Raw genomic sequence first — 144,179 nt, forward strand, 5'->3', positions numbered from 1 at the left:
CACAATGGATCCTGCTGTGATAAATGATCATCAGCACATTGGCTGGATAACAGCTGCGTGGCGTGTTTGATTGGATGCTGCATACCATCTGTGTCATCTTGAAACACACACTGAGACTCAAGTCTTACTGGTTTCAAGACGAGTACAGTCCTGACTGAAGGTCAGTCCCATGAGCTTTGGAGGGGAGAGTCCCAAACTGTCCGCACAAAGACTTTATTGTCGGCAGTATAAAACCAGCGTTTTTTAAGATGATCTCGTCGTTTATCAGGGTGACAACAGATTAAAATCATGCCTGCATTGACAGAAACATCGAAAGACATGAATTCATCTGTTGTTTACTTGTTGTGTTGAAAGTCTTTAAAAAAAATCACCTCCTGGGTCGAGTTATTACCGTTATTAAAATCTTTATTAACTGTACAGGCAACGTTATTTTAAGTAACATTTGAACAGTCTTAGTGGTCACACAAATGCAAAAGTACAATTAATGTGGTAAAACAGTGGATCAAAGATAGTATTTGCAATAAATTTCACTTCTTTTTTACACTTGTAAAACAATTGAAGTAGGGTTTTAAAAAACTGCAAAATTAGTGGTTAGCATATTTTTTACACTCGTAAGACAGTTAAAACAGTGTTTAACAACACCTTTGAATTAGTTGTAACTTGTTTTTACATTTGTAGGACAGTTTAAAACAGGGTTTTTAGAAAGTTTAAAATTAGTGGTTCTGTCACGACTTGGTCCTTGGCGTGGATTGTTTTTCCGAGGTGCAAAGCAACTTGACTGGACACGGCTTGGAGGTGAGTACATAATTTAATATAAGGACAATAAAAAGGAATAAACAAAAGGCGCTCACAGAGGAGGTAACAAACTTGGCTATGAAACAAAAGACATGCACTTGGGCATAAAAACTATAAACATTAAATCAAAACTTACTTGGCATGAGATGAAACAAGAACTATGGTAAACAGGTGCAGAGCATAAATTTGTGTGGAGAAGGTGATGTCGCCAGGAAGACCAACAGAAAAAGACAGATTTAAATAGTGACATGATCAGTGAAAACAGGTGTGACTCAAAACGTGAAACAGGTGCGTGACAGGACAGGTGAAAACTAATGAGTTGCTATGGAAACAAACAAACCAGGAAGTGCAACCAGGAACCAAAAAGAGTCCAAAAAACAAACACATGGCCAAAACAAAACATGATAAACAGACATGACAGAACCCCCCCCCTTACGGACAGATTCCAGATGTCCAAAAACAAAAAACAGGATCAAGAGTCATGGGAGTGCAGGAGGGGGACATGGCGGTGGGTCGCCACGCCAAGTGGCCCCGAATCCACCGAGGCATAGTCATGTGGCGGCGGCGAGTGGAACGCCGCCGCCACAGGCGAGGTGGGCGACCCGGGAAGGGCCACATGCGTGGTCGACGATCAGGTGGGCGCACTTGGCGTGGCGGACGACCAGGTAGTGGCCACAACCATGGCAGACGAGGAGGCAGGCGCGTCGTCATTGAAGGAGTGGAAGCCGCAGATGACGCAGGTGCGGGTGCAGCAGATGAAGCTTGGCGTGTCGAGCGGCGAAGCTTGGCGTGGCGCTTCGGGAGGCGAAGCTTGGCGTTTCGGCCGGCGAAGCTTGGTCTTGGCTGCTTGGAGGGTCTTGGCGTGGCGGTGCCTTGTCTTGGGGTGGGGAGTCTTGGTCTTGGTCTGAGCTTGAGGTGTCTTGGTCTGGGTCTGGGCTTGGAGGGTCTTGGTCTGGGCTTGGAGGGTCTTGGTCTTGGTCACTTGGCGGTTCTTGGTCTTGGTCACTTGGCGGTTCTTGGTCTTGGTCACCTGGCGGGTCTTGGTCACCTGGCGGGTCTTGGTCACTTGGCGGGTCTTGGCGTGGGGCAGCCACGGGCGGCACTTGGCGGCGTGGGGCAGCCACGGGCGGCACTTGGCGGCGTGGGGCAGCCACGGGCGGCACTTGGCGGCGTGGGGCAGCCACGGGCGGCACTTGGCGGCGTGGGGCAGCCACGGGCGGCACTTGGCGGCGTGGGGCAGCCACGGGCGGCACTTGGCGGCGTGGGGAAGCCACGGGCGGCACTGGCGTGGAGCTGCGACTGGTGGTGCTTGGCGTGGAGCTGCGACCGGTGGCGCCTGGCGTGGAGCTGGGCGTGGTGGAACTTGACGTGGTGCAGGTGGAGGTGGCCTAGCTGGAGGCTGTGGCTTGGCAGGTCGAAAGACTGGTGGTGGCGGCCGTGCTGGTGGCTGTGGCTTGGCGTGACGAAAGACTGGTGGTGGCGGCCGTGCTGGTGGCTGTGGTTTGGCGTGACGAAGCTGACCCACCCCACCTGAACAATTCCCAGCCCTAGCCCCCCCCTCAAGGAGCGGATCCCAGACGCGCTCCCCGCGGTCTGGAACCGTCTTTTGGGGTGGGTGGAGGGAGGTCGGTAGGGGGGCAGAATCCTCCCCTCCAAACTGTCCAAAAAGTCTCTCTTTTTCTACCTGGGACTTTGTGAGTGAGAAAATTTTTTTTGTGACATGGGCGTGACTTGAGTCCTGGGGGGCGGGGCATGAAAACTGGGTGACTGTGATTGACATGCTCTTATTTCTAAAAACATGTTTTGATAGTGCTCTATCTTGGACTTAGAGTCTTTTGCTGGGGGCGGGTGACCAAAAGAAAAAGAGTTCAGAAAAAAAAAATCCTGGTCAGTGATGTCATCCTGGGGAAGCCGGGCAGGCTGCGGCCCATTTCCGCCCGGAGGGGGAGGAGCTTGCAGGAGCGCTGCGTTCTGTCCGCTCACCTTCCCTGACGTCCTCTGTCTGGAGCGGCGCTTCCGGGACTGCGGTGACGCAGCGCCATCCTCGGACCAAATGGAGCTAATCGGAATTAGCTTGCCATTTGGCCCCCACATCAAATCTCGGTCCCCCATGGCACCTAGCGCTTCCCACCTTCCTTCCTCCATCCGCCAAGTTGCTTGCGGAAAAACGGATTGCTGGCGACATCTGTCACGACTTGGTCCTTGGCGTGGATTGTTTTTCCGAGGTGCAAAGCAACTTGACTGGACACGGCTTGGAGGTGAGTACATAATTTAATATAAGGACAATAAAAAGGAATAAACAAAAGGCGCTCACAGAGGAGGTAACAAACTTGGCTATGAAACAAAAGACATGCACTTGGGCATAAAAACTATAAACATTAAATCAAAACTTACTTGGCATGAGATGAAACAAGAACTATGGTAAACAGGTGCAGAGCATAAATTTGTGTGGAGAAGGTGATGTCGCCAGGAAGACCAACAGAAAAAGACAGATTTAAATAGTGACATGATCAGTGAAAACAGGTGTGACTCAAAACGTGAAACAGGTGCGTGACAGGACAGGTGAAAACTAATGAGTTGCTATGGAAACAAACAAACCAGGAAGTGCAACCAGGAACCAAAAAGAGTCCAAAAAACAAACACATGGCCAAAACAAAACATGATAAACAGACATGACAGAACCCCCCCCCTTACGGACAGATTCCAGATGTCCAAAAACAAAAAACAGGATCAAGAGTCATGGGAGTGCAGGAGGGGGACATGGCGGTGGGTCGCCACGCCAAGTGGCCCCGAATCCACCGAGGCATAGTCATGTGGCGGCGGCGAGTGGAACGCCGCCGCCACAGGCGAGGTGGGCGACCCGGGAAGGGCCACATGCGTGGTCGACGATCAGGTGGGCGCACTTGGCGTGGCGGACGACCAGGTAGTGGCCACAACCATGGCAGACGAGGAGGCAGGCGCGTCGTCATTGAAGGAGTGGAAGCCGCAGATGACGCAGGTGCGGGTGCAGCAGATGAAGCTTGGCGTGTCGAGCGGCGAAGCTTGGCGTGGCGCTTCGGGAGGCGAAGCTTGGCGTTTCGGCCGGCGAAGCTTGGTCTTGGCTGCTTGGAGGGTCTTGGCGTGGCGGTGCCTTGTCTTGGGGTGGGGAGTCTTGGTCTTGGTCTGAGCTTGAGGTGTCTTGGTCTGGGTCTGGGCTTGGAGGGTCTTGGTCTGGGCTTGGAGGGTCTTGGTCTTGGTCACTTGGCGGTTCTTGGTCTTGGTCACTTGGCGGTTCTTGGTCTTGGTCACCTGGCGGGTCTTGGTCACCTGGCGGGTCTTGGTCACTTGGCGGGTCTTGGTCACTTGGCGGGTCTTGGCGTGGGGCAGCCACGGGCGGCACTTGGCGGCGTGGGGCAGCCACGGGCGGCACTTGGCGGCGTGGGGCAGCCACGGGCGGCACTTGGCGGCGTGGGGCAGCCACGGGCGGCACTTGGCGGCGTGGGGCAGCCACGGGCGGCACTTGGCGGCGTGGGGAAGCCACGGGCGGCACTGGCGTGGAGCTGCGACTGGTGGTGCTTGGCGTGGAGCTGCGACCGGTGGCGCCTGGCGTGGAGCTGGGCGTGGTGGAACTTGACGTGGTGCAGGTGGAGGTGGCCTAGCTGGAGGCTGTGGCTTGGCAGGTCGAAAGACTGGTGGTGGCGGCCGTGCTGGTGGCTGTGGCTTGGCGTGACGAAAGACTGGTGGTGGCGGCCGTGCTGGTGGCTGTGGTTTGGCGTGACGAAGCTGACCCACCCCACCTGAACAATTCCCAGCCCTAGCCCCCCCCTCAAGGAGCGGATCCCAGACGCGCTCCCCGCGGTCTGGAACCGTCTTTTGGGGTGGGTGGAGGGAGGTCGGTAGGGGGGCAGAATCCTCCCCTCCAAACTGTCCAAAAAGTCTCTCTTTTTCTACCTGGGACTTTGTGAGTGAGAAAATTTTTTTTGTGACATGGGCGTGACTTGAGTCCTGGGGGGCGGGGCATGAAAACTGGGTGACTGTGATTGACATGCTCTTATTTCTAAAAACATGTTTTGATAGTGCTCTATCTTGGACTTAGAGTCTTTTGCTGGGGGCGGGTGACCAAAAGAAAAAGAGTTCAGAAAAAAAAAATCCTGGTCAGTGATGTCATCCTGGGGAAGCCGGGCAGGCTGCGGCCCATTTCCGCCCGGAGGGGGAGGAGCTTGCAGGAGCGCTGCGTTCTGTCCGCTCACCTTCCCTGACGTCCTCTGTCTGGAGCGGCGCTTCCGGGACTGCGGTGACGCAGCGCCATCCTCGGACCAAATGGAGCTAATCGGAATTAGCTTGCCATTTGGCCCCCACATCAAATCTCGGTCCCCCATGGCACCTAGCGCTTCCAACCTTCCTTCCTCCATCCGCCAAGTTGCTTGCGGAAAAACGGATTGCTGGCGACATCTGTCACGACTTGGTCCTTGGCGTGGATTGTTTTTCCGAGGTGCAAAGCAACTTGACTGGACACGGCTTGGAGGTGAGTACATAATTTAATATAAGGACAATAAAAAGGAATAAACAAAAGGCGCTCACAGAGGAGGTAACAAACTTGGCTATGAAACAAAAGACATGCACTTGGGCATAAAAACTATAAACATTAAATCAAAACTTACTTGGCATGAGATGAAACAAGAACTATGGTAAACAGGTGCAGAGCATAAATTTGTGTGGAGAAGGTGATGTCGCCAGGAAGACCAACAGAAAAAGACAGATTTAAATAGTGACATGATCAGTGAAAACAGGTGTGTGACTCAAAACGTGAAACAGGTGCGTGACAGGACAGGTGAAAACTAATGAGTTGCTATGGAAACAAACAAACCAGGAAGTGCAACCAGGAACCAAAAAGAGTCCAAAAAACAAACACATGGCCAAAACAAAACATGATAAACAGACATGACAGGTTCACATATTTTTAAACTAGTCAGACAGTTAAAAGAGTGTTTAAAAACACATTTAAATGAGTGGTTTATTGTAACACTTGTGAGACATTTAAAACAGGATTTCAAAACACTTTTAAATTTGTAGTCAACTTTTTTTTATACTAATGGAACAGTTAAAACATTAGTGTTTAAAACACTTTTAAATGAGTTGTAACTTGTTTTTACACTTATGAGAGGTTTTAAAAAACTTTTTAATTAGGGGTTAACTTCTTTTTACACTGGTGAGACAAGACAGTGTTTAAAAACACATTTAAATTAGTGGTTTATTGTAACACTTGTGAGACATTTAAAACAGGATTTCAAAACACTTTTAAATTTGTAGTCAACTTTTTTTTACACTAATGGAACAGTTAAAACATTAGTGTTTAAAACACTTTTAAATGAGTTGTAACTTGTTTTTACACTTATGAGAGGTTTTAAAAAACTTTTTAATTAGGGGTTAACTTCTTTTTACACTGGTGAGACAAGACAGTGTTTAAAAACACATTTAAATTAGTGGTTAGCTTATTCTAACACTTGTGAGAACAGGAATTTAAAACACTTTAATTTTATGGTTTCCTTATTTTTATACTAAAGGAACAGTTAAAACATTAGTGTTTAAAACCCGTTTAAATGAGTGGTAACTTATTTTTACACGTGTGAGACTGTTAAACAAGGTTTTTTTTTTTAAAACTTAAAAAATATTAGTCAACCCATTTTTACCCCTGTGAGAAAGTGACACATTTTAAGTTAGGTAAAGTATTAAGTTACAAAAGGGTTTTAAAAACTTTAAATTAGTCGTTAAAAGCACTTTTAAATTTGTGGTTAACTTGTTTTTACATTACTGAGACAGTTAACATATTAGTGTTTAATAAACACTTTTAAATTAGTGGTTAGCTTGTTTTTACACTGTGAGACTGTTAAACCATTTGTGTTTAAAACACTTTTAAATTAGGGGTTAACTTGTTTTTACATTTGTGAGAGTGTTAAAAAAGAATTTTAAAAAAACTTTAAAATTAGTAGTTAACTTCTTTTTACACTGGTGAGACAAAACAGTGTTTAAAACACATTTAAATTAGCGGTTAACTTTTTTTTTAACACTTGTGTTAAAATAAGGTTGAAAAAAAACTGTAAAATTAGTCCATCCATCCATTTTCTACCACTTGTCTCTTTCGGGGTTGCAGGGGGTGCTGGAGCCTATCCCAGCTGCACATGGGCGGAACATATTAACAACACTTTTCAATTAGTTGTAACTTGTTTTTACACTTGTAAGACAGTTAAAACAGGATTTTAAAAAAAATAGTGGTTAACATATTTTTTATACTAGTCAGACAGTTAAAACAGTGTTTAAAACAAATTTTAATTAGTGGTTTATTGTAACACTTTAAGAACACATTTAAATGTATGGTTAACTTGTTTTAACACTTGTGAGACAGTTAAAACATTAGTGATTAATGGCCTACTGAAACCCACTACTACCGACCACGCAGTCTGATAGTTTATATATCAATGATGAAATCTTAACATTGCAACACATGCCAATACGGCCGAGTTAACTTATAAAGTGCAATTTTAAATTTCCTGCGAAACTTCCGGTTGAAAACGTCTATGTATGATGACGTATGCGCGTGACGTCAATGGTTGAAACGGAAGTATTCGGACCCCATTGGATCCAATACAAAAAGCTCTGTTTTGATCGCAAAATTCCACAGTATTCTGGACATCTGTGTTGGTGAATCATTTGCAATTTGTTTAATGAACAATGAAGACTGCAAAGAAGAAAGCTGTAGGTGGGATCGGTGTATTAGCGGCGGACTACAGCAACACAACCAGGAGGACTTTGAGATGGATAGCAGACGCGCTATCCGATGCTAGCCGCCGACCGCATCTATGATCGGGTGAAGTCCTTCGTCGCTCCGTCGATTGCTGGAACGCAGGTGAGCACAGGTGTTGATGAGCAGATGAGGGCTGGCGTAGGTGGAGCACTAATGTTTTTATCATAGCTTTGACGAGGTCCCGTAGCTAAGTTAGCTTCAATGGCATCGTTAGCAACAGCATTGTTAAGCTTCGCCAGGCTGGAAAGCATTAAACGTGTAGTTACATGTCCATGGTTTAATAGTATTGTTGATTTTCTGTCTATCCTTCCAGTCAGGGGTTTATTTCTTTTGTTTCTATCTGCATTTAAGCCTGATGCTATCATGTTAGCTCTGTGAGGTCCCGTTGCTAAGTTAGCTTCAATGGCGTCGTTAGCAACAGCATTGTTAAGCTTCGCCAAGCTGGAAAGCATTAACCGTGTAGTTACATGTCCATCGTTTAATAGTATTGTTAATTTTCTGTCTATCCTTCCAGTCAGGGGTTTATTTATTCTATCTGCATTTAAGCCTGATGCTATCACGCTAGTTCCGTAGCCAAAGAGCTTCGCCGATATATTATCGTGGAGATAAAAGTCACTGTGACTGTCCATTTCGCGATCTCGACTCTCATTTTCAAGAGGATATAGTATCCGAGGTGGTTTAAAATACAAATCTGTGATCCACAATAGAAAAAGGAGAAAGTGTGGAATCCAATTAGCCCTTGTACCTAAGTTACGGTCAGAGCGAAAAAAGATACGTCCTGCACTGCACTCTAGGCAAGGCAAGGCAAGGCAACTTTATTTGTATAGCGCTTTTCATACACAAGGCAGACTCAAAGTGCTTCACAGACAACAAAGTGAAATGAAAAAAAATAAAAGCAAAATTAAAATGCAGACAATAAAAATAAAAACAGTGCAGACGTTAAAAGTTAAAAGATTAAAAGATTTAGCTGAAAGCTAAGGTGAACATAAAAGTCTGCAGTCTAGTTTTAAAAGTAGTGAGAGTTGGGGAGAGTCTGACATCTTCAGGAAGTTTATTCCAGCTATGTGTTGCATAGTGACTGAATGATGATCTCCCTTGATTTGAGTTTACTCTTGGAACCGCTAACAGATTGGTCTCAGAAGATCTTAGTGATCTAGAGGGCGTATATAGTGGGAGCATATCAGTGATATACTTCGGCCCTAGACCATGTAGTGATTTATATGTGAGCAGGAGGATTTTGAAATCTATTCTCTGATGTACAGGGAGCCAATGTAAGGATTTAAGAATTGGTGTAATGTGCTCACATTTTTTGGTCTTTGTTAGAACTCTAGCAGCAGCGTTCTGAACAAGCTGTAGCTGCCTGACAGTTTTTTTGGGAAGACCTGCAAGAAGACCATTACAATAGTCTAGCCTACTGGTAATAAAGGCATGTACAAGTTTTTCTAAGTCTTGAGCTGACATGAGCCCTCTAAGTCTTTTTACATTTTTGAGGTGATAGTAGGCCGATTTTGTTACTGATTTGATGTGACTGTCGAAATGTAAATCAGAATCTAAAATAACCCCAAGATTTCTGGCTTTATTTGAGGTTTTCAGGGACAGTGATTGAAGGTGTTGGATGACTTTAAACCTTTCTTTTTTAGCACCAAAAACAATTATCTCAGTTTTATCTTCATTTAGTTGTAGGAAATTTTGGCACATCCAGTGTTTGACTTGCTCAATGCACTGGCACAGAAGATCTATGGGGCGATAGTCATTTGGTGATAGCGCTACATAGATTTGGGTGTCATCGGCATAGCAATGATGGTCAATGTTATTATTTTGCATGATTTGTCCTAGTGGGAGCATATAGATGTTAAATAAAGTCGGCCCCAAGATTGAACCTTGGGGGACTCCACACGTTACGTTGGTTGGTTCTGATACAAAGTCACCAATGGAAACAAAATAGTTCCTATCTTGTAGATATGACTTGAACCAGCTTAAAACTGTGCCTGAGATCCCCACCCAGTTTTCCAACCTGTCCAAAAGTATTGAGTGGTCGACAGTGTCAAATGCAGCACTGAGGTCCAAAAGCATTAATACTGAAGTTTTGCCAGAGTCTGTGTTTAGACGGATGTCATTTATAACTTTAAGAAGGGCCGTCTCTGTGCTATGAAGAGGTCGAAATCCTGACTGGAAGTTGTTGTGGCAGCCAGTAGAAGCCAAGAAGTGATTTAGTTGTTGGAGGACAACTTTCTCAATTATTTTACTTATGAATGGTAGATTTGAAATTGGTCTGTAGTTGTTGATAACAGAGGCATCTAGGCTCTGCTTTTTTAGAAGAGGTTTAATGACTGCAGTTTTGAAAGCCTTCGGGAAATTGCCCGATTTAATAGAATTATTAACTATTTGCAAGATGTCTGTTGATAGGCAGTCAAAAACATTCTTAAAGAAGTTGGTAGGTAAAACATCAAGGCAGCAGGTGGATGACTTTAGAGCTGTCACCGTTTCCACTAGAGTTTTAGAGTCTATGGCATTAAAGTTTGCCATCATTGCTAGTCCTTCACTCTCACGTTCCTTATCCACGAATCTTTCATCCTGGCTCAAATTAATGGGGTAATCGTCACTTTCTCGGTCCGCATCGCTCTCGCTGCATTGTAAACAATGGGGAAATGTGAGGAGCCCTTCAACCTGCGACGTCACGCTATTTCCGGTACAGGCAAGGCTTTTTTATCAGCGACCAAAACTTTATCGTCGATGTTCTCTACTAAATCATTTCAGCAAAAATATGGCAATATCGCGAAATTATCAAGTATGACACATAGAATGGATCTGCTATCCCCGTTTGAATAAAAAAATTTCAAGAGTTTAAACATATTTAATAATTAGTGGTTAACTTCGTATTACACTGGTGAGACAAAACAGTTTTAAAAATGTAAATTAGCGGTTAACATATTCTAACACTTGTGACTCAGTTAGGACAGGGTTTAAAATAGTTTTTTGAATGAGAGGTTAACTTGTTTTACATCAGTGAGACTGTTAAAACAGTTTTAACAGTCTCAAAAATAAGTTAACCAGACATTTACATGACTGGTTGACTTATTTTTGAGACCGTTAAAACCAATTTCAAAAAAAAATTAATTACTGGTTAACTTTTTTGTACGAGTGTTTAAAACACCTTTAAATTAGTGGTTAATTTGTTCTTACACTAGTGAGACAGTTAAAACATTAGTATTCATAACACTTTTAAATTATAGGTTAACTTATTTTTACACTAGTGAGAAAGTTAATACATTAGTGTTAAAAACCCTTTTAAGTTAGTGGTTAACTTGTTTTTACACTTGTCAAATGTTAAAACAAGGCTTTAAAAATACATTCAAGCTAGTGGTTAATTTCTTTTTACAATGGTGAGACAAAACAGTGTTTAAAAACATTTTTGAATTAGTGGTTAACTTATTTTAAGACTTGTGAGACTGTTAAAACCAGGTTTTAAAAATATTTAAAATGATTACTTAACCTATTTTTACCCTTGTGAGAAGAAGGTTTTAAAAATCTTTGAAATGAATGATTTACTTATTTTAGCACTAATGGGGATAAAACAGTGTTTAAAATACATTTAAATTAATAGCTTACTTCTTTTTTTCACTTGTGAGAATGTTAAAAGAATGTTTATAAACACACATTTAAATTAGTGGTTAACTTTATCTGTGTTGGCCCTGCGATGAGGTGGCGACTTGTCCAGGGTGTACCCTGCCTTCCGCCCGAATGCAGCTGAGATAGGCTCTGGGACCCCCCCGCAACCCCGAAAGGGACAAGCGGTAGAAAATGGATGTATGGACTTCTTTTTGCACTTTTGAGAATGCTAAAACATAAACTTTTAAAACCCGACATTTAATTTACCTGTGAACTTATTTCTAAATATGTGAGATTGTTAAAACAGGGTTTTAAAAAGCTTGAAAATTAGTGGTTAACTTATGTTTTGTTTTAGATTTTTAAAAAATAATAAAGTACTAATCAAACTTGATTTCAATTTGATGCATGTTTTGTACTAAAAAAAAATTATGATAAATAAATAGTTCAATAACTTTTTTTTGGTGCAAAATAACAAATTGAGCATAATTTAGACATAAAGTTCCTTGTCAATGTCCAGCTGGGATTTGATCCCAGAACATCTATTTAGCAGCAATAAAGGCCAAACATACTCAGGCAGAACATGCGTAGAATGTAATTCACTGAGGTACAGTAGGTAAGGGTGTACTTTTGCCTCATTCCTGTGAGAATCCTGCGCGTGACTGAAGCATTAAGAAGTGGTACTATCCAGGACTAGCTGCAGTGTGCTCAAACAACCACTCTGTAGCATCTATGAGCAGATAATACTGTATCATCTCTTTTGCTTTGGGACTTATCAGGTCGGAAGTGCATTCTTCACACATTCTTCACTCACGCTTAAAGTGAGGAATGAGGCAAAAAGTAACCCAGACCCACTGTATGCGCATATTTAGAGCAAATGTTTTATGGAATCTGCTGCAAAAATGTTATTCTTTTTTAAGTTTTTTGTAACTGAACTTGTGGGTCTTGTGGATTTGGCCCCCGGGCCACCAGTTAAATAGAGTGCAATTTGCCTATAGGGAGGGGGGCTTTGGTAACAAGCTTGCAGGCGGTGTTGTTATTATATTATTTTGGTTTAAAAAAATGTAACTGAGCGAGTTGCAAACACTCCCTTTGTAGCATGATAGCAGTTAAAATGTGCCGCATGACAAGGTATAAAAATGAGGTGTACGGCTGAAAAATTGTCTTAAAAAGTTAACATGTTAATGTTAGCATGTATCATGGAAAGTTTTTTTTTCTTCCATAAAGGACAACGGGTCATGATTTAGTTTCCCATACGCCAAACCTTCTTCTTCTTCTTCTTCTTGCGTATGAGGCAGCTATGCAGTTTGGTACAGGCCTTGCAGCCAGTTCACTGTGTCAGGGTCAAGGAGGGTGTTCTCAGGTGGGCGTCGGGTGTGGCACTCGTGGAGTACGTGGTGTGCAGTATGCTTAGTGTGGCCTTATATGCTGGCTGCTGATTGGCGCAGCCCCCAGTGGTACATGTCGAAGTGGAAATGGCCGACTCATGTTCATAGCCGATTTAGAGTTACCCATTTTCTGCGAGGCAGGTTTGCACGTGGTGGCAATGAAGTGGTACGGCATACTGTAAATTGAGTGGGCCGTGGGGTCTCCCGCCAGCCAGTTCTCCATCTGTCAAAGATGTTGATATTGGAGCCGTGAAGAGTTGCTGGAGAAAGTGCGGCGAGAAGTTGAGAGTTCTGAACAAGGTTGTGTAGGGGATGGTCCACGTGCAGCAAGGCCTTGTTCACCAGTTTCTGTGAGTAGTCCTCTCTGCAAAGACACTGGCAGGAATTTAAATGGGGTGGTTTCGTAGGCAGCCAGTGATCATTCTCAAGGTGTCGTTGAGTGATGTGTCCAGTTTTTTTAGTGTGTACACTTCGGCACCATGCTGGAGCGGCATATTCTGCGGCACTGTAGACTCGGGCCAGTGCGAAGGGTGGACGTATTGGCTCCCCAGGATGAGCCTGCCAGACGACGAAGAAGGTTGTTCCTATATAACACTTTGGCACGAAGAGATTCAAGATGTTGCCTAAAGGTCAGATGCCTATCCAGTTTTACCCCAAGGTATGTTGGATTAGGGTTATAGGGCAGAGGTGTCCTGTTAAGGTTGACTGTAAGCTGGCGCCGAGCTTCCTTGTTGATGAGGTGGAAAACTGTAGTGGTGGTTTTTGCAAATGCTCAGCTTCAGTCTCCTGGTCTTGAGATAGGCTTCTACCAGTGCCATGTCTGCCGAAAGCACGTCTTCTACTTTCGACCAGCATCTGTCAGAGAGAAGAAGAGCGAGGTCGGCGGCATATCTGTACTGCAGAGATGTTGTGCATGGCAGGTCACTAATGTAATTATTAAATAACATAGGGGTCAGTACTGATCCTTGGGGAACTCCATTTCTGAGGCGTCTTGGGCGACTTGACTGTCCATCGCTTGTCTTAAGTATGAAACTGCGATTCGCGAGGAGGTTGGCGATGAATCGCACTAGGTTGCAATTAGGGATGATCCGGAGGAGTTTCAGAATCAGACCCTTGTGCCACACTGTGTCATAGGCTGTGGTAAGGACCACTAAGATGATGCCCGCTTTTCATCCTTTTTCAGAAGTGACTTCAATATCATTTGAAAGCTTCACAATGTGTTGTTCAGTGCTGCGTCCGCGACAGAAGCTTGCTTAATGGGTGTCAGGAAGTTGGAGGTCCACAACTAGTTCCAACCGAGCAAGATGGAGTTTTTCGAGGCGCTTGAAGGGTACACAGAGGAGTGAAAAAGAGCCGTAATTATTTGGGTCGGCTGTGGGTTTGTTTGGTTTTGGCAGAGCAATGACGGTAGCCTTCCGCCAGATCTTGGGTATCGACTGACGAATGAGACAGGAGGAGTAGAACACCTGGAGCCAGTCCAGACATGTCTGGCCGCAGTGTATAAGAAACTCAGGTGGGATGTTGTCAGGGCTTTGGGCCTTTTCCACTCTTTAGTTGGGTGATGAAGTTAGTGAGGTCTTCAGCTGAGAATGGTACTGATATATGGCCATCAACTCCTGGTGTTTGCCATTTCTTGCTTGATGGATCCGGTGTGATCCTTGTTGACATCCTTGAGGCAGCCATTTGTAAGGAGCTGTGCAGCTAGCAAGTTGGCTGTCACCCGGCATTGAGAATGTCTGGAGCTTCTACCTGTAAGACGGGTAAAGGTCTTCCAAGCCTTCCTGCTGGACCGAGTGAAGTCAATTCCTCTCACCATCTCCTCCCATCTTTCTCTACATTTATTGCCTCAGCAGTCCCTCAGTAGTGTTGCTTTCATGGCTGCCTCTTCACCAGGTTCATACGCCCATAGTGATTATGAACAGCATAGGAGATGTACGCGTGCAGAATGTCAAATAATGAATGTCAGGGCGCTTCATATTAAATTTTGCGCATCCTAGCCTCTTCCTGCTTTGTCACTGATAAGAATATAACACCAAAGTTCCTAGATATTTAGAAAGTCCCATTTGGCGTGATAGCCCTATAAACTGGCATCGAGTTCCCGGTGGGACGTATATCAGGAAGATACGCAAGTTTATGTTTTAAATAATTAGGCAATAAGGTGGCTCCGGATCATTTTTGGAGAGGTACCAGTTTGAATGATGTAGCTGACCCAAGTTGTGACCCGGGGTGGAGCACTCTTCCATGCACAGCTGTGGACGCCTCTGTGTAGGTGACCTGACTCAGCCTGGAGAGCAGCCGCAGTAATGGCTGCTCTCCGAGGGCCGCTTGTAACTAAATGTATAATCTCCTCATGATATAATTACACAATTCCCTATGCATTTGATTATTAGTCTTTTTTTTTACAAATTGATGGATACCTTTTAAAATCGTAAGTCAGGGGAACAAGCATTTTATTAGAAAAAGAAAATGTTGGGATTATATGTTAATATAGGGGTGTCCAAACTTTTTCACCAATAGCCGCATGCTAAAAAGTCAAAGTATGCAGGGGCCATTTTGATATAGTTTTATTTTGTAAAAAGCAATGCTAAAAAAGAGACATTACCTATACATTTAAAGAAAAAAACTAAGTGTTAGCTTTGTGTCATAGGTGACAAAGTCCACTATTGTTAATTATTACAGGGGTAAAAGAGCAGAAATGTTGATACTAATAACTAATAATACACTTTGTCATAACACAAAGCTGACCCTAACCTTTGTCTTTCAATATATATTATGTCTGGTTTTTTATCTTTATTTTGTTTATTATTAACAAAATAAAACCATTTCAAAATGGCCCCCACAGACTTACAGTATGCGACCTTTTGGTGGAAAAGGTTTGGAGTTATTAGCATCAAATTGTCAGTTTTTTTCTCATTACATCACACAATTTAGCTTTTTTTAAAAAAACATTCTTCCTGGTTTTTTTGATTCAAAAATATGCTGTGGGCCCACAAAACTTGAGCTGCGGGCCGCACTTTGGACACCCCTGCTTTAAAAATGTTTTTTCGCATGGTCAGATAATTCTCAAGTCATAAGACATGCAATTTTTCTGTCAAAATTGAAAGAACGAACATGTTTGGAAAGAAAGATGAAGTACTTTATTGATGCAGGCCACATATGACGATGTGGAGAGCCAGATCTGGCCCCCGGGCCTTGAGTTTGACACATTATCAGTTGGCTTCCCGATGGACTGTACTGCCACATTGTCTATTAATTTCACAATTCAGTTATTATACCCACTCGGTATCCATTGCAGCTTCTGCATCAGATGAAGGGGGCCCCCTACATCTGGGGCCCCTTCTTGAAAAGTTTCTTCTTTTTCTCCAGCTGGGGTCTTTTGGGTTTAGATCAGGAGCTTTCCTTGTTTGTGCAGCGCTTTTTAGGCACTTGTGATCAAGACCCAAAACCAGTGAAGTTGGCATGTTGTGTAATTCGTAAATAAAAACAGAATACAATGATTTGCAAATCCTTTTCAACTTATATTCAATTGAATAGACTGCAAAGACAAAATATTTATTGTTCGAACTGAGAAACTGCAAATAATCATTAACTTGGAATTTAATGGCAACAACACATTGCAAAAAAGTTGGCACAGGGGCATTTTTACCACTGTGTTACATGGCCTTTCCTTTGTAACAACATTCAGTAAACCTTTGGGAACTGAGGAGACCAATTTTTGAAGCTTTTCAGGCGGAACTATTTCCCATTCCTGCTTGATGTACAGCTTAAGTTGTTTAACATATTATTTTAGGCTTCATAATGCGCCACACATTTTCAATGGGAGACAGGTCTGGACTACAGGCTGGCCAGTGTAGTACCCGCACTCTTTTACTACAAAGCCACGCTGTTGTAACACGTGCAGAATGTGGCATGGCATTGTCTTGCTGAAATAAGCAGGGGCGTCCATGATAACGTTGCTTGGATGGCAACATATGTTGCTCCAAAACCATTCAGCATTAATGGTGCCTTCACAGATGTGTAAGTTAGCCATGCCTTGGGCACTAATACATCCCTATACCATCACAGATGCTGGCTTTTGAACTTTGCGTCTTTAGCAATCCGGATTATTTTTGGGAAGGCCATTCTAAAACCTTAATTGTAGCCTATTTTAGCCATTCCTTTACCACTTTTGACGTGTGTTTGGGGTCATTGTCCTGTTGGAACACCCAACTACGCCCAAGACCTAACCTCCGCGCTGATGATTTTAGGTTGTCCTAAAGAATTTGGAAGTAATCCTCCTTTTTCATTGTGCCATTTAAAGCAACAGTTCCATTGGCAGCAAAAGAGGCCCAGAGCATAATACTACCACCACCATGCTTGACAGTAGGATGGTGTTCCCGGGATCAAAGGCCTCACCTTTTCTCCTCCAAACATATTACTGGGTATTGTGGCCAACCAGCTAAATTTTTGTTTCATCTGACATCACATGGACAAAGATAAGACCTTCTGGAGGAAAGTTCTGTGGTCAGATGAAATTGAGCTGCTTGGCTACAATACCCAGCAATATATTTGGAGGAGAAAAGGTGAGGCCTTTAATCCCAGGAACACCAAGCCTATCGTCAAGCATGGTGGTGGTAGTATTATGCTCTGGGCCCGTTTTGCTGCCAATGGAACTGGTGCTTTAAATGGGACAATGAAAAATGAGGATTACCTCCAAATTCTTCAGGTCAACTTAAAATCATCAGCCCTGAGGTTGGGTCTTGGGCGCAGTTGGGTGTTCCAACAGGACAATGACCCCAAACACACGTCAACAGTGGTAAAAGAATGGCTAAATCAGGCTACAATTAAGGTTTTTAGAATGGCCTTCACAAAGTCCTGATTTAAACGTGTGGACAATGCTGAAGAAACAAGTCCATGCCAGAAAACCAACACATTTAGCTGAACTGCACCAAATTTGTCAAGAGGAGTGGTCAAACATTCAAGCAGAAGCTTGTGGATGGCTACCAAAAGCGCCTTATTGCAGTGAAACTTGCCAAGGGACATGTAACCAAATATTAACATTGCTGTATGTATACTTTTGACCCAGCAGATTTGCTCACATTTTCAATAGACCCTTAATAAATTCATAAAAGAACCAAACTTCATGAATGTTTTTTGTGACCAACAAGTATGTGCTCCAATCACTCTATCACCAAAAACCAAGAGTTGTAGAAATTATTGTAAACTCAAGACAGCCATGACATCATGTTCTTTACAAGTGTATGTCAACTTTTGATCGCGACTGTATATACAGTATTTACATTTTTTGTGGCTCTAGACCGATTACTTTTTTTGTACTTGTGGTTGTGGTCCAATATGGCTCTTTCAACACGTTGGCTTGCCAACTCCTGCTCCACACCGTCACGTTAAGTTCGGCTCGGTGACGATGGGGTTAACTTCTCCTCCTCCTCCTCCTCCTCCTCCTCCTCCTCCTCCTCCTCCTCCTTCTTCCTCCTCCACAGTTGATCCACATAATGGGATGTGCCACCGCGTCGCTCCGCTGCTTTAAGCCGCAGCAGGTCAACATATTGAGCGCAGGAGGCGGCGCGACATGCGCTGAGTCTCTGCGTGGCGTCCTGCGTGGGCTCGGTGCCGCTCAGCGGTCGTGATATTTCGAAGTCCAAAAAGGAGACAACTCGGTTTTTTCTTTTTTTTCCCCTCCCCAAGACGTGGAGGTTTGAGGGCGCCCACTTGGGCTGGATCCGTCGGTTCGGTCGGTCCACTCAGCATCCCGCCATGACCGTGACAGCGGCACGAAGCAGCCCGGCCTGCACTCCCCGCACACCGGCATGGGTGCGTCCCCGGCACGCTCGCTTTTACAGATGAGGATTTGCGGCGCGGTTGCGCAATGAGACAATCCGGAATCGAGTATCGATACATAATTTGACAATATGGCCGATCAGAGCAACATCCAATCCGCCGCCTCCAAGAGCATCCGGCCTTTTAAGTCCAGCGAGGAGTACCTGTACGCCATGAAGGAGGACCTGGCGGAATGGCTCAACACCCTCTACGACCTGGACCTGACCGCGGACACCTTCATGGATGGTCTGGAGACCGGCTGCGGCTTGTGCCGGCACGCCAACAACGTCAACCGGGCCGCCCAGGACTTCCAGCTGGAGTACCCGGAGGCGGCCCAGTCCATGAAGCTGCCCCGCAAAGACGTGGTCTTCCAGTCTCGCAACGTCAGCCCGGGCTCCTTCCTGGCCCGGGACAACGTGTCCAACTTCATCAGCTGGTGCAGGCAGGAGCTGCGGATCAAAGACGTCCTCATGTTCGAGACCAACGACCTGGTGGAGAAATGCAACGAGAAGAACTTCGTCCTCTGCCTGCTGGAGGTGGCCCGGCGGGGGTCCAAGTTCGGCATGCTGGCCCCCATGCTGATCCAACTAGAGGAGGAGATCGAGGAGGAGATCCGAGACCACCAGGGCAGCCTGCAGATGAGCCGGGTGCAGCAGGACCAGGTAGACCAGGATGTGCCGGAGGAGCAGAGCCCGTCCAGCAGGGGTTTCAGCCGCAAGGAGAGCTGCCACAGCGTGGAGGACGAGCCGGAACCAGAACCTTTTGTCTGGCCTCAGAAGAGAGTTTTATGCGACATGAGAAACCTGGACGAGCTGGTAAGTCAGCAGCATTTCATTAATATTTGTGAATTATGCAACCAAATTCTGGGCCCCATACACAATACTCTTAAAGGGCCCCCCATCCCACCCTAAACCCAAAAAATTCAAATTAAAGTGGCCTAAATATCATTTTGATTAATCATATAACCCTCAGGTGTCCAACTCAAAGCTTGGGGGCCAGATCTGGCCCCCAAGCTTTGTTTTAGGTGACCCGCGAACGCTAGGAAATGATAAACAGTAATTAAAGTTAAAGTTAAAGTACCACTGATAGTCACACACACACACCAGGTGTGGTGAAATTACCTTCTGCATTTGACCCATCCCCTGGTTCCAGTCCCTGGGAGGTGAGGGGAGCAGTGAGCAGCAGCAGGGTCCACGCTCGGGAATCATTTGGTGATTTCACCCCCCAATTCCAACGCTTGATGCTGAGTGCCAAGCAGGAAGGCAACGGGTCCCATTTTTTGTAGTCTTCGGTATGACTCGGCCGGGGTTTGAACTCACAACCTCCCAGTCTCAGGGCGGACACTCTAACCAATGCAGCCAGGGGCGCATAGCACCAAATTCTGGGCCCCATACACAAGACTCTTGAAGGGCCCCCCATCCCACCCTAAACCCACCAAATTCTGGGCCCCATACACAAGACTCTTGAAGGGACCCCCATCCCACCCTAAACCCAACACATTCTGGGCCCCATACACAAAACTTTTGAAGGGCCCCCCATCCCACCCTAAACCCACCAAATTCTGGGCCCCATACACAAGACTCTTGAAGGGCCCCCCATCCCACCATAAACCCACCAAATTCGGGGCCCCATTCACAAGACTCTTGAAGGGCCCCCCATCCCACCCTAAACCCACCAAATTCTGGGCCCCATACACAAGACTCTTGAAGGGCCCCCCATCCCACCATAAACCCACCAAATTCGGGGCCCCATTCACAAGACTCTTGAAGGCCCCCCCATCCCACCATAAACCCACCAAATTCTGGGCCCCATACACAAGACTCTTGAAGGCCCCCCCATCCCACCCTAAACCCACCAAATTCTGGGCCCCATACACAAGACTCTTGAAGGGCCCCCCATCCCACCCTAAACCCACCAAATTCTGGGCCCCAAACACAAGACTCTTGAAGGGCCCCCCATCCCACCCTAAACCCACCAAATTCTGGGCCCCATACACAAGACTCTTGAAGGGCCCCACATCCCACCCTAAACCCACCAAATTCTGGGACCCATACACAAGACTCTTGAAGGGCCACCCATCCCACCCTAAACCCACCAAATTCTGGGCCCCATACACAAGACTTTTGAAGGGCCTCCCATCCCACCCTAAACCCACCAAATTCTGGGCCCCATACACAAGACTCTTGAAGGGCCCCACATCCCACCCTAAACCCACAAAATTCTGGGCCCCATACACAAGACTCTTGAAGGGCCACCCATTCCACCCTAAACCCACCAAATTTGGGGCCCCATACACAAGACTTTTGAAGGGCCCCCCATCCCACCCTAAACCCACCAAATTCTGGGCCCCATACACAAGACTCTTAAAGGGCCACCCATCCCACCCTAAACCCAGACACACTTGATTGATTGAAACTTTTATTATTAGATTGCAAAGGAAGAGAATACATGATATGAAACAGTACAGTTTACAAAGTACAGTACATATTCTGTACAATAGACCACTAAATGGTAACACCCTAATAAGTTTTTCAACTTGTTTAAGTCGGGGTCCACGTTATCAATTCATGGTAATTTGATATGTTTGAACTCACTATTGCATGGATTTGGTTGAAACCAGCTTCTTAAAACACATGTAAAAACCTTAATGATAGTGTTTGACTTTTTAAATGTAATTAACATTTCTAGAATTTATTTAGAAAAACGCCATAAATAATTTGGTTTTGTTTAAAACCCGAAATTGTTTTTTTTTCCCCAACAAATTCAAAATAAAGTGGACTGAATATAATTTCGATTAATCACCAGAGGTGTCCAGCTCAAGGCTTGGGGGCCTTTGTTTTAGGTGACCTGCGGACGCTTGGAAATGATAAACAGGAATCAAAGTTAAAGTACCACTGATAGTCACACACACACTAGGTGTGGTGAAATTACCCTCTGCATTTGACCCATCCCCTTGTTCCACCACCTGGGAGGTGAGGGGAGCAGTGAGCAGCAGCGGTGGCTGCGCTCTGGAATCATTTTGGTGATTTAACCCCCAATTCCAACGCTTGATGCTGAGTGAGGGAGGCAATGGGTTCCATTTTTTGTAGTCTTCGGTATGACTCAGCCGGGGTTTGAACTCACAACCTCCCAGTCTCAGGGCGGACACTCTAACCACAAGGCCACTGAGCAGGTTCTGGGCCCCAAACACGAGACTCTTGAAGGGCCCCCCAACCTAAACCCACACACACTTGATATGTTTGAACTCACTATTCCGTGGATTTGGTTGAAGCCAGTTTTTGACTTTTTAGAGATGTGATTAACATATCTAGAATTTATTTCGAAAAACGCCCTAAATAATTCGGTTTGGATTAAAACCATAAAGAGTTTTTTTTGCCCACTAATTCAAATTAAAGTGGCCTGAATATCATTTTGAATAATCATATAACCCACAAGCCTCAAACTCAAGGCTTGGGGGCCAGATCTGGCCCGCCACTTTGTTTTAGGTGACCCGCCAACGCTTGGAAATGATAAACAGTAATTAAAGCGCTTCACCTTTCTTACTAAATATATTCCTTCTTTCAATTTCGATAGAAAAATTACAAGAACTGCATGCAATTGCACGTTTTTTGTTTTTTTTTTAGCTTTTACACATCTGTATTCCAAAAATTGTTTTGCTCAAATACAAATATTACATATGAGCTTGCAACCCTGACTTAAAGTTTCAAAACAATCGATTTTTACGTAAAGAAAATATAATCAAATGCATATTGCCAATTGTGCAATAATATCATGAGCCGATTATACATTATTTACTGTTACAAACCACCCTCTGAGGCAGCCATAACTGAAAACAAACATTGACACCCCTGATATGTATCACGTAGAATTATCATCAATAGATAATATGAATCATAATACTACATCATTATTATTATTATTATTATGGGCCTGCAGCAATGCCAGCACCCAATTTATTATTGCTCATACTTCAAACTTTATTATTATTATTATTATTATTATTCTTTTTATTGTTCTGCACGTTTGTATTACGTCTAATACAAGACGAATCGGCCAACGAACCCACATATGTTTTGTATAGTTACACCTAAAACTGACGGATTCGGACACTCGGCACCATCTTCACAGTACGGCGGCTTCCGGCGACCCCCGGCCAGAGGTCCAGGGCACAGATAGCAGGCCCATCAAATTTTCTAGTTATTATTATTATTATTATTATTATATTAGCAGCCCATCTCCTGGTGGTTATGTACCCCCTGTATTTAAAAACTACTGACACCTCTGTTTCTAACTTTAACCTAGAGTCTTTGAATGCACCACAGTTATGTGCAATGCGATGCAAAAGAGAAATGTGTACATAACTTTCCTCTCTGCTGCCACAGATAGATTTATTATATTTTGACATTTCTTCTGTCACTTCATCCTTGTCCCAAATGTTGGATCTTTGTGTGAATGCTTAAATGTGAGCTTTGATGACTTTGTGACATCTGAGTTGAGTGAAGTGTAAAGTTAGTTTCGTATTCTTGATGGGCGTTGAAGTACTCTTAGACATTCTTAATTCGATTCAAGCGACCTTATTATTGAACTTTCAAGGCTATTTTATTTTAACATTCATGATATTGTTTTTTATCACGTACATATTTTAATTGACAGAAAAAAAAGTCTCCACTTGGGTGCAACCGAATCATCTGATGAGTTCAATCACAAACTTTTTCAAAGATATGCTGAGTTTTGTTTATGCAACAATACGTTCAGATTGCTCCCCAGCAGATTGATGAAAATTCCACCACACGAATCGCGTTCATTTGGCTTTTACACGGAGTAAACACCCGACCGATATGGTTTGTTTTCTGCTAGACACGCCTACCTCTTAATGTTGTCGTTCTCAAATATTTTCTGTCAGAATAGAATTATGCGACCCTTGTAAATTGAACACAACACACCCTCTCACCTTATTATCAAAGTAGATGAATAGAATGAGTTGAGATAACATCTGCAACAGCTTAAACCAATGTCCATGTTAGGTTTATTAAGTCAATGTGTAACGTTTAAACAAGGCTGATCAGTCTGTGTAACTCTCAATGCTCAGAATGTTTGTTGCAAATGATTCACTGGGTTGTGTATTTTTATAAACTTAACACAGTAACATTGAAAATGTTTTAAAACTGCAAACATTGATCACTTGTCAACTTCTTTCACCTTATCCGTTCAAAAAAATTGCAATATTTTTTGTTTTTTTGAGGGAAAAAATGTCACACTATTGCTAACATTGTAGTTTATCAGAAGGGTTGAAAATTGCATATTTATATTTAGTACATGCCCAAACTACAGACTGACAACGGGGGCCATTTTGCTAGTTTTCACCCCCAAAACCAATACACTATATATATATATATCTGTTTCCCAAATAACTAAAGAAATGCAATTTAGGTAGAAATGTTGTTTGAGTTCTGAAGCGCCAAAGCCGAACTGAAATGCTAACAAAAAAAAAGATTAAAATTAGCTAAGAAAAACTAGCATGCTAACAGTATTATGCTAACATGCTAGCAATAGCATGCTTACAAATAGAATTAGTAGTAATATATGACACTGAGGTTTATACCTGCTAAACTAACTAAAAAAGCTAATATGCGCTAAAATGCTAACTGCAACATGAGTAAAATATCAAAATATATTACTCTGAAGTGTGTACCCTAAAAATATTTGTTTAAAATGCTAGCATGGTAACATTAGCATACACCAAGTACCACAATATTACTGAGGTCAATACCTATACAATTTGCTAAAAAAAATGCAATTTAGGTAGAAATGTTGTTTGAGTTTTGAAGAGCCAAAGCCGAACTGAAATGCTAACCAAAAATATGATTAAAATTAGCTAAGAAAAACTAGCAAGCTAACAGTATTATGCTAACATGCTAGCAATAGCATGCTTACAATTAGCATTAGTAGTAATATATGACACTGAGGTTTATACCTGCTAAAAAAGCTAACTGCAACATGAGTCAAATACCAAAATATATTACTCTGAAGTGTGTACCTTAAAAATGTTTTAAAATGCTAACATGGTAACATTAGCATACACCAAGTGCCAAAATATTACTGAAGTCTATACCTATAAAATTAGATTAAAAAAATGTGTATACTAACGTTAGCATGCTAACAAGTACCATTTTTCAAGTAAAAAATAGTAAATTGATGCCTAGGTATATACCTGTAAAACTAGCTAATAAGCTAGCATACCAAATTTTGAATGTTAACAATTGTGCCATGGGCCTTTAAAAAAAATGAGCCAGATGAGGTGGTTCGGGCATCTGGTCAGGATGCCACCCGAACGCCTCCCTAGGGAGGTGTTTAGGGCACGTCCGACCGGTAGGAGGCCACGGGGAAGACTCAGGACACGTTGGGAAGACTATGTCTCCCGGCTGGCCTGGGAACGCCTCGGGATCCCCCGGGAAGAGCTAGACGAAGTGGCTGGGGAGAGGGAAGTCTGGGCTTCCCTGCTTAGGCTGCTGCCCCCGCGACCCGACCTCGGATAAGCGGAAGAAGATGGATGGATGGATGGATGGAGCTACGGGCCGCACTTTGGAGACCCCTGCTATAATCTATTCAGAAGACAATTTAAACAAGCCTTGGACCATGAAACAGTTTAAACTGCTGTATCAGTTTTAGCGTTTTTTTTTTAATGAAACACCATTGATCTTTACTAATTATTTCAAACTTCTTTCACAGTATTTGTCTGTTTTTATGAACACATTCAGTGCAATATGTTTACCAGATGCACATCAAATCTCCTACAACAACAACAGATGATTCTGCTTTTATTTAGTGGCTGCAGCCAGCCTTGTTTGCACTGCACTAGTGTTGTCCCGATACCAATATTTTGGTACCGGTACCAAAATAATTTCGATACTTTTCTAAATAAAGGGTACCACAAAAAATTGCATTATTGGCTTTATTTTAACAAAAAATCTTACGGTACATTAAACATATGATTCTTATTGCAAGTTTGTTCTTAAATAAAATAGTGAACATACAAGACAACTTGTCTTTTAGTAGTAAGTAAGCAAACACAGGCTCCTAATTTAGCTGCTGACGTATGCAGTAACATATTGTCATTTATCATTCTATTATTTTGTCAAAATTATTAGGGACAAGTGGTAGAAAATGAATTATTAATATACCTGTTCATTTAGTGTTAATATCTGCTTACTTTCTCTCTTAACATGTTCTATCTACACTTCTGTTAAAATGTAATAATCACTTATTCTTCTGTTGTTTGATACTTTACATTAGTTCTGGATGATACCACAAATTTGGTATCGATCCGATACCAAGTAGTTACAGGATCATACATCGGTTATATTCAAAGTCCTCATGTGTCCAGGGGCATATTTACTGAGTTTATAAACATAATATAAATTAAAAAAAACCAAAAGAAGACGGACCGGTACTTTTCAGAGGGGGTATAGTACCGAATATGATTCATTATTATCGCGGTACTATACTAATACCGGTATACCGTACAACCCTACACTGCACAACTTGATATTGCTCCTCTAACCCATGTTAAACTAGGATCTGTGCTTTGTTTTAATTGCAACAACAGTAGAAAAACATCTCACAGAGATAGGATGTTGCAAAGTGTAGTAGAATGGCATCAAACACACTTAATGTAAGTCTTTCCTCTTATTCTGCTGGAGTTACGGCAAATCCAAAAGCTATGAATACTTTGTTGTACCTTGGGGTCTTTTTACTCTGCTGATTCTCACTTATTTTCCTTACCGATGACGACTCCCACCTAAACGTATCCATCTCTCAGCCTCCGTTAGCGCTCTACACACGTTCCATCCTTTGTGCTTACTACTCGTGGCAACCTTGTCCACCATTGCACTTTGTATGCAAAGGCAAACGGTCCATCTTTGACAGTTCGCAGATGTTCTCGATGGATGGTTTTTATTTATAAATCACTAATTGGTCTGGTTCCCCCTTATTTATGTTCTTTTATGTGTAGAGACTCCAGTCGCTACAGTTTGCGGTCACAGGACGTCCTTGGTGTGTTGGTTCCTAGAGCCAAAACAAGTCTCGGTAAAAAGCCTTCAGATTCGCTGCTCCATGGTCATGGAATAACTTACAGTGGTAAATGATAAAAAAAAGAAAAGAAAGGCAGCTCAGTTGCCAGAATTTTACTGTAAAATTGACATTTGTTTTTTTGCTGTAAATAAAAAAACTGCAATTTTACAGTAAAATTTTGGCACCTGAGCTGCCCGTCGTTTTTTTTTTTTTTTTAACCCAAATCAACAACTGTATTTTTTGGTGTATTACTGTAAATGCCAAAACGCCACCACAGTTTATTACAGTAAAAAAAAGTACAGTTTTTTTTTTTAATTTAGAGAAAAATGCTGTAAAAACCACAGTACATTTCTCAATTTGACCATGAAATTTATTGCTACTTTTACATTGCACAATTTGATGGATAACTTGCTTTGAAATCATTATTATTAGTATTTATTTATATTAAAAAAATGGTTTGAATGTTTGATAATATATTTTTGCATAATTAGACAATATTTAACCTCTTAAGGCCCAAGCTGTTTGTTTACATGTTTTTATAATTTCTCTTTGCTATTTGGGCTTATTGGACCCTAATTAGAATAAAAACTAAAAATCATCTTTTTATATGATGTACTTAGTCCATAAGTAACCAACGTGTACTTCATGTGTAGTGACATGCTAATTTTTATTTTTACACTTTTTTTCCCCCAAATTCCATTGTATGTTATACTCTTCTGACACCACCAGATAGCAGTATAAGTGTCCATTTGTCGGCGTAAGACCCTAATTCAGTAGTGTACACAATTTTGGAAATAAGAGCTAAAAAGTGCTGTCCACGCATGTGGCCACTAAGGCCTTTAGAAGTTAAGTTAACATAATTTACATGTAGTACATATGTTTTTTTTTCTCCCAAAATAGAAAAAAATAATACATTTAGTAAGAAAAGTTACACTACTTTATTGATACATATTATTTCCAGGCTTTCGGGGGCCAAATAAAATGTCTTCTTATTTCTCTTCTTATATTTATATAGCGCTTTCTCTAGTGACTCAAAGCGCTTTACATAGTGAAACCCAATATCTAAGTTACATTTAAACCAGTGTGGGTGGCACTGGGAGCAGGTGGGTAAAGTGTCCTGCCCAAGGACACAACGGCAGGACAGGATGGCGGAAGCGGGTATCGAACCTGGAACCCTCAAGTTGCTGGCATGGCCGCTTTACCAACCGAGCTATACCGCCCCACCAGTAATAATGAATGAAGTGGCGGGCCACATCTGGCCCCCGGGCATTGAGTTTGACACCTGTGCTACATACAGAGTGAACTTAGAGCTAATAAAACCCCCAAATTTTAGCAAATAAATTACAAAAAAAACTTACTAAGCCTTTTTGATGGCTCTTGAAATCAAATAACTATTGCACCATATTCTTATTCATTCCCTTGCACCTGCAAATGAGTAACACAGTGCAGTCTTACCCCACTGCAAACTCCACAATACTGTATTGTAGGATAGACAAAATCAATACAGCTCTTTATATGGCGCCAGTAAGAAAGTTCAGCCGTTCCCAATGTTGTGACCACAGAGTGCATCTCCGCACATTGACTTTAAGTCGCAAGGCAGTGCATTTTTTTTTTTTTACTGCTTAGCGAGGGCGAGAGGTGTGCTACATTCCTTCTTACCTGACGGGTCAGAGTGGGTTTGACAGCTCAGTTCACACACCAGAGACGTGGAATGTCAACACAATACAATTGATGAAGTCTGTCCACCCACACTACAGTACATTTCCCTTCCTGTCATTGTGGTCAAACCTGCTGACCTCTAAGAGAGAGGCAAAGATCCCGTTAGAGCAGGGATGTCAAACGCGTTTTCATTGAGGGCCACATGGCAGTTATGGCTGCCATCAGAGGGCCGCTTGTAACATCGAATAATGTATGAATTTGCCTCTGGATTTCATTATTAATTATATACAAACGTAAATAGTTTTTAAGTAGACTGTCGATTTTACAGTAAAAACAAGATTTTACTGTAAGATATAATGTTTATTTTAGAGATGTCCGATTTTATCGGCCGATAAATGCTTTAAAATGTAATATCGGAAATTATCGGTATAATTTTTTTTATTATCGGTATCATTTTTTAAATTTTTTTTTTATTAAATCAACATAAAAAACACAAGACACAGTTACAATTAGTACACCAACCCAAAAAACCTCCCTCCCCCATTTACACTCATTCACACTCATTCACACAAAAGGGTTGTTTCTTTCTGTCATTAATATTCTGGTTCCTACATTAAATATCTATATATAACAATACAGTCTGCAAGGGATACAGTCCGTAAGCACACATGATTGTGCGTGCTGCTGGTCCACTAATAGTACTAACCTTTAACAGTTCATTTTACTCATTTTCATTAATTGCTAGTTTCTATGTAACTGTTTTTATATTGTTTTACTTTCTTTTTTATTCAAGAAAATGTTTTGAATTTATTTATCTTATTTTATTTTATAATTTTTTAAAAAAAGGACCTTATCTTCACCATACCTGGTTGTCCAAATTAGGCATAATAATGTGTTCATTCCACGACTGTATATATCGGTATCAGTTGATATCGGTATCGGTAATTAAGAGTTGGACAATATCGGAATATCGGATATCGGCAAAAAGCCATTATCGGACATCCCTAGTTTATTTTTTATTTTTTAAAGTAAATGGAAAAACAGTTCCACAGTATTTTTAGGGGGGCTTTGGGGGTTTACGTAAAAAGCTGGCAGCTTAGTTGCCAGAATGTTTTTTGTTAAATTTACATTGGTTTTTACAACATTATATTGTTAATGGTACAAGTTATTTTTTTTAATTCTGGCAACTCACCTGCCAGTTTTTTTTTACCGTAAAAGCAAATGTACCATCTTTCCATTTACAGTAATACACCGTTAAAAACAACAACCGTAGATTTTACAGTCAAAAACTGGCAGCTCAGTCAACAGAATTTTAACGCAAAGTAGTAGTTTTTTTTTCAATTTACAGTAATATGCTGTAAAGCAGTGTTTTTCAACCTTTTTTGAGCCAAGGCACATTTTTTTCATTGAAAAAATGCGGAGGCACACCACAAGTGTTCTCGCAAGTGCTGGATATGAATTTAAACCATAACCAAGCATGCATCACTATAGTTCTTGTCTCAAAGTAGGTGCACTGTCACGACCTGTCACATCACGCCGTGACTTATTTGGATTTTTTTTGCTGTTTTCCTGTGAGTAGTGTTTTAGTTCTTGTCTTGCACTACTATTTTGGTGACGTTTCCTGTTTTGTTGGTATTTTCCTGTAGCAGTTTCATGTCTTCCTTGAGCGCTATTCCCCGCACCTGCTTTTTTTTTTTTTTTTAGCAATCAGGGCTTTTAAGTTGTCGTTATCCTTCTTTGTGGGGACATTGTTGATTGTCATGTCATGTTCGGATGCACTTTGTGGACGCTTTCTGCTCCACACGCTGTAAGTCTTTGCTGTCGTCCAGCATTCTGTTTTTGTTTACTCTGCAACCAGTTCAGTTTTAGTTTCATTTTGTAAGGCCTTCCGTAAGCTTCAATGCTTTTTCTTAGCGGCACTCGCCATTTGTTTATTTTTGGTTTAAGCATTAGATACCTTTTTACCTGCACACTGTGGTCTGCATATTTTGATCACAACAAACCATGTTCCCGACATCTACAAAGCAATTAGCTACTTGCTGCCACCTACTGATATGGAAGAGTATTACACGGTTACTCTGCCGAGCTCTCGACAGCACCGACACTCAACAACGCCACATTTGCAGATTATAATTACTGGTTTGCAAAATTTTTTTTTAACCCAAATAGGGGAAATTACATAATCTCCCACGGCACACCAGACTGTATCTCACGGCACACTAGTGTGCCGCGGCACAGTGGTTGAAAAACACTGCTGTAAAGAACAATGTAAAATTTATTGTAATTTGTATTCATTTGATGGGTAGTTTGCTATAAAGTTAAGTATTTTTATGGTAACACTTTAGTATGGGGAACATATTCACCATTAATTAGTAGCTTATTAACATGCAAATTAGTAACATATTGGCTCTTAATTAGTCATTATTAAGTACTTATTAATGCCTCATTCTGCATGGCCTTATTATACAACCAGTAAGCCGATAACACTTAAAGGCCTAATGAAATGACATTTTTTTATTTAAACGGGGATAGCAGATCCATTCTATGTGTCATACTTGATCATTTCGCGATATTGCCATATTTTTGCTGAAAGGATTTAGTAGAGAACATCGACGATAAAGTTCGAACTTTTGGTCGCTGGTAAAAAAAGCCTTGCCTGTACCGGAAGTAGCGTGACTTCGCAGGTTGAAGGGCTCCTCACATTTACCCATTGTTTACACCAGCAGCGAGAGCGATTCGGACTGAGAAAGCGACGATTACCCCATTAATTTGAGCCAGGATGAAAGATTCGTGGATGAGGAACGTGAGAGTGAAGGACTAGAGTGCAGTGCAGGACGTATCTTTTTTTGCTCTGACCGTAACTTAGGTAAAAGGGCTCATTGGATTCCACACTTTCTCCTTTTTCTATTGTGGATCACGGATTTGTATTTTAAACCACCTCGGATACTATATTCTCTTGAAAATGAGAGTCGAGAACGCGATATGGACATTCACAGTGACTTTTATTTCCACGACAATACATCGGTGAAGCACTTTAGCTACGGAGCTAACGTGATAGCATCGTGCTTAAATGCAGATAGAAACAAAAGAAATAAGCCCCTGACTGGAAGGATAGACAGAATAACAACAATACTACTATCAGGAGACACCGAACCAAACACTGGACCTGTAACTACACGGTTAATGATGTGCCGCCTGTCGAAGCCTAGCAATGCTGTTGTTAACGACGCCATTGAAGCTAACTTAGCTACGGGACCTCGTCAGAGCTATGATAAAAACATTAGCGCTCCACCTACGCCAGCCCTCATCTGCTCATCAACACCCCTGCTCACCTGCGTTCCAGCGATCGACGGAGCGACGAAGGATTTCACCCGATCATCGATGCGGTCGGCGGCTAGCGTCGGATAGCGCGTCTGCTATCCAACTCAAAGTTCTCCTGGTTGTGTTGCTGCAGCCAGCCGCTAATACACCGATCCCACCTACAGCTTTCTTCTTTGCTGTCTCCATTGTTCATTAAACAAATTGCAAAAGATTCACCAACACAGATGTCCAGAATACTGTGGAATTTTGCGATGAAAACAGAGCTGTTTGTATTGAGATACAATGTGTCCGAATACTTCCGCTTCAACCATTGACGTCACGCGCAAACGTCATCATACATAGACGTTTTCAACCGGAAGTTTCCCGGGAAATTTAAAATTGCACTTTATAAGTTAACCCGGCCGTATTGGCGTGTGTTGCAATGTTAAGATTTCATCATTGATGTATAAACTATCAGACTGCGTGGTCGGTAGTAGTGGGTTTCAGTAGGCCTTTAAGTATGGGAAACATATTCACCATTACTAACCCTAACCCTAACCCTAAACCTCTAATCCTAACCCTAACCCCAACGCTACACGGCCATGTTGATCAGTGCTCCAGTCGTTGTGCGCCTGTTGTTTCTGATCGGGCTACCCCGGGGGCCTTGCGTGCGGCTTGGGCGCCATCCTGGCTTATCATAGATGGACAGTGCAAAAAAACCCCACCCCAACCCCAACCCTAACCCTAACCAAATAACTCTAAATTAAGTCTTAGTTACTTAGAATATGTTCCCCTAGTGTCCAAATAACTCCAAATTAAGTCTTTGTTACTTAGAATATGTTCCCCATACTAAAGTGTTACCATTTTCATTTATTTTTATTTAGGCAAAAACATGTTTGGAAAAGTATGATAATATACTGTAATATTTGTTGCAATATTGGATACTATTAAAGTTTAAAATGTATGCTGTATGTACTGCCTGAATATATGTAGTGCTTGAAAAAGCAGTACATATACTTTTTCTGTCAAAAAGGAAAAAAATTCATTACATTTAGTGAGAAAATATTAAGTACTATTATGAAACATTTCATTTCCAGGTGTTTGAGGGCCAGATAAAATGATGTCGCGGGCCAGGTCTGGCCCCCGGGCCTTGAGTTTGACACCTGTGCGTTCGAGGCACATTTAATGAGCAGGCAGAACACACGCTCGAGGGTGAGGTTAATGTTTGCACGGTGAGAAGAAGAACAAAGTGTCTCTTTGACAGCAAACATGACAGCACGTAGAAGAAGGTTGTGGGATGAGGGGCGACGGCTTGACAGTCATGTTGGTTAGACGGCAGAGGAGAAGAAGACTTCTGACGTGACCTCAGACTGTCAGCCTGTGTGCCGCATGTGTCCAGACTGAGTACACACTCATATGACTGACGATTATACAACCGCACTAAGGAACAAAAAAGTCTTTCTTTCTCTTATTCCTAACCTTTAAACAGAGAATTTTCTAAGTTCTGGACTTGATTTCCCCCAATCATGCATTGCACTCAGTTGTCTGTTTTTAATGAACCTCTACTGCAGGGCTTATCTTAGTTGTAGTATTGGACTTTGGATGTTGGGCGTGGACCAAACCAACAGGTCATAACAAACTTTGCCACGGTTTGTTTGTGCTGAAAAGCATGATCTAGTGCGGGGGTCAGCAACCCGCGGCTCTTTAGTGCCACCCTAGTGGCTCCCTGGGTCATTTTTAAAAGAGGATTAAAAATGGAAAAACATTGGGGGGAGAACTTTTTTTTTTGTTTTAGTATGTTTTTTGTTTGAGGACAAACAAGACACAAACCTTCCCAATTGTTAGAAAGCCCACTGTTTAAAGGCCTACTGAAACCCACTACTACCGACCATGCAGTCTGATAGTTTATACATCAATGATGAAATCTTAACATTGCAACACAAGCCAATACGGCTGGGTTAGATTAGTAAAGTGCAATTTTAAATTTCCCGCGAAATATCCTACTGAAAACGTCTCGGTATGATGACGTTTGCGCGTGACGTCACGGATTGTAGCGGACATTTTGGGACAGCATTGTGGCCAGCTATTAAGTCGTCTGTTTTCATCGCAAAATTCCACAGTATTCTGGAAATCTGTGTTGGGGAATCTTTTGCAATTTGTTTAATGAACAATGGAGATAGCAAAGAAGAAAGCTGTAGGTGGGAAGCGGTATATTAGCGGCCGGCTGCAGCAACACAAACACGTAGCGGCTACGTCCTAGCCGGTGTTTCATTGTTTACATTCCCGAACGATCACAGTCAAGCTTTACCATTGGCCTGTGGAGAACTGGGACAACATAGACTCTTACCAGGAGGACTTTGAGTTGGATACGCATGCTTGTGGATATGGGACAACAGAGACTCTTAACAGGAGGACTTTGAGTTGGATACACGCTACCGTGAGTACGCAGCTGCGGCTTCCAAACATTTGATCGCTTGCCTGTACGTGCGTGCCGCTATGTGCATGTCACATACGTAACTTTGGGGAAATATATGTGCTGTATGAACTTTGCGGAGGTGAACGGTACGTTGGGCTGTGGGATTGAGTGTGTTGTGCGGGTGTTTGATTTGTATTGGTGGGTTATATGGACGGGAGGGGGGAGGTGTTTGTTATGTGGGATTAATTTGTGGCATATTAAATATAAGCCTGGTTGTGTTGTGGCTAATAGAGTATATATATGTCTTGTGTTTATTTACTGTTTTAGTCATTCCCAGCTGAATATCAGGTCCCACCCGCCTCTCACAGCATCTTCCCTATCTGAATCGCTTCCACTGCCCTCTAGTCCTTCACTCTCACTTTCCTCATCCACAAATCTTTCATCCTCGCTCAAATTAATGGGGAAATCGTCGCTTTCTCGGTCCGAATTGCTCTCGCTGCTTGTGGCCATGATTGTAAACAATGTGCAGATGTGAGGAGCTCCACAACCTGCGACGTCACGCTACTTCCGGTACAGGCAAGGCTTTTTTTATCAGCGACCAAAAGTTGCGAACTTTATCGTCGATTTTTTGTACTAAATCCTTTCAGCAAAAATATGGCAATATCGCGAAATGATCAAGTATGACACATAGAATGGATCTGCTATCCCCGTTTAAATAAGAACATCTCATTTCAGTAGGCCTTTAATATGTTTGTGTGTATGTTTCACTGATGACAGTATTTGGTGAACATCGTTTTGTCCAACTAATTTCGGCGGTTCTTGAACCCACCATATTAGATTAGAAAACAGGTTGCTTTGATTAACCGTTTGAGTGTAACTAATACACTATGACCAAATCCGGACTGCATGGAGTGCCCCAAACTTCTATTTTTTATTAATGCACACATATTAAAAGTGCAATTTCAATGCTGATGATGTGCATTTCTTAGAAAAAAAAAATTATTAAAGGTTATGGCAAGCAAAAAAAAAAGTCTATTTCAAAGATTTTCCCTAAAATAGGTATTAAGGTTATAAAGTGTTTTATCTGATTACTTGATTAATCCCAAAAAAATAATCGATAGATTACTCGATACAAAAAAATGGACAGCTTCAGCCCTACCAATAACTAACCCTTTCAAAACCAATAAACTTATTTTTTTACTCTTGTAATTGGAAGGTCAAAAATGTGTAATTATCCTAAATAAGTAAACAACTAAAATACACTTGAGTCTCTCAATCTTTGTTAACAAAAATTGCACTTCTATAAATATTGAACATCTTGAAGTGCAGTTTTTTTCCCAGTTAAAAAAAAACTGGGTTGTTTTTTTTAGTTTTGTTTCTATCACTTTCCAGCAAACTCGATTGTGTTGAGAAGCTCATCTCGCTCATTTGGTTTGCGATGATATTTTTCCCTCCGCATTTTTGTTCCTTCGCGGTGCTTCTCACCTGCCAGTAGCCTGTGCAAGGTAGCGGCCCGCCTCCACCCACAGAGACAACGATCGCGGATGCCTGACAGGATTCGCTGCGTTCATTTAGTTCTGCCGTTGGATAAACACGCTCATGGGCTGAGAGCGACGCACAGAGTGAACCCTCTTGCACCCTGCGTGAAAGCGAGAGATGAAGGAAACAAACGCGCGGACTCGGCAATCCATTAATGACTGCAAAGCTATCCAGTTCATTTTCATTCTTGGTTTGATTAATTGATTTATTGACTTCCGGCCCATGCCTAGTTGTGTGTATATATAAGTGTACGTACAATGAGACAATCCAGAATGTGTCTCATGGGAGGCATTGTGTGTATCAAATGTGATGATGACTACTTTCTAGTCATGTCCGTCTGAGAAGGAGTAGGAGAAGAAAGTGTCAGGGTTTCATTTTATTGGTCCACAGACTATGTGGCTTCTGCTCGCAGTCACACAGCTGTAGTTCCTGCATCATACAGGATGGATTGCATTTCACTCTTTCCTTAATGACTTCCTTTCGTTTCCCTTCACCCATTTATTTCCAATAATACGGCATTGTCCGGCCTATTCACAAGGGACCTCTCTATTAATATCCGAGATTACTGATGATGAAATGTGATCAGTTATCTCCGAATCATTGACTTTCATAGATGCACACAATGTTGATGGTGATGACACAAAGGTGTTGGTATTAGTAGGCCTTCTAGAACTTTGTGCCTATCAGAGTTCTTACCACGCATGTGTCAAAGTCAAGGCCCGGGGGCCATATCTGGCCCGCCACCTCATTTTATGTGGCCCGCAAAGGCCTGGAATTACCATGCGTCTATTTGCTTCTAAATGTAGTCTACTTTCTATTTTGACAGAAAAAAATACATACTGTATGCAATTTCATATACAAACCCCGTTTCCATATGAGTTGGGAAATTGTGTTGGATGTAAATATAAACGGAACACAATGATTTGCAAATCATTTTGAACCCATATTCAGTTAAATATGCTACAAAGACAACATATTTGATGTTCAAACTGATAAACTTTTTTTTTTTTGCAAATAATCATTAACTTTAGAATTTGATGCCAGCAACACGTGACAAAGAAGTTGGGAAAGGTGGCAATAAATACTGATAAAGTTGAGGAATGCTCATCAAACACTTATTTGGAACATCCCACAGGTGAACAGGCAAATTGGGAACGGGTGGGTGCCATGATTGGGTATAAAAGTAGATTCCATGAAATGCTCAGTCATTCACAAACAAGGATGAGGCGAGGGTCACCACTTTGTCAACAAATGCCTGAGCAAATTGTTGAACAGTTTAAGAAAAAACTTTCTCAACCAGCTATTGCAAGGAATTTAGGGATTTCACCATCTATGGTCCTTAATATCATCAAAGGGTTCAGAGAATCTGGAGATATCACTACACGTAAGCAGCTAAGCCTGTGACCTTCGATCCCTCAGGCTGTACTGCATCAACAAGCGACATCAGTGTGTAAAGGATATTACCACATGGGCTCAGGAACACTTCAGAAACCCACTGTCAGTAACTACAGTTGGTCGGTACATCTGTAAGTGCAAGTTAAAACTCTCCTATGCAAGGCGAAAACCGTTTATCAACAACACCCAGAAACGCCGTCTGCTTTGCTGGGCCTGAGCTCATCTAAGATGGACTGATACAAAGTGGAAAAGTGTTCTGTGGTCTGACGAGTCCACATTTCAAATTGTTTTTGGAAACTGTGGACGTCGTGTCTTCCGGACCAAAGAGGAAAATAACCATCCTGATTGTTATAGGCGCAAAGTTGAAAAGCCAGCATCTGTGATGGTATGGGGGTGTATTAGTGCCCAAGACATGGGTAACTTACACATCTGTGAAGGCGCCATTAATGCTGAAAGGTACATACAGGTTTTGGAGCAACATATGTTGCCATCCAAGCAACGTTACCATGGACGCCCCTGCTTATTTCAGCAAGACAATGCCAAGCCACGTGTTACATCAACGTGGCTTCATAGTAAAAGAGTGTGGGTACTAGACTGGCCTGCCTGGAGTCCAGACCTGTCTCCCATTGGAAATGTGTGGTGCATTATGAAGCCTAAAATACCACAATGGAGACACCCGGACTGTTGAACAACTTAAGCTGTACATCAAGCAAGAATGGGAAAGAATTCCACCTGAGAAGCTTGAAAAATGTGTCTCCTCAGTTCCCAAACGTTTACTGAGTGTTGTTAAAAGGAAAGGCCATGTAACACAGTGGTGAACATGCCCTTTCCCAACTACATTGGCACGTGTTGCAGCCATGAAATTCTAAGTTAATTATTATTTTCAAAAAAAAAAAAAAGTTTATGAGTTTGAACATCAAATATCTTGTCTTTATAGTGCATTCAATTGAATATGGGTTGAAAAGGATTTGCAAATCATTGTATTCCGTTTATATTTACATCTAACATCATTTCCCAACTCATATGGAAACGGGGTTTGTATTTTAAACCAGGGGTGTCAAACTCCTTTTAGCTCAGGGGCCGCATGGAGGAAAATCTGTCCACACGTGCGCCGGACTATTAAAATCATGGCATTAAAACTCCAAAATAAGGACAACTTGAGATTGTTTTCTTTGTCTTACTTTGGCCAAAAAATAGAACAAACACATTCTGAAAATATTACAATAAAAATATAGAAAAAAATACCGGCAGCGGTAAAGTTTAGATCCATGAAGGAAAGAAGAAAAGTGGCTTCCTCCCACCTCCAAAAACATGCACCTGGGGATAGGCTGATTGGCAACACTAAATTGGCCCTAGTGTGTGAATGTAAGTGTGAATGTTGTCTGTCTATCTGTGTCGGCCCTGTGATGAGGTGGCGACATGTCCAGGGTGTACCCCTACCGCCCGAATGCAGCTGGGATAGGCTCCAGCACCCCCTGCGACCCCGAAAGGGACAAGCGGTAGAAAATGGATGGATGGATGAATGGAAGGTGTGTCTGTTAAAGGGTGTTTTGCCTCATGAGCCGTATTTCTCGTAAAATCTCATCCTGCGAGACTCCACTTTGTAGAAGATATTGTAGCCACCGCTGTAGCCGTGATGTCAAAAGATGACGAAGGCAGCGGGTGATTGCTCAAAGGCAACATCCTTACGACCTTCTTGACTTTGTTCGGGCATGTGCGTCCCTCCAAGCCTGCGGGTCAGCCTCTATTGCCGGGAATTGACCCGCCTTGTTTGTCCTGCGGTGTTTATATGTGACCAGCTGTAAATGCAAAAATAGTGTTTCCGTCACGCTTTTGCGAAACATTTCGATATGGAAACGTCTCAAAAACCACCTCGAGAGCGCAAAAAGAGGTGTTTCCATGACCAGTTTCTTATCGCGATATTTAGGTTTTGCACCTTTCTAGAGGCAATGGATACACAGCCCGTGACGGTTTCCAGAAACCTGGTCAAACCTTTGTCGAAAATGGTCGTCTGGAAACTCAATCATAGAAGTGTGACAGTTGTTTTGTGGTGATCTTATGTAATGACTCCCTATCCTGGTGTCATGTTTGCAAAGGTGGTGCATGTCCGGTTTACTTTCCTGGTTCCTGCTACTTGTCACCGTTGTTGTTCTTGTGGCTCCTTTGCTTTTATTCATATCACCGTGGGAACCCATTTCCTCTCAAAGTTGAGGAAGTAGCCAGCGTCTCGTTTCCTTCATTAGAACTTGAGTCAGTGCTGAGTGCGTCAGTTGGTCTGCGAGGGCAATAGCGAATAAGTGACATCATTGAAATACTCATGAAAACATCTCCTTCTGCTTTGCTTCTGCATGCCCATGTACAGCTAATGCTTGGAGAGGGATTATTACTCTGAGAGCATGTGCATTTCAGCTAGAGCTGTGCGATATATCGAATGTACTCGATGTATCGTGGGTGTGTCTCTGTGCGATGTAGAAAATTAGTATTTCGTGAGTATTCGAGTATACGTTCTCACGCAGTTGCTTTTATCTGCGGGCATTGCACTACAGACTTTTCTCACTCTTTCATTCTGTCGCGCGCGCAATGGGTAAAGTTAGCTGTGGCAGGTGGTGCAAGCAGAGCGGTGCGAGTGGTAATACGAGAGAGAGAAGGTGCGAATCTGGTTAAAAATGGAGGAAGAAGAATGAATTCCCAAGAAAAACAGCATGGGGTCCATCGTCTGGCGGTGGTTTGGCTTCAAGCGGGAAGATGTTGAACAGACAACCGTAATATGTAAAGTCTGCGGCAAAAGCGTTGCGACAAAAAGTAGCAGCACTACTAATTTGTAGCATCATTTGAAAAGTCACCCGCTAAAGAATAAGGAGTGGTTGAAACTCCGCATGTCAACATCTCCGGCCGGTGCCACACCCACAAAATGCCGAAGCAACCAGCACTGACCTAATTGAGCCTGGCGTCTTCCATTTCCAGATCAACTAAAAATAGTTAAAAACAGAAGGAGATAACGTCCGCGGGAACCTACCACATAGCAAAGGACATACACCATTTGATTTCCTATTATGCAGCTAATTTTTATTTTACAGTTTTTCAAATATCTTGTGTGACATCATGCACAAAAGTGCACTTTATTTGTTTTAAAACATTGTAGTGGCGTTCTGTACTAAAAGTGCACATTTATTTAGTGTTGTTTTGATATGACATCTTAGTGACATCATGCACAAAAGTGCACTTTATTTGTTTAAAACATTGTAGTGGCGTTTTGTACAAAAGTGCACATTAATTTAGTGTTGTTTTGATATGTCATCTTAGTGACATCATGCACAAAAGTGCACTCGTAGCTTGTTTTAAAATGTCTCTGACAATCTTGCACTTTCTGTTTTGAAATGACATGAATGTTTGTGCCACTGCTTAATAACTGTTTAATGAATACTGTTTTGGTAAATTGACTTAGTTGTGATTTCCCTTTCTGCATGCAAGTTTAAAATGAACATATATTAATGCAGTAAGAACAAGAATGTTTTAATGTAGACACATAGAATCATCATACTGGTGTGATTATATGCATCAAGTGTTAATTCAAGGCTAAGGCAAAATATTGAGATATATATCGTGTATCATGACATGGCCTAAATATATCGAGATATTAATAAAAGGCCATATCGCCCAGCCCTACTAGCAGCACTAGAAAATACAACTTTCTGTTGGCTAATTATTGTATTTAAATATATCTCAATTATTTGTTTTTATTATTTTCTTCATTATTTTTTTATTAACTTCTAATCAAGCCTGGTCATAAAAAAGGTGGTTGTCAGAGAAAATATACACTTTGAAATAAACAAGATGTTAATTATTTTCAACTTTCCTGTTGTATATTGTTGACTGACTTCAAGTATTAATCACAGATTAATCAAGTCTTTATTTAAATGGCACAAAAGTTGATACTTTTTTTACATACAGTATTTATTTAAAACAAATGACTGAATATCTTGTACTTTTTTATTTAAAAAAAAAAATCACGGAATGTAAAATATTTACACAAATTCTAAAAGCAAAAAAGGAAAAGCCTTAAAGAAAAAAATTACACTTTTGCAGAATATATGAACCATTTAGTAATTTAAAAATTGCAAATATTCTACATTAATAACAACTAACATAGTTATTATGCTACTTAAAGGGGAACTGCACTTTTTGGGGAATGTTGCCTATCATTCACAATTATGAGAGACTAGAAGACAAAAGCTGCGATGAAGTAGCGACTTGTCCAGGGTGTACCCCGCCTTCCGCCCGATTGTAGCTGAGATAGGCTCCAGCGCCCCCCACTACCCCGAAGGGTTTAAGTGGTAGAAAATGGATGGATGGATAGAAGACAAAAGTTTTTGGTTTTTTTTGCATTCTAACATACAAAAATCGGCTCGTTCTAGGTGTCTCACAATACAGCTATTGTCTATCATCATCACACTGGTGTGATTATGCATCAAGTGTTAATTCAAGGCTAAGGCAAAATATCGAGATATATATCGTGTATCATGACATGGCCTAAAAATATTGAGATATTAATAAAAGGCCATATCGCCTAGCCCAGGGGTCGGCAACCCAAAATGTTGAAAGAGCCATATTGGACCAAAAATACAAAAACAAATTTGTCTGGAGCCGCAAAAAATTAAAAGCCATATTACATAAATATAGTGTGTCATGAGATATAAATTGAATTAAGAGGACTTAAAGGAAACTAAATGACCTCAAATATGGCTACAAATGAGGCATAATGATGCAATATGTACATATCGCTAGCCTAAATAGCATGTTAGCATCGATTAGCTTGCAGTCATGCAGTGACCAAATATGTCTGATTAGCACTCCACACAAGTCAATAACATCAACAAAACTCACCTTTGTGCATTCATGCACAACGTTAAAAGTTTGGTGGACAAAATGAGACAGAAAAAGAAGTGGCATAAAACACGTCCTAGAAAGTCGGAGAAAGTTATATATGTAAACAAACTAAGGTGAGTTCAAGGACCGCCAAAATTTAGTAGGACAAAACGGCGCTCGCCAAATACTCGAATCAGTGAAGCATGTTTAATATAAACATTGTGCTTTGTAACAATTAGGGAGGTTTGTGTCATGTTTGTCCTCCTACAGAAACCATACTAAAACAAAAAATATATTTTTTTCCCCCTCATCTTTTTCCATTTTTCATACATTTTGGAAAAAGCTCCAGAGAGCCACTAGGGCGGCGCTAAAGAGCCGCAGCATGCGGCTCCAGAGCCGCGGGTTGCCGACCCCCGGCCTAGCCTGAATTTCAGCATAACGTCGCTGTGTATTTTCTTTATAGTAGTTTGAATGCAAAACCGCACCACCTCCTTGTGCCTAATGGACAGTCTTATTGTTCTTGTGTATCCCAACACAAAACACCATCCTTATGCGACATTCCCAACAGCCTTTTTCCTCACCCGCGGCCTCGACATGAGTCCATACGTTACCATCCCCCCGCCCACAGATAAAGCAAAAAGCAGTACAGTAATGTCTCGTTGTGGTTATTGAATGGACTGCCACTGCTGACAGGGCGGCAATCAAACGGCGTCACCTCAATCAAAGTCTTTGTGTGGATGGAGTGCGGTGCAAAGGTCAGGGTGAGGAAGAAGGAGAGCGGGGAGGGTATGGACACCATTAAACGTATGCTCTGGCTCATGCACTGAGGGAATGCAGACAAAGGCGCACGTGCCCGGAGTGACTTTACTGTACACTCGGCTAAACCTGACTGCAGTGAACGCTGCTCTGGGAGGAAAAGCTACAGTAGAGAGCAAGAAAAGTAGGTCATTGCTGCCTTGCTTAGGGTCACACGCTTTGCTGAGAGAGCGTGGCATCACTCAGTGCTTCTTCTACCCCGATTGTCACATGCTCTCATGGCTTTAAGGTGTCACCGGTTTTAGCTTTTGGCCCCATGGAATGAGTGCAGGGCTCAACAACCCACTGTTGCCTTCTTTATGGTCGTGAAGTCAGCTGCTCGTCCACATGATTAGGATTTAATGACATGTTTAACTGAGTGGGAGCGTCTGTCGGAGCGCTGTTATTCTCAGCACCTGCCTGCGGCTTCTTCCAGCAGGTCTCTGTTATTTTTACACTTAATTTGAAGGAATTATCAAATATGTCAGCCAGATTCATTGTTGCAGGTTGTAGCAATGCAACTAAAGAAGGGGTCAGCCTGGTTACCTTTCAAAATGATGGGAATATGAGGAAAGTATAGACCGTTTCAGTCAAATTGACTTGCGCAAAATGGGGCGGACCTAGTACTGCACAAAATGGGGGCGCCGTCGATTCCTCTAATTTAGCTCCGTGTGCGGAAACATTTGCCACTGGTTTCTCCAAATGGACTTTGTTTATGCAAACATGGGTGGTTTAGAAATGACTACTCAGCGATATTCCCTGATTGCCTTCAAAACAGCTTTTTTTTTAAATGAATTCAGATGATTTGAATACGAGCTAAACCAGCTCTTGTTTTTCCAAAGTTTGTACGCAAAGCAGAAACACTTGAAGCAGGGGTGTCAAACTCATTTTAGATCGGGGGCCACATGGAGAAAAATCCACTCCCAAGCGGGCCGGACTGTTAAAATCACGGCACGATAACTTAAAAATAAAAACAACTTCAGATTGTTTTCTTTGTTTAAAAATAGAACAAGCACATTCTGAAATTGTACAAATTATAATATTTTTAGTTTTTTTTACAATTACCTGTTGCCGTTAATAATATATATAATTTATTTGTCGTTATTCATATTTTTTGAATAAATTATGTGATATTGTTCATCAGTCAACTCATTGGTGTTCATTTTCAATCTATCAAGATGAAAAAAATATATCAAAATCAAATTACAGGATGTTATTTATGTAGTTTGATCATTTTCCTCAACCGATGTACTAACATCATGTGGATTATTTTGAACATATGTAGCATCATCTACAAAGATACAAAGAATTGCTATTGTGACATCCAGTGGACACATTTAGAACAGCTGTTTCTTTCATTCAAAAATTTCAGGTTAATTTTTATATTTAGCAAACTCATCCCCGGGCCGGATAAAACCTGTTTGCGGGCCTGATCCGTTTGACACCCCCGACTTAAAGGGTCTCTCTAATGCTGACAACATTGGCACTTTTTTCATAGTTCCGGACTAAAAAAATATATGTACAGGTAAAATTCCCCCCATGATAGAACAAGTAGTAATTCTAGGCTTGTGTTGGAACGCGTTTCAGCACATTTTGGAACGCCCACTTTTAGCTCCAAAATGTGCATCAGCCTGCTGACGTCGCCTACAGAAGACCGGCGTCACGATCTGTTCACACGGGATCTTGTCTTATTTTGAGTTTGTTGGTGTTTTCCTGTATTAAGCGTCTTAGTTCCTGCCTTGTGCTTTTATTTTGGTTGCACTTCCTGTCCGTTTGGTTATGCAGCACCTTGACTTTGTTTGCCAGCGCACCTGTTCCCTGTTTGCAATCAAGACAATTTAAATTCAGTTGTTGCTGCAGGCTGGTGTCGGAACATTGTTTTTCTGTGAATGCTTCATGTCGGTAACCCTTTACTATCCTCCAGTAGTTTTTTTCCCCTTTGCTTCAGTGGTAATATTTGAGTTTACCTACACACTGTCTCCTGCACATTGGGATCATGATAACCACCGCTGCAATGCGAACCCAGCGTCACAACAGGAGGCATTTTTTATTGCATAGTATGCAATTTGGTAGCATCTTCATCCTGAATCATGTTATTTTTACACTTAATTTGAAGGAATTATCAAATATGTCAGCCAGATTCATTGTTGCAGGTTGTAGCAATGCAACTAAAGAAGGGGTCAGCCTGGTTACCTTTCAAAATGATGGGAATATGAGGAAAGTATAGACCGTTTCAGTCAAATTGACTTGCGCAAAATGGGGCGGACCTAGTACAGTTAGCTACGCATTACTCAAAAACTAATTGATATTATGGGAGAGTCAATTAGCATTTTTTTTCATTTAGGCTTTGTGCTTAGCTAAGCTATAACTTCATATGATGCATTTATTTTAGAAGAGAAACAAATCAGTCATAACAAACATTCTTAACTAGTCATTGTCACTGTCATATTTGCACGAAAATATTGTTTGTGTACAGTTGCACACAAAATCGTAAATTATATTCATTGGATATTCAGATTATTTGAAAAAATAAGTTCAGACAGTTTTAAATAGTTTTATCATGAAATGTTCAACTTGATAACAAAACTAAGGAAAATTTAATATCAGGGCTATTCAACTGGCGACCCGGGAATGACATCATTACGGCCCCTGAGTTCAGTTCAGAACTTGGGAGACAAACATTTCTGTAGCAAATTCCTAAAAACACTAGAGTGCCCTTGTTGTATCGAGGAACTTGGACCACTGTAAACACATTGGCAGATCCTTGCATTGACATTTTAACCTTGCTAGCAAACATAGAACACTGGGGTCCAAACTTGTGATTTACATAACTCAGGCGTTCCTCAAAGCACCCCTTTTATTTTTTTTTTTAAATCTGCCATATCGAAAGTTTATGCATGAAAAATAAGAGGGCTGGACAATCTAGAATGGAACTGTATGTGTTCTGGTTAAATATGACTTCAGTGTATCTTTAGTTATTGAATAAATGAGTCCTTCTGTGTGGTAGATGCTGCAAAAGGTCCAAAAATATCATGCAGTCAAGTCGGAATGACCTAGTTTCTTTCCATGCATGTCATTGGGAATTTCCAGTCATGACAAAGGAGAACACATTTTAATGCAGTTTACCTTTAAAAAGTGCCAAATCATCACCATTCCAATCTTTATGTGTGCTCTATGCTCAGTTTGCTCCCTGCAGTTGACAAACAGACATCAAATCATGTAAATTCCTGTGCAGGAAGGTTCTACAATCTCTAGTTTTTATTGTTGAAGTTTGGTTATAATCAGGTCCTGTACAACATGAGTGTGTTCCTGTGGGCTAACACACCTATGTTTGATTAAAAGCACTAAGCCTTTAGCGTGTTGACTCATGAGCTGGATCATGTCAGTGCAACATGGAGTGAAAAAGACGGGGAATATCATGCGGAATCTTGATCTCTCCTCCTCCCATTTCCCCTACTCCTCATCCCTGGGGGTCGGCTCGGCCCTCGGTATCAGTGGATCTTTGCCATGAATGCTCTTTCATGGCTTTTGCAGGCCAGGAAGGAAAGGAATGAAGCAGATAGGACTTGTCTGAGACCATGTTCTTCCACTGTCTGAGCAATCTCTTCATAATAGAATGAGAAGGTAGTGGGCCTGTTTTTGCAAAAACATTCCTGTGTTAGGATAGGAAGGGGCATGCTGTGGATCGTTCAGTTCTTCCCTTCTTTTTCCACGTTGAACATCTGCAGATTCTGCTGGAAGCGTCTCCTGTGACCGGCATCTATAATGCATCCGTCAGTTTTGCACCGCCTTCAGGCACCTCTCTTCTGAATATTTCCCACCTGACCTTGTCTTTCTCCTCCCCCTCTATCTGGTGGTAGTGTGTGTGTGTGCGTTGGTGTGTCTGTCGCCCTGTCTATTCAGCAGCGGCTTGGGAAGAGCACACATTTTGTTTTGAAAAGGAAAGGCCTTACGCAAATGTCAGGCTATAAAACATGTGACCTCAGCCGAACAGCTGAGAGGAGACAAGAATGAAAAAAATATGCCAAACTGAACCGTTGAAAAAGGAAGACCGTGTGTTTTTGTGTGTGCGCGTGTGTGTGTGTGTGTGTCTGTTGCTATGGCAATCGTTCCATTAACTCACAGGCTGGGTTTTTTCCAAGCGGCGCTACTGACAAAATGAGAAAAAATCAGAGTGACAGAGCAGAGGCTCGCAGAAAGAAAGAGGGCGGACGCACGTACTGGAGAAATGTAAGCAAACAAAGCAGACTTGAGCAAAACAAGAAAAACGTAGGCCTGCTCAGTCAGACTGGAGGTGACCGAGGGAGGTGTGGGGGGGGGATCAGCTGGGAATCCACCCTCCTTATTCTAGGAGTCAAAGATCAGGGCCCCAAAGGGACTAAGACTCTTCTAAATGCTTCTTTTTCTTCTTGAAAACAGAATGAATGCAGAAATGTTATTCAACACATGATGTCATCCAGACCAAACACACCAGCAGTAGTCTATTATTGTATAGTTCCAGGAATACACCAGTCCTTCCTTTATAGTCTGCTTCACAAATGTGTGGTTCACTTATTAAAGTTCACAAACTGTCAATTACAACTGTCTGGAACATACAAGTAGGGACGGGTGTTGATTACATTTGAACTGATACTGGTACCAAATCGGTACTTGGAAAAACAGTGCTGATGCTTAACCTGTACTTAAAAAATGGAAAACATGCACAGTAGAGTGGCCAGACAGAAGCCATTCCTTTGTAAATGTTGGCCAAAATGCAACTGAAAGACTCAAAACAAAATTATCTGGACTGATGTGACTAATATTGAGATTGCCATGTGTCATGTTTAGAGGAAACCAGGCACCGCTCATCACCAGGCCAATACCATCCCTACAGTGAAGCATGGTGGTGGCGGCATCATGCTGTGGGGATGTTTTTCAGCAACAGGAACTGGGAGACTAGTCAGGATAGAGGGAAAGATGAATGCAGCAATGTACAGAGACACCCTGGATGAAAACCTGCTCCAGCGCGCTCTTGAAGGAAGACTGGGGCGATGGTTCATCCTTCATCAGGACAACGACCCTAATACTCAGCCAAGATATCAAAGGATGGCTTCAGGGCAGTGGTTCTTAACCTTTTTGGAGGTACCGAACCCCACCAGTTTCAAATGCGCATTCACCGAACCCTTCTTTAGTGAAAAATATTATTATATATATATTTTTTAAATTCAAGACAAAGTCATATGTTTTTTTTACTGGTGCACAAAATGAACCGTGCATGAACATCACCTTGTTCCAAGAACAAAACCAACACAGTGCATGAACTCACAACAAATTACTGTCAGGTTGAAACACCGAACTATCTATTACACAAAAAAAGAAGAAGGAATCAGGCAAAGACAGAGTTGAATTTTACTCATGGGGAGAGATGTATTGGGCTGTACACTCAGTTTCAGTTCCCCTACGCTCTAAGGTACAGTCCCACATGCTCCTCTATTCATTCGGGAGGTCCCTAGTTAACATCACTGAGGCTACTTCTGAAGGGAGGGGTAATGCAACCAGCCACAGTAGACACAATACGTGATTATTCAGAATGGAAATGTGCTGATACTCGTGATTTGGCCCTGTCTCTGTTTTATCTGCGTTGAGGTACTCGATGTCCGTCCTTGGCTGTCAGCAGGCAGGGTCTGGAAACAAACTGCTGACGCGAGACAACCCACAAAGCAAAATTACAAGTTGTGCCTTTGCAGAGATAGAAAAGTACATCTTCAGCACAATTGATAATAACTATTGCAACTAGGTTGGAGTTCAAATCCCAGCCGAGTCATACCAAAGACTATAAAAATGGGACCCATTACCTCCTTGCTTGGCACTCAGCAACACGGGTTGGAGTTGGGGGTTAAATCACCAAAATGATTCCCGGGCGCGGCGCCGCTGCTGCCCACTCCTCCCCAAGGGGATGGGTCAAATGCAGAGGACAAATTTCACCACATCTAGTGTGTGTGTGACAATCATTGGTACTTTAATCTTTAATCTTAATAATTATTCTAACATTTACACACCTGCAAATCAGATGGAAAATTAAAGGAAACATTGTTTGGGGGTATCCATAACACGGCGATAGGGAGAAGTTTTTATTTACACGATGAGTCGGGTGTGTCTTGACCTTCGCCGAACCCCTGAGACCGACTCACCGAACCCCTAGGGTACTGTAAATGTCATTGTAAGGCCCAGCCAGAACCCAGGCTTGAAACTCTAGAGAGATCTGAAACCATCAACCATCAAACCGGATGGAGCTTGAGAGGTGCTGCATAGAGGAATGGGCAAAGAGTAATGAGGGAAACTACCCAAAGATAGGTGTGCTAAGCTTGTGACATTGTATTCAAAAAGACTTGAGGCTGTAATTTCTGCCAAAGGTGCATCAACAAAGTATTGAACAAAGGCTGAGAATACTTATGTATTAGTAATTTGTTTTTGTTTTTGTTTAGTTTGAATAAATTTGCAAAAAAACCCAAAAACCTTTCACTTTGTCATCATGGGGTGTTGTCTGTAGAATTTATTCCGTTTTGGAATAAGGCTGTAACCACAAGGCCTGCTCAGTGGCCAAAGACTATAAAAATGGGACCCATTACCTCCTTGCTTGGCACTCAGCATCAAGGGTTGGAATTGGGGGTTAAATCACCAAAATAATTCCTGGGCGCGGCCACTGCTGCTGCTCACTGCTCTCCTCAGCTCCCAGGGATGAAAAAGGGGATGGGTCAAATGCAGTGGACACATTTCACCACACCTAGTGTGTGTGTGACATTCATTGGTACTTTAACTTTAACTTTAACATAACAACATTTTGAAAAAGTAAAGCGCTGTGAATACTTTCCGGTTGCACTGTAATACATTGCAAAATAGGAAGTAAAATTGCCAGAATTATTGCGGCAACACAGACAATATACAAAAAGCGACTTTTGTGTTGTAATATTGATGCTCATAATGCGGGATTTGTAAATGCAACCTTGCTCGCTGTAACTGTCACTAGGGTTTAAAGAGGAAGTGTTGTGTTGTTGTTGTTATTGTTATGGTGCGTCCCGTCAACCTCAGAAGTCGGAAGTTGGAGCTTCGGAATGACATCACAGCCAACTTATTAGTGTTCCAGGTTCAAGGTCCACATCCAAATGGCCACATTCAGGAGAGATATATTTGCTCTTGCCTTGTTTGAATATAAACAACTTTTGAGAAAATATGCAGTACTTCTGCAACTTTCAAACACGATATATAGAAAGGAAACACAGATGCTATTGCTAGCGATGTTAAACATACACTACCGTTCAAAAGTTTGGGGTCACATTGAAATGTCCTTATTTTTGAAGGAAAAGCACTGTACTTTTCAATGAAGATAACTTTAAACTAGTCTTAACTTTAAAGAAATACACTCTATACATTGCTAATGTGGTAAATGACTATTCTAGCTGCAAATGTCTGGTTTTTGGTGCAATATCTACATAGGTGTATAGAGGCCCATTTCCAGCAACTATCACTCCAGTGTTCTAATGGTACAATGTGTTTGCTCATTGGCTCAGAAGGCTAATTGATGATTAGAAAACCCTTGTGCAATCATGTTCACACATCTGAAAACAGTTTAGCTCATTACAGAAGCTACAAAACTGACCTTCCTTTGGGCAGATTGAGTTTCTGGAGCATCACATTTGTGGAGTCAATTAAACGCTCAAAATGGCCAGAAAAAGAGAACTTTCCTCTGAAACTCGACAGTCTATTCTTGTTCTTAGAAATGAAGGCTATTCCACAAAATTGTTTGGGTAACCCCAAATTTTTGAACGGTAGTTTATAAAACATGAAACAATTTAATTTACACTACAGTAACATTACCATATTCTGTATAAACGTCCAACAATATGTCATATACGGTTGATTTAGTGACGAAAAATAGTAAAAAATGGTCAAAACGGATATTACAAAAGGTTCTCCTATTGTTTGCGCTCAGAGCAGCCATCTTTGAAGCCAACTCCGGAATTACTAAGGACTCTCCGACTTTCCCAGTAAGAAATCCGACAACGGGTGCGTCCTAGTTGAAATTTCCGACGAGGAACTCGGAAATTCCGACTTCCTAGAACAAATGGAACGCACCAGTAGAGAGCTGTAGACCCCGCGGGCCTGTCTCCGCCTACTGCTTCGCTTTGTCAGCAAAGTCACCATCTCACATGATCCGCCCGAATGCAGCTGAGATAGGCTCCAGCACCTCCCGCGACCTTGAAAGGGACAAGCGGTAGAAAATGGATGGATGGATGAGTCAAGACCTGCCCCAACAGCCATTACAAGTCATGTCTTCTATGAAGAAATTGGTCATTTACGTGCCTTTCAAGAATCGTAGTGTTCATAGATTTATTTATTTTTGTTATTTGTTATGAGTTTTTTATTTGTATTTAATACTGACATGATGCAATTCAGGGGTTCTCAACCTTTTCCAACACAGAGGGGCCCGGGGCCCACTCAAATATTAACACTGAATTAGGGCTGCAACTAACGATTAATTTGATAATCGATTAATCTGTCGATTATTACTTTGATTAATCGATTAATAATTGGATAAAAGAGACAAACTACATTTCTATCCTTTCCAGTATTTTATTGAAAAAAAACCAGCATACTGGTACCATACTTATTTTGATTATTGTTTCTCAGCTGTTTGTACATGTTGCAGTTTATAAATAAAGGTTTATAAAAAAAATAAAAAATTGCCTCTGCGCATGCGCATAGCATAGGTCCAACGAATCAATGACTAAATTAATCGCCAACTATTTTTATAATCGATTTTAATCGATTTAATCGATTAGTTGTTGCAGCCCTACACTGAATTAGTAGCCTTACACTTGATTTGAATCGTATTCAATAATTATATCTTACCTACTTACAGTTTAACAGGATAAACCTTGTCAGATGATATTAAACTATATGTTAATCATAAAGATTATTATCGAGGCTTAGCTCAGGCTGGTTACAAAAATATTACTAATCAAATATACTGCACAAGAAGGGACTCATACAAACTGAAGGTTCATACAATTACGCAGTGCTAAAATAAATCAATTATAACTAAAACAATAATAAATACTAATAATGTGTACCGTATTTTTCTGACTATAAGTCGCAGTTTTTTTTATAGTTTGGCCGGGGGTGCGACTTATACTCAGGAGCGACGTATGTGTGAAATTATTAACACATTACCGTAAAATATCAAATAATATTATTTAGCTCATTCACGTAAGAGACTAGACGTATAAGATTTCATGGGATTTAGCGATTAGGAGTGACAGATTGTTTGGTAAACGTATAGCATGTTCTATATGTTATAGTTTTTTGAATGACTCTTACCATAATATGTTACGTTAACATACCAGGCACGTTCTCAGTTGGTTATTTATGCGTCATATAACGTACACTTGTTCAGCCTGTCGTTCACTATTCTTTATTTATTTTAAATTGCCTTTCAAATGTCTATTCTTGGTGTTGGGTTTTATCAAATAAATTTCCCCAAAAAATGCGACCTATACTCCAGTGCGATTTATATATGTAATATTCTTTTTTATTATGCATTTTCTGCCGGAGCGACTTATACTCCGAAAAATACGGTATGTTTCTTGAATAAACTACCAATAGAATTAAAGTGCAAATAAAAATACACTACTTTAGTCGTAATTTTTGCGCTTAAGAAACTTCTCTATGACTTTAGCTCCAGACTTCTCCTGTGTGTTTGATATTGTCATTACTCCCACAAGTGGCGGAAAAGTGTATTACAACTGAGTACCTCTGCGGTCCCAAAAAGAAGTATGTTTGGTATTTTCGCAGCCCAACAATGGGCAAACACTAAAAATGTTACTATTAATTTACATACTGTAAGTACAATGATACGGTATTGCTGCTGCAGTCTTGCCAATGACTTCCACAAGATGGGTGGACAGCTGTATATTTCTATGGTTACTGATTAGCTTGTTATGAGAGCTCCTCTTGGTGTGTTAAGGTCAACAATAAAGTTTAAAAAGTGTGTCAGACTCTGTGCGCTTCTGTCAGGACGCGACATTACTAACAAGAAGTTACTTGTAAAAATCACCCCCAAGCACTTGTTGCTGGTTGCTGAGTCAGCATTGTGCCATAATGAAGCATCGATAGCGTTTGCTTATTTCAGTCTGGTTAGAACTGTTTACGCTGGCGCCGGTGGTATGTTTTCTTTCATTTTGAGGGATTGCCTTTGGACCTGGCCTACAGAACATGTTACGCTGATGTGTCCTAAATGTTGTCGAGCGGACTGCAAACTGCTGCTTCTATAGTACCGGAGAGGATTTATTAAATATACAGTACAGGCCAAAAGTTTGGACACACCTTCTCCTCATTCAATGTGTTTTCTTTATTTTCATGACTATTTACCTTGTAGATTGTCACTGAAGGCATCAAAACTATGAATGAACACATGTGGAGTTATGTACTTAACAAAAATAGGTGAAATAACTGAAAACATGTTTTATATTTTAGTTTCTTCAAAATAGCCACCCTTTGCTCTGATTACTGCTTTGCACACTCTTGGATTTCTCTCGATGAGCTTCAAGCACACCTGTGAAGTGAAAACCCTTTCAGGTGACTACCTCTTGAAGCTCATCGAGAGAATGCCAAGAGTGTGCAAAAAAGTAATCAGAGCAAAGGGTGGCTATTTTGAAGAAACTAGAATATAAAACATGTTTTTAGTTATTTCACCTTTTTTTGTTAAGTACATAACTCCACATGTGTTCATTCATAGTTTTGATGCCTTCAGTGACAATCTACAATAGTCATGAAAATAAAGAAAACGCATTGAATGAGGAGGTGTGTCCAAACTTTTGGCCTGTACTCTATATTTCATGATAGGTACTGTAAATATGTGAAAGAAGGGAAACATTTGTCAGATATTCATTGTAATGCATTGTTGTATGAGTCATAAAAGTTAAATTTTGCAAAATAGTAAGCCCCCGCCGCCACACACTTAAAGAAAAGTTACATCTTGCATGTTTGGCTGCATTATGTTCTCCAATCCAACAAGATCCTGCTCACTTTAGTTTGATATCGAGGCCAAGGACAACATGTGAGTTGTCCAATCCTGAGAGAACCCAGGGCGGTGCAGTTCAGGCACATCTTGCCCCACCCTGCAGTCGTGTCTGACTCCGGTTGCCTAATAAGCAGCCCCGACCACAGCAAGGGCGCTGGCTCCAAATCGCAATTCAAAATCCAGCTGGCGGCGCTGGCCTGCTGACATCACCACCACCATCGCAGCCTCCATTCCACTTTTGATTTGATGATGCAATGTCTTGTGAAGAACAGTGCATATTCACAAAGATGTCTGCTTGTTTTTGTACTATTTTTTTTTTAAACCAAGATAATCTTGAGAGATGCACCTGAGCAGGGCTTTTATTGTGGTGGAATAAATGGGTGAGGCACCATATCACCTAGGAGATGTTAAGACGGGCAGGAAAGTGACGCACACTCCAGCACCACGGAACAGACTCATTGTGTTGCGTGCTCTCAGCAAAGGTCACAATCACTGACTACTAAACACGACTTCATTTGACAATCTACGTACAGGAAGTGGTCACCACTGACTTAACATGTGTCATCTTTTGTTCTCCCCAGGTCCGGGAGATTCTGGGCCGATGTTCCTGTCCTGCACAGTTTCCTATGATCAAGGTGTCAGAAGGGAAGTACAAAGTAGGAGACTCCAGTGCACTGATCTTCATAAGGGTACGTCTGCATCATACATAATTATACATAATTACACGTTACTGTAAGCATGAGGCTTTTATTTATTTTGATGTAAGATGCACAGTTCAGTAGGTTGTAAAATTTGGAACAAGGGAGAAATGCTCACTGTTTGACACACAACACAAGAGTTTTTCCAAATTCATGTTATGTTTTAAACTTGAAAAATCCCCACCAATACACGTAATGAAATAAGCCGGTAAAAGACGCTGATCTATTAAAGGTTTGTATGTACAACCCCCTTTCCATATGAGTTGGGAAATTGTGTTAGATGTAAATATAAAGGGAATACAATGATTTGCAAATCATTTTCAACCCATATTCAGTTGAATATGCTACAAAGACAACATATTTGATGTTCAAACTGATAAACACACTTATTTGGAACATCCCACAGGTGAACAGGCAAATTGGTGGGTGCCATGATTGGGTATAAAAGTAGGTTCCATGAAATGTTCAGTCATTCACAAACAAGGATGGGGCGAGGGTCACCACTTTGTCAACAAATGCGTGAGCAAATTGTTGAACAGTTTAAGAAAAACCTTTCTCAAGCAGCTATTGCAAGGAATTTAGGGATTTCACCATCTACGGTCCGTAATATCATCAAAGGGTTCAGAGAATCTGGAGAAATCACTGCACGTAAGCAGCTAAGCCCGTGACCTTCGATCCCTCAGGCTGTACTGCATCAACAAGCGACATCAGTGTGTAAAGGATATCACCACATGGGCTCAGGAACACTTCAGAAACCCACTGTCAGTAACTACAGTTGGTCGCTACATCTGTAAGTGCAAGTTAAAACTCTCCTATGCAAGGCGAAAACCGTTTATCAACAACACCCAGAAACGCCGTCGGCTTCGCTGGGCCTGAGCTCATCTAAGATGGACTGATACAAAGTGGAAAAGTGTTCTGTGGTCGGACGAGTCCACATTTCAAATTGTTTTTGGAAACTGTGGGCGTCGTGTCCTCCGGACCAAAGAGGAAAAGAACCATCCGGATTGTTGTAGGCGCAAAGTTGAAAAGCCAGCATCTGTGATGGTATGGGGGTGTATTAATTCATACGGAAACGGGGTTTGTATTAATGTGTACTTGATAGCATGCATAAAGCTACCGTAATCTACTAAACTTGTGCGTGTTTGCCTTTATGCATACACTGAATATATGTTGATTATTACAACACCCACAATGCTGTGAGGAACAGACACAAATATAATCATTTAGCACTCGCAATGTGATTTATCAAGCCTGAAGAAGTTTGCGGCCGCTGTTTTGTGTCTTGGTCTACTAAGATCCAAATAACGACATGTGCAAACTATAAAATTGTGTGTACTAATAGTGGGCAAACAAGTGCAAAAGTGGTGCAGACCGCCCTATTTAAATGAGGTTTTTGTGTGTATACCGGCTGTCACCATGGAAACACTCATTTCCCTCCGCATTTACGGCATCATTTGGTCCACCCTGCGGGGTTTTGTTATGTTGTTGACACGCAGTACACACAAATAAAATATGCACCACCTTTTTTAGGTTTAGCACGCTGAAGGTGCGTTCTGGGAGGCGGTGTTGTGATGGTGCATCTGAAATGATTCAGATGCAAAAAAATTCACATTGAAAAAATGTTTTCATTTAGGAGATACAGTGGAGCCTCGATTTACAAACTTAATTGGTTCTTGAACATGGTTCGTAAAGTTAAAGTTAAAGTCCCATCGATAGTCACACACACACTAGGTGTGGTGAAATTACCCTCTGCATTTGACCCATCCCCATGTTCGCCCCCCCCCGGGAGGTGAGGGGAGCAGTGAGCAGCAGCGGTGGCCACGCTCAGGAATCATTTTGGTGATTTAACCCTCGATTCCAACCCTTGATGCTGAGTGCCAAGCAGGGAAGCAATGGGTCCTATTTTTATCTTTGGTATGACTCGGCCGGGGTTTGAACTCACGACCTTCCAGTCTCAGGGCAGACACTCTAACCACTAGGTCACTGAGCAGTAAACTGAAACGTTCCTATGTTGAAGCAGAGTTCCCATAAGAAACAACGTAAACATGAATAATTGGTTGTAGACTCGATAAAACTCCCTATTTTAGTAAATAAAATGCACACTTTGAAGACATTTTAATACCTGAAATATACTGTATATCAAAACAACATAACAAGGGGGTAACAAAACAACAACGGCATGCTTAACTGTCAATGCTCGCACACACACAAAAGTGCCTTTGCCTTTGGTGTTCTCCAAAATGTTAACAACCATGTTGCTACAATAAAAAACAAAAAAGGGGAAATCCTTTTTATCTTGTGCCAGCTTTGGTGAATTTTTGTGGCAATTTTTTGAACACTCTGGGAGTTTCGGAGTAGTAACCGCTAGCGTTTGCACAAACTAGCAGTGTGAGGTGATCCTTCATGGTGCCGATTTACACGTACATTCCACACATGCTAAATATAGATGCAAAACAGCGGTCGCAAAACAGTTTTAGTGTTGATAAATCACATTGCGAGTGCTAAATGATTATATTTGCGTCTCCTCCTCTGAGTATTTGTGGGTGTTCTGATAATCAGCATATATTCTGCCTATATTTGAAGACAGACATGCTAAATGGATTACACCCGCTATTTTGTTCAGTCAAGAGACGCAGTCCTCAGCGCACGGGTTTTAGTAGATCAGCCTTGCGTGCGCTATCAAGTTTGCACAAGAATAAATACACACAAACCTTTAGTAGACCAAGTCCATAGTTCCCTAGTTCCAGATTGCACCACCTTAGATATGTTTGGGTTTTAAGATTTATACAACAGCACTCTGACTGTTCTCCATGTTGACTGTTTTTAAACTGCATTTGTCTGGCCCACTCCCAAGACTGCCATTTTTTCCCCCTCAAACGCAAATAAAGCTTTAAGTCATTTCCGGCATCAGTTTGCTTAAGCAGCACTGTGTGTCTCAGTTTTAGATGAAGAGTTGCCACCATGCCCGCGTCAAACCTCCCGGGACTGGGTGGGGATGCTGCTGCACATCGTGTATTGATTTGGTCTCGCTTACCTAAATGGTGGCGCTGCCACATTTATAGCGTGTTCTAAATAGTGTGGATCTACAGACTGCACTGTAGAAATCTTACATATATACAGTACATTTCATAGATTTTAACATGACAATTTATATTTATTATATTGTCACACTGTTGAAATAATCGCCCGAGTCAATTTTTATCAAGATTGTTTTTTTTTTGTGCCTAAAACCTCTCACGACGCCGGCCACCTATGGTAAAATGACCTATGTCCTCTTTTGATGAGATCATGTGATTTTACCCCTTTAAGATAATGGCCTATTGGAAATAAATGACTCAGGCAATTTTTTTTAACATGCTGATATGGTAACACTTAATTTTGAAGGTGTCTACATAAGAGTGACAGGAGCCTATCATGAACATGACATAGGATGTGTCATCAACATTTATGACACTTTGAAGAAACATTAATGCTCATGTTTATAACAGGTTTGTGTGACTCTTATGTAGACACCTTCAAAATAAAGTGTTTTCCATATCTTAAGTCACAAAGTCATCTTTTTTGCTCGTTTCTCTTAATTTACACACAGTGTTATTACTACGCCAATAAACATTCTTTGCTACATGCCTTTTGAGTGAAATGTGTCTGGTTCAAACACTGATGACATCTATTAAACAAGACAAGAAGCAAGGAATTAAACAGAGACAGAATTAAATTTGGCTCAATGAGGAGAAACGCGTAGACACTGTACCCTTGCACAGTGTCGTGCCACGCTCCTGACGAAAGATTGTACGCCTCGTCTTTTATTTGGACTTTCCCTGATTACATGGCAACAGCTGTTTCTAAGGGACGGGGGTCGTAAACAGCCATCGCCTTTGATTACAAACAGTTCAAAGAAAAGGTCGTAAAACAGTTCGAAGAAGAGGTCGTAAAACAGTTCAAAGAAACAGAACACCTTCATGTTGCTTCCCATCCTACACAGTGGAGTTTTACAACCCTTTTTTCTTGATAGGTTCAAAGACAGCTTTTGTCTTCTCACCGGGAACTCAAGTCATCACAAAGTTTTGTGATAACTTAGATACAATTATTCTGACAAAATGATTAAAAAATGCCATATGCATTTGGTGAAGTTTTTTGTATTTCCTGAAAAACTTAAAAAAAGAGTTAACAGGGTGACGGTATTATATTCTTCCTCCATACACTTTATTTTATGAAATTCAATCTGTATCAGAAATTAAGCTTTCACAAAGATTAATTAAGTTGTTATTATGTTCATTCATCACCACTGCAGGCAAGACGTTTGTTTGATTAGGGAAAACACAGGTAGTGCAAAACTAGTCATCCTAGTGCAGCCTGGAAGTGCACAGAAAACAAACACATCACCAACATCGGCAAGCAGCAACAGGTGAAACTAAATGGGCTAGATTAACTAATGGAACACAGGTTTGCTGGTAGGAAACAACAGAAAGTGAAGGTGCAGCAAAACACAGAATCCAACAGGAAGTAGAACCCAAATAGGAGCAACAGGACAGAAAAGGATACAAAACACAGAAAAATAGCAAACTTAGTCCAGACTGTCATGTGGAATCAGGACACATTTCTCTAAAAATGTGATAAAACTGAGCAATATTAGCAATGTGCTATTTATTAGACTGCAGGTTATCATGTTGTGAAATATATATGTTACAACATATCTATGTGTACTTTTTGTTTATATGTTCATCTGACTTGTAGATGGCGTGTGAACCATGTCCATTTGCGTAGCTATTTGAGAAATCGATGATCCTTTTAGGGCACAGGTGTTAAACTCAAGGCCCCAAGCCATCATTTCATGTGGCCTGCGAAAGCCTTAAAATATTACGCGTCAATAAAGTACTTTGTCTCTTTTTATTTATTGCATGCAATTGTATATCTTTTAAACTTTAATATTATCTAATAATCCAACAAATATCATACTATCATACGTTTCAAACTTTCTTTTAGTTAAAATATAAATAACGATAACAAATATCTGCTGCACTCATGATTTCTAAGCAAGTTATCCATCAAATTGTACACTGTAAAAATGACAATAGATTTTTCATTGAAAAAAATGGCAGCTCAAATGCCAGAATTTTACTGTATAAAATAGAGATGTCCGATAATGGCTTTTTTGCCGATATTCCGATATTGTCCAACTCTTAATTACCGATTCCGATATCAACCGATACCGATATATACAGTCGTGGAATTAACACATTATTATGCCTAATTTTGTTGTGATGCCCCGCTGGATGCATTAAACAATGTAACAAGGTTTTCCAAAATAAATCAACTCAAGTTATAGAAAAAAATGCCAACATGGCACTGCCATATTTATTATTGAAGTCACAAAGTGCATTATTTTTTTTAATATGCCTCAAAACAGCAGCTTGGAATTTGGGACATGCTCTCCCTGAGAGAGCATGAGGAGGTTGAGGTGGGCGGGGTTAGGGGGGGCGGGGTTGAGTTGGGGGGGGGGGGTAGAGGTTAGCGGGGGGTGTATATTGTAGTGCCTCGGAAGAGTTAGTGCTGCAAAGGGTTCTGGGTATTTGTTTTGTTGTGTTTATGTTTTGTTACGGTGCGGATGTTCTCCCAAAATGTGTTTGTCATTCTTGTTTGGTGTGGGTTCACAGTGTGGCGCATATTTGCAACAGTGTTAGAGTTGTTTATACGGCCACCCTCAGTGTGACCTGTATGGCTGTTGACCAAGTATGCCTTGCATTCACTGTCTGTGAAAAGACGTAGATATTATGTGACTGGGCCGGCATGCAAAGGAAGTGCCTTTAAGGTTTATTGGCGCTCTGTACTTCTCCCTACGTCCGTGTACACAGCGGCGTTTTAAAAAGTCATAAATTGTACTTTTTGAAACCGATACCGATAATTATGAAACCGATACCGATAATTTCCGGTATTACATTTTAATGCATTTATCGGCCGATAATATCGGCAGTCCGATATTATCGGACATCCCTAGTAAAAAACTATAGTACCGTTTTTCCATTTACATTAATATGATGTAAAAACCACCATAGATTTTACGGTAACATTGTGATGACTGAGCTGCCAGTTCTTTTAACTGCAAAATCAAATGGTTTTTTTTACAGTTATGTAAAAAATATAATAATCAAATGCATAGGCAAATGTATAATGATATCATAAGGTGAATCCCTATACATTTATTTTGATAAATTATTCACGGTTCCAAGTGGCACTCTGAGGGCAGTCTTGTGGCCCTCAGTTATGAGGAGTCCGACACCCCTGTTTTAGGGAGATGTGTTTGTGTATGTGTGCTCATCTGCCATTCTGGCAGCGTTAGCCTTGTCACATTAGTTCTGTTCACGCTGTCGCCGCCCTCTCCTGGTTCCTCACGGAGGATGAGGGTGATTATGCATACGCCTGGGCAGCCATACAAGCGCGGCCAACACGCCTTATTTATTCTGCTGAGTAGAGGAAGCTGCAGCCGACTTGAATGCCAAAAAAAAAAAAGCTATTCAGTAGCGGAAGCACTGTAAAGGGTCTTTGGGGCTAAACAAGGCCATGAAACAAACAAAGCAAATGAACCATATGAACAGAGGGGGAAGTTCATAATGTTTCTTTGCCTCCAGGGGCGTTCACTTCAACTTGGAGGAGATGCCCTCAGTCAGAAAAATTTGAGTTTAGTTTTGGATCGGAGCGGTACAATTAGAGAAATTGCCTCAGCTGCTGTTGCCATAGAAACAGAGTCTCTCTCTTGCCTCAGCAGCCGAGCCATGGAACATGGTACCCGAGCATCTTTTCAGCCTCTTCTGGCCATAAGCGGAGAGCTCAGCAGATCCTGAAATGAATAAATAAATATAGATGATATATGAATAATATAGCTGTACTGTAATACACCGAAACAAATACTTAACTGTTCAAGTCAATATAACTTGGATCCTAATAGTAGTTTGTTGAATAATGTATAAGATGCTCGGCCACAGGATGCTATAAATCTGCACAGATAATATTTTTAATGTCTACTCACAGTTGCATCACTCAGTCTCTCCACTCATTTGATTTTCTCTCTGGTATCATATTTCACACACACAGCAATTAGGATTTGTGACATAAAAGTACCTTTTTAATAGGGGTGCACAAAAAAAGACTATTCACATCCAAATCGCGATTCTTATTCATTCCGATTCTAAAACGATTCATAGTTTTCAAAAATCGATTAGAAGAAAAAAAATACAGTATGTATATATATATATATACATATATATATATATATATATATATATATATATATATATATATATATATATATATATATATATATAAAAATTTAAATTGTATTTTTTTTAATTTGTATTATTTTTGTTGTTGTTGTAAATTTAATTAAATTTTTTAATTAAATTTTTTTTATTTATTATGCTAATACATTTTTAAAAAGGCGTCTTTAGACCATCTCCCTATGACCAGAAGGAGCTTTTCTAATGTGTAACCTATTTTTAAAAAGTTATACCAAATATTACATTGAATCACGAATCGTGTTGAATCGAGAATCGATTCTGTATCAAATGATCACCCCAATAATCATAATCAGATCAAATCGTTAGATCCCCCAAAGATTCACACGCCTAATTTTTATTTATGAATATTTAGGAATTGCCAGTTCAGTGTAAGTATTTTATGATCAATAAACATATTATTTGCTTACAGTTTACAATGAAACCTCCAAACTCCTTTCTCTATTTTTAACATTATATTTTACATTTTTTATTTTAAATTTCTCACATAGGAATCAACTGTAATTGAAAAATTCGGTTACAGAGTCACCCTCCTAAAACCTTTATTAACTGCGCATTGACATCCATTACTGTCATAGAAGTGTAAATGAAAGTAAACATATCATATTTTCACAAAATATGGTTGAGGATTTGCAGCAGAGAAATAAAATGATATTTCAGTCAAGATGGTATGACAAATATGTATCTTTTCAGTGTGTATTGAAGATGTCCTGATCCCAATCATGGGATGGGATCGGGGGCCGATATTTGCCTTTTTTTAACTGATCGGAGCCGCTTCCAAAATACGAATCCTCACCACCTTGGTGGGAAATAAACTAAGTTTCTTCCAATTACCATTATCACTGGAGGACTCGAGGATAAGGAATGCTTAAGCATGATACACACACACACACACACACACACACACACACACACACACACACACACACACACACACACACACACACACACACACACACACACACACACACACACACACACACACACACACTGAGCAGGACGACACAAGAAGCTAGCAGCTAAAGAGTCAATGTAAAGTAAGGGAACATTTATCCAGATGTTGATTAATTGATACCTAGTGTAGTTGGTGGGAAATAAACAAAGTTTCTTCCAATTACCATTATCAATTTCGCCACACCTTGTGTGTGTTTGACAGTCGTTGGTACTTTTAACTTAACTTTTAAGTATCAGTCTATAAACGACACTCAAGTGATCAGATCAATATTTGTCTTTTTTTTTTGTGTTAATATTACAAAATCCTGTTTTGTTATTGGGCCCATTTCCACCAAAAGGGTTCCTGGAAGCTCTAGTTCCTGGAACTATAGGTTCCTGTAGAAGTGTGTGGTTTGTATTTCCATCGCATTTCACAGTTCAAGTAGTTTATACAAATCAGGTTGATGACGTATGGAGGAGTGGTTTAGTATATGTCTATACTGATATCATGTACATAAACAGACAATATTAGGTCAAAATTAATATTCTAAAAAGTAAATAAATGAAATACAAAGCAATAATAAACAAAACAGTATGATTAAAAAAATTAAGTGTACCAATTGTTCATAAAAGTCAGGCTTTTGTCCGCAAACAGTCACTCGTCCACTCAATAAATGATGAATTTATGAGGGTCAGGCGATTCCCACATAACTCCCTCTGTTATGTGTACAGAGGGAGGAGACGGCACAGACAGCAGGGGCATGGTTTTAAGCTCTATTTTATATATATATATATATATATATATATATATATATATATATATATATATATATATATATATATATATATATATATATATATATATATATATATATATATATAAGCTATAAATATGTATAAATACACAATAATAATGACAATAAACAAGGGAATGGAGTGTGATAAAAATCCAAGAGTGTATGGTGTGAGACTATGTGTAGGAATTAATAAGTGTTACCAGGAGTGTTGAGCGAGACAAGCTTGGAGATCTGTGAGTAGGCAGGTAGTCAGGGTGATAGAGAGGTGTCGAAGGTCCGTGTCCAAGCAGGAAGTCGAGATCCAAGAGGCAGCCAGGGAAGCAAAGGGAACGCAGGAAGATGAGACGCAGGCTGGCTGCAGGAAAGACGACAAGGAAGGACACGAGACAATGAACACGACGGGGAAGAAAACACAGAGAGCAAAGAGTGTGCATAGAGCTTGACGTGGAGTCTTACTGTACGGGAACAGATGATTACGTTCTGGCGCGGGTTAGCAGGGTGTGCAGGTTTTTGAAGGCAGGACCTCTGATCAACCACAGGTGCGCTGATTGCTGGTGATTGATTGTAGCTGCCAGCTGCAGCAGGACTGATACGCGCCAGGGAAGTGCGCTCTTGGAGGTGCTCTCATCAGAGCGCACAGATGAGTGCGCATTGGCATGCGCCCGGACCGTGACACATGTGTTCGGAAAATAAGTTTTAGGAACGCCCCCAACTGTGTTTAATCAATCAGCGTTCAACAGCACAACCCGCACGCGACAAGGTTCCGGGAACCTTCCAAAAGTCCCAACTAGCTGGCAGGAACGCCAAAAGGTTCCTGAAGAACTAAATCTACCCAGGTAGTTTTTGGTGGAAACACAGGGGGAACTTGGGTAAATGGGAAAGTTCCTGCGGTGGAAAATGGCCTATGGTTTACAAACTCAAAGAGTAAGTCTCTGGATACAGGAAGGCTTCGAGGGCAAAACCCAAATGATTTAAATGGGAGCCAATATAATTTTTTGCTTTTCTTTAGTTATTGTCCACTAGCCACTTTATGTTGTTAGAAAAAATGTATGTGGCTTTCAATACCATAACTTTAATACATCATCAGATTTACAACTGTACTAGCAGACACACATGTTTTATTGTGTTTACTTTAGTTGCTCGCTATAAAACAGTTTCAGTTCTATAATTTATGATCAAAGTATTTGATCGGAAGATTTGAGGCCAAAAAAAGAGATCAGGTTTGGAGACTAAGAATGTTGATCGAGATATCCCTAGTGTGTATTCATTTTTTTCCCATTTCGTTATCATCATTATAGTCATTCCCGCTTCTGTGGTTATTAGCATATTTTCCTCTTCCACTGATAGACTTAGACTTAGACAAACTTTAATGATCCACAAGGGAAATTGTTCAACACAGTAGCTCAGTTACAATGATGGAAAGTGTAAGGATGGAAAGGACAATGCAGGTATAAATAGACTAATATAGCTATAAAAATATCTAACATGTATACGAATATATACATAATATGTGTACTGAATAATTTATATACAGATATATTATATTATGTCTATAACATATATACAATATAAACTGATCCATCATTCTAAAAAAAAAAACAAATAAAGAAGACACACAAGTTAATTCTTGTATTCCAACATAACCTAGTCTGGCATGATAACAAAAAAAATTGTCACAAACTCGCATGTCAGCAGTAGGCGTGACCCCGGATCGCAGGGACATCGTAGGTAAAAATGCTGATTTAACTATCTTAGCAGCAACAAAAAGATGCAAAAGATAGCAACACATTGCAAACCCATTCTCAACGTGGTGCTGACAAATAAAGCAGTTGGATGGTAAAAGTCAACAAGTGCGTGTCCTAAGCAGGTGTGTCCATTAGCGCTCCGCACAGGAAGTGGAGAAAACAGGGAGAAAGGGGGGCTGACACTCAAACATAAAACCATGGGAAATAATATATAAAGCCTGTCTATGAATGTTCTCAATCATCCAGGTCATGGTCATCTCAGGGCATTCATTCGATTGCAACTGGACTGTTTGCTTTGTCTTAGAAGACAAACATAATATAATATATAAATATATAAAGCCAGACAATAGATGGGTGCTTTATTGTCATTGTATTCGCAACACAACAAAAGACAATGATGGTTTCAAAGTTTTTAGGCAACTTTTAAGGTGTACTTTTCCTGAAAACTGTCTTGGATTGTTGGGCGAGGAAGATTCCATAGTATGGATTTGTGTTTTCAGTACCTGGCACCAGAGAGAGAAGTAATAGTGTAGATCAGACCTGGGCAAATTAAGGCCCGGTCTGATCTACGCTATTACTTCTCGCCCACATGCGACCCGTTAAACATTTCAATCTGGCTAGCCGGACATTCCCAAATAATTTTTTTAGATCTTTACGATGGAAACTGTAGCTGCCATTATGATGTGCAGTGATGTTTTCAAATGACCGTAAATCTTGAACTATACAAAGTATTTCAATGGTTAATTAAGAGTTGGACAATATCTGAATATCGGATATCTGCAAAAAAGCCATTATCGGACATCTCTAATTTCAATGGTTGGAATCTGCGCTTTTGCATGATATACTAGTTACTATGGTAATCTACGTCACAGCAGCTCAGACGAGGCACCAAGCAGTGTGGGTGAGGAGCGTTTCCATAGAGTGTTTCCAGAGTGGCCAGCCTGAAATGCGGGTGTCAGGGACATATGCGGAAGGAGATTTTTACAACAAAGTTCTAAAGCTTAGTGATATATCAGATGCATCAGATAGTAGGTGGGGGATTGTTTTACCCTTCACGTTCATATTTCACTGTGTTTGTAGCATTTTTGTTGTGTTTCGCATGATTGTAAAATATGTTGATCGAGAGGGGATGTGACGTTCATATGTTGTCAATATTCAGTGTTTTATCGTTCATAGTTAATACTGTAAATCCCACTGTGGAAGACTCTTTCCTCCGGGTTCCTCGGACCACCAATCACCGACATGACAGTTTCGGTCAGGGTTCAGAACACTGGTTTATTTTGCAATAATAGTTTCTGGGGTGCTTTTCAGCAATTGTCCTTTGGTCTCTGTCAGTCTCGCTCTCCAACTCTCCCCTCCTTCTCGGCTGCTGCCTTTTAACAGAGCGACAGGTGATTAGATAAGCAGGCCCAGGTGGGCCATCTACGCACCTGTCGCTGATCTCGAAGCCGGTCCTGGCACACCCCGCTTTGCTGCAGGTCTGCAGGCCACGCCCCCCTCCACACCCACATTCTTTATTTTCATGTACATTCTGGGTGTCTCATTCAGTAAAATTCCATTCAGTTTTTTAAGGCGGTCTGTCATAACGTTTTTAGCATTCAATCAGACATTGTTGTGAGGTTTTGTATAAGTGTTCCTAAAAATCAGATATACTGGCCCCCAGACACATTTTTTTCTCTAAATTTGGGCCCCCGATTCAAAATAACTTCCCAGGCATGTCGTAGATGGTGCAATAAAGGCAGTTGTCACGATGAGACATGTGAAAAACTTCACAGTGAAGCTGTCAGCGATAAAGCTAGGGCAGTTGAGAGTAAGCAGTTTATGCTCTCATGGGTCCGGTAGAGATAAGCAGATCAGCTGTTTTGACGCATCATCATGCAGGAGGGGAGCGTGAGCCAGATGAAGAGACGAGCGGATTGGTGGGGAAACGTATTAACGGGAGAAGGTGGGGTCAGACGGAAGGTGCACGTTTCATGTCGGTGGCCTCTCCTTGACCACGTTTCGGGACCCGGTGATTAGACACGTGTGCCCAAAGTAAATCTTGTGCCAGGACAAAGGGCTGTGCCCTACTGGCTCGTCCTCAGAGACCCAGGTGCGACCTTTGAAAACATGTGGCCCCTATTACACAATACTAGGCGGGGGGGCCGAGTGTGCCACTCAGTGAGGACAGCTTCTGCCTGGAGGGAGTGTGGTTCTTTGGCCTCACCTTGTGGGTGTGTATGGAGCAGAGGAGTGTAGGAAGTGACTCATGCATGGGACCCCCACCTCTTTTCCTTGCTCCGCTCTCCTATTCCCAGGGGGTGAGTTGTTAGCATGCTAATTTAACCACACTATTATAACCCATAGACCAGGGATATTCAACTATATCTTATTTTGGGGGCCACATTTCTAGAAAGCGAAAGACTTCTCCATCCACTTTTAGTCTTATTTGTATATTGCGGAGAACCAGCGTCCTCTACAGTAGACATTTGACACAAGTTAATCAAAAATCATCTCTATGACAGCACTCTAGCGTTTTTAAGAATCAGCTGCAAAAATGTGACTCTCTTACAAGTTTTTTGAACTTGCGGGCCACCAGTTGAATGGCATAAAGGATGAAAAAAGAGAGGACCTAAAATGGAACCTTGAGGAACACAGCCAGTATAGGGCTTGAAAGTGTAACGTGGAAACGCATTGCATTGTGGGTCTTGCTGGCCTCTTACTCGCTTATTCACATGGCTGATTGGAAGAGTAAGATGACTAATTCTGTGTTATTTGCGTGGGACCCAGGCCCCTATGTAGTAGAAATGTTGGGCCCCAAGGTCAAAAAGTTTAAGAACCCCTGCTCTACACTGCAAAAAGTCAGTGTTCAAAAACAAGAAAAAAAAATACAAAAGTTAGGGGCATTTTACTTGAACTAAGCAAAATGATCTGCCAATAGAACGAGTAAATTTGGCTTGTCAAGACTTTCCAAAACAAGTAAAATTAGCTAACCTCAATCCATCCATCCATTTTCTACCGCTTATTCCCTCCGGGGTCGCGGGGGGCGCTGGAGCCTATCTCAGCTACAATCGTGCGGAAGGCGGGGTACACCCTGGACAAGTCGCCATCTCATCGCAGGGCCAACACAGATAGACAGACAATGAACCCAAAAATACCTTAAAATAAGTATATTCTCACTAATAACAAGTGCACTTTTCTTGATAGAAAAAACAAATATGAGACCTTTTTTCTCAATATGTTGAAAAATATTCTTAAATTAATGATATGCGCTCGGCATTACATTTCTTGCATTTTCCCATCGATAACATGACATCATCGCGCCAAGTGCGTGCTTTTTCAGTCAATTAGTGCGCAAGGAATACAGTGTATATATATATATATATATATATATTAGGGCTGCAACTAACAACTAATTTGATAATCGATTAATCTGTCGATTATTACTTCGATTAATCGATTAATAATCGGATAAAAGAGACAAACTACATTTCTATCCTTTCCAGTATTTTATTGGGGGAAAAAACAGTATACAGGCACCATACTGGCACCATACTTATTTTGATTATTGTTTCTCAGCTGTTTGTAAATTTGCAGTTTATAAATGAAGGTTTATAAAAATTAAAAAAAGTAGCCTCTGCGCATGCGCATAGCATAAATCCAACGAATCGATGACTAAATTAATCGCCAACTATTTTTATAAACGATTTTAATCGATTAGTTGTTGCAGCCCTTATATATATATATATATATATATATATATATATATATATATATATATATATATATATATATATATATATATATATATATATATATATGTTTACAGCCCGTCCCCCAACCAAATTTTTTTTAATTGTAATTTTGAAGAATTTATCTGAATGTGCAAGAACTATTTCTGTTCAAAATAGTTTGAAATGTCACATGTTAAATGTTTAAATATTAGCTGTCAGTTTACTGTACTGTGCCAACTGTACTACTATATGAGTACGTATGTTCTATTGTTTCATTGAAAATAAAACAGCAAAGTCCATTTGGCTGTCATCTGTTTTAATTATGAGACACAATTGTGTCAAAGTCATGATTTTTTTTTATTTAATGCTTGAAATAAGAAATTCTTACTTTGAAAAAGCAGTTTTATACTTGTGAGTGTTGATGACACAGCTTTGCAACAGTTGATATTCTAGTTTCAAGCATGTTTTACTCAATATAGGTCATAAAATCTCAGCAACAAGCTGTAATATCTTACTGAGATCATTTAGCACCAAAACACTTAAAACAAGTAAAACACTCTAACATAAAATCTGCTTAGTGAGAAGAATTATCTTATCAGACAGAAAATAAGCAAATATCACCCTTATTTGAGATATTCAATCTTACTTAGATTTCAGTTTTTGCAGTGTATACAACAGGAGCACTCTAGTGTTTTTAGGACTTTGCTGCAAAAATGTTTGTCTCCCAAGTTTTGAACCGAACTTAGAGGGCCGATATGGTGTCATTCCCGGGCTGGATTTGGCCCCCGGGCCGCAGGTTGAAAGGCATTGACATACTGTGGGGAATACCAAATGAGATGCATGCAAGGGGCTTTATACCGCCGCTCCTTTATTATGCTATCCTTCTTGATTGTGAGTTGGCATGGCAATGAACGACCCTCTCAATGGCAGCAGCTGGGGGTGATGGAGGAGAATGGTGGAGGCGGGAGGAGAAGAAGTAGGGTGCATGGAGATGTTACGTAACATGTTCGGCAAGCTGTCCCACTTGTAGAGTTTGCATATCTATTGACTTGGGATCTGCAAAAAAAAAGGTTCAGCCATTTTAAGTTTGCATGAATGGCCTTGTTGTTGTCTGTTTATCCACTCAAACCATCTTCTACCCCCCCAGGTCCTTCGTACTCATGTGATGGTGCGTGTTGGAGGGGGCTGGGACACGCTGGAGCACTATTTGGACAAGCATGACCCGTGTCGCTGCGCTGCCTTTGGTGAGCTCACTTCCTTTCCCTCGTCACAAAAAACGTTGTTGTTTGGCTAAAATCCCACCGGATTTACGGTCATAAACAAACGATCCGAAATAGATGAGCTGTGTTTGGACATGTGGATACTGTCAGGGTCAGACGTGAGGGGTCATTTAAAAATATCCAATCATTGCTATTATTCAGCTTTTTGTATTGTACATTCTTTTTATTCCATACTGACCTTTGACTCATAGGACGCCAGCCAAAAAACTCATTCGTCCAAGTTTGTAATGGAAAATGTGCTTTAACTTCTACTTATTTATTATTACTCTTTAGAAGCCAGTCCAGTGAGATGAAGTCATGCAAGTCTGGACAACTGACGCAACTTGCAATTATTTTTACTTGTGTTACATTGTTAACCACATAGGTCAAGAGCACACTTTAAAGGGAAATGTTGCCCATCATCCACAATCCCTATGTGAGTCAAGAACACACATCTTTCTCTTTTTTTGCTAAATAGTGAAAAACTGCTAGTAGGAGGCGGCGGCTAACGGTGCAGGTGATAGGATTCATCTAGTCCCCCTATAAAGGCCTCTAAAAAACATCAAAACACTGCCAAAAGTGCTCCATTTACATGCCGTGATCTGCATATCAACTAGGGCTGCAACAACTAATCGATTAAATCGATTAAAATCGATTATACAAATAGTTGGCGATTAATTTAGTCATTGATTCGTTGGATCTATGCTATGCGCATATGCAATTTTATTTATTTATTTTTTAAATTTATAAACCTTTATTTACAGACTGCAACATTTACAAACAGCTGAGAAACAATAATCAAAATAAGTATGGTGCCAGTATGCTGTTTTTTTTCAATAAAATACTGGAAAGGATAGAAATGTAGTTTGTCTCTTTTATCCGATGATTAATCGAAGTAATAATCGACAGATTAATCGATTATCAAATTAGTTGTTAGTTGCAGCCCTAATATCAACCAAGCTATAGCAACATTGTTATTCTAAGAGCTAACGCAGAGGAACTACTTTTCTGGCGTAGTGTCACATTGCTTTGCTCACACTGCTCCTCCAATCTCTAGCGAGTAGCCAGCTACACCGCAAATTATTTGCCATTTGCCAAGATTTAAAGTTGTATTTCTAGAAATGTCCCTAGTTTTAAGATGTATTTATTTCTTTTTAGTCATTGACTTTTAACTTTAGCATGAATAATTGTATTTAGTCAGTTCTAATTTAAAAATGTTAAAATTGAATTAATAACTGTTTAAAAAGATATTTAGAGTTTCCCCTTATAGAAAATCTTGTTTAAAGATTCTGCAACATCCCGGGGGTGCTTAATTTAACAAATGCAAGTTGCATAATGCTTGTTTTCAGAATAAAATACCTATTCATATCTTAAATGTCCTGCTAATTGCTAGATATACAAATGTTAATTTAGGATGTCTTATCATGTAAAATTAATTAGATGCATGGACAGATATTTTTTTCCTAAATCTAGTCTTTTTATGTTATATTTAGTCAGCTCTTTTTGCAGTGTACTAGCTTCTAGCTTTAAGCTGCTAGTAACTTTAAATAAAGTTGAAGGAGTTTGAGCTGCTTCTGCTGCTTTGAGTTAAGAAACGTTAATGCTAGATTATAAATCATGACCCCCACCTGTATTGTAGAAGGTTGTAGCACCAAGATGGGAAGTTGGTCAACTTTGAAATGCCACACTTGATACTATATGGCTCTCAACGTGGCTCTCAACAAATTGAACGCAGCATAAAACCACTGCTACATCGCTAGGAAACATTTTCTTTAAATCTGAGGAGTGAGGATTATGCTCAATTTAGCATCTAAATGAGAGCACAAGTGCTGAAAGATACAACCATCCCATCCATCGGCATCCAAGTGAGAGCGGACAGTGTAACTCACTGTTTTATGTTCTTATTTGATACATTTAACAACGGTGCTACATGATAACGCTCCAAAGCTCTCTATGTTGTTGTTGACAACAGTAGCATTCATTGCTATGTGCTCTGTGAAATCAAGGCGCCCAGGAAATAAGTTACATAAATGCTTGACATGACCAAAATACTGTAAATATTACATGTTACTATGAATGTGCTGGTTGCTATATTACATACATACTTTCAGTATGTATATAAAACGGTGTTGAAGGTTTTTGGATGGTTTTTAGAAGCTTTATAGGCAGAAAATATCATATTCCCATTACTTGCATTGTTAGCCGCCTCTTACTAGCAGTCAGGGCCAGTCCACTGCATAAACACCAGTGATTCTCAAACTCTGGTTTGTGGGCTCCATCTAGTGCAGGGGTGTCCAAACTTTTTCTACTGAGGGCCGCATACGGAAAAGTTAAAGCCTGCGGGGGCCATTTTGAGAGTTTTCATTTTCAAATCATAACAAAATATATGGATTTTGGACACCATAAAGTGTCTAAGTCATTAAAATGTTAAAAACAAGTCAAATTATTTATTTATTTATTTATTTAACGTTTACAGTAAATCTCTACAGTATATCAACTTTAGGTTGGTATAAAATTTAAAAAAACAAAAAGGTTTTATGCCTTTTCTGTCAAGACTACTTTGTTTTTTTATAATAAAACTGAAATATGCAGTATTTCCCCCACTGCCCAAAACATTCAGAAAGCAATGTTTGATGTGAAGTAATTAGAGCCTTAAAAACATCAATAATGCAAGACACCATTGATATTAATTCATTGTTATTTTTGAGTAATCACAGTGAAAAGATAAATAAAGTCCCATTAAATATATTTAGGATACAAAAGGTGCCCCACTCAAAGTGATACATTTGTATTAGTTTTTTTTTACTTTCAACACTTAAGTTACGAGATCAACGTCAGATATATCTGTCAATTTTACGTTTGAACTATTATTATGTTTGTTTTATGCTCTTTTGTCAAAGAAAACGTTGATGTTTTTGTATGGCAACCACACAATATATGCAATATTTTCCACATAAAACATTTTAAAGTGAAATATTTGAAATAATTGGAGCCTTGAATAGGTCAATAATTCATTATAACATTGATTTTTTATGTTTTTTAAGCAATGACAAAAAAGAAAAATAAAGATAGACAAAAGAAAAAAACAGCCTGCATGGCAGCTTTGTGTCAACATTGCAACTTTTTCTAGTTAATGTTTATTTTTTATTTTTGCAATAGCATTTCCAGAATGTGTGGCGGGCCAGTAAACAATTAACTGCGGGCCGCAAATGGCCCCCGGGCCGCACTTTGGAAACCCCTGATCTAGTGGTATGCCAAATAATCACTTAAATATTGTTTGTGCAATTAATTTTATATGATTCTTTTTAGGTACAACATTTTATTTTCCTATATTCAAACACAGTGTTACTGTTCAAACTGTGCGTGTTGTTACAGTGGCCAACAATATTATATATACTGCCTTGTTTTTAATGAATACTTAGGCCTGCTACGCTACTGTATTTTATGTTGGCTGTTATAGTGGTACTTGAGGAGCCAAGTGTTTTCTGAGGTGGTAAAAAAAAGGTTTGACAACCACTGCTCTATGCAGTTGTTTAGGTCCACAGCCACTAGGGACAAGGGGTCACATGACCATGGCCCAGGGCTTTTGTAAAGAATTCAAGATTTTTTTTTTCTTTCATTTGAATCTGTAAAATATAAAATACGATGTCATAAAAGTTCAGATAAAATCAATTTTGATGTCAAAGCTCAATAATGAGGTTGTTTGAATCAAATTAGGAATGTGTAACACAACCTGTACAACCCCTTTCAAAAATGCAAAATGGTTCATTCTTCCTGGTATTATCAATTCGCTGTTCACTCAACACAGACGTCATAAAGTCATCAAAGCTCACTTTAAAGCATTCACACACAGCGGCAACATTTGGGAACCGGGATGAGGTGATAGAAGAAAAGTAAAATATAATTAGTCTATTTTTGTGGCAGCATCGGACAAAGTTGTGTTCAAGTTTCACATTTGCATCTCATGGCAAGTGACTGTGGTGCGTTCAAGGAACCCTGATTGAAGTTCAAAACAGAGGCATCACTATTTTTTAAAGACAAGGGGGGGTTAATTCCAAGTAGATGCACTCATAAATATAATTATAATAATTATGTATTATTATGATAATTGTTCTCCTCTAATTATAATTCTACATCACATGTGTCAAACTCAAGGCCCAGAGGCAAGATCTGGCCCGCCACATCGTTTTATGTGGCCCGCGAAAGCCTGCAAATTATGTGTATGAATAAAGCACTTCATCTTTCTTAATAAACATATTCGTTCTTTCATTTTGGACAGAAAAATTGCACGTACTGCATACAGTTGCATGTCTTTTAAATATTTAGAACAACCTGACCAAGCAAGAAACATTATATTGACACAGGGGTGTCTAAAGTGCAGTTTTGCTGGCCTGAAGCATATTTTTAGATAAAATAATAACAGTAAAAATAATAATTTCTTAAAAAGAGTGCAAATTTGTGATGCAATGCGAAAAAAAAGCTAAACATGTGTTACGATAACTCAGGCGTGTCCAAACTTTTTCCACCAAATGTCTCATACCCAAAAGTCAAAGTATGCGGGGGCCATTTTGAATTTTTTTTTTTAATTTTGGTAAAAAAAAAGGTAAGAAAGGACATGATATTTCCAGTACTTAAAGACAAAACTTAGGGTCACCTTTGTGTTATAAGTAACAATGTATTATTATTAGTTATTCGTATAAACATTTATGCTTTTCTTCATTCTGTTAGTTTGTTTGCTCTTTTTTTATTTTGTTGTTTTTTATTTCTAGTGTACTAACGAATAATAGCACACTTTGTCACCTGTAACACAAATCTGACATTAGTTTTGTCTTTAAACATATCCAATGTCCGTTTTTAGCATTTCTGTACAAAAAAAACCCTTTTTAAAATGGTTTTCTCATACTTTGACTTTTTAGTATGTGGCCCTTGTTGGAAAAAGTTGTGACCCCTCTATATTATTACCATATATTCCAAACATTTTTTGTTAGAATAAAATGCTTGTCCCCATGACTTATAATTTCAAAAGCAAGTAAGTTATCAATCAATTTGTACATCAAAAATTGACTAATCAAATCCATTGTGAATTGCATAATAACATAATGAGGCGATTATACATTATAACTCATATATATTTACAAGGAAAGCAGCTATAACTGCAATGAAACAAGTTTGACACCCCTGTTCCTCATGAATCATATATCTTGGAGACATTAAATGCTGCATGTAAAAACCTTATTAAGGCTTGCCGTGTGTTTTAAAAAGCTACTTGCAATCATTTAGAGTGGGGTTGAGGTACTTCAGGAGTCTAATTATAATAACAATAAATAAAGTCATCTTACAGACCAAAATCGAGCCAATAACAAAATCTTGTTTAGGGCCACACAAAGCCATGCCAGCAATTTAATTTACTATTTATACGCACAGAAAAGAGAAACACATTTGTGTTCTTGTCTCACATAAGGACTTTGGATGATGGGCAAAAAAGTGTGGTTCCTTTTTAAATGAGGACCCGTACGTACAAATTCCAAAACCAGTGAAGTTGGCACGTTGTGTAAATGGTGAATAAAAACAGAATACAATGATTTGCAAATCCTTTTCAACCTATATTCAATTGAATACACTGCGAAGACAATATACTTAACGTTCGAACTGGTAAACTTTGTTATTTTTTGCAAACATTAGCTCATTTGGAATTTGATGCCTGCAACATATTTCAACAAAGCTGGCACAAGTGGCAAAAAAGACTGAGAAAGTTGAGGAATGCTCATCAAACACTTATTTGGAACATCACACAGGTGAACAGGCTCATTGGGAACAGGTGGGTGCCATGTTTGGGTATAAAAGCAGCTTCCATGAAATGCTTAGTCATTCTCAAACAAGGATGGGGAGAGGGTCACCAATTTGTGAAGAAATGCGTGAGCAAATTGGCAAACAGTTTAAGAACAACATTTCTCAACGAGCTATTGCAAGGAATTTAGGGATTTCACCATCTACGGTCCGTAATATCATCAAAAGGTTCAGAGAATCTGGAGAAATCAGTGCACCGAAAACCAACATTGAATGCTCGTGACCTGCATCAAAAAGTGACATCAGTGTGTAAAGGATATCACCACATGCACTCAGGAACACTTCAGAAAACCACTGTCAGTAACTACGGTTCGTCGCTACACCTGTAAGTGCAAGTTAAAACTCTACTATGCAAAGCGAAAGCCATTTATCAACAACACCCAGAAACGCCGTCGGCTATATATAAGCATATTAACATGTGTACTGCAAATAAAAAACTGTTGTTTTTCTTTGATTGGTTTTTGTACTGAATGTTACTTTTCTGCCATAGCCCATCGCTACCATCAGGCCAAAGGTCAAGGCCAGGGAGCCCAGAGCAAGTCCTCCAGTGCGCATTCGTCCCGCTCCACAAGCCCCGGTCCACACTGGCGCAATGACGGCATGGCGCCCTACAAAGTGACCTCCTGCGGACCGTGTGCCTCTTCTTCCTTCGCGAAGCCGGGCCACCCTCAGAACTTCTCTGCTGAACCCGAACCTCGTATTGTTCTTCCACGGCCGCCCAGAGACCGCTCGGAACCACGCCCCTTCAACCCTGTCAGGTGTGTGCCAATACCGTGTGCGGATTAAAGCGCTGTCATGATAGCGGTAATCTCTCCCAGGTCATCTTTTGCGCTTTTGTGCCGCCCGCACGTGCAGACAGAGAGAAAGAATCGAACATATGCACGGCAAGTGCAAATGCCAGGAAGCAGATTAGGTTAAACCAGAACAGATTTATCTAATCTCAGGTGACATTGATAAAACCTTTGATAAATCCCACACAAACCGCCGCTCTTCAGCACCTTCCTGTGGAGAATATTCATCAACATGCTGTCTATTCTCGCAAGGTCCTTTTCATTTACTTGTTTAGACTCAATGGAGGATGATGGTCTGTATTTCGGCTCTTGATAAACTTCTGAAGTGGCACACGAGTGATGGGATAGTGGTGACAAAAGCCGGATTAGCAGTCGTCTGTTGTGTGTAAAGAGAATTAGATTTATACATAAAGTTAAAGTCAGACTTGCCTTATAATTTACAAATATGTGTTTATTTTGGCTTGCGGTCAATGTTGATGTTCATTTCTGTATTTAGCAGTGACTTAGAACAGTTGTGGTAACGGCAAGAACACGCTCTAATTAAGTCAGAGTGGCTGTTGGATTCCAGACCAGAGAAATTGTAATGGGCCAACTATCCCTGGACAACTGTTCAAAGCTCACCGTGAAAGTAGGTCAACAGGTGGACTGGCTTTGTGCATGCAATTGCCACGCCTGCTCATCAATTAAATTCCTGTGGATTATTCATTTACAGGCATAAAACAAGCAATCCACATATATGGCCCGGGGACCATTTTTGGCCCGCAGCTAGTTTTTTATTGGCCCTCGACATGTTCTGAATATAGGTGTATTTTATAGACCAGTGTTTTTCAACCACTGTGCTGAGATATAGTCTGGTGTGCCGTGAGAGATTATCTAATTAGGGTTAAAAATATTTTTTGCAAACCAGTAATTATAGTCTGCAAATGATGTGTTGTTGTTGAGTGTCGGTGCTGTCTAGAGCTCGGTAGAGTAACCGTGTAATACTCTTCCATATCATTAGGTAGCAGCCGGTAGCTACCGTATTTTTCGGACTATAAGTCGCAGTTTTTTTCATAGTTTGGCCGGGGGTGCGACTTATACTCAGGAGCGACTTATGTGTGAAATTATTAACACGTTACCGTAAAATATCAAATAATATTATTTAGCTCATTCACGTAAGAGACTAGACGTATAAGATTTCATCGGATTTAGCGATTAGGAGTGACAGATTGTTTGGTAAACGTATAGCATGTTCTATATGTTATAGTTATTTGAATGACTCTTACCATTATATGTTACGTTAACATACCAGGCACGTTCTCAGATGGTTATTTATGCCTCATATAGCGTACACTTATTCAGCCTGTTGTTCACTATTCTTTATTTATTTTAAATTGCCTTTCAAATGTCTATTCTTGGTGTTGGGTTTTATCAAATAAATTTCCCCAAAAAATGTGACTTATACTCCAGTGCGACTTATATATGTTTTTATCCTTCTTTATTATGCATTTTCGGCCGGTGCGACTTATACTCCGAAAAATATGGTAATGCTTAAACCAAAAATAAACAAAAGGTGAGTGCCCCTAAGAAAAAGCATTGAAGTTAAGGGAAGGGTATGCAGAACGAAACTAAAACTGAACTGGCTACAAAGTAAACAAAAACAGAATGCTGGACGACAGCAAAGACTTACAGCGTATGGAGCAGGCGGCGTCCACAAAGTACATCCGTACATGACATGACAATCAACAATGTTCACACAATGAAGGATAAAAACAACTGAAATATTCTTGATTGCTAAAACAAAGTAGATGCGGGAAATATCGCTCAAAGGAAGACATGAAACTGCTACAAGAAAATACCAAAAAAAGAGAAAAAGCCACCAAAATAGGAGCGCAGGACAAGAACTAAAACACTACACAGGAAAACAGCAAAAAACTCAAAATAAGTCACGGCGTGATGTGACAGGTCGTGACAGTACACCTACTTTGAGACAAGAGCTATAGTGATGCATGGTTGGTTATGGTTTAAAGTCTTATCCAACAATTGCGAAAACGACATTTTACTGTCAACTGAGTTTCGTTTTTTAATGATTTCTGCTGGTGGTGTGCCTCTGGATTTTTTCAACGCAAAAAATGTGCCTTGGCTCAAAAAAGGTTGAAAAACACTGTTATAGACCACTGTTTGTAAAATTACTTCTAAAAAGTAATTAATTATAGTTACTCGTTACTTTGCCAAAAAAGTAATTGAATTACTTAGGGGATTACTCTTTAATAAGTATAATTAATACTGAGGGAAAGAAAGTTTTGTTTTACTTAAAAAAATAAGTCAAATATCTGGCATATGCAGTCGGGATGTTTCATGAAACCAGAGTGTGTGTCATGATCCGTGGGTCATGGCTTGATTTACAGTATGTTATGTGGCTTTTTTCCTATGTTTTAGTCTGTTTCCATGCTCTACCTTTTTTCCTTTCGTTTATTTTTGGTTTCCATGAACAGTAATTCGCCATACCTGCCCTTGTTGTAGTAATTAGTGTTCCCACCAGCTGTTTTTGTTAATCACGCCCCTTTATGATGTTTCAGTCACCCAGCACAAGTCGCTGGGTCAATGCTCGCTCTTGGCGACACTTGCGTTTCGTCCTGTTTTCACCACGCTTAAGTGTTTTTTCCGTATTCTCGACTTCCTCGCTGTTCACCCTTAGTGACTATTTGATTTTTGGCTCCACGCTTGTTTAGCATCTGAGTTTTTGTATTTTTTTGTCCTACCTTAAAGAATTAAAACAGCATTCGAGAGAACACAAACATCGCAGCCATGCCTTCCAAACGCAACAGTGTGTATGTATGTGCCTTTGAAAGGCAGTGCCTGTTGCTAAGTGACGTGCGACATCAGCGCCCAGACAGAGCAGCATGAGCTCAGCTGTGTTTGTTAGCTCAGACTAGCAGTTTGCGGGCAGTGACGGCAGCTCTGTTGAATTTTTTCAGTGGATTATTTAAGCGCTCGTTATTAAAGAAATTAAATGTGCCCCTTGTCCACAAACGGGGTATTGTAGGATTGCAAGCTCGTCACTTCAATCATTGATTTGGTGTTCATTATTCCCTTCAAGTAGTCGAAGTAGTAGTAGCGTATATACGCGTGCTTACATGTTGTGTGCTGTGTGATGTTGCCTCCTTCTATTTGCCATCACGTCCATCTTAGAGTGGTGGTAGTTGGTGCTTTCTTTAGTAAAAAAATATACATCCTGCGCCCAACTTGCTGTGCTACTGATGCTGTCTTGTTGACATGCAACCACAACGTTACAACAAACGTTTCGCTAACAGCGTTGTAACGCACATGAAAGTAATTAATTAGATTACTCGTTGCTAGTAAAAGTAACTGTTAGTAACGCCGTTATCATATAATGCCGTTATTCGGAACATTGGATATGACACTCACAATATTTGCTTTGTCACCCTTAGCACAAACGCAAAGATAACAATGATTTGTTTTCAAATAGTTTAGGATACACATGCACTATAATTCTGCACTAAAACGCTGTAATTAACTGTACACCTGGGATTTTAACCAATTTAACATTATTATAGTTAACTATAACATTAAAATTGTGAACTTACAGCATATACTGGTAGTTGTGATTTAATTGTATTGTATGTAGTTACAGCAAGTAGTTGTACATTTTTGTAATTAACTGTTTAATAACAACCGTAATGCTACAGTATAAACATGAAATGTTATGGTAATTAATTTTAAAATCACAACTGTGTGGTTACAGCATATAGTTGTAACTGTATTGTCATTAACTGTTTAATAACAACTGAGATATTACTGTATATGGCATTTATTCTAACTAACTTTAAAATCACAACTGTGAAGTTAAAGCATACAGTTGTAGCTGTATTATAATTAACTGTTTATACATAAAATTGCTGTTGATATTTCACAGTAAATTACTATGATGTTACGGTATAAACATGTAATTTTATTGTAATTAACTTTAAAATCACAACTGTGAAGTTAAAGCATACAGTTGTAGCTGTATTATAATTAACTGTTTATACATAAAATTGCTGTTGATATTTCACAGTAAATTACTATGATGTTACAGTATAAACATGTAATTTTATTGTAATTAACTTTAAAATCACAACTGTGGTGACAGCATAGTGTTGTAACTTTATTGTAATTAACTGCTTGTACATAAAATTGCTGTTGATATTTCACAGTAAATTACTGTAAATGTTACTGAGAAAGCAATGCATTTATTATCCAGTAAATTGCTTTAAATTTACAATGACATTTTTCACAGTGTTCTGATGTAAATGACATTAGTTTTGGCATATTTAATATACAAAATGTATCAAAGTGGCCCTCAGCTTTATTTCATTTTTTTGTACGCGGCCCTTGGTGTAAAAAGTTTGCACACCCCTAATATATAGACTGTATTATCAAATCACACAATATTAGAATACAATTGAAATACCTGGATGTTTTTGATCATGAGCAGATAAGAAATAGGCTAAATGTTCATGATATACAATATGAGCACTTGCAATTTCCACATCAACCTTCACTTACAGCTCTCATTACTCCAAGTGATTATACAGTCAGAGTGGACGCTCCCACCGGTGCATTGCAGTGGAACAGGGCCTAATTGAGAAATAGCAGTACTGTGTGTTTAGTTCTAATCCTGTCCCACTTGTTCTCATCCTAACGGTAATCCCCCTGGCCGTCATGGCCCACTGTACCGAGAAACCCTGAGCCTTGGCTCGGTTAGTCAGACTGCAATGTCATCAGTCAGGTTGTCATAAAGCTCGCTTTATTGTTGGACAGTATTTTTAGACATGTATTTATTTGTGGTTGCCCACCACGAATACATTTGGACCACCACAAATAGATTTGACGGAACATAAATTAATTATAATGGGACTGACTGGGAATGTAGTTTGTCCTTAAAACTCCCGACACTCTTACCAAATTTACGGGTGTTGAAATCGCCATGTAAAATCGGTAATGCTAATTAGTAGCATGTCTAAGGCAAATCCAATGTAAATTAGCATTGAGCTAGCGCATTTTGTTTTCTGTCAGGCATACTTGCTTTGTTGGCAAAGACAATTGCGACATTACCTAAAGGCAGTCCTACTGAGTCTGCTCTGAGTGCTGCTTGAGTGCTTGTTTCCCCGCCAATGTTTAAGCTGTTGTTTAGTCTGCAACCGGGCGTAGCGTCACGTGCAACAAAGATTGCACCTTTTGATTTTAGGTAAAGCAAATTTGATACCCATCCCTACTCACAGGCGGCTCCGCTTTGCTCGTGAGTCGTGACCATACTTGCCAACCCTCCTGAATTTTCCGGGAGACTCACAAATTTCAGTGCCTGTCCCGAAAATCTCCCAGGACAACCATTCTCCCGAATTTCTCCCGATTTCCAGCCGGACAACAATATGTGGACCTGAGTGAGGACAGCCTGTCGTCACGTCCGCTTTTCCTCCATATAAACAGCGTGCCGGCCCAGTCACGTTATAACATCTACGGCTTTTGGAGAGTGCACAACTGCACACACAACAAGAAGGAGACGAAGCAGAAGAACGAAGAAGAGACAGTCATGGCGATGACGAATAAGAAGAAGAAGTACGCTTACAAGTTCCAAAATGATTGGAAACAAGAATTTCAGTTCATCCATGACAGCTCAAAGGGGAAGGGGTATGCTGCCTGCAAATTTTGTAGATCAGACTTCTCCATTGAACACGGTGGCCGAATGGATATAGTCACTCATGAACGGTCAGAGAAGCACAAGGCGGCGGCAACAGGATGGACAATTCAACCCTAAACTCACTCCTTTCCTGCAAATTAAATTTCACAGATGCTGCCCATACCTATGCTCCTTCAAAGGCTGTGCTACTGGCTGCAAAACATTGCACTTTCAAATACAACAATGAGTAGAGGAGTGTTATGTGTGTGTACATGTGTAAATAAATGAACACTGAAATTACTTTCTTATATATATATATATATATATATATATATATATATATATATATATATATATATATATATATATATATATATATATATATATATATATATATATATATATATATATATATATATATATATATTGTTTGATTGCTTTGCTTAATCCATTCCATAATTTAATTCCACATACTGATATACTGAAGGTCTTAAGTGTTGTACGTGCATACAAATGTTTTAAATTACATTTTTCTCAAAGATTATATTTCTCATCTTTTTTTGAGAAGAATTGTTGTACTGTATATTCTTGGGTAGCTGGTTATAGTTTGCTTTGTGTATAATTTCAGCTGTTCGCAAATTCACTATGTCGTGGAATTTCAGTATTTTTGATTCAATAAATAATTTTATGTTCTCTATATCCAACATTATGTATGATTCTAACTGATCTTTTTTGTAACACCGTTAATGAATGAAGTGTACTTTTGTAGTTATTCCCCCATATTTCTACACTATAACTCAGATATGGTAACACTAGCGAGCAGTAGAGAATATGGAGTGATTTTTGGTTTAGAACATGTTTTGCTTTATTCATTATTGATGTGTTTCTTGCTATTTTATGTTGTATATTTTTTACATGAGATTTCCAGTTCAATTTATCATCAATCATCATCAACCAGAAGAATAAGTGATTATTACATTTTAACAGAATTGTAGATAAACATGTTAAAATAGAAAATAACCAGATCCATCCATCCATCCATCCATTTCTACCGATTGTCCTTCATAATTTTGACAAAATAATAGAATGGTAAATAACACAATTTGTTACTGCATACATCAGCAGCTAAATTAAGAGCCTTTCAAACCTGTTTCATGACTTACTACTAAAAGAGAAGTTGTCAAGAATGTTTACTATGTTATTTAATGCCAACATTTTTATTTTATTGGAATAAGAAACATATTATAAATGCATCATAATATTTTTTGCTAAAATAAATCCAAACTTTTTTTTTTTTTTTTTTAAATCAAAAAGTATCAAAATACATTTTGGTACTGGTACCATATATTGGTAATGGGACAACCATAATTTCAAAACATATTTGTTTGGCTTTTAAAAACATTTTTGCTTACTTTTTGTCTCTCCTACAATACATGAAAATGTCTGAAAATTAAATGCACATGTATAATGGCCAATTATTCAAGTTAGACAGTGACATTATATATCCACCGCCACAGATAGATTGCAGTCCTGTGGGAAATGCTGTAGCATGAAAGAAGCTATTATTCCCCACAAGTGTGTTGGTTCCTCGAAGGATGACTCAGACCAGACATGATGCAAGAAATATGAGAAGTGAATGTCTACTGGGAGTGTTATGTGTGCAAATGTGCACGGGTGTGACAAATAAAGCTTCTTGAATCCTTGAATATTGGACATTTAATGATTGTCTCTCCTCTTCATGTTTCAGGAATAGGGAGACAAAGCTGCCGGTGACCCGTCGTCTGTCAGCAGACAGTGACTCTTCCACAGCTTCCTCCAAAGGAGGAGGAAGTGGACGCGCCTCCCTTGGTGGGACACTACCCCGCTCTAGTGAAGAAGTCGTCCTCCTTGTCAATCGCAAGGAGGGCAAGCATGTGATCGAGAGGCCCGGGAACCAGAGCTCCCCTCGTAGCGCGTTGCCCCGCGCCCGCAGTCAGTCTCGGGAGCGTTCAGCGCTCACCTCGGTACTGAAACCTAGCCCGCCGCAAGCCTCCGACGGCGTACGGGGCTCGCGCACGGAGAGGGGTCGATCCCTTGCAAACGAAGGCCCCAGAAGGTTCCACGCTCCCCGCTCTCACAGCCAGGGTAAGGGGCCTGCACATACTCGGTCCACTGAAGTCATAGCAGGGCCCAGTCCCTGCCACAGGGAACCTCTACCAGCAGAGAGACGGGAGGACTTTCGCAACAAACAGATTCCTCCATCTTCCCCTAGAATCAGCGGTGTGTTCTCCAAGAGGCAATCATCCTCGTGCTCCAACTCCCCCATTAAAGGAGTCCAAAACAGCCCCAATAAAAAGACAATAAACACGCCTAGACCTCCTCGCTCACCATCCACAGGAAAAGGCAGACTGCTGCCCCCGGTTACTTCAGGGGGTCGCCGTTCTCCTCATTCCTCCCCACGGAATACTCACCATCAACCCGCACGCTCTCTCCGATTGTCCAATGGCGCTCGGCCTAACGGGCGAAGCCTCGGTAGGAACTGTTCTGGGCTGGACCATCAGCAGCCTGAAGGGGAAGGATTGGGCCTCCAGATGCTTCTATCGCTGGACCCCCAGAGAGAGCAAGACCTGTATCGCAGCTTGGAGGCAGAGTACTTAGCCAATACCCGACAAACCAGAGGAATTGGCCTACATTGTCCTAGAACTCAGTCAGTGCCAACACTCACTGATTGCAACATCACAGATTCTGCTTATTCCTCCTCAAACTCGTCCTCTTCCTCCACGGGCACCAAGATAGGTGCCCTGCCTAACCTAAAGGAGTCCAAAAGACCCCTAGAAGACCCCTTGAACTTACTTACCTTTGGGGGACCACACACCTTTGGTCAAGGAGAACCTGAACACTGGAGGGGGTTTGGTTTGAAGAAGCTCCCAGCCATTCCTAGCGTATCCGTGGAGGACCCAAAAAGACTTGTCCACCAGGGAGCTCCTCAAGTTATGAATGGAGACCACGGCAGTCCTCCTCCAGAGGGCCAACCAGATCCCGGCTGGCGCACAACTCCACAGAATCCCCATCTAAGCTTACCGTATGATGACAGCGATGGCCTCCCGCCCCCACAGACCGTCCCTCCGTCCGAGGACTGCTCCTTCCAGGATTCATCCAGCGAAAACTCCTCCATGTGCTTCAGCCTCAGCGAGTCACACTCCGAATCCCCGCCGCCGTCGTCCCCCCTCGCCAACGGCGACACGTCTATAGACGGGCCGCACGCTAAAAAAGAGCTAAAGAAGAGCGACAGTTTCATTTCAAAGCACAAGCTGACAAAGATGAGACCTCGCGCCGACAACGGGCCGGCAAACAGTCCCTCGCGTATCCCTACGCTAGTCAGCTTCAGGGACGCGCAGGTCTCACCCTGCCGCACGCCGCCACTCTCCCCTCAGACCTCCCGCCGTGGCCCTCGCAACATCCTGATCACCGATGTGGTTCGTCCGCAACCTTGTTCTCCCGCCATGGGCTGCAAAGATCGCACTTTCCCTGCCAAGTCCGGGAGCTTAGACACTGAAGCTTGGATGTGAGACTACTGTGTAAAAAAAAAAGAAAAAAAGACTGTATTGCATGTCACATTGCTTTTATTTTGCACTCAAGCCAAAATATTTGTTACCAAAGGAAAATTTTTGCCAATTATTTTTAACCTTTGCAGAGCAACCATGTGCCCCATGAAGGGGTGTGGTCAAGTGCCAGAAGGTTTAAAAACTGTCCAGAACACACAGCTTTGGCGCCCTCTTGTGGTCTGTTTTGGTCTTGCAAGTCACCCCCTTCCATTTTAAAAGTCTGGATTGGACTCAGTATACATTTTCCAATACACACATGTTTTTTGTTAGATGCAGTAAAACCATTCAAGGTCATTAGGCTGTTATTATAACTGACAGAAATGTGCTTATTTGCCTCCAACCAAACTGTGTGATAGACATGTACAGCTTAGAGTGAATGTGTAAATATACAAACTACATGTTTTTGTGCCCCCGCTGAGCATTGTGGGTGCATTGTGTATATAAGATGGCAATGTACATAGCTGGTGTATTAAGACGTCCTGGGCTGCCTTAGCTATGCAATATCGGTGATAAAACAACAACAAAAAATGCCTTGACGATTCCCTTTTGCCTTAAAATATTCTCACAGGTTTAAGTTTTGAATGTTTTCGTTACAAAATCACTACATGGCCATCATGAATGGTTATCAGAATGAGAGAATGTTGGCCAATTTGAATTCAATGTACAATTCATGCCTACCAATCTAAATGTGGTCATAAGTGCAAAAACAGGCCTACGGTCCACAGGAGAAAATGTCCTGCTGCTAATTGATCAAAAGCTTCTTTTCAGATTGATAAGGAGTGATTTTTAAAGCTGCACAAATACTGGTATGTAACACGATTTAAAGGCTTCCGCTACAGTTCATTCGAAAGTGGAAAAACGGGGGGATTGTTGGTGTCAGGGCCTGTCAAAATGGTTATATTAGCAGCAGTAACGACACTAGCTATAATTTGTGTAATGAAATCGGATTAATGAGACATTTCAGGCCACTTAACTGGGTTTACAAGGACTGTGCATATATATACATGTGTACATATTGAATGAGCGCAATGAAAGATGGTCCTATTTATTTATTTATAAAGTGATGTCTCACTGGTACTGTAAATGAATGCTGGACGAAAGAAGGAAAAAACATGTATTTGTGTGCTTCCTTTATTTAATTTTAATTATTTTTCAAAAAATCATACCACTTTCAAACTGTTAGTTGTTTAGTAGACTTGCAAATCTGAATATGTTCTTTTTATCTTGTAAAGGTCTTTAAAATGGGTTAAATACAGATAAAAGTCTGTCAGCAAGGAGAGTCAACTTTTCAATCTAATCTGCGACTTAACGGTCTTTTCTCTGCCCCCAAACCAGCAAAATCTGAATGTTCCGAATTGTCTTCGACGCTGATGCCTAAAGTCAGTCTATTAAATGCACAACTTGTGAACCTTTTGATGTACAAAGAAAACTGCAATACTTCACAGTGGTTGTTGTTTCTTTCACAGGTGAAAATGCTGTGGCGTTGTTCTTGTAATAAATACTTTTCTCTGAAGTTTAAGAATGAACAGAACTATGTTGTCGTTTTTATCTTTGCAGGGTTTGAATGGAGTGTTCATGCCAGCGGTGTCTTCTTGTTCATGTGTGCGGACCAGTTAATATGACATCATCATATATATTACATCACAGCATAAGCACTGCGATCATTACATTCCACCAGTGTAGAGCCCTCATCATGCTATTACATAAGTATCTATATGCAAGTATGTAGCACTTGTGTGTGTCAGACACCCCCCCCCTTTGGAACTCAAATGCACTCAACAGTTATGGAGTTGTGTACTTGACCTAAAGTTCAATAGCTGCTTCTCAGCTAGGCCTCATCCATTGTAGGACTCATTCAAGAACTACTGTACAGTAGCACCTCAATTTACGAGTTGAATTGGTTCTGTGACGGAGCTCCTAAGCAAAACACTTGTATCTCAAATCAACATCTCACATTTAAATTACAAACGTAATTGAATTGATGTTTGACAACCACCCTCCCCCCTCCCTGGAAAAAATCTGAATTTTAACATGTAACATCCATCCATCCATCCATTTTCTACCACTTGTCCCTTTTGGGGTCGCGGGGGTGCTGGAGCCTATGCCTTTTAAAAAGAAAAAACTAACTTTTAGATAAGAAATATTGTGTATAACAATACCAAAGAACAAAGCAGGGCAAATATTTTGACTCAGGGGGCCACATTGAGAGAAAAAATCAAAAAGGTCCTAGGTTTGAATCCTGGGTTTGGGGTCTTTCTATGTGAGGTGTTTGCATGTTCTCCGCATGACTGTGTGGGTTGATTGGCTGCACTATAAACTGTCTCCAGTGTGAATGTCTGTCTATGTCTATGAGCCCTCCAATTAGGTGGCGACTTGTCCAGGGTGTACCCTGCCTTCCGCCGGAGTACAGCCGAGTGTGCTGCCAATTGGCAAAGCGTATCACTGCTAGTCTGCTCCACACTGAAGCAGAATGAGTCTAACGCCAGCCAAGAACGTTAAAATGATATCTAAACAGCGGACATGTATCCATGAAAATATGGAGAAGCTGCTGATGGTGTGTTTGACAGAAAAGTGCAGTAGCTGGAAGGAGATACTGTGGAAGTCCACTCTCCAAGGTAAATGCTGTAAATCAGTATTACATTTGCTCATGAAACTACTGTAGTTGTTTGTAGTACATTCTATTGTAATGTTTAAAATAATATTGTATAATAATAGTTATTATCTTTAAAGTAGTATTTTATTGTATTTTTTTAAAGGTATGTTGCATGTTAAAATGGTGTTTTGAGGGGGGCAAGCACCAACTAAATCGGTGTTCAGTAGATTTTAATGGGAGATGTTGATTTGACCTAAGAGTGTTTTTTAGTTAAGAGCTCTGTCTCAGAACCAATTTAGTTTGTAAGTTGAGGTACTAGTGTGCTTTAACAATTGTTTGGGGGAATCATTTCATTATTTGTTATTGACTGTATTGCAGTATTTCTAAAAGCCTATTGTTGAATTTAATATTTTTTTTTGCAAAACTATTTTCTCCGTATTTTATTGTGAGTATACGACTTAGAGACAAAATAATAAAGGATCTTGAAACATTTCACGTAAAAATATATTTACTTGGTATTGGATTGATAACAATAAAAAGCCATTTTTTCATTTTGTTAATGTATTTGGACCGGGTATGACAAAAGGATAAAACATTGTACTTTATGGTTCCCGGGCGCAGCATCGCTGCTGCTCACTGCTCCCCTCACCTCCCAGGGGGTGAGCAAGGGGATGGGTCAAATGCAGAGGACAAATTTCACCACACCTAGTGTGTGTGTGACAATCATTGGTACTTTAACTTTAACTTAACCTAACTTTTTTATATGTCACTTTTCATGTGAAAAACGTCTCTTTTCGAACGAATCACAAACTTCCGCTTCCGGTCCAACTGCAGTAACAAAATGAAAAAACGGCTTATTATTACAAATAAAAAATAACCGAACCCCTCTGAATAACCCCCTGCTTTAAAGGGCATGTAATATAATATGATTTAATAAATTTACCATGAATTATTAACGTGGACGGGTGTTACCATTTAAATTTAAAGTTAAATTAGTGGTCAATTGTACGGAATATGTACTGTACTGTGCAATCTACTAATAAAAGTCTCAATCAATAAAAAATAAAAAAATTCCTCGGAAAGAGTCAAACATTTTGACCACCACAAAACGATATTATATTGTTTTTTATTTTGATACAGTGTTTAAACGTTCCTGGTGTATTTTAGGTATAGTAAGTTTGTTTATTTAATGTACATACAAACATATATTCTCAATGTACATAAAAACCAAGGCACTTTCAACAAATCTCAACAATTTCAAACATCTATCAGGTTGAGCAAATACTGTCTTTCGCAAACATGTAAAGGAAAGGAAACCAAAGCAAATACAAATCGAACATAAAAAAATAATAATAAAAAAAGTGTATAAGACACAAAATTCAAAAAGGCTAATCCAAATCACTTTAAATGTCTGCAATAACGAAATCAATTTCAGGGCTTTTGTATTTTTAATAATTTTCCAAGATTTAATTCATCATTTTATATTGTTAAGCCAATTAGAAAATGTAGGTTTTACTTTCATAAATCGACATTTATGTAGAAAATGTTTTGCTTGGACCATCATAATGTTGACAAAAAAATTATATATTACCATCATTCCACATGCACATCTTTTTTTAAATATTTTTTTCTCATTTATTTTATTGAACAACAAACATGTATTTATAATTCACACAAAAGTCAAGGCACTTTCAACAACAAGGAAAGACAAACAAAAGCAAATACAGATAGAGTATTAATATTAATAAATAATAAAAAATATGATTTTTTTTTATGTATATGTACAGCTCCACTAATGGACATTGGAGTGTTACTTTCAAAGGCAAAATTTAAGTATTGCTAGAAACATCATTTTATATGGGACTTTATTGTATTATATTTATAGTACATGTTCCGAAAAGAAAAAAAACATAAAACACTGTATATTTAAATTTACTAAATGTAAAAAAGAGAATACATATTCAAAATAAGATCATTAAATGAAATCTAGTTTGGTTACGCCATCATGAGCGCAACACAAGGTTGTAAAAGTTTCAACTACAATTCTAAATAAGATGTCAAAAGCAAACTGGAATCAAATACACAAAGCTTAAAGATTGATCAATACCTATTTAAATTTAGTAATGCATAAATATGATGATTCATCAAAATATAAAAGAAATATATCTGAACAGAACGCTCATGATGGTTGCACCAAAAAGTAACGCTATGAATCGCGTTTTTCCGAGTTTTTGGGGCATTTTTATGCTATTTCCAAGCATCTCCTTTTTATTATCGTTGATTTTAAATGGTCAAACTAATGCATATTATATATGCATGCCCTAGTAAACAAAAAAAAAGTCATATTTATTTTGATTGTTACATTTTGAAGTACATTTGTGCAGGTGGGTGCGAATGTACTCATTACCAGAGCTAGTGTACACGTATAGTAAGTTTAAAAAAAATAAAGTAAAGACGGAAGTGAAGCAAGTGGGAGGAGCTTCATCGTCATTACACGCAGTTCATTCAACTACGACTGTCACGGTAAGATGTCTCCCCAAATTCCTGTGTTTACGTCTCGATTCTAAATCCAGAGTGCGCGCTAATTCGCTGTGTACATTTTAAAAATAGGCCGACAGATTAAGAGCTTAACTATCCCGGCGAAGGCTTCCTTAAGCCTGTGCTCGGAAGGTCATGTCTCAGCGGAGCTCGCTGGAGAAGAAGTAGCTAGCTGACACTGACAGCAGCTAACGTTAGCACTTAGCGTTCCCTCCGTCCGACGCTGTAAACATGCAGGAATGGGCCAACCAACTATGCGTAAGTAATGCCTGGATGCAAACAACCAACACGGAGCAGAAGTTGAACAAACTTCCTCAGTTAAATGCGTCGTTTTATTTTAGTCTCGTTCAGTGCAAGCTGCTAGGCTAACACGGCAGTGTGATGCTAGCGAACATATCAATTCCATTATTAGGCTGCATGAACAACCTGTCAGCTCAAGTGAGCGACACACCGAGCTGGTTCGTAAACAATTTAAATGTACAAATAATAGTCTTAATGGCAGTTGTAGGTGTTGTCTGCTTAATTTCCGCAGCTAAGCCTTGTTAGCTAACGACCTTTATCAGTATCGTGTGTGGCCAACTTGAGTACAGTACGAATGCTCGCTGAAGATAAATTCAGTAAATAAAATCCATTCATCCATTTTTCTACCGTTTGTCCCTTTCGGGGTCGCGGGGGATGCTGGAGACTATCTCAGCTACATTCGGGCGGAAGGCGGGGTACACCCTGGACAAGTCGCCATCTCATCACAGATGTCTTGTCAATATATTAAATAATTTACCCATGAAGCTAATTATCACGGATACAGCTGATCTTAATCAGCCACAATTTGGTTTGATTGATGGATTGAAACTTTTATTAGTAGATTGCACAGTACAGTACATATTCCGTACAATTGACCACTAAATGGTCAATGACCAATAAGTTTTTCAACTTGTTTAAGTCGGGGTCTATGTTAATCAATTCATGGTAGTTCTTAAGTGTCCAACAACTCCATCCATTTTCTACCGCTTGTCCCTTTCGGGATCGCGGGGGCGCTGGAGCCTATCTCAGCTGCATTCGGGCGGAAGGCGGGGTACACCCTGGACAAGTCGCCACCTCATCGTAGGGCCAACACAAATAGACAGACAACATTCACACTCGCATTCACACACTAGGGCCGATTTAGTGTTAATATATTAAATAGTTTACCCATAACGCTAATTGTCACGGATATAGCTGATCTTAATCAGAAAATATATGCTATAAAACATCTCCCTCTGAGCGGTTTGCGTCACTATTCCCACAATTTGGCTTGATTGATTGACTGATTGATTGATTGATTGACTGATTGATTGCTTGATTGAAACATTTATTAGTAGATTGCACAGTGCAGTACATATTCCGTACAATCGACCACTAAATGGTAACACCCGAATAAGTTTTTCAACTTGTTTAAGTCGGGGTCCACGTTAATCAATTCATGGTAGTTCTTAAGTGTCCAACAACTCCATCCGTTTTCTACCGCTTGTCCCTTTCGGGGTTGCGGGGGGTGCTGGAGCCTATCTCAGCTGCATTCGGGCGGAAGGCTGAGTATACCCTGGACAAGTCACCACCTCATCGTAGGGCCAACACAAATAGACAGACGACATTCACACTCACATTCACACACTAGGGCCAATTTAGTCTTAATATTAGGGCTGCAACTAACAACTAATTTGATAATCGATTAATCTGTCGATTATTACTTTGATTAATCGATTAATAATCGGATAAAAGAGACAAACTACATTTCTATCCTTTCCAGTATTATATTGAAGAAGAAAAAACCGCATACTGGCACCATACTGGCACCATACTTATTTTGATTATTGTTTCTTAGCTGTTTGTAAATGTTGCAGTTTATAAATAAAGGTTTATTAAAAAAAAAAAAAATAGCCACTGCGCATGCGCATAGCATAGAACCAACGAATCGATGACTGAATTAATCGCCAACTATTTTGATAATCGATTTAATCGGTTAGTTGTTGCAGCCCTAGTTAATATATTAAATAATTTACCCATGACGCTAATTGTCACGGATACAGCTGATCTTAATCAGAAAATATATGCTATAAAATATCTCCCTCTGGCGGTTTGCGTCAATATTCCCACAATTTGGTTTGATTGATTGATTGATTGCGACTTGTATTAGTAGATTGCACAGTACAGTACATATTCCGTACAATTGACCACTAAATGGTAACACCCGAATAAGTTTTTCAACTGGTTTAAGTCGGGGTCCACGTTAATCAATTCATGGTAGTTCTTAAGTGTCCAACAACTACGTTATTTAATCCTTTACATCATTAAGAACATTTCCTAATTACTTCCTTCCCTCTTTACCTAATTTGTATGATGATAAATACATTTTCATTACAAATTGTATTTTGTCAATATTAGTGTAATACAGCAGTGTTTAACATTTAGTTATTTACTTGTGGCAGGTTGCTACCAGTTAAAAGATTAAAAATCTAAATCAAGAGACAACCTTTCACCCTGTATGATTGTATTGCTTTTTTCAGTTTACATCAAAAAGTTTTGTTGGTTTTAACATGATTCTACTGATTAAATCTATTAATTAGGGGTGCTCAAAAAAATTCACATCCGATTTGTATTTGTTCCGATTCTAAATTAATTAATAGTTTTCAAGAATCGATTTAATAATTAAAAGAATAATAATAATTATATACATATATATTTATATATATATATATATATAAAAATTAAAAAAATTTTTAGAGTCCATTTTTTATTGAAAACAATAAACATTATTGATACTGTTGCTTTTATTAAGTTTTGGTGTTCCTTAATAGTTTAAGTATTGTATTTGTATGTCCACTCCAAGTATTGTAAAGCTGGGGTTGGGTTGAGGTTTCCCTATTTTCTTTAAATTTATTAGTTTGATTGATATACTGTGATTTTTGTAAAAATATTTTTTTTTTAGGCCAACACTGCACGTTTAAATTGTATGTCAGCAGCCAAGAGGCGCTTTTGTAACCTGTGTCCTGTTTTGAAAAGGTTTTATCATAATTTATATACCAAAATAATATTTTATGAGAACAGTGTTGAATTGATTCTGAACCAAATCGTCAGGTGCCCAAATATTCAGACCTCTACTGTTTGTACTGTTTTTAGTGTACATACTGTATATATTAGAGGTGGGAATCTCTGGCCACCTCACAATTCGATTATGATTCAGGAGCTACGATTCGATTAAAAATCGATTGATGCATTAATTTATGTATATTGATGTAGTTTTAAATTTCTTTTAGTTTCTATAAACAAGTGTTTATCACTTGCAACTTTTAAAAACAGTGCATTTGTAATAAGAAATTCCTATCCCATTTATTCAATTCATGGAAATGTGTGCACAATTGGAATATAAGTGCCCTGTAATAAAGGAGCTGGTTGGATCTTTCGATGAGGTGGTTTGCTGCAGTCAGCCAAATTTTAGAACTGTCTGCATTACTTTATTTACAATTTAAAAAACAAAACAGTTATCGATCATTGATGTTTACTAATCGATTTTATAATCTTTTTATGTCGGGACTGCGATGCATCTAAAAATCGAATATTTCCCCCACCTCTAATATACATGTACCACACGTGTATATATTTCTATATTTCTTGATCCTTTCGGTAATCAAGCAAGGGAGAGGTGGCAGTGAGAAAATGTATGAGCCTGCTGTGCCTTGTTTCAGGGCACCCCAGGACTGCTTTTCATTTTAAGAATATGTGCTGTGCTAGCCAATATTATTAGAGATTACCCAGATTTTTCTCAAGAGAGAATTAAACCCAAAAAAGTTAATTGTAAACATGGTTTGAACATCTTTTGCCAACTTGAACTTGCACCATGTTGAGAATTGCTGTCTAACACAAACAGTGATGACTCAATATTGACATACTGAATGAACAAATAAACATCAAGAGGACGTTATTTAAAGTCAGTTCAGTTCTAGAATGATTGTTGGCCATTTAATTGCTGACTTAGAAGATTAGAAATGTTGTCTTCAGCAAAATCCATTGTTTTCTCATTTTGAAAACAAACACGTGCTCAAGTGTGCAAGCAGAATGCAGGACGTCCTTTAATTTCCATGTGATGGCACTTTTAGTTTTCCCTGTTGCTTTTGTCAAGCTGCCAAGTTTCCTCACTGGAAAATATTTAGGCTTCATCCTTTTCATTTCTTTTCTTTTTTAGGAGAATCGACAATTTGGATCCAAGATGACAGACTCCAAATATTTCACCACCACCAAGAAAGGTTAGAATATTTTTTTTATTGATTTGTAACTTTTAAATTATTCAGCCAGGGGTACAAAAAAGCTATCTTTAGATCCTTAGATGCATCGCGATGCAGATGTAAACTTTCTGAATCCATTTATTAATATCAATAATTAATTTTAAAGTGTATAATGCTGGCGGGGAATGAAGTTATAACATGAAAGTGCAGCACAAACAAGATGAGCGCTATAGTGAGAGAATAGCATGCATAAATACGGCGGAACCTCAATTTTCAGACATAAGTGGTTCTTGAACATGGTTTGTTAACCGAAAAGTTCGTATAGTGAAACTGAGTTCACCTTAAGGACCAATATAAACATGAAATATTGGTTCTAACCTCGACAAAAGTCCCTATTTTAGTGAAATGCACACATGGAAGACAGTTTAATGTACAAAGGATCCTTGATTTACGAACTTAATTGGTTCTTTAACATGGTTCGTTCCAAAAGTTTGTATACTGAAGCAGAGTTCCCCATAAGAATCAATGAAAACATGAATAATTGGTTCTAGCCTCGAAAAAGACCATATTTTGGTTAAAAAAACAACACACTTTGAAGACACTATAATATATATGAATATATGTTGGGGTTGTCAAATAATTAAAATATTTAAACGCGATTAATCAATTTTTTTTTCATAGTTAACTCGAAACTTATCGCGATTAATCGCAGATAGATATACTTTTTCATCATTAATAAGTGTACCTTAGACAGAAAATACTTTCTTCTTCCTTGGAGGGGCGCAACAGAAAATATTTGAGAAGCACTGGCTTAAAGGCCTACTGAAACCCACTACTACCGACCACGCAGTCTGATAGTTTATATATCAATGATGAAATCTTAACATTGCAACACATGCCAATACGGCCGGGTTAACTTATAAAGTGCAATTTTAAATTTCCCGCTAAACTTCCGGTTGAAAACGTCTTTGTATGATGACGTATGCGCGTGACGTCAATAGTTAAACGGAAGTATTCGGACACCATTGAATCCAATACGAAAAAGCTCTGTTTTCATCTCAAAATTCCACAGTGTTCTGGACATCTGTGTTGGCGAATCTTTTGCAATTTGTTTAATGAACAATGAAGACTGCAAAGAAGAAGGTTGTAGGTGGGATCGGTGTATTAGCGGCTGGCTGTAGCAACACAACCAGAAGGACTTTGACTTGGATAGCAGACGCGCTATCTGACGCTAGCCGCCGACCGTACCGATGATCGGGTGAAGTCCTTCGTCCTTCCGTCGATCGCTGGAACGCAGGTGAGCACGGGTGTTGATGAGCTGATGAGGGCTGGCTGGCGTAGGTGGAGCGCTAATGTTTTTATCATAGCTCTGTGAGGTCCCGTTGCTAAGTTAGCTTCAATGGCGTCGTTAGCAACAGCATTGTTAAGCTTCGCCAAGCTGGAAAGCATTAACCGTGTGGTTACAGGTCCAGGGTTTAATAGTATTGTTGATTTTCTGTCTATCATTCCAGTCAGGGGTTTATTTATTTTGTTTCTATCGGCATTTAAGCACGATGCTATCACGTTAGCTCCGTAGCTAAAGTGCTTCGCCGATGTATTGTCGTGGGGATAAAAGTCACTGTGAATGTCCATTTCGCGTTCTCGACTCTCATTTTCAAGAGGATATAGTATCCGAGGTGGTTTAAAATACAAATCCGTGATCCACAATAGAAAAAGGAGAGAGTGTGGAATCCAATGAGCCAGCTTGTACCTCTCACGTTCCTCATCCACGAATAGTTCATCCTGGCTCAAATTAATGGGGTAATCATCACTTTCTCGGTCCGAATCGCTCTCGCTGCTGGTGTAAACAATGGGGAAATGGGAGGAGCCTTTCAACTTGTGACGTCACGCTACTTCCCGTACAGGCAAGGCTTTTTATATCAGCGACCAAAAGTTGCGAACTTTATCGTCGATCTCTACTAAATCCTTTCAGCAAAAATATGTCAATATCGCGAAATGATCAAGTATGACACATAGAATGGATCTGCTATCCCCGTTTGAATAAAAAAAATTCATTTCAGTAGGCCTTTAATGCAGGATTGTTTTTCTGCTGCTTGAGTGTAGGAAATAACTGGACATAGACTGTGGTGGTTTACTTTTGTGGAGCGATCTTTATTTAGAGTTCACAGAATGCCCAGGGCTGCACAGGTGATCAGATTTTAATCACAATCACGATTTTGACTGCCATGATTAAATGAAGGGGATCGTCGGCTATATTAACATTTAAAAAGTAGGCTCCGCTTCATATCAAATCAAGCAAATTCACAGCCTGCGGCGGCAGGACAGCAACAGCAGTGTTTGGATATCCCCTTTTAAAGGGCAACGTTCTCCCAGGTTTCTCTGTTCTAATTGATTGTTTGAATAAGGCAAAGAGACTAAAATTGAAGTTATTCCACAAATGGAGTAAGTGCAAACATTAGTAATACCAGCGCTGGAGAGAAGACCGTGCCCTACAAAGTCTGGCGCGTTTTCTCTCAATGGTCCCACTCTTCAGTGCTTTTGTCCATTCCCTCTCAAGCGGATTTGCTTGGACTTCACTCCAACAAAACTGTAAGTTAACTATGTCTGCTTTCACGTACCTGGCACCTCTTCCCACCATGGAAACCAGATAAGATATTGTGTGTTTGTATTTGCAAAAATAAAAAACAGGGTGTACTTTTGTCCTTGAACAGAACAACGTGAACAGGCAATGAGACACTCTATGCATTCCACTCTGCTTTAACATGGAAAATATCCCTTGAACAGTGGCTCGTCTTGAAGCCCTGTAAAGCAGCCTACATCATTGTGTATGGGCACAGAGCTCTATGACCAACCCCGCTTGCTGGCATTAAAAATATGTTCCCTTGTCTATTTTTTGCTCATCTCTTTGGAGTTCCACTAGCAAGACTAACGGCTAGCCATAGTGTTAAACAGAGTCTTAGGGCCCTTTTCCGTCGAGTGCCAACACTTTTCGTGTTCTAGTGAGACGTGCACCACATGCAACTGTGCGTGCGTATGAATCAAAGAAAAGTGGAAATGTAATTGTGCATTGAAGGACTCTTTCACGTGAATACTATCGTTACTCTAAATAATGCTATATTTTGGTATTTTTGTCATTTAATATACTGTACATGTTTTGCACTACAAACTCTCAAATGCATATTAGGTCAAGCGAAGGTGTCCAATTGATGATGCGCGGGTGCCCTGTGGACCATAGCTATTTTTGAAATTTTAACACTAATAATAAACAAAACATTAAGATGTGTCTTTAAATATATGGATAACGTTTATTTAGTCTATTTATTAGACAATTGTATTACAAATTACGTAATGGCAAGAAAAAGCTACAATATTTGATACCCACACAAAACAGTAGTATCATAACAGTTACTTTAATATAATTAATAATAATAATATATTATTATAATTGTATTATGTTATATTGATAACGCTTGAATGTTCCATTTAACTGCAATGAGGTGGCGACTTGTCCAGGGTGTACCTCGCCTTCCGCCCAAGTGCAGTTGGGATAGGCTAAAATGGATAGATGGATGGATCTTCCATTTTAAGATGGGGAGCCCTAAAGGTTCAAAAGTATTTATTGCCATTCAACAAGTAATAAAATATAACAATAAGAAGATCTGTAAAACACAGACAGAAGCCGAACTTAATGTTAAAAAATAGAGGTAAATTCAGTACAGGTTTAAGATGACAGAAGTGCAGCATAACAAAGTGCTAATCAAGACATCTCGTGAAACCTCCTATATTTTATTTATAGTAATATATACAGTATCACACATAATTGCAGGGTTTAAAAAAAATCGCAATATCCTTTTTTTTTTCTTTTATGTCATGCAGCCCTAGTTCCCAATGCTTTTCACTTATGGTCTGTATTCTTACTGGTTTACTGCCTCTTTCTCACTAGCCCCTTCAATGCACATTTTTACAGATACACAAATTGTATTAATCTGTTAAATTTATTTTTTTGTAATTTTCTCCTGTCCTCCAGGCAGCTTCTTCTCTTACTGATAGTCCTCAACCTGGAGTTTTGTCCAATGTTTAATGTAGTCCATTTATAATGTGTGCGGTGAAACATTAAGACCCAACACAACCCTTTCTTCCGATAGGATAATCTTTCTTCATAAAACCTTTTATTAACTGTCTTTAAATAATGACATTTATATTACAATACTAATGTTTTATGATTCAAATCATTCCTTGACATTTATTATGCATACAGGTGAGATCTTTGAGTTGAAGGCTGAGCTGAACAGTGATAAGAAAGAGAAAAAGAAGGAGGCAGTGAAGAAGGTTATTGCATCTATGACAGTTGGCAAGGATGTCAGGTGAGCAACGGCGACTGTGATTGAAAACTTAAGCACTGAAAAAGTTGAGTCTGTGGTTGCTAACAAGCATTTTGTTGCCCCCCCCTCACCCCCAGTGCCCTCTTTCCCGATGTTGTGAACTGCATGCAAACAGACAACCTGGAACTGAAAAAACTGGTCTACCTCTATCTGATGAACTATGCCAAGAGTCAGCCAGACATGGCCATCATGGCTGTAAATACCTTTGTCAAGGTACATAATTATTTTTTGTTCTGTGTAATGATGCATCCTAATCAGTCCCAACATACGCCATTTGTGTGACAGGAGTTCCTTTTCAGAAAACAGGCATTGCATGTGTTACCATGTGTTGCATTGTGTTTTTGATTGCATCGCTGTTAGAATAGAATACAACATAAAGAATACACCCCATTGACTATTATAACAGACTGTAATCCTGGCATATAAATGATATATAAATGAGTTAAACTCCAATTAAACCTCTGAAATGCAATAAAAATAATCTTGGGCAGTTACAGTATATATAACGTGGCAGTTATATATGAAAGACTTGCATGAACTCAATAAACTAAAGTCCTGCTTGTTTTTTTCTCATTCTAGCTTTTTAGGCACTGTAAAAATATTTATTGTCTACTGTATCAAACTCAATGTTGTAATTAATTATTGACCTATTCAAGGGTGTAGTTACACAACCTCAACTATTCCAATTCAAAGTTATTTTTGACAAAAAAACCTTACAAAATGAATGATAAACATAAGCAACTAATACAAACTTTATATCAATCATTATATCTGAAGTTGTTAATAGATTTCAAGTGTTGAAAGGGAGAGAAGAAAAAAAAGATTGCTGATTTATGACACTTTCTTGAGCAGATCCCTTTTGGACACTAAGAGTGTGTAAAATGTGTATTAGTCAGTCTTAATCTTACACATCGGTTAACATAGAAATGAAATGATGGTTTGTAAGAACAACAACATCAAATGGACATTTAGCGTCTTTAATAATAGCTTGAATCAATCTTTCTAGGATTGTGAAGACCCTAATCCTTTGATTCGAGCCCTGGCTGTTCGTACCATGGGCTGCATCCGTGTGGACAAGATCACAGAATACTTGTGTGAGCCCCTGAGAAAGTGTTTAAAGGATGAGGACCCCTATGTGAGGAAGACTGCAGCTGTGTGTGTAGCAAAACTCCATGATATCAATGCACAGCTGGTGGAGGATCAGGGCTTCCTGGATACCCTCAAAGACCTAATCTCGGATTCTAATCCCATGGTACGACTCTTAGTGGGCAACATGCTAGTCAGAGCTCGGCCTCTCCACCTCTCAGGCATATTAATACAACAGCTGGCTTCTACTTTCCATGTTTAGGTGGTTGCAAATGCAGTGGCAGCGCTGTCAGAGATTGCAGAGTCTCATCCCAACAGCAATCTATTGGACCTGAATCCTCAAACTATCAACAAATTACTGACTGCTTTAAATGAGTGCACAGAGTGGGGTCAGATCTTTATTCTTGACTGTCTGGCCAATTACACACCTCGAGATGACCGCGAGTCTCAAAGGTAAGAGCAGCACTACAACCACATTTTTTAATCCACTCTTCCCATCGTCATCTAATATTCTGACATTTACCAGCATCTGTGAGCGTGTCACACCACGGCTCTCCCATGCAAACTCTGCTGTGGTGTTGTCTGCTGTAAAAGTCTTGATGAAGTTCATGGAGATGTTGCCTAAAGACCTGGACTATTATGGGACCCTGCTGAAGAAGCTGGCCCCTCCTCTTGTCACTCTCCTCTCTGCAGAGCCCGAGTTGCAATATGTAGCGCTGAGAAACATCAACCTCATTGTACAGAGACGGTAAATATGTGTTACATCTTTACAATAAGATAGTTCCTCTTCATATAACCCCAATGACATCCAAAAATGATGAATTTGTGGGTAATTTTCAGGCCTGAGATCCTGAAACATGAGATGAAAGTTTTCTTTGTGAAGTACAATGACCCCATCTATGTCAAACTGGAGAAGCTGGACATCATGATCCGCTTAGCATCACAAGCTAACATCGCCCAGGTACACAACATAACCAAAACCTTTTTTGAAACTCTTAAGGCAGAGGTTCTCAACCTTTTTGACCTCAGGTCCACAACTTTTTCACTACTGAGGTGCTTGAGACCCACTCAAATATTAACACTGAATTGGTCATCTTAATCTTGATTTCAATCGTAATTAATAATTATATCCAATCTATTTAAAGTTACAACCTTGTCAAATGATATGAAACCATGTGTTAATCACAAATATTATTTATTTAACACATAGACCTTAGGCTTAGGTCAGGCTGATTTAGAAAAATAAGTACTAACCAAATATACTGCATAAGAAAGTACTCAAATAACTGACACAAAATACATTTACACTACCGTTCAAAAGTTTGGGGTCACATTGAAATGTCCTTATTTTTGAAGGAAAAGCACTGTAATTTTCAATGAAGATAACTTTAAACTAGTCTTAACTTTAAAGAAATACAGTCTATACATTGCTAATGTGGTAAATGACTATTCTAGCTGCAAATGTCTGGTTTTTGGTGCAATATCTACATAGGTGTATAGAGGCCCATTTCCAGCAACTATCACTCCAGTGTTCTAATGGTACAATGTGTTTGCTCATTGGCTCAGAAGGCTAATTGATGATTAGAAAACCCTTGTGCAATCATGTTCACACATCTGAAAACAGTTTAGCTTGTTACAGAAGCTACAAAACTGACCTTCCTTTGAGCAGATTGAGTTTCTGGAGCATCACATTTGTGGGGTCAATTAAACGCTCAAAATGGCCAGAAAAAGAGAACTTTTATCTGAAACTCGACAGTCTATTCTTGTTCTTAGAAATGAAGGCTATTCCACAAAATTGTTTGGGTGACCCCAAACTTTTGAACGGTAGTGTACATACAATTATGTTGTGCTAAAATAAACTAAAATTATGTTTCTTAACTAAATTGTCAATAAATTAAAATTGCAAATGAAAATACAGCATCACCACACTGCAAAAAGTCAGTGTTCAAAAACAAGAAGAAAAAAAACAAAAATTAGGGGTATTTTATTTGAACTAAGCAAAATTATCTGCCAATAGAACAAGAAAATTTGGCTTGTCAAGACTTTCCAAAACAAGTAAAATTAGCTAACCTCAATGAACCCAAAATACCTTAAAGTAAGTATATTCTCACTAATAACAACTGTACTACTATGAGTACGTATTTTCTATTGTTTCATTGAAAATAAAACAGCAAAGTCCATTTGGCTGTCATCTGTTTTAATATGAGACACAATTGTGTCAAAGTCATGATTTTTTTTTTTCATGCTTGAAATAAGAAATTATTACTTTAAAAAAGTAGTTTTATACTTGTGAGTGTAGATGACACAGCTTTGCAACAGTTGATATTCTAGTTTCAAGCATGTTTTACTCAATATAGGTCATAAAATCTCAACAAGCTGTAATATCTTACTGAGATAATTTAGGACCAAAACACTTAAAACAAGTAAATCACTCTAACATAAAATCTGCTTATTGAGAAGAATTATCTTATCAGACAGAAAATAAGCAAATATCACCCTTATTTAAGATATTTAATCTTACTTAGATTTCAGTTTTTGCAGTGCACTTAAATCATATATATTGTTTAAGAAATGTTTCTATGACTTTAGCTCCAGACTTCATCTGTTTCTTTTTTAGATTGACATTACCATACTGCCAGAAGTGGTGAAAAAGTGTTACAACTGAGTACATTTGCGGCCCATACGGACCAAAGTTGAAAAACAGATATTTTTTGGCGGCCCTCTAGGGGGAGCGCGCGGCCCGACATTGGTTAAGAAACCCTGTCTTAAGGGTAGCTATAAGTGCTAATACACAAAATGTGAGCCTAAGAGTCCTCCTGCCTTTCTGTAGGTGCTGGCTGAGCTGAAGGAATATGCCACTGAGGTGGATGTGGACTTTGTCCGTAAAGCCGTTCGAGCCATTGGACGGTGTGCCATCAAAGTAGAGGTGAGGTGATGTTCAAAGGGACCTAGGGTGATTTAACTTTCCATTTAAAACCCTTCCTAGTTGTCTAGATAATATGTATTGGATTTGCCAAGGTGTTAATTTACCGTTAATGTTGCTCCAGTCACTTTCATAACCCGTTTTTTGAGTCTGTCTGCAAGATCTTGTATTCTGTAGCCATTCCCACATTGCAAATAGAACCCACCCCACCCTCTCAAAACTATCATAATTTATATTTTGAAAATCTGCACTGTTGAATATACTGTATATCTGTAAATTGTCACTTATTTGTTTCCCCTATACGGCAAAAATATATTAAAATCAAAAACATAATTGAAAATATAAAATATATCACGGTCAAAAATATATATTTATTTAAAATTCAATTATTAAATACATTTCATAAACTATATATACATTCACCTGGTCACAACACTAGGTACACCTGCAAACTCTCTGATTGATTCAGACTCTACATTAAAAAAGCTGCTTTTACCATCATTTTTGTCTGTATGTCGCACGATGGCCTTATTATGCACAGGGAAATGCTGAGAGCTTGACTTAATGTCCAAATAAGTGTCTACCTCGCTGTGACGTCACAACTAAGCCAGACTGCAAAACCCCGCAAACAGAGGCATCCAAAACTGCACGCAAGCTCACGCCAAAATTCATTAAACTTTTGATCTGACGCTGTGGCATTGTTTAACACAAGTATCTACCATTTAAGTCAGAAAACAGAACATTAATCATAAGTCCCTTAAATGCTACATAATTTGATTATCAAACTTGATTTTAATAATGACATTATTGACATAATAAAAATTAATAATGATAGTAGATATTACTAACAGAAAGCTATCTATCAAAGTATTGCATCAAGATGACATAAAGCCATTTTGTAAAACATACCTTCAATCACCTACCACAACATTTAGTACACTGGTGTGGAGAATTGTCAGAGCCTCTCAGTACTGGAGCTTTAAGAAACAATTACAAACACTTCATATTGCGAGTATTGCATTTGTACTTATGCACATTTGATTGTGTACAGTACGTGTACTGAAGGATGTGACCACTATGTGTACATACTGTATAACTGTCTTGATCAATAACGTTATTTTCTATCATTAGCAATCCGCAGAGCGCTGTGTAAGCACACTGCTCGACCTCATCCAGACCAAGGTCAACTATGTGGTGCAGGAGGCCATTGTTGTAATCAAGGATATCTTTCGCAAGTACCCTAACAAGTAAGTACCCCAATGGAGAGGAAATGTTAACTAGGGTGTATCTCTAAAATGCTTTACAATGAAGTATCAGTGCAGAGCAGCATTTGTTGGAGCTGTTTGAGGATTATATTTGTTATGCTTGGTCATGTTTTCAAAATTCCTCTTTTTGTGTCAGGTTTATTTTTTTTAAGTATCAAACACACTATTGTTTTGATCATCAGATTAACTAAAAATTTTCCCACCTATTAAAAATATGATCCACCTTAAATAATTTTAAGAGGAAACCAATGCATGTATAAAAAAAAACTATTTATGAAACAGAAAGTAATGTACTCAAAGCCAGTAAGTTATAAAAAAAACAAAAAACATGACTCATCACATGCTTTCTGTCTGGTCACGTTTCATCTGTAGCATAACCGGCTTCACATGCATTAATTGACCTTCGCCTTGTCGTCACTCATCATTGGATGAAGTGACACTTGGGACCATTTACTGCAGTCCATTTCTTACGCAATTGAGATGTTAGTCATGCACGCTAGAGAGTCAGTATCCAGCACTCAACATCGTCATATATTTGCCTTTTATGTGTGACATTAGATGTACTGAAGGGCAGAACTGACCATGTTTTTTAAGGCTAAGCAACGTTTGTCCTTCTAGTTTGGACATAATTAGAGCACCTATTTCATAGTTGTATGTATTTTTTCTTGAAATTTCAAAATGTACAGTATCTTGTCTAGATAAAGGAATGTGCTGCACTCAGTGGTTGTTGCATTTCATGATATTTTTAACGGTTTGGTGCACCTTCATTTTGTTTCCAGGTATGAGAGTGTGATTGCCACTTTGTGTGAAAATCTGGACTCACTGGATGAGCCCGAGGCACGTGCAGCCATGATTTGGATTGTGGGCGAGTACGCGGAGCGCATCGATAACGCTGATGAACTGCTGGAGAGCTTTTTGGAGGGTTTCCATGATGAAAGCACTCAGGTTGGTTTAGGAGACTGCAAGCTCAATATTCATTTTAAAGTTTATATGCAACAAGTTCTCAGTGCCATGGTTGGGTAGTAATAGACTTTATTGGACACTTACCATCTAATTACTGGCTAGTAGATTGTAGCCTTTATGGGAAAACTTAGAAGTAAGACAATTGTATTGCTATGAAATGTGTGTGAGATGATAGTTAACCTCAGACAAAGAAAATTGGTTGCATTTAATGTGAATGTTAGTGATGATTTATATGTATGCCTGTGTTCGTTTTGTCCACAGGTGCAGTTGCAACTTTTAACCGCCATTGTTAAGTTGTTTCTCAAGAAACCAACAGAGACCCAAGAGCTGGTGCAGCAGGTGCTCAGTCTGGCAACTCAGGTAGGATTTAGAACAATTGTAAACCAATGATTAATATTGCATGTGACTGGATTGATTGACTGATGATCAGTTCATGGTTCCCAAAGTCAGCTGCGGTGACTGTGGGCAAGACAATTGGCAGAAAATGGATGAATGGAAATTACTTGTCTTTTCCCTCTCTAGGACTCTGACAATCCAGACCTTAGGGATCGTGGCTACATCTATTGGCGTCTGCTCTCTACCGATCCAGTGGCCGCTAAGGAGGTGGTTCTGGCCGAGAAGCCTCTGATCTCTGAGGAGACAGACTTGATTGAACCCACACTGCTGGAGGAGCTCATATGCCACATTGGCACTCTGGCCTCAGTCTATCACAAGCCACCCAGCGCCTTTGTGGAGGGCAGCCGCGGCGTTCAGCATAAGAGACTTCCTGGCAGTGCTGGATCGTGAGTTATTTTGTTTTTATGAATACATAGGCAGAGCACATCTGAAGTGGACATTGTATCGTGACTTTGTTCGGGTCCAATGGGTACATGAAATTCTTAAAAATAAATAAATTATATGTTTCTTAAGGTGCTTTTAATTTCTTGAGATTAAATAAAACAAAGCAAGGTCTAAATGTTGACAGGAGGCTGCTGCTATCGATTATTTTAGTAATCCAGTAATTGGGGGGGAAAAAACACTTTGAAATCTCAATGCGTCTTTTACGGAAAATAGTTGAAAAAGTTTATTTTAATTACCTTTATTTTTTCCTTTAATAAATGCACATAACATTGAAATTGCAGCATAACTACATATTACTTAAGTTACAAAAAAGTTAAAAAGAAATACAAAATAAATTTGCATAGCCTATAACCAGGTAATATACCTGTATACTAAATAAAGAAACAAACTAAAAAAAAAAAGACTCGAATAAAGTATGATACATTGACTGGCAATGTATTTAACAATTTAACAAAAATAGGCTACACATTTGAAAATATATTAATTAGAGGAGCGGCGTTTGATTTTTTGACAAACGTTACTCGTTAACATACAAACTGTAGATGCTAACATGTCTTCGCATGCACACGTGTTTGAATAAAACATTCATTATGCAAGTCAAACATATAAGATGGTGTTAGCTACAAAAATAGAATTTTGCCTTTTTTCTGGTTGTTTGCTGTTCTTGAATATGCAGAATGCTTTTTGGTATTGTGCTGAATCATTAATGTTGCTATATAAATGCCAGCTCCATTTGACAGTGCAAAAATTTCACCACAATGTCAGTCTTAGATGTCAGAAGTCTTCTTTGGGCACTTTGCTGTCTTTCCACCTTGTTGTTTTTAAAATTTTTGAGCCATCACTTTATCATCAGTCTGCTGTTCTCACACACACACACACGCACACACACACACACACACACACAGACGTTGTGAACTGCATCACCATTAGGTGCTCTGCTCTCATGTGTTCATGTGTCTTTGGAGCAGTCTTGTGGAAATAATGTCTGCATATTTTACTCATTAAACGAATCATCGAAGCAACAAAATACTAATTGGTGCTTATTTCTCATCAAATTAATCGGTATAATTAATGAATCTTTCCTGCTCTAATTGTGACTGTCTTTTGTTTTATTTTTAATTGTATTGTTTCTGCTAGCGGGGAGAGCGTGGAAAGCCCAGACACAGGTTCTGCTGCTGTCACCTCTGAGACGCCCCCTGCTGTCATCCCATCCCAGGGAGACCTTTTGGGAGATCTTCTCAATCTGGACTTGACACCTACATCCACAACTGGACCACCACCACCGTCCTCGGGCATGCAGATGGGGGCTATGGACCTTCTTGGAGGAGGACTGGATAGCCTGGTAAAGTCTTTTGACTTGTCTTTCAGTGTAATCAGTTCCATGTACTGTATTCCTAGGAGCGCTTCAGTAATGTTCCAAGTGTTAATGGTCACTGTGACACTGAAAATGTCTCTGCCGTCTGTGATGCATTATCCTTTCATTTTTTTCACAATGGAATGTGTTCTTTCTTTGTTCAATGCTGCATCTGCAGATGGGGGATGAGTCCGAGCCGGTAACTACATGGAGGGGAGGGCACATATTAAAATAATTTGTGTGCTTTGATCACTTTGTCTACCTATGCATTACTCCATGTATAATCTTCTACAGTGGGTACGGAAAGTATTCAGACCCCTTAAAATGTTTCAGTCTTTTTTTCATTGCAGCCATTTGCTAAAATACTTTACATTACATTTTATTTCTTATTTATGTACACTCAGCACCCCATTTTGACAGACAAAAACAAATGTAGAAATGTTTGCAAATTTATAAAAGAAAAAAGTAAAAACACTGAAATATTACATGGTCATAAGTAGTCAGAACCTTTGATCAGTATTGAGTAGAAGCACCGTTTTGAACTAGTAAAATAAAGCCATGAGTCTTTTTTTGGATCCTCTCCAGTTCTGTCAGGTTGGCTGGTGAACGTTGATGGACAGCCATTTTCAGGTCTTTCCAGAGATGCTCAATTGGGTTTAGGTCTGGGCTCTGGCTTGGACCAGTCAGAAATGGTCGCAGAGTTGTTCCGAAGCAACTCCTTTGTTATCTTAGTTGTGTGCCTAAGGTCATTGTTTTGTTGAAGGTGAACTTTTGGCCTAGTCTGAGGTCCTGAGCACTCTAAAAGAGGTTTTCTTCCAGGATATCTTTGTATTTGGCCACATTCATCTTTCCTTCAATTACAAACAGTTGCCCTGTGCCTGCAGCTGAAAAACACCCCCATTGCATGATGCTGCCACCACCATGTTTAAGTGTTGGGATTGTATTGGGCAGTTGATGAGCAGTGCCTGTTTTTTTCCACATATACCGCTTAGAGTTAAAGCCAAAAAGTTTAATCTTGGTCTCATCAGACCAGAGAATCTTATTTCTCATAGTCTGGGAGTCCGACCTGTGTTTTTTGGCAAACTCTATGCAGGCTTACATATGTCTTCCACCGAGGAGAGGCTTCTGTCGGGCCACTCTGCCATGAAGCCTTCACTGCTGGAGGGCTGCAGTGGATTTGCGGAACTTTGTCCCTACTGCATCTCTGGAGCTCAGCCACACAGATCTTTGGGTTCTTCTTTACCTCTCCCGCGATTGCTCGGTTTGGCTGGACGGCCAGGTCGAAGAAGAGTTGTGGTCGTCCCAAACGTCTGCCATTTAAGGATCATGGAGGCCTTGAGTGCTGCAGAAATTATTTTGTAACTGTGGCCAGATCTGCGCCTTGCCACAATTCTGTCTCTGAGCTCTTTGGGCAGTTCCTTTGTCCTCATGATTTTCATTTGCTCTGACATGCAATGTGAGGTGTGACAGGTGTATGCCTTTCATAATCAAGTCCAATCAGTAAAATGAAACACAGCTGGACTCCAATGAAAGAGCAGAACCATCTCAAGGAGGATCAGAAGAAATGGACAGCATTTTAGTTAAATATGAGTGTCACAGCAAAGTGTCTAAATACCTATCGTCATGTGCTATTTCAGTTTGTTTTTTTTAAAATAATTTTGCAAACATTTTTGCAGTCCTGTTTTTTTCTGTCAAGATGGGTTGCTGAGTGTACATTAATAAGAAATACAATGAACTGTTTTGATTTTAGCAAATGTTTGCAATATAACAAAGAGCGAAGCATTTAAAGGGGTCTGAATACTTTCCGTACCCTTTGAGATATTGACAGTGTATTTGGAGTCCCAGCTCTTGACTTACCTACGGGTTCTGCGATGTCTTCCATCTTTCAATCAGCCGCCCATTCCCCAGCGGACGGACACCCCTCAGTCACCACAGCCCACCCATCAGTCCCCATCGCCCCCAAATTACAGCCCCACAGAGGTTGGTCCAGGGGACTTCACTGGCACCAGATAGAAAGCCCTCTTGTCCCCTGCTGTACCACTGTGAACTCTAGATACCTCAACTCAGCTGAACTGGGCCTTTGTTAATGTTTCCACAGTCAATGTAGTTACTAGTAAAATGTGTATTAATGTGATGTCCCACCCCTTCACACAATAGGTTTCCATTGTTGTGGTTTGGTATTATTAATTATTTTTATGCTGGTTTTGTTGACATTTCATCTCAATGATGCACAAACCCTTCGTGTGGCAAGCAAAAGGTTCTATCTAATCCTCCTAGTTCCCATGCTTGCAGCTGCTCCCTCATCATCCACCTTCCTCAAAACAGCAGATAATCCCTTTATGTTGCAAAAATGAATTACCACAACTTTTGTCTTCCCACTTTCCAGCTTGGTGGAGACCTTGGAGGAAGCCCTGCTGTAAGTTGTTGTGATTCCTCTCAGGCATTGATCACTCCATGTAGCTTTGAATGGATTAATTGAATTTGTTGTTTTGTGATACACAGATGACGTCTGGGTTTGGTGCTCCGCCTGCTGCAGTGCCGCCTTCTTTCTCCGCCCCTGTGAGTGGGGGTCTGGATGACTTGTTTGACCTTGGAGTTGGAGTTGGTATGCCAATGGGATCTTTTGTACCCCCTAAAACTGTGAGTATTAGAGGATATGCACTAATGTGGAAACATTGATGGACCTTGTTTGCAATAAAATTGTGTTTTTTTTGTTTAGGTTTGGCTTCCAGCTATGAAGGCAAAGGGTCTGGAGATATCAGGCACCTTTGGTCGCCGGGCTGGGGTCATTCAAATGGAGATGACCCTCACAAACAAAGCAATGAGTGTTATGACTGATTTTGCTATTCAATTTAACAGAAACAGGTAACACCTTGTTTAAAAGAAGTGTGCAGAGTTATCAGTGAATCCACACATTTCTGTCTCTTATGCTGATTTTCAACTGATTTCTTTAGTTTCGGTTTGGCTCCAGCTGGTCCTCTCCAAGTTCTTACTCCAGTCAGCCCAAACCAGAGTATAGAAGCGGTCCTTCCTCTCAGTAATGTGGGACCTGTCATGAAGATGGAGCCTCTCAATAACCTGCAGGTAACACCTTCTAAATGGTTACTTCTACTGAAGTTGGCTGAACACTTGCCATGTTTGCTGCCACCTCCTGTTTTGCATTGATGATATAAATTCCTCACCATCAAAAATGTCAAACACTTATGTTATCTTTTTCCCTTTCCCCCAAAATATCTATCACATCATAATATCTAAGTGGGATCTGAGCCGAGGATGTCGTTGTGGCTTGTGCAGCCCTTTGAGACACTTGCGATTAAGGGCTATATAAATACATTTTGATTGATTGATAAATCAAATGATATCAAATTATATATTTTTTAAATCAGACAAATCACACTTTTGAATTTGGATTTATAATGTGAGCAGGACTGTTGTTTATCTGTGTTGGCCCTGCGATGAGGTGGCGACGTGTCCAGGGTGTAGCCTACCTTCCGCCCGAATGCAGCTGGGATCGGCCCTAGGTACCCCCGCAAGCCCGAGGGGGACAAGCGATAGAAATTGGATGGATGGATGTGATTAATCGCAGTAAATTACTTTCTAACATAATTAAAATTAACCTAAAAAAAAGTAGGGGTCTTATGTAATTATCAGACCCATAATTATCGGGTTGATATTGTAAACCAGACTATAAACCGCAGATATATACGTTGTGATATTATTTTCACAAAAATATTTTGTAAATATTTATTTACATACCTTGTTTTCAAACTGTGTCTGTTACACGGCAGTAAACGGCTGATCAAACAAAACAGACGTCATCGTCATGGACCCACTAGCTCTGGAAGCTAGCTCTCCAATCAGCTAAATAGATACCTCCACTTAGGGCTGGGCAATATGGCCTTTTATTAATATCTCGATATTTTTAGGCTATGTCACAATACACGATATATATCTCGATATTTTGCCTTAGCCTTGAATTAACACTTGATGCATATAATCACACTAGTATGATGATTCTATGTGTTTACATTAAAACATTCTTGTTCATACTGCATTAATGCTCATTTTAAACTTTCATGCAGAGAGGGAAATCACAACTAAGTCAATTTACCAAAACTGTATTTATTAAACCGTTATTAAGCAGTGGCACAAACATTCCTGTCATTTCAAAACAGAAAGTGCAAGATTGTCAGAGACATTTTAAAACAAGCTATGAGATGACATATAAGATGACATAACAAAACAACACTAAATTAAAGTGCACTTTTTGTACAGAACGCCACTACAATAGTTAAAAACAAATAAAGTGCACTTTTGTGCATGATGTCACACAAGATATTTCAAAAAGTGTCACATAAAAATTAGCTGCATATCAAATAGTGTATGTCCTTCGCTATGTGGTCGGTTCCTGCGGATGTTATCTCCTTCTGTTGTTGATTTTTTTTTTAATACGGTGTTGATGTGGAAATAGTTGCTTCGGCATTTTGTTGGTGTGGCACCGAACGGAGATGTTGACATGCACAGTTTGAAGCATTCTTCATTCTCTAGCGGGTGACTTTTCAAATGATGCTACATATTAGCAGTGCTGCTACTTTTTGTAGCAACGCTTTTGCCGCATAAATGTTCAACATATTCCTGCTTGAAGCCAAACCACCGCCAGACGATGGACCCCGTGCTGTTTTTCTTGGGAATTCATTCTTCCTCCATTTGTTACCAGATCCGCACCTTCTCTCTCTCGTATTACCACTCTCACCACACCGTTAGCATCACAGCTAACGTTACCATGTCGCTACCTCTCTGCTCCGCGGGAGCGTGTGACGTTGCTCACGTGACGTGTGTAAGAAGGTGCGCTTGTTTTAAGTCTCTGTGATAAGGAGAGACAAGAAAGAGTGAGAAACGCATGTAGTGTAATGCCCGCAGCTAAAAGCAACTGCGTGAGAACGTATACTCGAATATCACGATAGTCATTTTCTATATCGCACAGAGACACATCCGCGATATATCGAGTATATCGATATATCGCCCAGCCCTACCTCCACTGTAATGTTTTGGTGAATTGACAAAACTGAAACAATACAAAGAGAATGCTTTTGAAAGTTAATAATACTTACAGACACTCGTCAACGTGTTAGCATATTAGCTAATATTAAAGACACTAACATTACAGTACGATAATACGTACAAATGGACGGCGTGGCGAAGTTGGTAGAGTGGCTGTGCCAGCAATCGGAGTGTTGCTGGTTACTGGGGTTCAATTCCCGCCTTCTACCTTCCTAGTCACGTCCGTTGTGTCCTTGGGCAAGACACTTCACCCTTTGCCTCTGATGGCTGCTGGTTAGCGCCTTGCATGGCAGCTCCCGCCATCAGTGTGTGAATGTGTGTGTGAATGGGTAAATGTGGAAATACTGTCAAAGCGCTTTGAGTACCTTGAAGGTAGAAAAGCGCTATATAAGTATAACCCATTTATCATTTATCAAATACGCATTAAAAGATTCATAAAGACATCACACATGGCACGGTTTAGTAGGTAAGAATTGTTTGTTATATTGTAAGACTTGCAATCATTGCTTAGAGCGATGAATGAAGAATCCATAGGAGTAGAAATGCTATGGACGTCTAGAAGACGAAACGGCACTTGTACTTCCGTTTGAAAGCTCAGTCTAAACAGAAGGGCACTGCAGCACCTGCAGTAAACAATCTTATCCAAAAGATGGCAAACAAACAATAACACACCTTTACAGTGTCTTTGCTTGGTTTTCAAAAAAACTATTTGTAGTATGGCCGTCAGCGAAGAAAAATGCATAACTTCACCACATCGTTTCATCGTTTCAAATTCCATCTATCCATTTTCTACTGCTTGTCCCTCATGGGATCGCGGGGGTAACTGGAGCCTGTCTCAGCTGCATTACTCTGCATATTTGCCAATATTTCATACGGAGACTCACTTTTTCATTTAAGGCATGCATCGAAGTAGGTAATATCTAGAAAGTAATATCCATAGTGGTGACTCCTTAAGGTATAATTTTAAAAACTGTCCCAATGTGTTCCTTGTGTTAGTCTCATCAGCCTTTTTAGCATGCACATAAAAAAGCATGTTACAATAGTGACATGCAGGGCTTTTGATCAGGTAGAAAAACAGATGCAGCATGTGTGCAGCTGTAGAATGAAGATAAGAGCTTCTAGAGGGATGTTCAGACTGGGGGCAGCCATTAGTGTTCGTACAACATGTGACTCTTTTGTCTCTTTTGGCCCTCTGTCTTTTTAGTCCGCTTTGATATGCACCACTCGCTAGTTAAACACCCACTCATCATTTTTCCCCCCGAAGCTTTAGTTATTCTTATGTCCTTTATAGAGGGTCTAGGACCAATATTTGGAGTGCACTTTTAACCACTGATGTGAGGTCACAGTTCTTGTAGCCTTCACATTGCCTAAAATGTATTTTGTTGCAAATTTGCACATTAAAGGGAGAAGCTTTGGTGCAAGTATTGCAACTGCAGGCTATACATAATTAATGGTTTTCACCTGCTGGGCCGAGCGGGGCGCTTAACCCTCAAGTGATCAGTATAGCTAAGATAGCTTCATTTACTGCAGTCTCATTAATTATTCATCCTTTATACAGAATATCTACTTTATCTCTTTCAAGCTGTGTTAAAATGATCCTCCTGATGCTCACTTTATGGTGGTCTTCAGTAACAACTGGCTTGACAAGAGTGGATAGTCCGTTGTGGATGTAAAGTTCAATACACTGCATGAAGACAATGTTACTAGCAGCTTCCGTTATAGTCAGGAAGGCTATATAATACTCAGCAAGCACTCATTCTGCTGTCTTGTTTTGGCCAAACTTGCTGGGTTATTCTCAGTAGCCTGCTTTCAACTGACGTGTGAAATATTCTTCAATTGCTCTTTTTTTCATTCTATTAATGTACCTGCCTCATCGGATTTTTAACATTGATTTTTGTTTAATTTTGAAGGATGGACCTCCTGTTTTTGTTATTTTTGTTCAGTCTTTCATCATTTGTTTTTAATCGTGTATTTTCAATTATGGCTAACTGCCTGGCTAGCTGCTAAAAAAAATAAAATTGCACTGTACATTAAGCAACAATATAATTTGTCAAACTTCTACCCTTCAAATAATAATACCCGGTTTTAACCATCGAACACATAAGTGTACTTTTTAACAATTGGGTTTACATTGAGATAATAGTATTCCACTGAATCTCATAATTAAATAAGGTAACCAAACTATTAGAAACAACTCTCAATATGATGGAGTGTAGTTGTACAACACCAAAAACAACAACTACAATAATACACATACAGTTAAATGAATTAGGGAAGTGCCGATAGATCGGCTACCAATCAGTATCGAACGTTTTTTGTGAAAAAGTGTGATCACCATTATCGATTAATGCCTTTTAAACGCCTTTCAATGAAATGCGGATCCCCTCTGGCTCACACAAATTGTTTTCAGTCCCCCGGCTGACAAGCAGCTAATCGTGTGTCTCCATACACAGTGTGGAGCAGCTCCCTTCAGCTAATAATAATCACCGCTATCACGCCAAATAAACTGCATTTGTTAGTATCTTAGATATCCTTATCAAGTAGCATTATCACTGGAGGACAAGTCTAAACATGTTATCAATGAGGAGCAAGCCAGGAGCAGGCATGATCATAGCCTTGCCAACTGCTAAGTGAGCTTCAAACAACACAAATAAATAAGTGCTTAGTAAAGTTTAAAAAGTGTAGATGAAACTGCGTTGCAGCAGAAAGTAAGCAGTTATTAATACGAAATTGAAGTACCAGTAGATTGTAAAAACAAGTTGCCACTTTATTGAAGCTATTATCATATATATCGGATTCATGACACTGAAAGACTTAAAAAGTTTGCGATTAAATAGATATGATCAAAATGGTATCAATCTCACGGAGATAACCGAGCTATTTTAACAGTTAATGAGCTTGACGTAGCGGTACGAACCACAGATCCTTTCCAACAACAATGCAAATCATGCAGACTTTGTGAGCGCCAACAACGGTTACTTTGGGAAAAAATATGATTCAGAACCTTATATTTTTGATCCTGTATATAAGGAGGATGAGCTACTAGTTTGAGAAGCTCGGCTAAACAGATCCAGCTTTAGTGAAGCATTAAGCATCATGTCGCAGTATTGCTAAGTGCTAAACAAGAAATACATAGTAAAATGATAGCTAACTGCACGATGTCTGCTCTTACTTCAATGACGACTGATAGGATGTCCATATCTTCCTGTTAAGATGAAGAATTAATCATCATGCACACGAAGGGTTAACAAGTTAAAGTCTCCCTGCAGACACTGTCTTTGGTTGTGTTTGTTTGTCTCCATAAATCCTCCTAATATCCAGATGAGAGGCATGATTTATAATCTAGAACAACGAGACACGATTATGTGGGAGCAGCAGGACATCGCGGCCAGCTCACAGTAAAGCAGCAGAGGGCTGCTGAGCTGTGTGTTATCAACATCGCTAATATTTGGTTTATATACAGGTGACGATATGTATAAAGAGTATTGTTAGCGGGTTTTAGATGGTTATTTAGAGGGTTTTGTGGGCGAAATAGAGGGCCTCCATTGACTACATTGTTAGCTGACTTTTTATATTTATTTATTTACGACTTAGAAAGCATTAAAAAAAAGAAAAACATATGTGTTCATGTCTTACATAAGGATTGTGAACGATCGACAGCACATATCTGTCAAATTTTTGAGTATTTCCAGTATGACTGATCTGATACTATCGTCAGAGTACAGAAGTGTTACTACAGTGACGTCAATCTACGGAAATTACCGAAGAGGTTCGGAGTGGAATATTCAAAATGGCTGACTGAATTTGTGACGTTTAGATGGTATTTTCACATACTTTGCGTATTGTAAATACAATTGGATATGGTTTAATGGATACAATGAAACACAGTTAAGCATATATGGTCAACTTGTATCCACTCTACTGGTGCTGTAACAAGTAGATTATTAAGAGTTTAACGAGAAGATAATATAACAACTGTTGTTGTGACAGCATTGTTGCACTCAGTACACATTATGTAAGAACAGGGCTGCTCGATCCATAAATTAGTGGTGTTGATACCAATGGAAGTTTCAGTATACGATTGATACTAAAGTGATTAGGTTGAGATTTTTATTTTTTGAAAATCTTTTTTTTGTGTGTGAATGTTTACAAACTCAGGCCATGACCCCCTGAACGCAGGAGGACTTTGAGGCTGAAAACCAAATGATTTAAATGAGTGGTAGATGGTAGTTTTTTCTTTTTGATTAGTTGTGTACTATTGACTTTGTTTTCCTTAAACACTTGTATGTAATAAAAGAGAATAAGGAACTGGTTTAAATATTGTGTTGACTGTCATTAACACCCATTCACCATAAATAAATTGTAAATACTACAAGTAATATTTGTGATCGTTATCGGTATTGGTATCGGCTGATTTCACTCATGGATGATCGGTATAGGAATTGGCAGCATAAAACAGTGATCGGAACATCCCTAAAATTGATATCCGCTTTTAGTCAGTTAAAAGTGTTATTAGCCTTTGTAAAGATAGAATGTTTGATACATCTCTCATGTTTGATGTCATTACAGTCTTATCCATGCTTTTCTAAATGCAAATCAAACATTTGTTCTAGTTTGACAAAGGGTGTCATGATGGGGGGCTCTTAAACTCTTAAATACTCATGTATACCAGTCAGCTCATTATACTTCCTGCCTCTTGTTCAGTAAACACACCACATACAATATAACCTTGTCCATCTCTGTTAGACACTTGACAAGTTAATTACTTTTGTATTGCTTTCTCCTGCTATCTTCCTCCACCAACACCACCGGCCTCTTAGGTGGCCGTTAAAAACAACATAGACGTCTTCTACTTCAGCTGCCAGTACCCTATCAGCATGCTCTTCGTGGAGGACGGGAAGATGGGTGAGTGTTTTTCCTGCAGCACTTCACTCAAGGTTCTCAAATCGTACTAACCTCAACAAGGCCCGCACCTGTCTGTGTGTGCATATTATTGAGAGAGTGTGTAATCTAAATGTGTAGGGAGGACAAGGCTCATAAGAAGTTAAATATACTGTGCATTTACATTTGTCTTGTGAGTTTGTGTGTGTGGCTGGATGATAATGCTCCATAACAGGAAACCTTATATCACCTGTTCATTTAATCACATTGTGTCTTATTTCCTCAAAACCTTTGGACTCGGCTTGTGCTTGTCTTTTCATGTGCAGAACGGCAGGTGTTCCTCGCCACATGGAAAGACATTCCCAATGACAACGAGTCCCAGTTTCAACTCAAGGATTGCCATCTCAATTCAGGTGAACATTACTTATGTTTAGAGCGGTCTGAGAAATGTCGAATACAGTTACATTCCTTTGAAATAACAACAAAAAGGTCTGTTTTCTTCTTGATGTAGACAGGCAAATGAAAAAAAGAGCCAAGCAAAACCAAACCCAAACAGCATCTTGAAAGTAAACAAACATTTGTTGAATCTGCGTTACGTCACTGCCGGCAAATGGCAAGGATTGTAGGCGATAATGATGATGTTTAGTGGATAGCCCACCATGAGACGTGACATGATAGGTGGATTGTTCTCCCACTTCACAGAATAGGGCGTGCGCTATCCAGCAGTAGGTCGATACAGTATAGATATTCAATAAGTTGGTAAAAAACAACGCGGATGACTCTTGTGGGGAAACAAAAAACGGGTGAAAATTTGGGGTCCATGGCACGACCGCGTCTTATAGAACAGTGGTTCTCAAATGGGGGTACGCGTACCCCTGGGGGTACTTAAAGGTATGCCAAGGGGTACGTGAGATTTTTTAAAAATGTTTGTCAAAAAGAACTGTGAAAAGAAATGCAACAATGCAATATTCAGTGTTGACAGCTAGATTGTTTGTGGACATGTTCCATAAATATTGATGTTAAAGATTTATTTTTTTGTAAAGAAATGTTTAGAATTAAGTTCATGAATCCAGATGGATCTCTATTATAATCCCCAAAGAGGGCACTTTAAGTTGATGATTACTTCTATGTGTAGAAATCTTTATTTATAATTGAATCACTTGTTTATTTTTCAACAAGTTTTTAGTTATTTTTATATCTTTTTTTCCAAATAGTTCAAGAAAGACCACAACAAATGAGCAATATTTTGCAGTGTTATACAATTCAATAAATCAGAAACTGATCACATAGTGCTGTATTTTACTTCATCTCTTTTTTTCAACCAAAAATGCTTTGCTCTGATTAGGGGGTACTTGAATTAAAAAAATGTTCACAGGGGGTACATCACTGAAAAAAGGTTGAGAACCACTGTTATAGAACATCGCTTCTTATCGGACCGCATTTTATTGAAATTTACCTGTACTGTGAACATCTTGTCACATTTATAACCGGTCTGCACTATGTTTGTTTGTGGCAGCGTTCCCAGATTTCAAATCAAACCACTCCCAACCCTCTCCAAAAGTATCATAATTTATCTTCTGAAAATGTACTGTTTAAAATATATTTTGAAAACGAACGTCACTGCTTTTTTTTTCTAGACATGGTCAAAAATAAACTTCATAAACAGTATACATATTCACCCGGTCACAACATTAAGTACACCTGCACACTCTCCGATTGATACATCGCTTCATGGGGAAAAAATATGCTTTTAGCAGCATTTACAGTAAATCACTGCATGTCACATATCTATGTTATTATGCACATGCCTAGATCAGGTGAATATAATCCTTTAACTCTCATAGGCACTGTCTGAATGCTTCTATATATATAATATTTAATATTTAAACAACACATTCAGAACATTCGTTCTCAGGACTGGACTGTGCACCTTACCTCCTTTTGCACTATTTATTTTCTTTCCTTCCTATGTTTTGCATATTTATAGACTGTCGCGCTGATACTGGAGTTGCTATTAATCTCATTGTACCTGTGTATAGTGACAATAAAAAGGCATTCTATTTTATTTTATTATCTTACATTGTTTCCTTAAAGTCAGCTGGCCTCATGAAGAGCTCCGCACCCTCTCTTTGATAGCTTTACTTAATGTCCAAATAAGTACGTCCGCTTGGCTGTGAAATCCCAACGTAGGCAGACTGCAAAACTCCATGGGCAGAGGCATCCAAAAGTATCCAACATTGTAACAACATTTACAGTATATGTCAGAAAAGACGAAAATCCTCATCTCCTTTACTGACAATACATCATTCTCCACACCCTAGTTATGGATAATTCATAAGTTGCAGCTGAGCTGGAGAGGAATTGCTAATAACCACTTAATGGATATTTTCCCCTCACAAATGTATATTTTTTTCCTTGTAGAAAAAAGTTTTACTTGCTATTGCATCGCGTCGGCAAGTCAGAGAGCCTAAAAAAGAAAGTTTTACTAGTGAATTATTAAGTAGATTTTTGCAGCGTTGAGGGATGACAAGTTCTACTCTGGAGTATTCTGATGTTGCGTTTGGATACCATCATCGGAGCACAAGCTTTTCCAGTCAAATCTCTCACCTAAACTGATCCCTATCTACCTTTTTGTCTTCTAAACAGATGCGGCTTCAAGCAAACTGCAGGGGAGCAACATCTTCACCATCGCTAAGCGAACCGTGGAGGGTCAGGACATGCTATACCAGTCCATGAAACTCACCAATGGAATTTGGGTGCTGGCCGAGCTGAGAGTGCAGGCTGGGATCCCCAACTACACGGTGAGTTCATGTTGAGTTTCCCAAACGTTTGTAGTTCAAGACCTGAATTAAAAGTTAACTCCTTCTACCAGGCCCAAACTTTAATTATATGCAGCCTAACATTGACATGTATTTATAACTGTCTGTCGCCACATTGCGTTTCAAATATAGCTGTTACTTTTTTTTTTTTTTTTTTTTAAAGCACATTCTACTTATCTTGTTTGTATGTATTACAATGTTATATCTGTATTGTTTCTGTTATTACTGCTGTCAAGATCTTCTTTAATCTCACCTAAACATAAGGTGATAATAGCCCTCAACTTCAGGTATTTTTATTTGAATTCATTACATTATTGTGGCAGGTCAAAAGACCATTATATAACCAAAGAAAAATATTTATGAAGTCCTTAGTTTTTTTTTACCAGACTGAAACAGATGCAGACTTAGCCATTTACTGAAATAAAACACTAGGTCAATATAAAAACATCAAACAACTAAAAAAAAAAAAAAAAAAAAAAATATATATATATATATATATATATATATATATATATATATATATATATATATATATATAGTTGCAGTGGAACATCAAAACTATTACTGTTCATCATCACAAAATATAGGGATATGGCTACAGAGGACAAATCAGGGTTATTTTTTCTTATTTGAATTGGGCTTCTTTGAACTGCTTCACCGGTAAACAGCAGAGGACTATCACCGTACTTTTATCAATGGTCACAAAGCGGGACTTCCGTGTTTGTGTTAACAGTAACTTCTGGTAACACAACGCATCTCCACATTGATAATCCCTTTGACATGAGCGATGTCGAAAGACAACAGCGTGTCCAAAGTAGCAGGATTTGTTGGGACTCGGCGCAAAGCTACGTGAAGACATACGTTGTTGTTGCTCTTCACCTTCGATAAGATAATCAATAACACAGCTCCACATGACAATGGTGAGCCTTTGACGTGAGCTATGTGGAATGACGAAAGTAGGTGGAAACGCGACAGGACAAGCAATTCTGACGACGAGGCTATCTTCGCTGTGATTGTCAAGTTGACCAAGTTTTTTCAGAACAACACATGCCTGTGGTTTCAGTACATGAAACTAACTTAGAGGAATTACCCAGGATGTGATGAAGTATTTCCACGTAGTGGTCGTGGTGAAACGCTTGACAAAAGCCAGAGCACTCAAAGCTACTATAATGGGTAAAACGAGTGTAAAGGTAACTCTGAGTGTTATTTCATGTTTAGATGACTCTAATAAAGTTGAAAGTATTTAGAAACTTTTGGGTCATGAACAATTTTTAATGCTCAATGAAATACTCGATTTATTAATAATAATCATACTTTGCGAAAATGTGTTTGTCACAGTCAGATCTGGAACCAAATAACCGTGATAAACGAGGGATGACTGTAATAATAAATAATTAAATTTAGAGTTATTATAGCATTTATCAATAGGCTTGATGCAAAGAAAACAATTATAATTAGTCAATTTAATAATTCTATATTTAAAGACAAATATTTTTGTAAAGCAACTATAGTAACATTACAATTTACCTACTTAACAACCTTTAAGTAGATCACCAACAAAAAACAGAGTTGAAGAAGAGGACATAATGGATGTTGATGTGCAATAATAGGAGTGGGGAGGATGGGCAAGCGATGATTGCTCTATGACTCTTATTGTTAGCATGCGTGTCTGCATTGGTGGGTGTCATTGTGTGTTTATCTGTGACGTTGTGTGCGCAATCCTCCCCGCCTCGATGGATCATGTTTGGCTTAGAATTTTCTACAAGACAACCTTGGTGTCACCTCCTTATTGTTGCTGCTCACTTCATCTTTTTATTCATAAACTGTCTTTTGTTTTGCACAGGATAGACTTCTCAATTTGCATCTACTAGCCCATCTGAATTTGAAACTGTTGCACTATCCCTGTATACAGAAACACTTGTACATCTTGAACCCTATCATGCAATACCAACTTTTATTACCTATTGGTACCTGCTGTTGTGCATTTGCGGTCTACAAAAATTATAAATCAAAGCGTGGAGGCATTGTGGAGATATTTATCAAACAATCCCATAGGGGTGTCCAAAAAAATTGCTTTTCGAATGAATCGAAGCGGAAGAAGATGGATGGATGAATCGCTATTCTTATTTGTAACGATTCCTAATCGGCTCAAATAAAAAAGTTCCTTTTTAGTTTTTTCTTATATATTTTATTCATGTTTTTTTTTTAACCCCACTCAGGCAAATCATATTGTTGATGTAGAAGTCCATATCTGCTGTACAGATTTACCTCAGAAAATAGCAGTGGGGAATACTTTTTTTGTTTTTGACTTTATTAAACAAAACCAGTTTTCTTTTAAGTAATATAAAAATGTATCAAAGCTGTTTATCTATTTTATGGAGGAATGTAAATAAATAAATGATAAATGGGTTATACATGTATAGCGCTTTTCTACCTTCAAGGTACTCAAAGCGCTTTAACAGTATTTCCACATTCACCCATTCACACACACATTCACACACTGATGGCGGGAGCTGCCATGCAAGGCGCTAACCAGCAGCCATCAGGAGCAAGGGTGAAGTGTCTTGCCCAAGGACACAACGGACGTGACTAGGATGGTAGAAGGTGGAGATTGAACCCCAGTAACCAGCAACCCTCCGATTGCTGGCACGGCCACTCTACCAACTTCGCCACGCCGTATTCAGTTATAAACATTCTTTCACTTTCTTCTTTCCTTCATGGATCTAAACATTGAACTGAAAACCCCAAAAAAGTATTGATTTTGAACCGAGAATCAAAGTGAATCGAATCGTTGCCCCCAAGAATCGAATCGAATCGTGCCCAAATATTCACAGCTGTATAATCTTGCCGTCCTATGTACTTCCTCCAAACAGTCAGTTTGGAATGTGCACAATTGGTGACGTCACTAATTGGGAACGTGGTCAGCGGATTATCCGTATATGTTATAAAACTAATAATAAATAAATGATAAATGGGTTATACTTGTATAGCGCTTTTCTACCTTCAAGGTACTCAAAGCGCTTTGACAGTATTTCCACATTTACCCATTCACACACACATTCAAACATTCACACACTGATGGCGGGAGCTGCCATGCAAGGCGCTAACCAGCAGCCATCAGAGGCAAAAAGGGTGAAGTGTCTTGCCCAAGGACACAACGGACGTGACTAGGAATTCCCTTACGCTCGTCCGACATTTTTGTTTATGCGCGCATCTGTCGTTTGGACGACAAAATGGCTATACGACTCGAAGAACAAAAATGATGTTATTGGTTGTATTACCCAACTCAGGACACGATTCAAACCTCCAGTCTCATTTGCAAAAGTAAAAGGTGCCTAACTTGTAAATGTTCTGTTTTTGCATTGCGCATTATTATGGTACACTCTTTTAGTGTATTTACGGTAATTCCCAGCATGCATTGCTCTATGCACGGGCTCCGGTGTTTTTGTTGGTTACGTGAACGGCAGTGGCCGGTTTGTTATTGTGTTCCCTCAGTAAAGTATACGTATAAAAAGAAGAAGGTTGTCGTCATTGAGTTATCAATGGTAGCAGAGGATGTCTAACAATGCTAACTACAGAGTCCCTCCTGCGTTTGAAGAAAAGAAGTCATATGAGAGCTGGAAAAATGAGGTTGAAATGTGGATATGTGTTACCGATCTGGATAAGGAGAAACAAGCATTAGCTGTTGCTCTCTCACTGAGGGGGAGAGCTAGAGATACAGCTTTGGAAATACCTGCAGATGATTTGAACAAAGATGACGGGATGAAGACCCTTGTAAAGACATTGGATAATGTATTCTTAAAAGAAGAAAAGGACAGAGCTTATGATGCATACACGGACTTTGACAAGATCCGGAGAGAAAACGAAGTTTCCATGGTGGATTACATCGTTCAGTTCGAGCAGAGGTACAACAAAATGCGCAAATTTGACATGGTTCTTCCCGACGCTGTTTTGGCATTCAAGTTGTTGGATACAGCCAGTCTCGATGTTAAAGATAAACAGCTTGCGCTTACAGCTTGTTCAACACTTACATTTGCAAGCATGAAGTCAGCTTTAAAAAGGATTTTTGGAGACAATGTGCAGCCGCCCACATGCAGCGGGGGAATTCACATGCGCGAAGATGTTGCTTTTTATGTGGATCAAAGGAAAAGAGACGGAAGGAAATTTCGTTCCCAACCCGACCAAAAGAGGGCGCCATTGACTGGCTCAAACCCACTAGATAGGTTCGGCAGAAGATCTAAGTGCGCTATTTGCCAGAGTACATTTCACTGGGCTAAGGACTGCCCAAATAAGGCTGAACATGTAAAAATGACAGAAGAAAATGCAGAGACAGAAACAATTGAAGAGTGCAATGTTACATTGTTTTCTAAAGAGTCACTTTCTGATGCTGAAATATTCATGGTAGAAGCCTTAGGTTCAGCTGTAATTGACACTGCATGCACCAGAACAGTCTATGGAGAAAAATGGCTGGAGAATTACATTCATACACTGAAGGAGAGTGACAAGAAAAAAATTGAAAATACACAGAGTAGAAGAGCTTTTAAGTTTGGTGATGGACAAGTTGTTCATTCCATAAAAAAAGTAAAAGTCCCAGAAAAAATAGGACAAACCAGGTGCCACATAGAGACTGAGGTGGTCTCAGTGAACATTCCTTTACTACTAAGTAAAACGTCACTTAAGAGGGCAAAAGCAGTGCTTGACATTGAGAATGATAAAGCCACAATGTTTCAGAAACCAGTGCCTCTTGAGATTACATCCTCAGGACACTACTGTGTAAACATAGTGGACAGAGATTGCACAGCCACCCGTGAGAATGAACCCCAAACTGATGAAGTTCTGGCCATAAGAGATGGCATGAGTAAAGATGAAAAACACAAAGTATTGGTGAAACTTCACAAGCAGTTTGGACATGCCTCAGTTGATAAACTCAAAAAATTACTAATTAGTGCTGGAAGTAATGATGATGAGAGTGTTACTATTCTGAATGACATCGTAAGCAGCTGTGAAACATGTCTCAAGTACAACAAGCCCAAACCAAAGCCATCAGTTGGTCTACCAATGGCTTCAACATACAATGAAACTGTGGCTTTAGATCTACACGAGCTAGAACCAAATGTGTGGTACCTCCACATGATTGATCACTTCACCAGGTTCAGTGCTGGTAGCATTGTTACAACAAAAAAATCCAGTGAAATTGTGAGGCACGTTATTCATTCCTGGGTGAGTGTTCATGGAGCCCCATCTAAGATTTTTTGTGACAATGGAGGTGAATTCAATAACGAGGAAATGAGGGACATGGCTGAGAACTTTAATATTGAAGTAAAAACCACTGCTGCCTACAGTCCATGGAGTAATGGATTGATGGAAAGACATAACCAGACCCTTACAGAGATCCTGTTAAAAGTGAAGAAAAGCAGTGTTTGTGACTGGAAAACAGCCCTAGATTGGGCCTTGATGGCAAAGAATACAATGCACAATGTGCATGGATTTAGTCCATACCAGCTGGTGTTTGGACAAAACCCGAACCTACCTTCTGTGCTGGTTGATAAACCGCCTGCCCTGGAGGGCACTACCATGAGTAAATGGGTAGGACAGCACATTTCAGCATTACATGAAGCAAGGACAGCGTTTACTGAGGCAGAGTGCTCTGAGAGAATCAGGAGAGCTCTGCGCACACAGCTTCGCAGCACAGATGAATACTACGAAACTGGAGATAAAGTATACTACAAAAGAATGGACTGCAATGAATGGAAAGGCCCTGGGGTGGTAATTGGACGAGACAGGGTGGTAATATTTGTTAGACATGGAGGCTCCTATGTCCGGGTGCATCGCTGTAGACTGCGCAAGGCCACAGATCACTACACTGACACGTCTCGTGACAGCCAAGAAAGCCAGACAGAACTCAATGCAGCAGAATGTGGCATTGAACATGTTGAAGATCTACCCGATACTGTATCTAGTGATGGAGACAGTGTGCCTGACACAGAGAATGCGGCAGGGAGCTCTAATATTGACAGAGACAGCAATGAGCATGATAATGATCCATCCGACAGACAACCTTCTATCATAAGAACAGACCGTAGTATGAATCTAAAGGCAGGACAATTCATTAAGTATGTGGAAAGAGACACTGGAATTTCACACACAACAAAAGTGCTAGGTCGAGCGGGAAAGGCAACTGGAAAACACAAGAACTGGTACAATCTGGAGTACACTGAGCCAGTTAACCTCACTGGCACAACAAGGTCAGCTGACCTTTCAAAGGTTGACACACTGCAGATTCAGTCATTGGACAGGGTGGAACAGCCATCTGATCACGAGGATGTACTTGTTACAAAGGATGTGTCATTTGAATCAGCTAAACTTACTGAAATCAGTAACTGGGAGAAACATGGTGTGTTTGATGAAGTAAAAAACATGGGACAAAAATGCATTTCCACAAGATGGGTGTGTACACTCAAAGACACACCAGACGGCATAGTTCCAAAAGCAAGGCTAGTGGCGAGAGGATTTGAAGAGCTAAACACAAAAGATCTCCCAAAAGACTCGCCAACATGTGCCTCAGAGTCTCTTAGACTACTCATGTCTGTGATATGTCAAAACCGATGGACACCCCACTCTATGGACATTAAGTCAGCATTCCTTCAAGGAAATTAGTTATCCCGAGACATCTATGTTCGTCCACCACCTGAAGCTAAGAGTGAGGGAACTCTATGGAAGCTAAACAAATGTGTTTATGGACTAAATGATGCATCACTGTACTGGTACAATAGGGTTAAAGAAACAATGTTGCAAACTGGAGGAAATATGTCACAAATTGACCCTGCTATATTTTATTGGTTGGATAAAGATTGTAATGTGTCTGGGGTGCTTGCTTGTCATGTTGATGATTTCATCTGGGGTGGTTCACAGATTTTCACAACAACTATAATCCCTCACCTGCAATCTGCCTTTCAAGTGGGCAGAGAAGAACATGACAGCCTTCGCTATGTAGGCATGGAGTATGTGACTGCAAATGGAGTAACATAAATGCATCAAGACAATTACATACAGAATCTCCAACCAATTCACATAGACATCTCCAGAGCCATGAGACGGGATGCTCTTTTGAGTGAAAGTGAATTTGATGACCTGAGATCAAAAAATAGGTCAACTTCTGTGGGTTGCCAGACAAAGTAGACCGGATATTATGTTTGATACATGTGTCCTTGCAGCTAACATAAAACATGCTACTGTGCAGACTTTACATGACACAAAAAAGGTGGTGAAAAAATTGAAATCAGAACATGTGACACTGAAGTTTCAGAACCTGGGAAAAGACAGTTCTCTAAAGCTAGTAGTGTTCTGCGACACCTCGCTGGGAAACCTTACAGATGGAGGCACTCAAGGGGGACATCTCATTCTGCTGATGGGTGAGGAAGGAAGATTCTCACCTGTGTATTGGCAGTCAAAAAAGATCAGAAGAGTCGTACGGAGCACTCTTGCTGGAGAAACTCTTGCCCTTGCCGATGCTGTTGACAGTGCCATTTCTTTATCTGACCTTCATGCAGAACTTACCACAGGGAATGTATCACAACATGTCTTACCAATAGTGTGTGTCACTGATAACCACTCCCTTGCAGACGCCATCAAGTCTACTAAGTCAGTGACAGAGAAAAGGCTCCGCCTTGAAATAAGTGTCATCAAAGAACTTCTTCAGGGTAAAAGAATTCAACAGATTCTCTGGGCACCTACAGGAGAGCAGCTAGCTGACTGTTTGACAAAACGAGGTGCATCCGCACTTCAGCTCCTAAAGGCACTCAGTGTTGGAGAGTGGAAACTGGAATAGAGACTATTCTTTTGTGGACAGTTTTTTTGTTGGTCACCATGTTCTTACATTTTCATATTATGGACATTAATAATAGACTGTGATTTTTTTGTGTTAAAAAAAAAAAAAAACTAAAAAGAAAAAGTGGGAGATTGTAAATGTTCTGTTTTTGCATTGCGCATTATTATGGTACACTCTTTTAGTGTATTTACGGTAATTCCCAGCATGCATTGCTCTATGCGCGGGCGCCGGTGTTTTTGTTGGTTACGTGAACGGCAGTGGCCGGTTTGTTATTGTGTTCCCTCAGTAAAGTATACGTATAAAAAGAAGGTTGTCGTCATTGAGTTATCAAACTAACCTTTTTGTTTCGTGGCCATGTGCCCTAAACTGTGAAAAAGTTGCTCCGAGTGTGTTCCAAGAGTCATGCTTTACCCACAAACTTTTACAAAAAGATGGATTTTCCGAAAAACTTCTTTTAATTGTGGTGTACCTATGTTAGCGTTCTACTGATGATAGCATCACTGTTCTCTGGCAAAATAAAGAAGGATTTTCCTAAAAAATAGTTTTAATTGGATCAGTGCCTACCGTGTTTGGCAATGGACGAGTAAGTTATATATTCTGTTATTTGGTTCGCGATGTAGGTCGTAGCGTACCTTATAGCATTGAGTCTCTGTTGTTTACAACTCAAAGCAGCTGTGCAGTAGAGTTATTTACTTGATATAGAATAGAAAATCATTTTTATTGTCAATATACACATGTATACATCCAGGATCTAGCATTGGAAAGTTAGACTCGGTCGAAGTTTAACCTTAGTCAGGGAATAGTTCCAGACCTGACCGTCAGCCGGGCTTCCTTCCTTCCTTTCGTCTGCCCGCATTTTCACCTCCTTCCTTGTTGGCGGCGACAAACGGTGAGCCGCTCATCTCGCTATATCACCTGGGATGTTGTGTTGTGGTGAAAGTCACTCAAAACAGATGGCTGGTGGCGGTCACCAATGTCCATAGTGCACAATAAAAGCAAGACCGCTAAAAAAAACTACTAAACAAAGCTGAAGGGCGGGGGCGAATGCTCACTCAGCGTGAGAGGGCGTGGTGAGCACAGGTTAATTTGCATCTAACAACTCTGCCTCTCAAAACAAGCTGTTCTGAAAGGGAGAAAAAAATGGCTGAAAATAGGTCTGTAAAACAAAATGTATGCAAATGTTTCACCAAAGAACCACCATTACATGTTATGTAGACCACAAGGAGGTGTTTTAAATGTAGAAACAAAATCATGATGTGACCCCTTGAAATCTATTTGTCCTTGATAACAAGTCTGCTGGAGCCTATTCCAGCCGAATTTGGCTACACCCTGGACTGGTCACCATTCAGTTACAGGACACAACAATCAATCATTCACAGTCACAAATGTAGTTGCCAGTTAATCTAAAAAGCATGATTTTGGAATGTATGAGGAAACCACTACAACCTTAATGATATGTATTTTAATATACATCTATTGTTAAACTGTGTTAAGTAAAAATGTACTGATATTAATCGTTTATAATTCAAGTGTACCTAATGTTGTGGTCAGTGAATGACTTTCCTTATTGGAGCATTCAGTGATGTAAAAGCAGATTTTACATCAGTAATTATTGATGTTTATTACTTTACGTTTAGTATTTGTTGTTGGCTGTGTGTGCATCGTACTTCCCCTGTTCACTCGTTAAGTTCACGCCCTGCCTTGGGTGTGCCACACTGTGTGCTTTAGACACGACGTTGAGGTTGTTGCTCATTAGGGATGAAAAGAGCAAGCTGGTGTTCCATGTTCACTGTTTGTTCAGACGCTTGCCTCCGAGCTGCTGGCTGCGGCACTTTCTTCCTTGGCATGGCCAGCCGAGGCTATTTTTAGAACGAATAAAGTCCTGCCACTGCTTATTTTTTTATTTTTTCGGGGGGGACTTTTGAAGCATATGTTAACACTAATTGTTACACCAACTGAACACACAAGTTTAATAGTTTCACTTTAGCTGCTCCCCAAAGAAAGCAACTTAATTGGCTTCAGCTCTCCCTTGATGCTTCGCTCCTTGTACTTGCATATTACAGCTTTCTCCCGGTTCTGCACTCCATTTCTGTCAGGTTTGACTGAGTATTAGCTTAAATTGAAGGCAAGAACAATGTCATGAAAGGGAAATGAGAGAAAAAATTTAAGATTTGCTTTTTTGGGGGGGATGTGGGGATTACAGTCTCTTAGGTTTCAATGGGGCATGTCTTTCCTTTTTAACACTCTTTTGTGTCATTTAGCGTTGCCATAGCAACTGTGTGACCACTTACACAGCCACTGAAGTATGCTATGTACAAACGGTGCTGAAAAAAATCAACTAAATCAATTTAAATAAAGAAAACATTCTAATTATTTTTAAAGAATCCATTTCTAAATACAGTTTTTAGGCCATCTCAGCGCATTTACATCATCCAAGAGGAGCTTTCATAGCCTGTAATTCTGATTGACTTACTGAAAGAACCAATCACAGACCAATCCATAAATTATTGTGCCTAAATCTAGCCAACCACGCAATGTAAACCAATCAGAAGCAACCTAAGGCGGGTCTTTGCGTTTTTATTTTTCACTCACACCTTAGCCCATGTTGTCAACTTAGCGACTTTCTCGCTAAATCAAGAATCTTTCCAACTTCTTTTAGTGACTTTCTTCTTCTAAAGCGACTAGCGATAAATCGAGCAACTTTTTGGGATGTTTGGAGTAGGGCTGGGAGATATGGCCTTTTTTTAATATCTCGATATTGTTAAGCCATATCGCGATACATGATATCTCGATATTTTGCCTTAGCCTTGAATTAACACTTGATGCATATAATCACAGCAGTATGATGATTCTATGTGTCTACATTAAAACATTCTTGTTCATACTGCATTAATATATGCTACTTTTAAACTTTCAGGCAGAGAAGGAAATCACAACTAAGTCAATTTACCAAAACTGTATTTATTAAACAGTTATTAAGCAGTGGCACAAACATTCATGTCATTTCCAAAACAGAAAGTGCAAGATTGTCAGAGACATTTTAAAACAAGCGATTAGTTTAAAACATGATGTCACACAAGATATTTCAATAAGTGTCAAATAAAAATGAGCTGCATAATAGGAAATCAAATAGTGTTCGTCCTTTGCTATGTGGTAGGTTCCCGCGGACGTTATCTCCTTTTGTTGACTCTTTTTTATCATACGGTGTTGATGTGGAAATGTTTGCCTCGGCATTTTGATGGTGTGGCATCGAACGGCGATGTTGACATGCAGAGTTTCAAGCACTCTTCATTCTCTAGCAGGTGACTTTTCAAATGATGCTACACTACCGTTCAAAAGTTTGGGGTCACCCAAACAATTTTGTGGAATAGCCTTCATTTCTAAAAACAAGAATAGACTGTCGAGTTTCAGATGAAAGTTCTCTTTTTCTGGCCATTTTGAGCGTTTAATTGACCCCACAAATGTGATGCTCCAGAAACTCAATCTGCTCAAAGGAAGGTCAGTTTTGTAGCTTCTGTAACGAGCTAAACTGTTTTCAGATGTGTGAACATGATTGCACAAGGGTTTTCTAATCATCAATTAGCCTTCTGAGCCAATGAGCAAACACATTGTACCATTAGAACACTGGAGTGATAGTTGCTGGAAATGGGCCTCTATACACCTATGTAGATATTGCACCAAAAACCAGACATTTGCAGCTAGAATAGTCATTTACCACATTAGCAATGTATAGAGTGTATTTCTTTAAAGTTAAGACTAGTTTAAAGTTATCTTCATTGAAAAGTACAGTGCTTTTCCTTCAAAAATAAGGACATTTCAATGTGACCCCAAACTTTTGAACGGTAGTGTACATATTAGCAGTAATGCTACTTTTTGTAGAAATGCTTTCACCCCACACTTGACAAATTACGGTTGTCTGTTCGACATATTCCCACTGGAAGCCAAACCACCGCCAGACGATGGACCCCCTGCTGTTTTTCTTGGGAATTAATTATTCCTTCATTTGTTACCAGATTTGCACCTTCTTTCTCTCGTATTACCACTCGCATCACAGCTAACTTTAGCCATGCTGCTACCTCTCTACTCAAGGAGGGCGTATACGTATGTGACGTATGACGTGACAGTATGTGACGTATGTAAGAAGGTGCGCTTGTTGTCTGTGAGAAGGAGAGACAAGAAAGAGTGAGAAGAGCCTGTAGTGTGATGCCCGCAGCTAAAAGCAACTGCGTGAGAACGTATACTCGAATATCACGATGTAGTCATTTTCTATATCGCACAGAGACAAACCCGCGATATATCGCGTATATCGATATAGCGCCCAGCCCTAGTTTGGAGTCATGAAAGCGCCTAATGTCCTTAACGTACAAGTGGTGCTGCTGTGAGCCTTTCCTCACAGGCGGTCGGTTCCCTGTCCACTGAATGTCTGCTTTTAGACAGCTTGTACTGAAAATACATTTTGTTGTACTTTTAAATTTCATAACAGTGAAGTCTATTCTATACTCGTCAGAGCAGAGCGACGCACACCCGCTCAGTGCAAAGTTGCCTCTGTTTCTGCCTTGGTTGAGATGTAATTGTTTGATCACTGTCACAATTCAAATAAAACCAAACCTACCGTTCATGTTAATCAGCCAGTCATTAGATATAGTTCGTTTGTGTATATCACAACCCTTCAGTCTTTTGATCAAGTTTTATACTTTTAACATTTAGCGATGTCAAACAAATAAAAATACAGCTAAACAAAGAATCAACAGAAGAAAATTAATTTACAGAACGAATCATAAATTGCATTTTTTTTTATCTCACACATGTTCTTTTCTTTAAGTTTATGAATTGCAATGCCTTGAAGTTGATAGTTCTACTATTTGCTAATAATTAATACAGGAACCGCCTGTTTTGTATATTTAAAAAAAAATAAACACACGACACTGTTCTGACATGATACGTTTTCTCTTCACCATGCAAAGCTTCCACCTTCATAGAATCGTGACGTTTTAAAAAGTATTGTTAGTGAATTGTACAGTAACCCATGTATCGAGATTCATATCAGATCACCATTTAAGGTAGAGATGCACACTCCTAATAAATGGAAATAAAAATATTTCTGGAAAAATAAAAGTTTGAATAATATTTATAATCTACTGTCTTTCACTCTCAAAATAATCTTACTTATCTCATCATATGAAATGTAACTTACTTCACCAATTATTATTTATTTATTTATTTATTTATTTTTATTGTGATTACTTATGGAGTATATTGTGAATAAATTGAGAACAGGAAGTGAACAAAATTTTTAGCAACTGTTGTGTAAAAGAAAAGGGGTATGATTAAATATGCTCTGCTTCTTCTTACTCCTTTTCGAACATGTTGAAAAGAGAAACTGGAAATTGTGATGTATCATGTTGTATGCCTGCATGTTCGAAATAAACTCAAACTCAAACTGTTGCGCTCAAAATTGTTAAACCTCTGTGGTAAATTTTTTTAATTCACACAAAATATAGTAACTTAAAACTTTTTGTTTCAATATTTTATTGCAAACTGCAGCAAGTTCATCAACATTAATAAATATATAATATAATATACACCAATTCACTTACATAATATACCTATAGGAATTACTTTTTTATTATAATGTATTTTTTTATGTTTTTTTGTATGTCAAAGGTGGTATCATGTACTTTAAAAGGACCAAAAACTGACAAAAAACCATTTTCCTAATCTACATGCCAAAAGTTCTCGAATGTCTCTATCCTGACTGTTTTTCTAAAATTTTTCCAATACGTGCATGGACCAAACCACCTTTTACTAAAATTGTACCTCGTGTTACTCTAAGGCAGTGTTTCTCAATTATTTTGAGCCCACCTACTCTCCACTGCTGCAATAAATAGTATAATTTGTCTATAAAATGGTTAGATGTACACCTCTGCCTAACATTGTAATCCTATTAACATTGAAGAAAACAAAAAAGAAAAATAGATCAATTTACAGCAAATAACTTTATGAACATCGTTTTTAGTCTGTAACAGAAAATATTTAAAAGTGCATCAATTTGCTTGAAACAAAAATCCTTATTTAAAGTATAAAACAATATTAACTGTCTTGAACCATTTGATACTGAAAAGTACACTTAAATGAACTCAATAAATAACATTAAATGCAAATTGATCAGCAACATTAACTGCTGATTTTTTTATATCAAATGAGAAATTCCGGGTTAATGGCTACAATGAGCACATTTTCTAGTGCACAGCTTTTTGTAGCAGGGTTTGATAAAGCATTATTGGATTCTGATAAAGCATGTTCCTGGGGTCACACAAAAAACATTCAGTGTGCTTCCAGTGCAAAGATGGGTCACCTGACCAACTCTCGCTCGGCACACAAATACCTCCCCTTACTATTTGAGAAGAACTGATCTAATGTGACATCACATCACCATGTTCTACCTGCTCTTTTGTTCTTGTCTTTCTCAGGTTTCCCTGAAGTGCAGAGCTCCCGAAGTTTCACAGTGTGTCTTCCAGAGCTACGAAGCCGTGCTGAAGAACTGAGAAAGAAAAAACACAAAACACTGATGGGCCAGTCGGTGTCCTCCTCTAAGCCTTTTGGCCCATGTCACACTATCATGCAGTGCAGTTTGTCTTTTGTCCAGCTCTTTATTATTCAGGTGCATCTTTTATTTGAGACTGCACATTTATCTTGCTGGTTTTCTCATCAATGATAGTTTTTCCCTACCTAATTTAATGTGTCCTGTATTAAATAGCCAGGATGGTCCCTGCCTCAGCCGCCTCATCATCTCGACTGCTTCTGTGGCTAAGAGGCGTTAAATCGCCTTAGAGCTTTGCGACTTGTCATGTTTTTAGTTTGCAATTTGCAGTTTTTGAACTGCGATATTCAATGCAGGCTTTAACTCTTCTGTGGGTATCAGGCGGAGGTCGGCTGTCTTGGCTATATCATGTCGTTTCTTTCATGTTTACGTTCATATCTGGATTTTTTTTTTTTTTTTTTTTAAGACTGAAGCAGCCCTCTGCTGTCTATCCTAGTCATTCCATTGTTTTTGTGGAAAACTGGTCCAGATGTTGAGGAGTGAGTCTTATTTGCATTTAGGCACCTCTGTGGCCTGAAAAGATGAAGGCTGAGGAGAAATGATGGTGTGGTTTGTAACACTCAAGCAATCAGTGTGCATGTTAGTATGGCTGCTCAGAACAACACTGTGTGTCACCCTCATACTCTGCAGATTAATTGGAGTCCTTTTTTTCCTCCAGTCAAGGCACTGATGCCCTTTTCATTGGCTCTGCAGGATGTAAGCATCCGTCACCTTCTTTATCGATCGATACACAGGTGGCCGTGATGGACAGCCGCTGTAAGAAATAATGTTGGATCGTGTGTTTTTTTTTGATTGACATAATTTTGTTCTTTGTGTGTACATCATCTAAAAGAGAAATAATAAAAAAAATATAGATCAATTCATATGCGCTGCCTTTTCTTTATGTGTGTTTCAGGCCAATGCATCACAAATCCTCAACAGTTTTATGACTCAACGTTAAATTGAAGGCCAAGCGATGCTGTCAGCTAACTGAAAATGCCGGAGAGGTAATAAATATAATATTGGTTATATCACCAGCTATCATAGCAAATTCTACAGATTTGACCCTAGTGGCTGTAAAATAGCATAGGTGATGACGTAATCAATGTGACTGAATACTTTATGTATTTTCTGCTCATGAAAATTATTCTGGCAGTCATTTCTCATATTATAAAATTAGTTTTTGTGTAATGGGTAGATAATGAAGTACTTGTAATGCCCCCTGACTCAATATGTCACCCCGTCTTGGTGTGACGTCTACAGAACTGCAGCCCAATTCCACGTATATTCAGTGTGGATAAAGGCATGTAAAACTATTATTTTGATCACTTCATTGCATGTTTTTGTCGCCCATGGCCATAATTACTTCCAAACTGATACGGTTACCATTATGAGCCAAAAAAGAAAAATATAAAATAATCTGAAAATATTGTGTGTTAGTTTGGACAAAAATGACATCTTTGTAAGATGGCTCTTGACACAAGTTCTGGGTCGGAGACTCTATTAGGATTATGCTGACGAAGAAGGTGAATTAAAAATATTTGCGGACTTCAACTGTACTGTCTTGAGCCTGAAGCCAAGGCCGAGGAAAGGGAGGCCAATCTTGACCGGGCCCCAGCCGCAGGCAATGCAGCTGCAGATAAACCTGCTCTTTCAGCATTTCCTCAAGCATCTTGAAGAAAACATCAGAAGAGGACACAAAATAGTATACTAGCTTCTTTTTCTCGTCAGCAGGCTGATGCAGGCCCGCCTATATTTTGGAGATAAAAGTGGGTGTTCCAAAATGTGCTGAATCTTGTTAGAAAACAAGCCTGAAATCACAATTGTGTCTATTTTGGGGGGAATTTTACCTGTAGACCTAATTTTTATTCCTAAAAAAATGAAATACTGTACAAGTATATAAGTATAAGTCGCACTGGCCGAAAATGCATAATAAAGAAGGAAAAAAACATATATAAGTCTCACTGGAGTATAAGTCGCATTTTTTGGGGAAATTTATTTGATAAAACCCAACACCAAGAATAGACATTTGAAAGGCAATTTAAAATAAAGAATAGTGAACAACAGGCTGAATAAGTGTACGTTATATGACGCATAAATAACCAACTGAGAACGTGCCTGGTATGTTAACGTAACATTATGATAAGAGTCATTCAAATAACTATAACATATAGAACATGCTATACGTTTACCAAACAATCTGTCACTCCTAATCGCTAAATCCCATGAAATCTTATATGTCTAGTCTCTTACGTGAAAGAGCTAAATAATAATATTTGATATTTTACGGTAATGTGTTAATAATTTCACACAAGTCGTTCCTGAGTATAAGTCGCACCCCCGGCCAAACTATGAAAAAAACTGCGACTTATAGTCCGAAAATTACGGTAAGTGCCAATGTTGTTAGCATTAGAGTGGGCCCTCTAAGCATTAAAAAGTGCACTGCATGACCCCTGGAGGCCCTTGATGTGTTATCGTCAGCTTTTGGCTCTTGAAGCTGCAGCTTCCTCCACTCTGCATACAGAGTCGACCTCCTCTACTAAAGTCTTTGAGCTTTACCCACCGAGTGCATCCTCGATTCAGAGCGGCTTCTCTGAAACGTCGCTTTAGAGAGCTCAGCGAGTATTTCAGCCGCTCGGCTTAAATAGGGACCGAGGACCCTCTCGTGTGCGCTCATGGGCGCCGCTTCAAGTGATGAAGGTCACATGCTGATTTGCTGACCGCGCTCCACTTCCTCCTCCCCACAGTCAATGTCGTGCTGTGTGCAAAGCTGTCGCTATTGTCCCTGCTCTGTGGATGATCAATAATATTGATCTGGTGGTGTAAGTGCCTGCCAACAGGGGGCGTCGCCAAACTCGACACAAGATTTGTGGTGTCAAGATTGACTTCCATATTGATTTGAACAAGGAATTCATTTAGTTTCTACTCCATATGGAATACTTTGTGGAAAACGCAAACTATCTGAAATCCTAAACGTCCTTTTACCCCCCAGTGAACGCTTAATTACATGCACAGCTTCAAGTCCAATGTGGTGACTCACTTATTGATTGGGTTTGGATTGATGAGTACAATTTAAGATCATGACAGTGGTTCTCTCTGGTTTATTACAGGACTCAACGTGTAACAACATGCGACAATCCTTACCGTATTGTAATAAACTGTAACTAAAATTCCTCACTTTATGGACATTTGAGAGAGTGCAAAAATGATGTGCCCAAGTAATGAACATTTCAAGAACAATGAGGTGTCAACAACTCACAGTGATTTCAGAGTTAAGGTTTTCTGTTCTGCTCCCGCTGAAGATTGGTTTCTGTCTTCTAGCTCAGCAGACCGATAACAGGTTCTCAATGAAGACTCCTGTTGTGTTCCATTGCCAAGCCTTTACTTTGAAGCACTGCAAAAATGATCAAACACAAAGAAGGTGTGTCAGACATAACTTCCATAACATACAAAATAATTTATCTGTGACATTCAACATAGCTCAGAGCTAACTTGACTTACATTAAAAATCCCATATACGTGTTTCAACCGCTTGCAAATATGACAAAAAGACAAGACGGCTAAAATGTCAATTTATTTTAAACATCTGATGTTTAAAATTCTTCAAATTTAATTTCTATGTGACATTTGACATAAGTGTGCTAGCTTGAAGCTAACTTGCATTGAAAATCCCATATACAATTAAGCAATTAACATTAGCGATTTTGTATGGCGATTTTGAACACAACGAAGTTACACATTTCATTTAAACATCTGATATGAGAGCCTTCAAATGTAATTACTCCGTGGCACTTTTAACATAAGTGCGCTAGCTTGAAGCTAATTTAAATTGAAAATCCCATATACGTACGAGCAATTAGCATTGGAAATTTTACATAGCGATTTCGAACACTTTCAAACATGACAATTACATTGGCAAGACAACTAAGATGTGCATTGAAACATCTGCTTTATAATATCCTAAACATTTATTTTTTCTGTGACAATTAATGGGGAAATATTACGCACGACCAACTTTTCTTACTTATCGGTACCTGTTTTTGTGTATTTGGGATGTGCATAAGCCCGCTAAATTTGTCGAAGATATTTACAAAACAATCTTGCCTTCATTCATACACCCTCCAAACGAATTTGTGACTTTTTCCCAACATGTGACGTCAGTGGATATCTCCATGTATGGTAAAAATTTACCCGAAGAGCTTTGCACAATAATGTAGTCAATACGCTACTTTTTTCCCCCTATATCTTCTTGTTGTGGAGCAGACTGGCTCGTACATGCACATGCATCCTTCACTAATACAAAGAAGCGAATAGTTCTAAGTTTTATCTGTCAGTCGAAGTGGAGCCACGTAAATAAGACCGCCTACAAAACGGCGCATCCTGAAGAGACGGTCAGAAAGCGGCTTGAAAAAGGTCTAGAAAACATAATCTGTGCAGATTTTGACCAAAGCACCACTGTTACATGTTATGTAGACCACAAGGAAGTGTTTTAAATATAGAAAAAATCATAAAATTACCCCTTTAACATAAGTGCGCTAGCTTGAAGCAAATTTACATTGAATATCTCATATACAGTACGTGCAAGAAATTAGCGTTAGCGATTTCAAAACACTTCCAAATATGACAATTTAATAGACAACTAAGATGTGCTTTCCACTTAAAGTACCTGTAGAATGGAATAACAAGTTGCCTCTATAATGAAGCCATTATCCATCAATCAATCAAAGTTTAACTTCTATAGCACTTAATCACAAATGCCTCCAAGGGTTACAAACCACAATGACATGCTCTGATCCCACGTCTGTGCAAAATTAAACCTAAACTCAATATGAACAATGAGAAGCCTTGGAAGGGACTGCAGATTTTGACGAGCCTAGACACAATGCAGCAGCGGCAGCAGCAGGACATCGGCCGTCTCAATGCTGCAGCATAAGCTATAGTTACCTCTTTGTTATCAAAATAGCTTGTCTGTGTTAGCACTTATAACAACAACATTGCTAATATTTGGTTAATATTCAGGTCACGATATGTAAATAGAGTATCGTTATCCCCCATTAACTCCATTGTTAGCTGACTTTTTATTAATGTATTCATTTATTTACAACTTAAAATGCATTAAAAAAAAAGAAAACATGTTCATAGTGATTGTGAATAATTGACAGCACGACTCTTTCTAAAAGTGCAGAAGCGTTCCCATCGTGATATCAGAAGCGTTCCCATCGTGATGTCATCCTACCCTGAATCTACAAAAATTGTCAAAGACATTCGGAGCGGAATATTCTAAATGGCCATCTAAAATTGTGGCATTTTGTGATGTTTAGATGGTATTTTCACATACTTTGCGGATTGGAAATACAATTGGATATGGTTTAACTAGATACATCCATCCATCCATAGGTCAGGGGGGGACACTGAGGCCAGACATAGTCTCTCCAACGTGTCCTAGGTCTGCCCTGAGGCCTCCTCCATGCTGGACATGCCCAAAACACCTCACGAGGGAGGCGTCCAGGAAGCATCTGTAGTAGATGCCCAAGCCATCTCAGATGGCTCCTCTCGACGTGAAGGAGCAGCGGCTCTAATCTGAGTCTCTCCCGGATGACCAAGCACCTCACCCTTTCCCTGAGGGTCATCCAAAATATCCTGCGGAAGAAACTAATTTCTGGCTCTTGTATTCGCAACCTTGTCCTTTTGGTCATTACCCAAAGCTCGTGACCATAGGTGAAGGTAGTAACGTAGACAGACCGGTAAATTGAGAGCTTCGCCTTTGGCTCATCTCCTTCACCACAACAGACCGGTGCTGTAACTGCACCACTGCCAACGCTACACCAATCCGTCTGTCAATTTCGCGTTCCATTATTCCTTCACTTGTGAACAAGACCCGAGATACTTGAACTCCTCCACTTGAAGCAGAACTTCACTCCCGACCCGAGGGGTTCAGTCCACCCTTTTCCAACTGAGAACCATGGCCTCAGTTTCGGAGGTGCTAATCCTCATCCCATCAGCTTCACACTCGGCTGCAAACTACCCCAGTGAACGCTGAAGGTCCCAGCCTGATGAAGCCAACAGGACCACAACATCTGCAAAAAGCAGAGATGCGATCCTTTGGCCACCAAACTGGACACGCCCACGCCCTGACTTTTTTCCGTAAAACACATGTGGACTGGTTGAGCAAACTCCCATGCCCACTCCGGTACCCTAGCGATGGTAAAAATGTGGTTCTGTGTTCCACGACCAGGACGAAAACTACATTATTCCTCCTGAATGCGAGGCTCGACTAACGGCCGGACTCTCGTCTCCAGCACCAGGCTTTCCCCGGGAGGCTGAGAAGTGTGATCCCTCTATAATTGTAACAAACCGTCCGGTCTCCCTTCTTGAAAAGGGGGACCACCACCCCAGTCTGCCAATCCAGAGGTAGCGCCCCAGACTTCCAAACTATGTTGAAGAGACGCGTCAGCTACGACAGTCCCCCAACATAGAGCCTTTTGGTATTCGGGGTGAATCTCGATCTCTCCTGGGGCCTTGCCACTGGGCAGTTTTTTGATTATCTCAGCAACCTCGGCTCCAGTGATTGACATGTCCGGGTTTGTGACCTCAGACTCTGCCTCCTCTACGGAGGGTGTGTCTGTAGGATTAAGGGGATCCTCAAAGTATTCCTTCCACCGCCCAAGTATATCCCCAGTTGTGGTCAGCAGGTTTCCGCCCCCACTGTATACAGTGTGGGCAGGGCACTGCTTCTCCATCCTGAGGTGTCGGATGGTCTGCCAGAATCTCTTTGAGGCTGACGAAAAATCCTGCTCCATGATCTCCCTAAACTTCTGCAATGCCTGAGTTTTTTCTTCCGCCCTCGTCGAGGAAGCGACTCGCTTGGCTTGTCGGTACCTGTCTGCTGCTTCGGGAGTCCCACAAGTGAGCCATGCTCGGTAGGACTCCTTCTTCAGCTTGGCAGCCCCCTTTACCTCTGGTGTCCACCATCTGGTTCGGGGGTTGCCGCCATGACAGGCACCAACCGCCTTGCGACCACAGCTCTGATCAGCAGCAGCTGCAGTGGAAGTACGGAACACGGCCCATTCGGACTCAATGTCTTCCACCTCCCTCGGAATGCAGTTGAAGCTCTGCCGGAGGTGCGAGTTGAAGATCTGGTGGACGGGAGACTCTGTCAAACGTTCCCAGCTTATCCTCACTAAACATTTGGGCCTGCTGAGTCTGTTCGGCATCCTCCCCCGCCACCTGATCCTACTACAAAACCCAAAACCAGTGAAGTTGGCACGTTGTGTAAATCGTAAATAAAAACAGAATACAATGATTTGCAAATCTTTTCCAACCTATATTTAATTGAATAGACTGCAAAGACAAGATACTTAATGTTTGAACTGGAAAACTTTATTTTTTGCAAATATGAGCTCATTTGGAATTTGATGCCTGCAACATGTTTCAAAAAAGCTGGCACAAGTGGCAAAAAAGACTGAGAAAGTTGAGGAATGCTCATCAAACACTTATTTGGAAAATCCCACAGGTGAACAGGCTCATTGGGAACAGGTGGGTGCCATGATTAGATATGAAAGCAGCTTCCATGAAATGTTCAGTCATTCACAAACAAGGATGGGGCAAGGGTCACCACTTTGTAAACAAATGCGTGAGCAAATTGGCGAACAGTTTAAGAACAACATTTCTCAACGAGCTATTGCAAGGAATTTAAGGATTTCTCCATCTACGGTCCGTAATATCATCAAAAGGTTCAGAGAATCTGGAACAATCACTGCACGTAAGCAGCAAAGCTGAAAACCAACATTGAATGCCTGTGACCTTCGATACCTCAGGCAGTACTGCATCAAAAACCGACATCAGTGTGTAAAGGATATCACCACATGGGCTCAGGAACACTTCAGAAAACCACTGTCAGTAAGTGCAAGGTAAAATTCTACTATGCAAAGCGAAAGGCATTTATCAACAACACCCAGAAACGCCGCCCGAGCTCATCTAAGATGGACTGATGCAAAGTGTAAAAGTGTTCTGTGGTCTGACGAGTCCACATTTCAAATTGTTTTTGGAAACTGTGGACGTCATGTCCTCCGGAACAAAGAGGAAAAGAACCATCCGGATTGTTATAGGCGCAAAGTTCAAAAGCCATTATCTGTGATGGTATGGGGGTGTATTAGTGCCCAAGACATGGGTAACTTACACACCTGTGAAGGCGCCATTAATGCTGAAAGGTACATACAGGTTTTGGAGCAACATATGTTGCCATCCAAGCAACGTTACCATGGACGCCCCTGCTTATTTTAGCAAGACAACGCCAAGCCACGTGTTACATCAACGTGGCTTCATAGTAAAAGAGTGCGGGTACTAGACTGGCCTGCCTGTAGTCCAGACCTGTCTCCCATTGAAAATGTGTGGCGCAATATGAAGCCTAAATACGACAACGGAGACCCTGGACTGTTGAACAACTTAAGATGTAAATCAAGCAAGAATGGGAAAGAATTCCACCTGAAAAGTTTAATAAATTGGTCTCCTCAGTTCCCAAATGTTTACTGAGTGTTGTTAAAAGGAAAGGCCATGTAACACAGTGGTAAAAATGCCCCAGTGCCAACTTTTTTGCAATGTGTTGCTGCCAATAAATTCTAAGTTAATGATTATTTGCAAAAAAAAATTAAGTTTCTCAGTTCAAACATTAAATATCTTATATTTGCAGTCTATTCAATTGAATAGAAGTTTAAAAGGATTTGCAAATCATTATATTCTATTTTTATTTACGAATTACACAATGTGCCAACTTCTCTGGTTTTGGGTTTTGTATCCACCAGGTGGTGATCAGTTGACAGCTCAGCCCCTCTCTTCACCCGAGTGTCCAAGACATGTGGTCGCATATCTGATGTCGATTATCGACCTGCGACCTGGTGCCTAGTGCACTTGTGGGCACACTTCTGTTTGAACATGGTGTTCGTTATGGACAAACTGTGGCTCTCCCAGAAGTCCAATAACAGAATACCACTCTAATTCAGATCAGGGAGG

The 144,179-nt window shown here is 39.9% G+C and overlaps 2 protein-coding genes across 5 annotated transcripts; both read left to right on the top strand.

Annotated features, from left to right (window-relative positions):
* The first annotated feature begins 18,062 nt into the window (after positions 1-18,062).
* Positions 18,063-87,310, top strand: gas2l1 (growth arrest-specific 2 like 1). The gene is made up of 5 exons (XM_062051335.1): positions 18,063-19,202; positions 54,068-54,175; positions 69,809-69,905; positions 76,258-76,525; positions 83,965-87,310. The coding sequence occupies exons 1-5, from the start codon at positions 18,480-18,482 to the stop codon at positions 85,763-85,765; spliced, it is 2,997 nt and encodes a 998-aa protein (XP_061907319.1). The 5' UTR covers positions 18,063-18,479; the 3' UTR covers positions 85,766-87,310.
* A 3,528-nt stretch (positions 87,311-90,838) lies between these two features.
* ap1b1 (adaptor related protein complex 1 subunit beta 1) lies at positions 90,839-136,056 on the top strand. Of its 4 annotated transcripts, none has more exons than XM_062051332.1 (24): positions 90,839-90,917; positions 95,149-95,209; positions 99,447-99,552; positions 99,648-99,783; positions 100,577-100,822; positions 100,919-101,109; positions 101,183-101,404; positions 101,497-101,617; positions 103,487-103,582; positions 104,711-104,826; positions 105,624-105,789; positions 106,069-106,167; positions 106,330-106,589; positions 107,785-107,989; positions 108,180-108,200; positions 109,895-109,981; positions 110,388-110,417; positions 110,504-110,641; positions 110,721-110,866; positions 110,956-111,085; positions 117,883-117,967; positions 118,270-118,356; positions 120,590-120,744; positions 135,061-136,056. In XM_062051332.1, the coding sequence occupies exons 2-24, from the start codon at positions 95,173-95,175 to the stop codon at positions 135,133-135,135; spliced, it is 2,955 nt and encodes a 984-aa protein (XP_061907316.1). In that variant the 5' UTR covers positions 90,839-90,917; positions 95,149-95,172; the 3' UTR covers positions 135,136-136,056. The 4 variants fall into 4 exon arrangements, with proteins under 4 accessions (XP_061907316.1, XP_061907315.1, XP_061907317.1 ...); XM_062051331.1 differs by lacking the exon at positions 90,839-90,917 and adding an exon at positions 90,926-91,190; XM_062051333.1 differs by lacking the exons at positions 90,839-90,917; positions 109,895-109,981 and adding an exon at positions 90,926-91,190.
* The last annotated feature ends 8,123 nt before the right edge of the window (positions 136,057-144,179 follow it).

Source organism: Entelurus aequoreus, linkage group LG06 (genome assembly GCF_033978785.1).
Source record: "Entelurus aequoreus isolate RoL-2023_Sb linkage group LG06, RoL_Eaeq_v1.1, whole genome shotgun sequence".
NCBI classification, from domain to species: domain Eukaryota; kingdom Metazoa; phylum Chordata; class Actinopteri; order Syngnathiformes; family Syngnathidae; genus Entelurus; species Entelurus aequoreus.

Excerpts from the sequence above, each read along its gene's own strand:
- ap1b1 (XM_062051331.1), top strand. The coding sequence starts at position 91,164 with ATGCAGGAATGGGCCAACCAACTATGC. Across the intron at positions 99,553-99,647 it reads ACAGTTGGCAAGGATGTCAG|TGCCCTCTTTCCCGATGTTG; the intron begins GTGAGCAACGGC and ends CCTCACCCCCAG. Across the intron at positions 118,357-120,589 it reads GGATTGCCATCTCAATTCAG|ATGCGGCTTCAAGCAAACTG; the intron begins GTGAACATTACT and ends TCTTCTAAACAG.
- gas2l1 (XM_062051335.1), top strand. The coding sequence starts at position 18,480 with ATGGCCGATCAGAGCAACATCCAATCCGCCGCCTCCAAGAGCATCCGG. Across the intron at positions 54,176-69,808 it reads GTGCACTGATCTTCATAAGG|GTCCTTCGTACTCATGTGAT; the intron begins GTACGTCTGCAT and ends CTACCCCCCCAG. Across the intron at positions 69,906-76,257 it reads GTGTCGCTGCGCTGCCTTTG|CCCATCGCTACCATCAGGCC; the intron begins GTGAGCTCACTT and ends TTTCTGCCATAG.